Consider the following 108,436-nt stretch of genomic DNA (forward strand, 5'->3'; position numbering starts at 1 on the left):
AACGCGCCCACTTGCCTGGCGGGTGGCACACCCAGCGCTGCGGGACCGAGGCCTTCTGCTCCCATCCACAGTCCCTGTTCCTTTGGATGCTCTTTGGTTCCCTTCCCAAGAGCCCTCGGAATTGATAGTGGCAGGACATGGCGGGCTTGTCTCCCTGAGTCCTGCGGACACCCCGGCAAATCACTGAACCCGAGGAGGGGACCTCGGGCATCCGCGCCCTGTCCAGGTAAGGCCAGGAGAGCCAGGCCCCAGGCACCCTGCTCACCCTGCCCAGGACTTGGCTCCGCCAGCACACCAGGAGCTGGCTGTGCCCCTGCCCCTGCAGGTCCTGGAGCCAGGGCCCGGCCGCCCAGTCAGGAGGCTGACTCCAGGGGAGGGACCAAACGGGCACTTGAATCAGTCTCCTGGGGATGCCCAAACACATCACCATAAACTGGGTGGCTAAAGACAACAGAGACTTCTTTTCACAGCTCTGGAGACCAGAAGTCCGAGACCAGAGTGTCAGCAGGGTTTGTCCCTTCTGCAGGCTCTGAGGGACAGTCTGTTCCAGGCCTCTCCCCTGGCTTCTGGGGACTGCTGGCCTCCAGTGTCCTCCTCTGCCTCCACGTGGCCTCCTTCTGTGATTCTGCAAGCCTTCTAAGGACACCTCTCCTGGCTCCAGGACCTGCCCTAAGGGCGAGTGACCTCCCCTGACACCCTTAACCTGGGCACACCTGCAAAGACCCTACGTCCAAATAAGGTTGCACTCAGGTAGCGGGAGTGAGACGTGCACAGTCTTTTTAGGGAGATGCCACTCTGCCCCCGACTAGCCCCTGCTAGATGCTGCTGCTTGGGCAGAGCCTGGTGCCCAGGGGACCTCCCACAGTCCCATCCCTGGCACCCCTGCATGCCAGATCTGGGTGGGGCCTCCGGCACTGTTCCTCACCACAATACGCTCTCCCACTCGCCCCCTGCTGGCCGTGGGTGGACTGCGGATTCTGGACACCTCTGGTGGTCAGTGGGAGGCAGCTCTCCCTGGGACCAGGCTCAGCAAGTGAGTTGGCCGAGTTGCTTGGCCAAGGCCACTCAGTGGACTGGTGCCAACTTCCACAGAAGGCGTCGGGGAGTGATAACTGATGGTGAAGTTTATCAGTGGAGGCTGTTCTTGGAGCGACTGGGGACAGAGCATTGAGTGGATCACTGACCACAACAACTTCAAAGATCCAAGAGGCCAAAGCAGAGAGGCCACAGAGACAGGTTTGGGCTTCACGGAAGGAAGCCTGTCCCAACGGGGGGGCGGGGGGGCCAGTGAAGTGGCCGGCCAGTGACGGGTCTGGCGCTCTGTGAGTAGGAGGGGGTTGGACCAGGGCGGTGCACCCTTTAGTGTCAGAGCTGAGCCCCTCCCTCTCCCCGCCAGACTCCTCTTCTGTGAGACTGGGCACCCTGACTCTAAGACCCCAGGCCCGCCCCCTTAGCCCCAAGCAACAACACCCAAGTAGCATTTTTGTCATGGTAACAGGTCAGGAGGCAAATGGCCCTTGTGCCCGCTCCTGAGCATCCCAGGTGACGTGGCTCAGCCACGTGAGGCCGCTGCAGAGGGACTCCAGGCTCCAGACCAGGCTGGGGGCCGCAGCTGACTCTAAAGTGCAGATCTGCTCTTGGGGTCTGAGCAGAACACGGAGTTTGGCCAAAAAGTACGTCATTCCCCCTCCCCAGCACGGGAGAGGTGGGTGACTGATCGAGGGTCTGCTTGGCCAAACTCGAGGGGGCTCCCGAAGCCCCTCCCAGACCATCAGCGCAAGTCCTGTGAGACCCAGGGTTAGAGAGACCCAGTGACCCCTTCAGCAAGCAGCCCCCCCCCCGTGCAGTCAGCACCCCCCCCAGGAGGCTGCTGCTCCCCCCGCCTGGCTACCAGGTCCTGCTGGGTGGGCTTGGGGTCCCCTCAGCCTGACCCCCCGGCTTGGCTCTGGCCCATTGCCCGTGCAGGGTGGGAGCTGGGTCGTGGCTGCCCCCTGCCAGACCCCGCGGGGGACCCCTGTGCCTCTCATGAAGGTCCTGAAGAGCCGTCTGGCAGGGCTTGGCAGGTGTCCCCAAGTGCTCTGCTCTCCACGTGACCCCTGAAAGCCCTCCATGCCGACTGACCGAGGGGTGGTCACCCAGAAAGGGCCAAGCAGAGCCAGCAGCGCCCCCATGGCCATCCCTTCCAGAGAGGTCCCCCCACCTGGCCCCCGAGTCTGGCCAAGGGATGTTCTTTCTGCTTCTGGAACGTTCCCCCCCCCTTCACCAGGCTGTGGCCTCACGTGCCGAGGCCTCTGGGGCCTCCCAGCCCTCGTGGGGCCTGGATCCCGAGGCTCTTGTGGAAACGGGCCTGAGACCTGCATTTCCAACTGGGCCCTGCCACACCCGGGGCCAGGCTCACCCCCACCACCTCTGGAGCTGTCCTGGGCACACAGCAGACTGTGTCCCTCCTCACCTGCCCACAGGGCACGGCCGTCCAGCCTCTGCCCACCAACCGGCCAGCTCGAGGCGCCCTCCCTGGCCCGCGTGGCTGGACGAGTCACCGAGCCCTCTCCGGAGAGCCAGCGCTGACCCACCGCCCCCCACACCTACACCCGGCACCAGGTGCAGGGCATGGGCCACCACACTCCTGGGACAGCTCGTCCTAACCAGAGCTTCTCACAGCAGCGTCTGTCAACTGGGAAACCTGCTAGCCAGGAGATCCAGGAGGGCCCAGCGGAGTCAGGGCCTCGGTGGACGGCCATCAGCCTCCGACCCGGCTGCCCACCGTCAGGGGCTGACCCCGGGGCTTGGCCTTGGAGCTCTGAAACGACAGGTGCCTTTGCCCACGGTCCTGCTCTGACCTGGTCAGCTCCATTCTGGCTGCCCCCTGACTCTCTGACCCTCTCCCCAGCCTGTCCCCTGTCTACCAAAATGGGGAGCTGGACAAGAGCATCAGTGGGTCGGCCAGGTGTCCGCAATCAGGACTGCTCTGTCCCTGGTGAAGGAGAGGGCATGACGGCCTCTCCCTGGAGGGTGGCCTCTGGCACTAGCAGAGCCCGGCCCTGGAGCAGGGCCGCGGGCCGCGAGTGGACCTGTGCTCCCCTGGGTTTGCACTGGCTGAGCAGCTGCTCCTGGCAGACCAGCGCCGTCCCTCCCAGGGAGCTTCAGTCACAGCAGGCCCGTGTGGGGACGGTCGCAGGAGTAGGGTTGCCGTGGCAACGCAGAGACTGGGGGTGGCTGGCCATGGTAACCAGGGCTGTGTTGACCTCCGCCATCTCCGGGGCGCCAGATTTCTCATCTCCCACTTCTTTACTGATGCCGTTCCCGAGCCTGGTGAGACTCGCTTCTGGGGAGACCTTTGAGGGACGCTGACCGCCTGTCCTCTCACCCGAGGAACGGCTGCCCTTGGAAATCAATTTCTCAGGAGGCCTAGAAGATCCTGTGCCCACCTTGAAGCCCCAGGCCAAGCCCTGCCCACTCTGAACTTTTACCCCACGTACCAGGGGCCATGCCCGTGGCTGTCTGAGAGGGCAGCCAGGCAAGCCAGGTGGCTCTGAGTTCCAGAAGGGCGTGACACAGCTTGAAAGCCACATGGCCAGGCTGGACTCCCGCCTCTTAGCTGTGTGACCTCAGACAGGAGGCTTCCCTCTCTGAGCCTTAGCCTCAGTCTCTGTGGAAGGAGGGGGCACGGCGCAGTTCCCATGCAGACACGTCACGGTCACTGAAGGCAGGGCAGCTGGAGGCTTCCGGTGGCCAGTTTCTCCTCTGACCACGGGGGTGACCCTGCATTTCCATGTTGTGGTCCCAGCTCCGACCCCCGGGAGTCCTCCCTCTTCAGGGCTCAGGCTGGAATCCCAGCTGGCCACTGCTTTCCCCTCTCCCTTCAGAATACAGTGTCCATGGCCGGGGTTCAGGCTCGTCACCGAAGCTTGGCCCTTGTTGGGGTTCATGGAAGAGAAGAGAAGGGGGCAGCGCTCCCTGGCCAGCAGCCCTCCTTGCTGGTCCAGGGACGGCAGGGCATCTGCCAGGCCAGGCCAGCATCTCTGAGCTCGGGGTCACGCCTCAGGCAGGGGCTGCCGGGCTCCTCAGTCCCAGGATCCCTAGACTCGGACTCTCCAGCGGCAGAGGGTTGGCTTCCCGTGGGCCCAGCAGGGGCTCCTGGGCGGGGGCTGCCCAAGCCTGGGGGCTCAGGAGGTGGCCGGGCCAGGAGGACCACTGAGAAGGTGGTCTCTGGGCTTCCTGAGCCCCCTCCCAGGTGCCAGGGTGGTGTGAGCCCCTGGCCCAGGGCTGGGCACTCAGGGAGGGGCTGCAGGGTCCTGGCTGTGCAGACCCTGAGGGGAGGGACCTTGGGGCCTAGAGGGCACCCCTGGGGACATCAGGGAGGGGGTCCAGGGCCCAGCCCAGCCCTTGACGAGCTGTAGCCAGCAGAGGGCCTTGGTGGACCCCTCTGGGCTGCTGGAGGGTGGGCGGGGGACCCAAATGCACAGGCCGGTGCTGAGAGCCACAGCCAGTGGGAATGACGCGTGGCATTTGTGCCTGAAGGGAGTGGTTGAGAGGTGACACCCGCGAGCCATTGAGATGACGATGGTGGTTGAGCTGTGTACTCAATTGTGTGTCAGACCCCTGCTGTCTGCCCGGAGAGTTGGCATTGGTTGGGGAAGTGCTGGAGGAGGGACTTCCGGTTGGTGGTTCCTGGAAGGGCCTCGTGCGTGGGTGGTGTGGCGGGTTGGATAGTAAAGGAGTTCCTGTTCTGAACCTAGTGTGCCTCGTGGCGGGTTGGATAGTAAAGGAGTTCCTGTTCTGAACCACGTGTGCCTCGTGGCGGCTCGGTTATTTTGTGCCCAGCCCGACTGCGGCAGCCGGGGACTGTGGAGGGCACGAGTGTGAAGCCGCGAGTCTCCGGGGCCTGGGACTGCCCACTTCCCTCCAGAGCTCCCCCAGGGCCCTCCTCCCAGGCAGGCCGTGTGGACCCCGGAGGGAGGCCTTGGGCCGTGGGCAGGCAGGCGGGGACAGGCACTGCCCGGGGACGCAGGCTTCTCTGCTCCACTCTCACCAGAGATGGGCAGGACCCTCAGCCACGCCCTGGTCCAGCCCTCCCTGCCCCCTCCTGCCTGGAAGGCTGCCAGCCCCTGTGGACTCTCTGTCCCAGCTCCCTCCAGGCCAGCCCCACGGGCCCATGGTGAGTGTCCCAAGGCCCTTACCCGGGCATTTCCCCCTGCTCAAGCCCAGCAGATGCTTCCCTGCCCGCCACAGGAAGTTCATTTGCCAGGCTGCTTTAGGCTGTAGCAGATCAATTCAGAGGAACCTACATTTTTGAGGGGGATATTTTTGCTCATCATATCTGAGAAATATAACAGCTGGGTGAGCTTTCCGGCTGGTCGAGCCTTGAAGTTCAGCTGCATCCATCCAAAGGACCAGGTTCTTTCGGGTCTACTTCTTTTACACGCTCGCTGTAGCGGCAACTTTATTCTCATATGGGCCTCCCTCATGGTGGCAAAGCAGCTGCAGTGGCTCCAGACTCTGTTCCACATCTGAAAGGCAAGAGTGAGCTGTCTTTACAGATCTCCTATTCCGGTCATCAATTTCTAATACAACAAATCACCCAAGCTTTGGGGCTAGTAAAGGTCCCTCATGGACAGGGCTCAGCAGGGACAGCTCATCTCCACTCTACCTGGTGTCAGTGGGGCCTGGAGAATCCCTCACAAGTCAGAGCTGGCCGCTGGCCGGGCTCCTTCCCTGCGTGGAGGCCACCCCGGCTCTCAGTGTGCTGCCTGCGTTCCAGGGCAGCCCGGCCCAGGGTGCAGTGTTTCCATGACCTGGCCTCGGACGTCACACAGCACCCCACCCCTCAGAGTCTGTCTGGTGCAAGAGGAGGCCGCAGACCCACCCCCGTGGGCGGGAGCAGCTGCACGGCCACCGTGGGAAGACCATCTTCCCCAACCTCCGGGAAGGCCATGTCTTCTGTGTTCTCACAGAGCCTGCTCGGGTCCAAGGCCCAGCACTGAGCCGATACACAAGGCCAGCGGGGGGGTGGGGGGACGGTATGTCCCTGCTGGAGCCAGGGGAAGAGTCAGCAGGGCTGTGTGGGAGGTGGATTCCACATCAAACCAGCCGGAGCCAGATGCCGGGGCGCACGCCTGTGGTCCAGCTAATCAGGAGGCCCAGGCAGGAGGATGGCTCAAGCCCAGGAGGTGGAGGCCAGCCTGGGCAACACAGTGAGATCCGCCTCAAAGACAAACAAATCATGCTCAAAAGAAAAAAAAAAAAGAAAAGACAGTCATGGGAGCAGCTCAGGATGCAGCGGGTGACCCGGGCCAGTGTCCCAGGCACTTACGACACCCGAGGACCTGCTCATTTGCTCAATTACCTCTCACCACAACATCAAGACCAGTGCTAGGGTTCTCCAGTGTTTGTGACGTGCCCAGAGTCACAGGCCAGGAAACAGTGGAGACAGAGCTGAGGGTCAGCTCTGTGGGAGTCTGGGTCCGCACCATTGGCCTCTCCACAGCGAAGTTCACAGCTTCTGATCTGCAACTCAGTGTGGACCCATGTAGCCTGGTTGTGCTGGCAACCATTCTGTGACCACGAGGTGATCCAATTTGAGAAGGCAGCAGACACCCACAGGAACGGCAAGCCCTGATCCAGCCTGTCAACATCTGCCCTTCCTGGGGACAGTTCAGTTAGGTGATCCAGCAATCTACTTACCTGTTGGGGACCGTGGTCTGGTGCACAGTTACTTACAATTGAGATGATCGTCACCAGCTCGGGAGGCAGCTGTGACGTCTTTGCTATCTCTCTGTGGAACCTGTGCCTCTGTCCCTTGCTTCCACGACTGGCTGCCCGGAGCAGGGACAGGCCTCATGAACACCTCTGTCCCCAGAGCCTGCCACAGTGACCAATGCTCCTTTTTTTTTAGTTCGTACTTGGAAAGAAGACAAGAGCAGGTGGCCGTCCATCTGCAATGTGTGGGTGTCCCATCAGCCCCCCACACACACACACACCGGGGATCTCAAAGCCCAGATCAAAGCCCACCCTGCCATGGCGTGCCCAAGGTGCGACTCGGGGACACGCGAAGAAGCCAAGCGCGTCCCCTGGGGGCAGCGGGCTGTGCGGGGCGTTGGCCCTGCAGGCCTCGCTGGGGTGGGGCAGGGGTGGGGCTCCTGCCCTGGTGGGCCTTCGCCCCGCACACGGCCTCCCTCTCTATACGGGAGGCCGACCTCCGCAAGTCCCTCTCCCCCTCCCGGCCGGGCCCAGCCTGGGGCTCCAGAGTGGGGCTCGGGCACAGGAGGCTTTGCCGCACACACCAGAAGGAAGCCCCGAAGCCCAGGAGTGTCCGGGACGTGCCCGGGCCAGCACCTGCTGCCCATCCTGCGCACCTTTCCTGGCCTGCCCTCAGGGCAGCGTGTGGCGCCCCAGGTCTGCCCAGGCCACGGCACCTCCTCCAGGCTGGGAGTCGCGGGAAGTCCAGCCCCAGCCTGGTGGTCACTGTCCTCGCTGGCCGAGAGCGAGGAGCTGCCCAGCCACGGGGGCTGCTTCCGCCTCCTGCTCCGCCACTGTCCCTGTCTGGTCGGCTTCTGGTGGTGAACGGAGAAGCTGCCCAGCGGAGGAAGGAGGGCCCAGGCCTCCTCCACAGGGAGCCTGGATGGCGGGGTGCCGGGCGTCCAGTCCTGTGTCCTCTGCATCCCAACCAGGTGGGCGGCTGGCTTCACGTCCCACCTGCCCTTCAGTTCTGCTCAGGCTGGGTCCTCTGGGTGGGAGGGGTGGCCACTAGAACCTGGATGTTGCTCAAGACGCTGAGCCAGGGGGACAGAGCTGCAGTCCTCTCCTGACCACAGTCCCCTGGAGGAGTCGGTGCCAATGGGCGGTGGGAAACGGCCGGGCAGGCCGCGAGGTGTGCTCTGCGGAAATAAAATCATTTCTGCAAGAAATGACTGGACAGGTTTTGGGCTGGTTGCCCTTGGGACGGGGACGCTCTGACCTGAAACGGGCCCACAGCGTGAGCCCCCCCCAGAGGCAAGAGCGCGGCCGCCCTAAGTGGGGTGGCGAGAGGCGGGGCAGGAAGGAGGGGTCGGGCGGCCAGGGTCTCCTCGCCTCAGGGTCTCCTGGCACTGGCTCACCTCTGCAGTCCAGAGCAGCTCCCGGCTCCTGCCCTCCAGGGGCCACCCCGGGGCCTGGTCAGAAAGAGCCTCTCCTGAGCCGAGGGGGGGACAGGCGTGAATCCTGTGCAGTCCCTGTCAGGAGGGGCCCCAGGCATCAGACCCGTCAAGAGCCCAGTGAGGCCACCGGCAGAGTCGAGGTCTGGGCTGGGGCCACAAGGCCACCGCTGATTCGCGGGTGACCTGCCCGACCTTCTCCATGCAGCTCACGTCACGGGGTGCTGGCGCTGGCCGGCGGTGCCCCGAGCTGCGCTGGGGAGGCCCATCCTAGGGTCCACGTGCGCACGTGGCTTTGCCGGGTCTCCTGTGGCTGGGCAGGCCCTGGACCCTCCCTGACCTTGGTCGGCCTCAGGAGTGCCACACCTTGGGTGGGACATGCCACTCCCACCCGCTCCCAGAGGATGCCTTGGCTTAGCCGGGTCACCCAGACCCAGGGCTCCCTGACCGCCGGGCTCTTCCTGCCTGCGGACCGCCCTCCGCGGTGTCGGCTCCGGTCCCTTCTCCGGGCACTTGCAGGATCCAGCCTGGGGTGGAGGGAGGGTTTCGGCAGCGCTGATGGATGGCCAGGCCCTGCCCATGGCCCTGCTCGTGGCTCACCGCAGCTGAGGCCGGTCCACACAGGAGGGGCGTCAGCTCTCTCTCCCTCGGGCCGGATGCTAGTCCACCACACGGGGAGACGACGCTGTACCGTCCCCTCATCATCTGGTGGACGCTGGGCTGTCCCCTCCTCCGGGCTGCAAGGGGTGCCCCAGGCACAGGGCAGCCTCTCGGGCACCAGGTGTGCGCTGTATCCCCAGCCCCCAGGACGAAGCCTCTCGGTGGAGCAGCGCTGACCCAGCCCCTGCGGAGTGCCGGACCCCAACCTGCTCGCGGCAACGAATCACTTCCCCCCAGACCCCGAGGGGCGCAGGTCCTTAGTGCCACTCTATGGACGAGGAGGCTCAGGTCTAGAGAAGCGAGGGGTTGGCTGCGGTCAGGGTGGGAGGCCCTCCTGTCGTGCATCCCTCAGCCCCAGGCCCTGCAGCGCCGGCTGTGGCCAGAAGGCTGCCATCCGAGCGGCTTCCAGGCTCCTGGAGAAGGCCGGCCTCCCTCCCCACCTGCACCTCACCCTGTGGGACCTTGGCTGCCTCCCTCAGGTCACAGAACCCTGCAAAAAGTCGTTTCTTTGATGGCCAATACGAGGCGGCAGCCCCGACATGCCTCCCAGGGGACAGGCAATCCCCGTGGCTGCCACCGTCCCCCGCTGCCCAGGCGACGGGAAGGACAGGCCAGGATGCTGAAGAGGGTTCCTTCCCCTCCCAATAAGGTCATCAGCCTGGGGGACAGAGCCCCGGGGACCTTCTGGGGACAGGACCTCTCAGGCCAATGGACTGTGGCCACCAGGCTGGCAGATGTGGTGGCCTCCAGGGCCCAGACCCTGGTGCTGAAAGACCTAAAGGTATTGGGTCTCATGGGCAGGTCTGTCCTTCTCTAGAGCAGGTCTGTCCTTCAGACCCCCAGGCCCTGGCCGCCCAGTTGGTGCTGCTGACCACACCTTGGAGACAGGCCCCATCGGATCACAAGAACGTGACCTAGAGAAGGACGGGAGGGATGGAGGATTTGGACTGAGGGCTGGTGGGCAGGGGCGGGAGGTCGCGGGGCTGCAGGGAGTGGCTGGGGGGGGAGCCAGAGGGGCCGCGCCTGCTGTCCAGCCTCCCACCTGCCTGTGCGTTTGCCTGGGTTCCGCGTGCTCCCTGTGCACTCTGAATAAAGCCACTGGGGTTGGACTTCCAAAGATCTGCCCTCACCAGGGCACCTGCCTCCAGGTGAGGTGTCCCCCAGCCTCTCCCTCCCCCTGGGCTGCCAGTGCCACTGCTGCCCATTCCCAAGGAAAGTGTCCAGGGGGGAGTTCTGGGCAGAGAGGCCTCGGATCTTAACTGAGAGTGACAGGTCGGCTGCGGCTCGGAGGACCCTGCCAAGGGTGTGCCTCAGGCAGCCCAGGGGTGCAAAGGCGGACCAGGGTCCAGGGGACAGGCGTGGGCCTGGGCCCTGGCTCCAGCAAACGCTGAGCCACTCAAACAACCTGCTTTTCCCCGACCCCTTCGTAGCCCTCTTCACTGAGGACTTGCTGAGTGCTGGACGCTGTCCTGGGACCTGGCAGGACCCCAGTTTCCACAGGAGTAGGCTGGGACGGCGACCCAGAGGCCACACAAGCACACAGAGTCACACAGAGGTTCTGTGGGTCTGAGCCCAGTCCACGGCTGCAGTCCACTGTGCTGTGCATCCATGACACAGCGGGATTGAAAGCCGATAACGGAAGGGAAGGGCGCGTGGTAGGCATTCCATAAACCACAGGTCAGGGTGACGCTCCAGATACCCCCTGGCCTACCCAGAGGGTCCAGGCTTCTGAGGAACTCTAGGGCAGAGGCTGCAAGACTCCAGCAAAGGAACTGGGCAGGAGGCAGAGGACTGGCCACTGGCCCTGAAGACTTCGGCACAGGAGGCAGGGACTCAGAGCAGGGTGCTGGCCGCTGGGTTTTCCCCAGGAGAAAAGGCTGTGGCTAGATAAAGGCTTGTAGAGTAAAGTAGGTGCCATTCTACCCCAAGAAAAGCAGTTCTCCCAACGTTTGCCTCTGGACCAGGGTCTTCTGATAAACTGGACGGGGCAGGTTTGGTTCCTGGGCGGGACTGTGTTCCTCTCCCCCTTAAGACAGGGTTGGGAGGCTGAGGCAGAAGGATCACGAGTTCCAAGCCAGTCTCAGCATCGGCAAGGCGCTGAGCAACTCCGTGAGACCCTGTCCCCGAAGGTACAAAATAGGGCTGGGGATGTGGCTCGGTGGTCGAGTGCCCTGAGTTCAAATGCCTGGTACCAAAAAAAACAAAAAGGAGGGGGGAGTTGGAATCTCTCATTAGAAAAACCAAGGCGTCATAGGAAGGGTCCTGCCACAGATGGCTCAGAGAGGGACAGTGAGCAGCCCCTCCCTGTGGCCTGCCGGCCACGCTGCTCCCTCCCCACCCTCTCCCTGTCCATTCCCAGGTCCTCCAAGAAACCCCAGCTCTGAGTAAGAGATGGCCTCTGGCTCTTGGCGGGAACATGTGTTTCCAATCTCTGCGCGGCTGAGTCACCACCAGCAGCTGCTGCCCAGCTCCAGCACCACTGCTCACCCCGACCCTGCTGGCCGCCGGCCCCGCCCCACCCGCCCTGCCCAGCCGGCCTGCCACCCTCAGGTCTCTGGCATGCTGGGCTCCCCGTCTAGGACCCGCCCACCCGCGGCTGGCCCTGAGTCCACCTCCAGCTCTCTGAGCTGTCAGTCCGCCCAGGCAGCCCGCCCCCAGCAAGGCTGTAGTGCCACCATTGTCACACAGTCTGTTCCCACTCCTCTTTGTCTATCTTCCTGCTCAGGGACGGTTTGTGCTGTAGGATGGGAGGGGCCCCTTTTGTTCTGTCCCTGTCCGGCTCCCACTCAGGTCTACTGGTCAAATGAAGGAACAGATGAACTGCGACCTTTAGACGTATACCATTGGGCCCAGTGTGGTGGCCCACGCCTGTGATCCCAGTAACCGGGGAGGCTGAGGCAAGAGGATCACAAGTTCAAGGCCAGCCTCTGCAACTTACAAGGCCCATTCTAAAATAAAATTAAAAAAAAAAAAAAAGGACTGTGGACGTAGCTCAGTCATAAAGTCCCTCTGGGTTCAGTCACCAGAACCAATAAAAAGAAAAAGAAAGGCAGTGACAAGTGTCAACCTCCACCCGTGTCAACCTCCACTCCATCTCCACTGCACAGGACCCAGATCCCACGTGGGCCTCCCTGGTTCTGAGAGGAGCCTGCCTAGCCTTCCTCTGGCCAGGCCTTGTGCACGCACACTCCGGGGAAGTGTCCAGGGAGAGCAGCCAGGCAGGGGCAAGGGACACCTGGGCTGGGACAGAGGCCACATCTAGAGCATCCCTCCTGCCCCAAGGCATCAGAACTACAGCCTGACCTGGTGGGGCACTGATGGGCACCGCGAGCACCCGCCACTTCCCCTGGGAGCCCTGGCTCTGGGCTAGTCCTCCACACCTTCCCCAGGAGCATCGATGGCCACATGGCTCTGTGTTCAGGGAGCCGGGAATCGGGGCAGGGAATGCCCAGAACCCTGAGTGGTGGCTAGTCATCGCCCTGGGGCAGGGTCACCCCAGAGGACAGAGGGGAGGAGGAACCAGTAACCTGGGCAAGGCCCACTGCAGCCCAGGGCTGGGGAGGCCAGGGAGGCCAGGGCTGGGGAGGCCAGGGCTGGGGAGGCCAGGGAGGCCAGGGCTGGGGAGGCCAGGGAGCCCAGGGCTGGGGAGGCCAGGGCTGGGGAGGTCCAGGGAGGCCAGGGCTGGGGAGGTCCAGGGAGGCCAGGGCTGGGGAGGCCAGGGAGCCCAGGGCTGGGGAGGCCAGGGAGCCCAGGGCTGGGGAGGCCAGGGAGCCCAGGGCTGGGGTGGCCAGGGCTGGGGAGGTCCAGGGAGGCCAGGGCTGGGGAGGCCAGGGAGGCCAGGGCTGGGGAGGCCAGGGAGCCCAGGGCTGGGGAGGCCAGGGAGCCCAGGGCTGGGGTGGCCAGGGCTGGGGAGGCCAGGGAGCCCAGGGCTGGGGAGGCCAGGGAGGCCAGGGCTGGGGAGGCCCACTGCAGCCCAGGGCTGGGGAGGCCAGGGAGCCCAGGGCTGGGGAGGCCAGGGCTGGGGAGGTCCAGGGAGGCCAGGGCTGGGGAGGCCAGGGAGCCCAGGGCTGGGGAGGCCAGGGCTGGGGAGGCCCACTGCAGCCCAGGGCTGGGGAGGCCAGGGAGCCCAGGGCTGGGGAAGCCAGGGAGCCCAGGGCTGGGGAGGCCAGGGAGCCCAGGGCTGGGGTGGCCAGGGCTGGGGAGGTCCAGGGAGGCCAGGGCTGGGGAGGTCCAGGGAGGCCAGGGCTGGGGAGGTCCAGGGAGGCCAGGGCTGGGGAGGCCAGGGAGCCCAGGGCTGGGGAGGCCCAGGGAGCCCAGGGCTGGGGAGGCCCAGGGAGCCCAGGGCTGGGGAGGCCCAGGGAGCCCAGGGCTGGGGAGGCCAGGGAGCCCAGGGCTGGGGAGGCCCAGGGAGCCCAGGGCTGGGGAGGCCCAGGGAGCCCAGGGCTGGGGAGGCCAGGGAGCCCAGGGCTGGGGAGGCCAGGAAGCCCAGGGCTGAGAGGCCAGGGAGCCCAGGGCTGGGGAGGCCCAGGGAGCCCAGGGCTGGAGAGGCCAGGGAGCCCAGGGCTGGGGAGGCCAGGGAGCCCAGGGCTGGGGAGGCCCAGGGAGCCCAGGGCTAGGGAGGCCCAGGGAGCCCAGGGCTGGGGAGGCCAGGGAGCCCAGGGCTGAGAGGCCAGGGAGCCCAGGGCTGAGAGGCCAGGGAGCCCAGGGCTGGGGAGGCCCACTGCAGCCCAAGGTAGGTGAGGCCAGGGCTGGGGAGGTCTGGGGAACCCAGGGCTGGGGAGGCCAGGGAGATCTAGGCACTCACGAGTGAGCCGCTGCCCGGGGCTCCTGCCTTGGCGCTGCAGCTCCCCTTGAGGGGGAGCAAGGTGAGCAGCCGAGGCAGAGCGCAGGAGCAGCCCCCAGCTCCAGAACTGGTGGAAATGGCCCCAGTCACAGTGACTCACTTTCCAGACGCTGGCTCCTCCTGGCCTTTCCCGTGGCCCCCTGGCCGAGCCCTTGTTGTGACCGAGCCACCCCAAACCTGCTCTCTCTGGCTCCGAGCTCCAGGTTGAGTTAGGGCCTTCAAAGGCTCTGCCCCCCCAGCCCCCTGCTCCCCAGGAAGGGCGCTCCCCCACCTTCTCCCTGGTCCTGACGCAGGCTCCAGAGGGAGGGGTGGGCTGCATCTGGAGGTGAGGAGAGCCTGGCCCAGGACGGATGGCACTGCCGCCATGGTGACGTCACCAAGAGCCTGAAGCATCCCCAGAGAAGAGAGAACTGGAGGGAGAGCAGTGGCGGGGTCGGAGGGAAGGCCAGGCGGCTCGCGGGAAGGAAAACAGGAGCGGCCGAGGGGAGGGGGATTCTTGGGCACAGCCCTAATGGCAGCCCTGAGATGTACTGCTACAGTCAGCACTGGCCCGCAGCCCACACCAGAAACCAGCCTCCCTCCTGTTTGGATCAGCGATGACATCACGGCCAGGGGCCATCACTCCCCAGCACCAAAGGAAGCTGGGCGGCTGGAAACCCGAGCCTGGGCCAGGCCCGCAGGCCAGGGGAACCTGAAACCACCAACAGGCAGCCCCCAGCAGCCCGCTGAGCTGGCGGCCAGCCCCTGGGCCTGCCCCCTCTGGGCCAGCTGAGATGGCTTCCTGGAGAAAGCCAGGACGGAGGGGCACTGGCTTCCCATCACGGCTTGCTGGCCTTGGTCCCCAACCCGCCCATGAAAAGCAGCACATGACCACATGCCCAGGGCCAAAAGGAAATAGTCTGGGCATGAGGAAATCAGCGGCAGGCGGGGCCTCCCTCCCAGGCCTCCCGCACCCGCCTGCCCGCAGAATGGTCTGAGGGGTCTCAGAGCCCAGGGCGGGGGTGGGGGGGTGGGGGGGTGGGAGGAAGGCAGGTGGGGAAGGGGAGGCGAGCAAGGTGGACAGAGCCCTGGGGTGGGACCCCAGGGAAGCCACTGCCTGGGAGCCAGACTCCCTGGACCCTCCCTCACTCCTGGAGGAGGGCTAGGGGCCCTGCCCCAGCCACCCTGGCCGAGGCCGAGGCCATAGCTACCAGCCACTGGATCAGAGAGGAGGCCAAAGGTGGTGTCTGGGAGGAGGAGCTGGAGCTGGGCTGTGCGCATCAGCACCCTGGGGAGGCCACCCTGTGGAGGCCATCTCTCTTGGGGCCAGACAGTAAGGGTTCCTGCTGGCCACCGGACACCTCCCTCCCTCTCATCCTCTCTTTCCGGGGCCGACCAACACAGGCAGTGTCAGGGCTGCTGCCAGGGGCTGTGACAGTTGTGTCCCACACAAGGGTGTCCAGGGGCCCAGTCCAGGCAGGCTGGCTAAGGAGGGTGCCCTGGCTCACGGCTGCCCTCGCCCTGAGGGGTGCCTGACTGAGGAGGGAAGGGAGAGGGAGACGGAGGCCAGGTGCAGGGCAGCCAGGCCCCAGAGCAGGGGCAGCACACGGCCACGGCACAGAGGAAGAGACCTGAAGGAGGTGGGAAGAGTGACATCACCTGAAAGCAGACCCCCGACAACTGGGGGCGGCCATTCTGCCTGGGGCTGCCCCAGGGCCGACTCTCCCCTGAAGGAGCCTTGCTGCAGTGCGGCTGGGGGCGGGGGGAAGACCCCATCCTCTCCCAGCCACGCCACCCAGGCCCGGTCCTGCTCACCTCCGGGCGACACCTTTGCCTGATCTGTCCAGAGTCGTGCAGATACTTCATGTCACCCTAATTATTACTCATGGACCCTTTTTAAGGTCTTGTCATATTCCCAGCCTTTCCTCTGGCCCTGACATGGAAGGCAGCATGGGGTGACTCCCTCCGGGGCCTCCAGGTCCCCAACCCTCCTCTCCTATGCACTACTGTTCGCTTTCCAAAATGGCGCCTCTGCCCTGGGCGAACTCAGGCCGAGGATGTCTACCCATTTCTTCATGCGTGACTCTCCAGTGAGGGCTGGGCACACTTTTGGGTGCTATTGGCAGTAGGTAGGGTGAGGCCAGGGACGCTGTCCGACATCCTACAACACCCGGGTGGCCACACCACAAAGCGCCATCTGGGCCAAATGCCAACGCACCAAAATCATGACACTTGGCCCCAACTGAAGGGCACTGACCATGAAGTTCCTATTAAAATGTCCTTGAACGTGTCCTCCATGTGCCCAGAGATGAGTGGACTGGACGGTGTGAGAACGGCAGCTGCCTGCAGCCCATCACGTTGACTCACAGTCTTGTCATCCTCAGCTGCCCTGGGTAAACAGCCCACCAGGGTTCACTGGGGACAGAGACCACCTGCCTACTGTGGCCGAGATGCTTGGTCCCATCCCCTGGCTGCAGAAGCCCCCCAAGCAGCCAGACCGAGGGACACAGCCTCCCCTACAGGTCCCGGCTCCCCGAGACCTGCCTGAGACCCGCCCACTGCTTCTGGAGCTCTGGACCCTGAGCCTGGGGTCCACTTCCAGTTTTGATGCCTGTTACTGACGAGAACGTCTGGCTCTCCCGGAACCTGCCAGAAAGAGTGTGGGGGCTTCAGCTCTGCTCAAGCTGTCTCTAGGAAGACGGCCGCATGCTCAGGGGAGATGGATCTGATTCTGACTGGGAGGGCGGGTCTGGAGAAGCGGAGCTCTTCCTCACACTGGGTGGACGTGGTTGGTCTCAGCCAGAGAGCACCCTGACTCTGTTCACCTGGAAGGAGCAGGCTGGAGGAGGCCTTGGCACTTCCTCCTGGCCATGGTCACTGTTTACCAGGTCCACCCTGGGACATGCTTGCTGGGTGTGCTCAGACGGGGAGGGACGAACGGACAGTCCTGCAGGGCTCTGTTCTGGGAAAGTCTCTTTGAGGGGGTGAGTGTTCCAGGTGGGACTGGAGTCCCTAGAGGCGTGGTCCGAGTGCCCGGAAGCCCCCTCCACAAACCTCTGGCATGTTGGCCTGGCAGCATTGCGCTTCCCTTCTGTCCTGAGCTGCCCCCCGGGGACCTGGCCTGGCAGGCTGGGGTCCCCGGTGTGGCTCCTCTGTAGCCCTCCCACCAACACTGAGACCAGAAGTGAAGAAGGCTGGACAGGGGGGCCACCCCTGGGCCCTCCTCCCTGGCTCCTTCTCTCGCCCAGGGGTGGGGTGTCCTGATCCCGTCCTCCCCCGGTCTGTTCTGCTCCGAGCCCTGGTCCAGGCGCACAGAACGGGAGAACACCCAGAGCCGGCTGGAAGCTACTCCTCAGGGTCAGTAGATTCCTTGGTTTCCTGGGGGGGAACGGGAAGATTCCGGGAGGGGGAAGAGGTGATCAGGGACAGAGGCTGGCCCAGAGTGGGACCCGTGGGCAGCAGGCGGTGGGAGGTGAGTGGGAGGGCCAGCCTGGGTGTCTGGGATGCTCCCTCCTTCTCGGCCCCTTGGGTGAGCCATGCACAGCAATCCACTGGGAAGGGTCTGTCAAATCATCACTCCATGGCGAGGAGGCTGGGAGGTCAGCAGAGGGGCGTGTGGCTATGTCCTGCCTGTTCATGGTGCCTGCTCCATCTCCACCCTGACTTCCAGAAGATGTGTCAGGTCTTGCCCCTCCCTCCTCCCTCCTAAGAAAGCACACGTCCTCCCTGCCCTCATCTGCCCTCCCGTGCGTCCCCTCCCAGCCTCTGACCATCCCCGGCCTCCACCCTCTTTCCTCCCTCGCTGAGGCCACATGGCTAGCCTCCACCAAGGCAGGACAGTCCTGCCTCAGGGCCTTGGGGTCTTTCCACGTGCTATTCCAGAACTATAGACTTCGGAGTGTCCTGCTCTTGGGAGAGTGTCCAGGGTACAGTGGATGCTCAAATCATTTGAGGATGGAGCGGAAGAAGAGAGGCAGGGAAGAGGGGAGAGCAGACTGGGTGAGGGAGGCAAAGAGCTGGAAACTCAGGGTGTAGATGCTGTTTGGAGAAGACAACCCGGGAGGGCAGCAGAGGAATGGGGTACTCTGCTAGCAGAACTGGGGTCAAGAAAAGGTTTGGGGAGAGGAGTAGGGAGAAAGGCCAGCCTGATTGTGTGCAGGTGGAGAGGCCCCAGGGAGGGAAACCCACAGTCCAGGTGAGGGTGGTGGCCAGCCCCTAGGGGAGGGTGCACTTCAGGCCTCTCTGAGCAACGTGCATGGGCCCTGCTCCTTTCTGGGACACCATCGACCCTGCCACCAAGGTGCTCATCACCTTAACATACACTGTATGAGCCCCTGGTCTGTCTCCTAAATGGACAGGGGTCTGGGCTCTGTGAAGTTCAACAGCGTTTTCCCCAATCGTAATAAAAAAAGAATGAGAGGAAAATGAAGAGGTTACAGGCAGACAACTTGCAACAACCTCCCAAAAAGTTAGCATCAAACACGGTTTCACCAACAGCGCAACTCTATTTCAGGTTAACAAAAGCCAAAAGTGACTTTAGATTTGTCAGGGTGCTAAAAATAATGACTCTGCCTTTTTAGCTTTCCCCAGTTGCCTGTCTGAAAGCCCAGGGAAGCCACAGGAGCTGCTTTCCAAGCCTGCAGTGTTTTCTAGCACCTCGGGGTCTAGCCAGCAACGGCTGTTTTCTTAACAGTGTCCGTTTCCTGGGCTTGGGTCCCCCTAGCTGGGTTGCAAACCTGTGTGCAGGCCAGGCTCACTGACAGGTAGACAGAGGCCAGCCACCATCCCCTCTGTCCTCTCCTCCTCCACACCTCTAAGTCCCTGGCCCTTCCTGGAACACAGAACTGTTTGGGGAAAGTCCTTCAGATGTGGGCGAAGGGCGGGAACTCCGAGCAGAGGCTCCCAGATCCTGCTAGCTCCTGGGCTCTCCCGCCCTCCCTTCTCTCTTGTTGCCTGGTCTGAAATATGGCCAGTTGAAATCCTGTTTGGTCCACAGTAACCCCACCCCTCACTCCCTCCAACAACTGGCTAGGCACACTGAAAATTCTAAGGCCTCCATTTGAAAAAAATAATCCCCCCGGAGTTCACCAAAACCAGGAGCCCAGGGGGAGGGGATGATGGGGAAAGGCCCCCTCTGGAAAGGACACATCCCTTTGCTCAGTCAGTGGCTACAGTCTGCCCAGGGGGAAGGAGACAGGCAGTGGAGACCCGAGAGCCAGGCTGGAGTGGAAGGGTGGGCGGTGGGTTGCTGGGGCCCTGAGGGACAGGTCTGAGTCTCAAGTCCTGGACAGGGCCCACCCCACACCGCGAATCCAGCCATTTGGGGGGCGGGGGCTGCAGGGGGGCTGCGCGGTGTGGCCCAGGCGGCGGGTGCCAGGTGCGCAGCGCCGGGGCAGGGCGCGGGGCGGGTGGTGCGGGAGGCCCGCGGTGCCAGGCTGGGCACAACAAAGCCGGGGCTCTGGGGAGGGCCGGGGAGGCGCGGGAGGCGCGGGAGGAGGGGTGCTGGGAGCGCCGGCCTGCACTGGCCGCCAGCCACCGAGAGGAGGAGCAGAGGATCCTCGGAGCGCAATAAAACGCCCGGCTCGGGCCGAGCCCGCAGCAAACACATCCATAGAAGGCAGTCGGGGAGCCGAGCCGGGCCGCCGTCGCCGCCGCCCCGCTTTCTTCTCCGCGCGCCCGCTGCCCCCGCGCCCGGCCCGCGCCGCCCGAGACAAAGAGCAGAGAAAGTTTGCGCGGGCGCAAGGGCAGGTGAGCAGGGTGCGCCGGCCCCGCCCGGCCCCCAGCCCGCCGCCGAGAGCAGCCACCGCCGGGGCGCCGGCCCGCCGACCCCGGCCCGCCATGGGCGCCGCGGCCCACAGCCTGCGCCTGGCGCTCGGCCTCCTGCTGCTGGCGACGCTGCTGCGCCCGGCCGACGCCTGCAGCTGCTCCCCCGTGCACCCGCAACAGGCGTTCTGCAACGCAGACGTAGGTAAGCGGCGCGACCCCCGCCCGCGCGCCCGCAGCCCGCCGGCTCCCTCGAGAGTCCTGCAAGTGGACGCCCCTGGCGCACTTTCTCCCCCTCCCGTCTCGCCCTTTCTTTCCCTCTCTTTGCCGAGATGCTTCACGACCTCAAAATTCCATCGAAATTCCGCAGCAGCTCCAGCCCCAGAAAAGGGAGCCAGGGAAGGCTTGGGCTTGGGTTTTGGCAGGCGGCCGCCCTGGGATGCCAGCGCTGGGGGCGGGGGACACGGCGGCAGTGGGGGTGACTGGAGGTTTGGGGACCCGGGGAAGAAACTTGCACAGGTGAGATGTGAGCTGGGCTTCCCTGGGCTCCGGACTGGGTGGGGACAGGATTCCCTGCGGGGGCTCCTCCCACCAGCCCCTTTTGGGGACTCAGACATTAAGCAGGGGGCAGGATGGAAGCCCCCCATGCAGCCGGGTAGGTTCCACAAGCTTGAGGGGGGAGGCGAGAAAGACATAGACCTGGCTCCTTGCTGGGTGCCCTGGCCAGGAGGCCCCACCAACAGGACCTGGCAGGGACCGGGACCCTGAGTGGTTTTTTTTTGTGGGTGACTTTTTTCAGGATGTCCACAAAAACTGAAGGCTTTGGTGACTGGAGGGACACTGGGATCTGTGCAGCAAATCTCCATCACCCTGGGGACTCCTTGCCTCCAAAGGTGGGGCTGGCGAGCAGGAGGGGCAAAGTGGTCTGATCCACAGAGGAGCAGGAGACAGAAGTGGGCGAGTGCCGCAGGCGGTGCCACCCAGGCCGACACTTGCCGACCCCTCCAGGCCTGGTGCTGGGCATGTTCAGGTGCAGGGCTCTGGGCCTCGAAGCCCCTCTGCCTTCCCTTTGAATTTTGCTCCTAATTCTCAGTCACCTGCCCTGTACCCTTGCTGTGAAGCTGGGCACCCCTCACCTGCCCTGACTGAGGCCAGTGCTTGTCATCTCCTGGTGCCAGCAATGCCCTCTCCATGCCCACTCTGGGGCTCCTGACCCCACCCCAGTTGGCCTGCCCAGCCTGGGAGTTTTCAGCAGCTCCTGTCTGGGGGACCACGTGGCTGAGCCACCTGGTGCAGGGCGTGGTGAGGGCTTGCAGCGTACCCTCCACAAAACCTGGTGTGGGGGCAATGGGCCTCTTCTCCAGTTTGACTTTATTGTGCAGCAGCATTTGGGGGTGAAGAGAGGCTCCTCCCCACAAGGGCACCAGGGTGGGCTTCTCTTGGGGTGTCCCTGAAGTGCAGGCCTGTCCTGGCTCCTGTCCTGAGCTAGACTGCATTTCTGATCAAGCCGTGGGGCCCAGAAGGAAACTGGCCTGTAGGACCTGGGGCTTGGGTTCAGAGGAGCTGAGCAAGAAGCAGCTGAGCTAGGGACCGTCCTCCACGCCCCGGCCGCGTGGGGAGAATTTCCGGGCAGCCACTTGGTCCTTGCCCAGCTGGTGAAGGCAGCCACTGCGCCGGGCACTGCTTTTGCTTTGGTTTGGTCCAGGGCTCTTGCTTGTGCCTCAAGGCCCTCTCCTGCCTAGATTCCTGGCACTGGTGCCACATTGTTGTATTGAATCATCATAAAGCCCTAACTTGTAACCCTGTCCCAGCACAGAGGCCCAGTCACACTGCAAAGCCCAGCCTGTCTGGCTCCTGTGGCCACTGTAAAAAAGGACCACACCTGGGGGACTTAAAACACGGGGGTTCATTTGTCATGTTCAGGAGGCCAGAAGCCTGAAACGCAGATGTTGGCAGGGGGTGTCCCTCTGGGGGCTCCTATTCCAGGTCTCTCCTAGCTTTGGGTGGCTCCTGGCAGTCCTTGGTATTTTCTGGGTACAGACACATCCCACCAAGCTCTGCCTCTGTCTTCACACTGCCCTCTCCCCTGGGTATGGGTCTGGCTCCAAATCTCCCTCCGGTAAAGACACCAGCCATTGGGTTCAGGGCCCGCCCGAATCTAGTATGACCTCATCTTGACTTGACTACTTCAGCAATGACCCTATTTCCGAATAGGTTAGGTTCTGGCTGGACGTAGTCTGGGTGAGGGCCCTACTAAACCCAGTGCCTCAGGCTGCCCTCCTTGCTTATCCAGCTTGGGATAAAAAGTGGAGGACACCCCAGGGTAGGGCCCTGGGTAGGCCCTGCTGGTCCATAGTGGCTGATCTGTCCTCTAGGATTTTCCTTTGAGGGGCACGGGTTGGTGACTTGCTCAGCAGTAGTAGTTCCTCATCCTGGGAATAGGATTACCTGGGGGGCATCTAAAGATTACTCTGGCTGGGATCTCTTTGTAGACACAAAGGGCCTGGCTCAGACCTCTACTTTTGTAGTTTAAAAAGCCCCCCAGGCAGCTGGGCACGGTGGCACATGCCTGTAATCCCAGTGACTTGGGAGGCTAAGGTAGGAGGATCAAAAACTCAAAGTCAACCTCAGCAACTTAGCTAGACTCGGTCTCAAAACATTAAAAAAAAAAAAAAAAGGGCGGGGGGAGGGCTGGGGATGTGGCTCAGTGGTTAGGCACCCCTGGGCTCAATCCCTGGTACAAAAAAGAAGAAGAAGAAACACCCCTCGGGAGTTTGTGCAACCAGGACTCTGACCGCAGGGTGCACGTTGGGAGCTGATGAAGGCCAACGTGTCTCGAGACAGGCTGGCTCCTCTCACTCCTGGCTGGCTGCAGCCTTGCTAACCAGCCTGGGGTCAGCACGAGGCCCTTGGTTTAAGAAACAGAATGCTCTCTGCTGCGGAAGAATTTCTGAGAGGTGTCTGTCTGGCAAGGAGAGGACTGGAAGTGTGGTCAGCAAAGGGACTTCTCGGTGAGGTCGTGACATTTAGGAAGAGACGATCTGGCCTGCTCCTGGAGGACCCTCAGTCCCTGTCCTTTCCAGGAAGGTCAAGACAAACAGGAGGCTTTGTGTCTCCACAGCAGTGCTGCGCAGGCTCCGGCCGATTCCCTCTCCTCTGGCGCATCCTTCGCCACCTGCTGCAGGCCTGTGCGGCGACCGTGTCTCTAGCCACACGGGCGGGGGGAGGCTGGAGCTGCTGAGCCAGCTGGGTCACTTGGCAGACCCTGGATGCCTCTGCTGATTTTTGGTGTCAAGAGTAAATCCAGGAGCTATTTGGACCTAGAGAGTAAAATTCCCCCTCCAGCTGGGAGGCGATGCCCAAAGCCGTCCTGCTCCCTGACTGCACCCTCTCCCGCTGGCTGCTCCCATCTCCAGAAACTGCCTCCTCAAGCCTCTGACGGTCTCCAGTCGCAGCTGGAGATGGGCTGCGGTCAAGGCCAAATGGCCATATGCTGGGTCCAGGGCACACGGGCCGAGGGCATCCTGACTTTCTATGGGTCTGGGGGGTCTGGTGTTTGTGGTGATAGGACCAGACAGGTAGGTGTGGCCACCCCAGAAAACTCACAGCCAGCCCTTGACAATGACTGTGTCCCACCCTCACTTGTGGAAAGCAAGGGGGCATCTGGTCTCAGCGGAGCCAGGCCTTCCGCGGATGGGGCTGCTCTTTGGACACTGTGGGTGTCTCTGCCGTTGTGTGTCCCCTGCGGGGACGGAGGCCTTCTGCCAAGGCAGCGACTGGGGCCTGAGTCGCTGGAGCCAAGGAGGTGAGGGTGCAGGGGCCTGGGGTGGAGCAGGTGTGGAAGGGCACCCTCCCCACCGGCGCTCCTCCTGCCTGGGACGGCTCTGGCAGGGCTCCTGTCCGAGCTGCGGGTGGGCTTGGTTACCTGCTGTCCGCTCCCCACCTCTGCTCATCGCCTCGCCCAGTCCTGATGAGGAACCCTAAGGCCAGACCCCAGGCGGAGGTGGGGGGCTCTCGGGTTCAGAAATAGCTGAGAGATGTGCAGCGGGGACCCCAGGAAGCCAGAAGGTTCCAGGAGAAAGCGCACAGGAGGAGGAGGAGGCAGGCAGCCTGGCAGTGGCAGGAGGTCGGGACCCACGTCTCCTCCCTCCCTGCAGGATGACTGGCACTTGCCCTGGATGATGTGCCCCTCTGCCTCCTCCTAGGTCCCCCACATGTCCCGGGTCCCCCCACCGGCTCAGCCTTGGCTCCCAAAGATCTGGAAGCTTCTGTTTGTCGTCTTCCACATGGGCACAGTTCCTGGGGAAGGAGCCCTGGGTGGGCAGCAGCTGCCCTTTCAACTCACACCTTGGTGGGAGGTGGCAGCACCCTGGGATGGGGGGACACACACCCTACAGGAAGGGTGGGCCTGGGCACTGCCTCAGGGACCTCCTTCTTATATAGGAGAGTCTCGTTTTGGGCGGTGATTGCTTGGCTGCCTTCTGGGGGCCAACTACACACAGTCCTGTGGCAGGTGCTTGGGATTCTGGAGCAGGGAGTCAGTGCCCCTCCTGTCTCCTGGAAGGGAGGGCGGGAGAGCAGACCTTGGGCTGTCTCCCCGTTGCCCCTCAGGGTCAGCCTGGAGGGCAGACCGCATCCAAGGCGAGGGGACCTGCAGGCAGAGGGACGTGCCCAGCAAAGACAGGGCCTGGTGGGCTGGGGTCAGGTGGGGCCAATGGACTGGAGCCGAGGGCGTGGAGTGGAGAGTGGGCGACTGGAGAAGGGCGAGTGGACAGGAGCATGGTCACCCTCGAACCCAGGAACAGCAGCAAGGCCTGGCAGGGGGGCTGCTTCCCGCCTCCTGAGAGCTGTTACCCGGGGTGGCGGGCGGGAGGGCAGGGCACCGGGGCAAGAGCACTATCGGGGAGCGGGGCGGCCCTGCGGCTGCACCCAGGAAGGCCTGGGAGATGGAGATGGGCCTCGAGCCAGGGGCCTGGGGCTCAGGGGTGCGCCCAGCGGGAGGCCCCGTGGTGCTCAGGGCCAGCGTCCCCTCCTGGTGGGCTGGTCAGGCAGGGTGGGGTCTGGGCAGGAGCTGCCAGCGCTTCAGCAGACAGTGGGAAATGGGGGAGGGGCCGTGAGAGAACGGGGAGGTGCCACGTGGAGGGGGAGAGCCAGCGGGGACAGGGCACTGGCCTTGGCAGCAGAGCGTAGTCGGAGGCTGGCTCTGCACACCAAGTCCTGGCCCGTGACCTGGTCCAGCAGAGGGATGTGGGACAAGGGGCCTGGCCTCCACGTCTCCATCTCTGAAGTGGAGGCAGGAATCAGCCCCTAGGGTCATGGGTGAAGGTGGGCTCCCAGGGCCCGAGCCTTGCTGTGGGCTGTCCAGGGGGGCGTGGGATCAGCTCTTCCTGTGCCTGATGCTGAGCTGGACTTGTCCCTGCGTTCAGGGGACCTCCCAGCTGGGGCTGGGGACCGGGGCTCGGGGCGGGACGTGTTGTCCCACAGGTGGGGAGCTGAGTCTGCTTTGGTGCCTCCAGGGGTCAGGAGGCTGGTCAGGATGAGTCTGTGACAGGAGAGGGAGGTGACCATGGCGTTAACAGTGGTGGTGGCACTGAGTGCCAAGTGCTAGAGGGAGCCACGTCCCACAAGTCCCTGGCACTCACGTGTCACCTCCTCTGTTGTCATCCCATTTTACAGATGTCCAGGCTGAGCCCCAGGCCCAGCAAGGCACTTGCTCAGGGCCTCGCAGCTAGAAGCAGCTGGGCAGAAGAGGGTCGTTGAACAAGAGGCTGTGAGGAGGGAGGCAGAGGCTGTTGGACTCTGGTGTGGCCGGTGGGCTGCCCGCCCACTGTTGGTTCTTACAGGGAACAGTGGGCAGGCGTTTGCGAAGGCACCACAGATCCGTGCGTCTGTGACCTGGGAAGTAGCCTGGGCGCACCAGTCGGCAGGCGCGGTGTCCCGGTGTCACGGTGTCCCGGTGTCACGGTGTCCCGGTGTCTTGTCACCGTGTCGGTATTGTCAAGTGCAGTGGGCGTTTTCAGAAACTGCAACGCCCTGGTGTCCATTTTAACAAGGGTAATTGATCCAACACTCGGTGGAGAAACTCGAGGTTGCTGCTGCCCTGAAACCTGAGCAAACAAGGGTGCAGACGCCAAGCGCCTGTGTGGGGACGCGGCCCGGAGGAGGGACCCAGAATCCTGGGCTGCCGGGAGATCAGGGTGATCTTTAAAGATCTTCTGTCTAAATGCATTTTCTAAAGCCTCTGCAATCAGCGCGTGTTGTTGTATAATTAAAGTCAAAGGCCGTCTGGGCTGGGGTGTGGCTCAGCGGTAGCGCAAGGGCTTAGCACGAGCAAGGCCCTGGGTCAGTTCCCAGCACGGTCCCCAGCCCCCCAGGAAAAGGCACTTGGGATGCACATGCAGAGAGGAGGGATTCCCGGGATGGCCAGGGGTGGAAGGGCTGACCCAGGAAGGGCCCAGCAGCCCGAGTTCCCCGCCTCAGCAGTGTGTACTGCACCCAGGTTGGTGTGACGGGGTCCCACGCAGGGCAGTCGGCCTGCGAACCCTTGTTGGCTCCTTTCAGAGTTTGGCGCACTGTGCGCACGGCCCTGGAACCTGCTGTGGTGGATCAAGTCTTACTGGAACACAGCTGTACCCACTGGACATGCCTGGTCTCTGGCTGTGTTTTGCTTGCAAGAGTGGAGCTGGGCAGGGGAGCCGGGGTGCTGGAGCCTCACAGACGAAGCTGGCTGTGTGGCCCCTTACAGAAACGCTTTCAGACCTGTCACCAAGGGCAGGCTGCACAGGTGTGGGCTTCCTGGGCCGTAGGCTGGTACATCTCTCACCACTTCCTGTTCCCTGTTCTAGAGGCAAGCAGGATACCTGGAGAGGAGGGGACACCTGGGTCATTCTCTAAAGTGACCTTGGAGATGCTGTGGATTCGCCCACCTGCTCTGGGCTCAGGGGAGGTGGGTGGGCTTTGAGGGGAAAGCCTGCTCTCTGCTGCGGACACATTTTGACAGCCGGTTCTTCACCGCAGAAGTGGACATTTTAGAGAAAAAAGGCGAAGGAGAGGTGTTGGGGAAACGGCTGGGCTCTGGGCCCAATGGGTGGTTCTGTCCCAACTTGGTGCCCCTTGGAGCCTGTTTCCCTGTCTGCGAGAGCAGGCTGCACTTCTCAGGTTGCACCTGCTCCGTGGCTGCTGACGGGGAGTGAAGGGTGCAAAGCCTGGGGGCTGGGGAGGCATCTGCCCCCCCTCGAACGCTTGGAGCCCGGACAATCTCCAGAGAAACCCGCGGCCTTGTCCCAAGGGCCCTTTAGGAGGAAAGGCGGGCGGGCAGCACAGGAAGGGGCACCTCCCGTGTGCATGGTGCAAGACTGTGACGTTCTGGTGGCAGCCTGAGCACAGGCTGGCTCCTCTGTACTCCCAAGCTCATGTCTGCCACCCCTCAACCCAGGTCTAGAACCCAGGGAGCAGGGGGCTTTCAGAGCCACCAGCCCAGGCCACACGAGGAAGGCGACATGGTCTGAATGGTCACAGTCCTGTGTTGACCAGAGGCCTCCTGGGAAGCCAGGTGCTCTTCATTTCCAGGCACCACACCCTGTCAGTCCAGTGGCTTGGGAATGCCCTGTGCTGGCTTGTGGCCCGCTGGGGTCCATGACCTGGGAGGGAGATGGCAAGGAGAGGATTCAGAAGAAAGCTGGGGCGCCACGGGCGTGGAGGGGGCACGTGCTGTGCGTCCAGCACAGCTGCACAGAGCTGATGCCTGCGCCTCACAGTGGCCTAGGGCCGGAGCCTGCCCTCACCATGTGGCCCTCCAACACTAGGGAGACCAGGGTCCATGAGCCCTGGTCCCCTAGGTGTCCCAGAGGCGACCACAGCCAGGTCTCAGTCACCAGCCGTGGGGTCCAGGGTGCTTCAAGGACACAGCACTTGATGTGGCCTTGGGAGAAAGGACTAGGTGTCGCTCACAGGCTTCAGGTCCCTGGTGGGTGGTGTGTTCAGGACTGTGTTGACATCATGGCTGAAGGGCTTGGGGACATGGGCTCCCTGTCCAGCATCTTCAGGGAGAGGTGGCTTCCCTCTGTAGCCCTCCTAGCATTCAACCTCCAACCCTCAGCTGTCCCAGGGAGGAGAGGAGCAGCCTGGCCCTGCCCAGGGAGAAACCAGGCACTTGAGGGAAGGGGCTAGTACGGATGGGTCCACCCCTTAGAGCTCTGTTGGTCAGGAGGCTGTTGTCCTTGACGTGGGGGCATCTGAACGTGAGCACTTTTTTAAAAAACATTTTTTACACCTTTATTTACTCATTTTTATGTGGTGCCGAGGATGGAACTCAGTGCCTTCACGTGCTAGGCAAGCGCTCTGCTGCTGAGCCCCCGCCCAGCCCTTAACGTGAGCTTTGGAGCCTCGGAGGGGCGGGTCAGCAGCCATCAAGGGCTGTAGAAATGAGACTTCCTGTGTCCAGCAACCCCGTATCTGGGGACTTTCCACCATTAAGCCTCTAGTTACAAGGTTGTCTTCCCTGCTCACCTTTCTCAGGGGGTGCCAGAGCCCCTGGACAGGAAGCAGCGGGGCCATGGCTGGGCAGGCTACAATAGTGGACACTCTGCCAGTGACAAGTGTGTAGGTTTCTAAGTGGAACTAAAAGAAGTATGGATGCCTGAGAGGCTCAGACTGCCTTTGGCAAATGCAGGTTTTCTAATTGTGCAGTGATGAACTTGAATTTGCTGCAGCGTGGGTCTCATCGCAGTCAAGTTGTATAGACCGAGCTCCAGGCCTGGCTGGTTTAGGCCGATTCCTCGCGCAGTGTTTAGCAGAGCGGCCTAATCCAGGCATGGGCTGTGTTCTGGGGACCAGGGACTCGAGGGCTGAATCAGAGGGCCCTGGCTCGGCAGAGGGGTCCTAACCTCAGAGCAGACCTGGAGGCACCACTAGAAGTGGTGCCGGACGTTCTGACAGAGCCGCCGTCAAAGCCCTGCGTGCTGTGGCTTTGAGCCACCCTGCTATGTCCCTCTTCTCCAGAACTTTCTCTTGCTGAATGGTGAGTGTCGAGAGGAAGAGGAAGGAGAATTGGACCCCAGACTTGGTACCTTCGAAGCTTTAGAAAGCAGGACCAATAGGAAATATAGATACACAGACGACGGGATTTATTATGGGCCTTGGCTCTCACGATTACCGAGCTGAGATTCCCGCAATCTGCCGTCTGCAAGCAGCGGAACTGGGGGGTGGGGGGCTGGTGGTGTGATTCGTTCTGAGTCCAAAGGCCTGAGAGCCTGGATGTCACAGCTCAAGCAGGGAGAGACTTTTCCTCCCATCTGCCCCTCGCTTCTGTCCCGGCCCTGGACAGATGGGACGATGGCTGCCCATGCTGGGCTGGGTCAGGCAGCCCATGGATTCCAAGGTGGCTCTCTTCCAGAATACCCTTCCCACACACCCAGAAACCCTGTTGGCCAGCTATCTGGGCAGCCCTTAGCCCAGTCGGTTGACAGAGAAAACGCACATCATAAGGGCTGAGAAGAGGGACCAAAGAAACGGGTGGGTGGCCTTTGGTGGAGAACTTTCTCACGGGGAGAAGAGCCTCACTGCCCTGGCTCAAGGGCCAGTGACCTCTCCCAGGGCCTGCCCAGCCCCGAAGGAGCCTCTGGCCCCAGGCTCAGCTCTCCTGAGACTGAATCCTGAGATGCTCTCACCTTGGCCAGATCCAGCTGTTCACTTCCCCCTCACCCAAGAACAAGCCCCAAGAATTGGTTGCTTTGCCTCTTGGGACCGAAGCCATGTTCCCCAAACTAGATTCCTCAATGGTCAGGTTTGCAGAGGGTGCCCCAGCCCCAGAGCACTTGTCCTGTGGGGGGGAGGTGGGGGACGGAGGGGACGGGAAAGAGTCCTCCCCGCAGCTGGACTGGGGCTCTGCAGTGGCGGGCTGGAGCAGCTGGGAAGCAGAAGCCCCTTTCCCCTCCGCCAGACGCTGTCCCCACAGGAGAGGGGGTGGGAGGCCCTGTTGGAGCCCCGACCTTGAAGCAGGCTTCCTGAAGGTCCTGGAAGCTCGGGGAAGAGCCAGACTCTGAGCAGGGCGGGGCGGTGCCAGGCTGGGCAAGCGCCCCCCTCCAGACCCTCCCTCCACAGGGCCACCGTCACCCCAGCAGCTGCACTCTCACCTGTGTGTCTGGCTGGCCCGTCGCTGTCCCCAACCTCACCCCTGCAGTGATGTCACAGCCCAGCAGCTCTGCCGTTCCCATGGCAACAGCCTGCTGTAGCCAGCCAGTGGGGGCTGCTGGGCTACTGGAGAGGGAGGAGGTCAGTGGGCCCCTGAGACCCCTGCAGACCACCTGGGGTACAGGTTCTCCTTGTGTCTGCCCCCTTATCTGGTGTGAGGGTGGACCTTTCTGTGCCGGCTGTTTGAGGAGGTCGTGGGAAAAGGGCCAGTAGGAGGAGGCTGCAGGCCACAGGTCCAGAAGGCCCATCTGGAAGTCCCCACGCTCCAGGGAGCTCCCCCGACGGTTTGATGGGGGCAGGCTGGGCAGGGGAGCTGTCGGGATGGGACGGGGACAGGGACAGGGATGGGGCTGGGCTGACTGTGGGTTTTGGAGGAATGGACGGTGTCAGGATGCGGCTGGAGCAGCTGTGAGGGTGCTGAGCTCGGGGGTGCTCGGTCGGCAAGTGAATGATGGACATTGTCCTTGTGTTTAGTGAGGCGCCAGTTGGATCTGCCATAAGAGGTCCCTCTGCGAGCTCGTGTCTGGACCATGTGGGTAGAGGTCAGTCCACCTTGGGATCTGCCAGTGTGAGGCTGGTGGAGGAGGCCGCTTGCCCAGCTCACCTCCAGAGCTGCCCAGTCCTGGGGGACACTGGGGAGATGGTGAAAACCACAGAGTCACAGGCCCCAGGATTAGGGCCTGGCTGGGACTCATATTCTCCCCTGACACCCCCCAGTCCAAAACCCAGTGCAGCGGCTTTGGGGGAACCACACACTCTAGGCTAAACCAAGTTGGGAACTAGCAAACACCAGAGTGTGCTCAGCACGCTGGGGCCCGCAGAGCATGGTTTTAGAGGCTAGAACTCAGAGGAGTGGAGTGAAACCCAGTTTGTGATATTTATTCTATGTGGGTTTGGCTTGGATGCCTGCAGTGATGGGTCTCTCACTACCTACCCATGATTTCAAGACAGCCCAGTAGGAAGTGCTTCCTTCCAGCTGCCCATGTGCTGCCTCCCTGTAATGTGTTCTCAGACATCCAGCTCCATCATCTGGAGACACACACAGTAAGTACGGCCCTCTCCCCAAACGGCTGGCCAGGCTCTTGGGAGTTCCCGTGTGATGTGGACACAGCTGTCACCACCCTGTTTCACAGATGAGCAGACTGAGGCACCCCAAGTTGGGCAGCTTGCCCTGGGTCACACGGCCGTTTCCCTGTCCACCTCAGTGCCATTCTGGACTACTCTGTCCCCAGCAAACACCTCTGCCTGGCCTCCTCTGAACGTTCCAGGTTTCTAGGACTTCTCCTCCCACGCACAGCCTGTCCTGTCACTCCCTTCCTGGGCTCTGAGTCCATGGCCTGCCCTGCCCTCCTGACCTCTGCCCCTTCTTTCTGGGCCTCGGGAAAGCTGTCTCTTCCCAGGCTCCCCTGGTTCTCCAGGCAGCTCGTTCTTGCCTTTCTCACTGGACTTATTCCTATCGTTTCAATAGTTGTGGTTTTGAAATGCTGACCCCACGACACTGTCACATGGCCACTTCCAGAACAGACTCCTCTTCTCACCTTGTGAAAGCCACTTAGGCCTGCATCTGCCTGTCAGTTCCCTGTGGGCTCACCGCTGTCTTCACATCTCTGTGGTGCCCTGCACCTTGGCAGAGCCTCCCCGTGAACCAGGCACCATCCTCCAAGTTCCTAGGACTGTCTCCTCTGACACCCCATCTCTGAGGCTGCATGGCTGATGCTCCATCTCCCCTGATGCTCTGTTTCCCCTGATGCTCCATCTCCTCTGATGCCCCATCTCTGGCCTCCATCTCTGACCTCCATCTCTGACCCTCCATCTCTGACCTCCCTCTCTGACCCTCCATCTCTGACCCTCTATCTCTGACCCTTCGTCTCTGACCCTCCATCTCTGACTCTCTGTCTCTAACCTCCATCTCTGATCCTCTGTCTCTGACCCTCCATCTCTGACCTCCCTCTCTGACCCTCCATCTCTGACCCCTCGTCTCTGACCCTCCATCTCTGACTCTCTGTCTCTAACCTCCATCTCTGATCCTCTGTCTCTGACCCTCCGTCTCTGACCCTCCATCTCTGACACTCCATCTCTGATCCTCCGTCTCTGACTCTCCGTCTCTGACCCTCCATCTTTGACCCTCCATCTCTGACCTCCATCTCTGAACTCCATCTCTGACCCTCTGACCTCCATTTCTGACCCTCCATCTCTGACCTCCATCTCTGACCTTCTGTCTCTGATGCTCCATCTCTGATCCTCTGTCTCTGACTCTCCATCTCTGACCTTCCATCTCTGACCTCCATCTCTGACCCTCCATCTCTGACCCTTCGTCTCTGACCTTCCATCTCTGACCTCTATCTCTGACCCTCTGTCTCTGACGCTCCATCTCTGACCTCTGTCTCTGACCCTCTGTCTCTGACCTCCATCTCTGACCCTTCATCTCTGATGCTCCATCTCCTCTGACCTCCTTCTCTGACCCTCCATCTCTGACCCTCCATCTCCTCTGATGGTCACACCCTAGGGACAGGCATGTGCTCTTTGGATGGCTTGGTTGCCCTCAGCACCTTGGTTCCTCTTGCCCTCTGCATGTCTGGGTGAGGTCTGGCCAGTGCAGGCCTGGCTGGACCACCACCTGCTTGCTCTGGGTATTCCTTTGCAGGTAAGGCCCAGGTTGCCTTTCGTCCTCCCTTTCATACTCATGTACGTGTATTTGGGGACCCACGTGTGGTTTTGGGTGTGTGCCCTTACATCTCATCTTGGTAGATCTAGCCAGGATGTAAGCTGTTAGACATCTTCCCACCTGGAGTTTTGTGGCTGACTTAGTGTCTTCCTGTAAGCCTCAGTGTCCTGCGGGGTCCACATCTTAGAATGGATGAGCTTTGATGGAACTCAGGTGCCTGGTGCATGGCAGAGCCGTCAGTGCCTCCGCCCCGTTTCCTCCAGTGTTCCACGCAGTGTGCCCAGCTTCCTGGTGTGGGTGCCAGTGCGGGCCAGTCTAGAAGGGCGGGCTGCTGTCGAGAGAGGCAGCCGTAGAGCTACCACCTGGGAGGACACGGGAAGCTGTAAGAAACCCATTTAAAAATGGGCCGTACCTGCACCCAGATCACATTCTGGGGTCACCTAGTTTCAGGATCTCTGCTCTATACATCTTAAAATCCCCCAAAAGATCCCCATGTTATCATCCCAAAGAAATTCAGAGTCGTTTTATAACCAAAGGTCAAGTTACACGTAGTCTGTGTGCTCCCGGAAGATGGGGAATGTCCAGCTCCACGCATGAGATCCTAAGCTCTGCCTGTGTGGGATAGCCTCGTGGTGGACGCCAGCTAGCCGAGCCTTTCTGTAGCTGACTGGTGTGCTCACCGGGCAGCTAAGTCTGCTTGTGGCTTTGGAGGGCACTGCGTCCTTAGGGAGGGGGACTGGGCTGGGCTGGGGCAGTGTGAGGGGGACGGGGGAAGGCCATGTCCATCTCATGAAGAGGAGCCCATGTGGGCACAGTTTAGATGCTGGGCTGGTGGTGTGCTGGGGGTGGCAGAGCCTGGCCAGCCCTGCCCGGGATGCAGCATTCCCGGACAGGATGGGAGGGAGCCACAGGGATGGCTCAGTGTTCCTGGCCTGAGGATGACAGGGGACCTGGTGGACGGAGCACGTCCCTGCCCTGTGGCTTGGAGTGGGTAGGCTCCGTCAGGGGCAGGGCCAGGAGCCTGCCCTCTCACTCGCAGCTCAGGTGTTTGCGCTGCAGGCAGCCATGGGCCACATCTGGGGGCTTGCTGGTGAGGAAGTGGGCGATCGCACAGGCCGGCTGGGTAGGCGGAGGCTGCCGCCGTGTGGTGGAAAGGGCTGCCGGTGAAGGGCAGGGCCAGAGGGAGACAGCTGGGGGGTCTGGGGGGCTCAGGTGAGAGATGCTCAGGCTCAGCAACTGCTGGGGGAGGCGGGCAGAGCCAGGCATGGCCCCTCTGGGGGACCCTGTGCTGTGGTCTGGGCGCCAGCAGCAGCATTGGTGTCCTGGGGGCGGGACATGCAGAATCTCGGCCCCCGAGACCTGCTGAATCCAAACGGACTTACCGAGAATCGAGACCTGGCCGTGTAAAGCACTCCGAGGAGTGGAATGTTTGAACCGGAAGTGGGTGGTCCATCTGATGGACTCACAGGCCCTGTAGTGCCCCCGGCAAACACGCTGTTAGGCAGCTTAGCCTCACTGTGACCAAAACAACCAAGAACAACAACTTGGAGGAAGAAAAGTTTATCTGGGGCTGGGGTGTCCGAGGCCTCAGTCCACGGCAGGCCACTCCACTGCTTCAGGCCTGATGTGAGGGGAGGGGCAGCAGAGGAAAGCTGCTCAGCTCATGGCGAAGTCAGGAAGCAGGGAGAGGGGAAGGGCCCAGGGCAGATGCTCCCTTGCAGGTGACTCGCCTCCCCCAGCCACACCGCAGCTGCCCAGTTACCACCAGCCAGTCCATTCAAACTAGGGTGGACCGACTAGACTGCAGCTTCACAGTCCATTCACTTCCCTAAAGGTGCCTCTCATGGTCACTGGAGGACCAGGGAGGTCAGAGGTCAGGCAAAGACAGTGAAGCCCAGACCAAAGTCCACTTGTGCCACAAAAGTGGCTTCCAGCTCTGGCCTCCCTGGCTGCAGATTAGGAGTCTGGGACTAGGGGTCTGCTTGCTCAGAGGTGAGTCCTTGCAACACTGCCCTTGAGCCATGTGACCTCAGGCAATGTACCCAACCTCTCTGAGTCTCGGCTTCCCTATCAGAAAGCGTGGATAGGCCCAGGCCTCGCCATCCACCCCTGGTGGGATAGCGGGTTGGTGTGGAAGGGTGTGTGTGAAGCTTGGGGACACTGAACACACACAGGTCTGTCATCAGCCAGAGTTGTGTGGTCACTGAGGCCGTGTCCTCCTGGCCAGCTACACGTGGCCCTGTCTCTTCCTGTAGGTTAACTGGTTAAGTTAAATATCCACAAAATGGCACAGGGCCTCAGGGGATCACCTGGGGGCAACGTTGGCATGGGTTCCAGCCAAGAAGATGGTGTGCGTGAGGCCCCTGGAAGCCAGAGTGGGGAGGACAGGGCTGAGGGCCACCCGAGGATGGAGAGAGGCAGCCGAGTCCTGCCGCTGTCCCCACGATGCCACCCTCCCTGCTGTCAGCTGGCATTCAGGCAGGACATGGCATGGCTGCGCCGATGATGTGCCAGGGTCAGTGTCTCCGAGGGTCAAGGGTGGACTTAGCCCCGTGGCTGTCCCCCTGGGGGGACCTGGCGGCATTGTCATGATTGCAGGGCCTGAGTCTTGGTCATGACGGCCACCGCTTAGCTGTGTGACCACCCTCGAGGGGACTGGCCCTGAGGTCGTGGGCGTGGGCGTTGTCTGCACCATGCCACGTTGCTGCCCCTGTGTGGGCAGCAGGTGCCTCTCCTGTAGGAGCCGGGGCTGGGCCTGCTCAGGGCGCCCCAGGAGCCTGCGTCCTGCAGCCAGCCCCGGGCCTCCTGAGCACGAGCCTGTTCCTGGCGCCTTCCGCAGGCTCTGATCATGACGCCTTCCTGGACTCCACTGGGGCCTGCTGCAGACGCCCGCTGCCCGGGCGGCTCAGAGGCCCTGGGGTCTCCTGTGGGAGGGGGCCTGTGCTCCCCGCTACCTGTGTAGGGGGCGTCCTCAAGGCAGGGTTAGGTTCTGCACCTGCTGAAAAACTGTCCAGGCAGCGACTGGGCGTGGCTGCTGGGGTCACAGGGCTGCAGAGAGCAGGAGAGAGAATAGGCCCAGGGTCCCGGAGGCTCTGGTGCCCCAGGAAGGCCAGACAGGTGTCCACCCTGCCTTCCTGGCGCCGCAAGGGCAGTGCCTGTTGGGAAAGGGCTGCGGTTTCCCAGACAGGTTGAAGGCAGCAGTGACCGGCAGCCCGTCTGCTCCTTGGCAGGGGCCACAAGGGGATGCTCAGAATATTCCACAGGGATGGGGGGTCGGGGGTGTGGCAGGGGACTGCCCTGTGCAGGACGGTCAGCCGGCAGAGCACAGGGGGTCTGTGCAGTGGGCCTCAGCCAGAAGCATGACCTCCCGCCTGGTGAGTGTCCTTCCTAGGGCACTGGCAGCCTGTCCTGCAGGGCTGGGGAGCCCCTAGGGGACTGGAAGGTAGACACTCCAGGAGGGGGGTGTCCAGGGGCTCCTACCCCTGAGCCTCAGGTGGCTTAGTGATCTTCCTTGCCAGACCCAAGTGGACCCTGTCCTGGTCCCACGGTGGTACATGGTGGAGGACACAGGGGGACAGCAGGGACCGCAGGAGGCTCTGAGAACATGGCAGTAAGGGTATACTTAGGGTGTCCTGGGTCCCCAGTTTCTGAGCTGTGGAACTGACTGATTTCCTGACTTCACCTCAAAGCTCCCTAAATGTAGGTCATGAACTGAGCTTGGGGCGGGGACACTCCTGTAGAAGTCATTGAGGCCGCGTCCTAATGGTTGTCACCTGCTAATAAAGGTTGGGAGTCAGTGGCTCCAGGCTCAGAAATAGACTTGGCTCCTTGGGGTGCAATGAGCCCCACTCTCTCAGGGGTCTCCTGAGACAGACAAAGGGACGTTCACAGCAGCCCAGCTCCCTCCCCGCCTCTTTGGACACCCCTGTGGCCAGTCCCAGAGGAAGGACCCATGAGACCCAGATTCAAACCCAGCTCCTTCATGAGCGGGGAAAGTCTCCCACCCCACGGAGCCTCCATGACTTCTTGGTTGGAAGCGCTTCTGTTTCTCCTGGGTGTGGCCAGGGATGGGCTTGCCAGGTCACGGGGTGAGTCTGTGCTGACCTTCTAAAGAAAGCGCCAGCTGTTTTCCAAAGTGGCTGCCGTCTGCATTCCACCAACCCCTGGAAGGGTCCCAGTCTCCCCAGCTCTTCACCAACACTTGGCGTTGTTGACTGTCCCTGGAGCTGTAGTCACCCGGCATGTGAAGTGGCCTTCCGCTGCGGCTTCATTGGTGTTGGCCTGAGGACTGCTGCTGTGGGAAGCCTGCAGAGGGCATCAGCGTACGTCTGTCTCCTTTGGTGAACGTCCACTTAGATCTTGCGCCCATTTGTGAATTAGATTATTCATCTTCGTATTAAGTTGTAAGCGAGGTTCAGTGTTCTGGGCTAGAGTCTGCTCTTGGGTGCATGATCTGCAGATGTCTGTACATCCATGCTGGGTTCTCACTGGGCCAGGAGGGCCTTTCGGAGCCCAGCGGTTTTGACTTTGAGGGCTCCCAGTGCGTCATTTCCTCCCCTGCTGCCTGAGCTTCTGGGATTGTATCTGAATGTTCTTTGACTAGGTCAAGGCCTGGAAGGAGCCCCCTGTGTTGCCTTCTGAGCACTTAAGCCCAGCGTGAAGGTCTGTGACCTCTTGTGAGTTCGTCTTGTGTATGGTGTGATGAAGGATGGAAATTCCTCTTTTTGCGTGTGCATAGTTACAGTGTGATTTGTTGGGGAAAAAAAGAAAAAACCACAAAGGGCTGGGGACACAGCTCAGTTGGTAGAGTGCTTGTCCCCCATGCCTAGGGCCCTGGGTTCATCCCCAGCACCACACACACACACACACACACACACACAGACTGTTCTTTTCCCCATTGAGCCTCGGTGTCACCTTTGTGGAGACCCAGCTCTCCCTCCTGCTGTCCTGGCCCTATGGAACCTGACATCAGCCACTGCTCTTGCCTATGATTGCAGTCAGTGGTCCGATTTACCAAGAGGTGCTAGGACCCCCACCCCCCGAATGTTCAGTCAAAGCCAGCATCAGTGTGACCAACTGTGGTGCCGTGGTCTACCCGGACAGCAGTTGGCCCAGCTGTGTGACCTGCTCAAGTGTCCTCCTCCCCCCTCCCTGCCTCAGTTTCCCCATCAGTGAACCAGGGATGATAACAGCTCCTTCCCTCCCAGGTTTACAATACAAAATAAATGAACCGTTGGGGTACCAGGTGCCCCGGGGAGCCCCGGCAGTTAACATTGGCTGGAACATGGGTGGGCTGCTACTTCCTGTGTGCCGCAACCTCTTTTGGCTCAAATTGTTGAGCCTGGTTCCACACAGGCTCAAAACGAGAGGGTTGGCCTGCAGTATCTGGGAAGCAGCTGCTGCTGCTCACAAATCTGGCTGCTTCTGGCATCAACGCCAAGTGGCCACAGACCTGGGGACATGCACTTCCTCCCTCGGGTAGGCCTGAGCAAGCACAGGCCCTTCCTGGTGCCAGGGAGACCTATGGGAGTCCTCTGATAGTCACAGAGAGAGAGAGGGAGCCGGGGATCGTGAAAAGACTTGGAACCCTGCTCCTCTCTCCGTTGGGTTTGTATTGGATTCAAGTACCCATCATGCACACACGCACCCACACGCACAGACACGCAGGCGGGTGCACACACCAACACGCACAGACGCACACAGGCACTGCCTGGCGAGCTCCTCCCTCCCCCGCCCCCTCCTCTTTGATTCATAAGGTCCCTCCCCTCAAAGCCATGCTTCCTCCCTGCCCTCCCCAGGTGAGTTAGCAAGTGCTTCCCATTGCACCCTCCACCCCCACCTGGACCCTAACATGTGCCTCGGCCCTCGTCTTGGCACTATTGACATTTTGGCCAGCTCCTCCTTTGGCACGGGGCCCATTCTGTGCATCCCTGGCCTCTGCTCAGCCTAGAGCACCTCCTCTCCAGGTGTGACCTCCAAAAACATCCTCAGATGTTGCCAAATGTCCTCTGGATGCCAAACCACACCCCATAGAAAACCACTGTCCTAAAGGCTCTGACTTTTCAGTGATTGGGGACAGAATGGGCCTTGGTGGGCAGAGGTCAGGGAGAGACCTGGAGCGCATGCTTCAGTGTATCCCCGACCAAGACTCCCGTGTGCCCTTGTCTCCAGGGTCTTGCTCACTCTCCTGAGAGCGCTGGGGAAGCTGTGTGTGTCCTCCTGCCCTCGTAGGTTCCCCGTGGACAGCAGTGGCCTCTATGGTCCCCGGTCAATAGAAGCCTCACTCTGGCTGCAGCCGCTTGCCCTTGGAAGAAGAGCTCACGGGAATGCAGAGAACCTCAGAGAGAGTCCTGCTGCCCGGCTCCTCGCCCCACGACTCAGTCATGCTGCTGAGACAGAAGCACACGATGCTGAAAGTCAGAGAACCCGAAGACGATAGCCCTGTGCCCAGGAGGCCCAACCTGCAGTGGAGAGCCCAGCAGCTGCTGCACCTGGCCGAGGAGCTGCAGGCAGAGTGGCAGGAGGCCCAGCTCCTCGAGGACCTGGAGCAGCTCTGTTCCACCCACGTGCTGGGTGGGGCCACGGCAGGGTGGGCGGTGGAGAACGAAGCCCAAGCCGAGGCCGAGGCCGACCTGGAGAAGCCTGCCCCGCGAGGAGCAGAAAGGTCCCCGAAGGTGAAGGAAAAGCACAAAGCGGTCCTTCGAGAACCCAAGAGTCACCAGGAAGAGCTGTCCAGGCAGCAAGCCCGACGCCCCAAGCCCCAGAGAAAAGCAGTGGGCTCCGAGAGGCAGGGGGCGACCAAACCCCGGGGTCTGGGTCCCACCGAGAAGAATAAACGGAAACGGGTGCCTTCAAGCAAGACCAGCAGCGGCCACCAGCCCGTGACCCCTCGGGTGGGCAGAAGTGTGAAGCCACACCTGGCCACGGGGGAAGAACTCCGGGGCCTGCAGGAGAAGCAGAGAGCCCGGGAGGGGAGGAGGAAGGCGGGAAAGGGCACCACTGTTCACTTTGCCAGAGGCCTGAGGAACATCTCCGAGAACCAGGGTCCCAGGGACAGACTGGAGGAGTTCCAGCAGCTGTGGCCAGCGAGCTCCACCCACAAGAGGGAAGCCGTGGCCCCCACGACTCCAGACAAGTGCATCACCAAGAACAGGTGGCAGAGAGAGCTGGAGTCAGCCTTCGAGCAGCTGTTTAATTCAAACAGGAAGCTCAGGAGGCACTTGAATCAGCACCTCGACTCAAGGTCCAGGCTGGACCCTGACCCCCAGGAGCAGGTCTTTTCAGTCATGCAGGGGTGCGATAGTGACACCCCACAAGAGGGCGCGGCCGAGGTGGAGTCGCTGCCTGCTGGTGAGTCTGGGGATCCTGCAGAGGCCGAGGTCTCCCCGAAGTCATCCAAGACCGATCTGAAACAATCACTGAGCAAGGACGGACTCCCCAAATGCCATCAGATGGCCCAGCCTGCAGTGAAGGACGGAAGTCAGACATCCTTGGCCGAGGCGGATACGGCTATCGACGAAGAGGACCTGCTCTTTAAAAGCACCGAGTGTGAGCAGGAGGCCTCCGAGCTGGCCACACTGATGGACAGCTGCCCCCAGCCTCACCTGCAGGAGCAGGCGCGCAGGACAGACTGGATGGCCTTCGCACAGAAGCCGCCGAGGCTGGAGCTGGAGTGGAGGAGGCAGAAGCCCTCGTTTGAGTCCGTGGAGCTCCCAGACATGAGCTTGGAGATCCACTACTCGGCCGAGCTGGAGGAGGAGCGGAAGGAGCGGAGGAGATTGCGCCTGGCCCTCCTGAAGTCCTACCCCAGCAGTTACCAGATCAAGGGCAGAGTGTCCCCGTCCCCGGTTAAGCTCACCTCCTCCTCGAACAGCAGCATCATCGAAGACGAGGACAAGCAGAACCAGATGATCCGCGACATTCAGCTGCAGATTTCAGAGCAAAACAAGTTGCACGAGCAGTTTCTGGAAAAGGCCAGGAAGCGCTTGCTGGAGTTTCAGAGAATATGTTAAAAGGCGATGGTCCACCCTGCAAAATACAGCACTGATCACGGTCCCGCCTGCCCGTCCCTGAGTCCATAGGGCCTTACGTGTGGCCTCTGTAGAGGTCAGAGGTGTCCTCACACCATCCTTTGCACAAACATAGGAAGCTGTGGGGTCGGGGAAGTGAGTCCAGCCTGTCTGTGTCCACGGGCCCTGGGCACACGTGGAAACTCCAGGGAGATTCTGCCCTTTGGATGTTTTAGCCGAGTAAATGCTGGGATTTGAGGGGCATCCCAGGTCAGGGGGGCCCAGTTTCAAGAGCTACATCATTTGGTGCTTAGCCCCTGGCCAAGACGTTAACAGAGCTGACACTAAGACCTCTCAGCCTTTCAAACGACAGAGCCAACTTTGCTTAGAGTCCACCACACACTTCATTCCTGTGACCTTAGTGGCTGGGGGAGGACGTCAGGAGCCGGGGAGAGAGACTAAGAAAGAGAAGGAAGGCAGCCCAGCCCTGCTGAGTGTGCCCTGCAGGCTGGCTGGGCGGGGGGGCATCTGGGTATTTGGTCAGTCTCCTGCTTGTTGGTTTTACCTTTGACCCAGCCAGGGAGGACCCCCACAATGGGGAGCGGGCTTTTTTTTTCCCCTACCAATTGCAGACTTAGGGACAGGGACAGGACAGGGGTTGGCAAACTTTTTATGCCAAGAGCCCAGAGTAAATGTTCTTGATTGGCCAGCAGCTTCTGCCACTGCTGGACTCTCATGAGCAGCCGTTGGAGGGCACAGAAAGAGTGGTTTGATTTGCAGAGAGTTGTTGGCTGGAGGTGGCTCTGGGGCCAGAATTTGGTAATCTTGGGGCTAGGACAGTGCTTGAGCCCCCCCCTTCTCTTCCAAGTGCCCTTGGATACCTCGGCACCTTGGTCTCATTGGTCCACCAACAGCCTTATTGATCTCGTGTATTTTTTAGACAATGTAATGAACAAACAGCTGTGAGCCTGCACCCAGACCCAGGCTCTGGAGTACTTGCTGAGAAGCCACATATTGTGCCTGTGCTGCTGTCCTTTTCTCCACCCCTGCCTCCTCCCTAGGGAGGTCCCCACAGGGCTCGGAGTCAGCCCGGCTCTCAGCACGTCCGGGTATGATTCTGGACTGTCTACAGGGGTGGGAGGTCCCACGTGGTCTCTGGGAGCTCCTCTTTTGAGGCTGGGCACAGGGACTGGCATTCATTGGTGCCACACAAAGGTGTGGCTCGTTTTCTCTGCAGGGCGGTATCGTCCTGAGGCTCCCGGGCCTCCTTCCCAGGATCGGAGCTTCTTTTGTGCCTGTTTCTGAAAAGAGAGCTGGATCCGCGGTGCCTTTGGATCAAAAAGTTGGGTGCTAAGTAGATGCTTGTGTGGGTTAATCCCAGGTTTGGGCACCAAGTTTTTTAAGTGCTTTGGGGAATTTAGAACACGCCAGTAGGGTGGGCGTGGTGAGATCCCACTCTCTCCATTGCTCCCTAGAAGGGGCGTCCTCTAATGTTCCCAGTGATGAATCTTGGAGAGCCATGGGCCTCAGGGTCAGTGCAGGATACACGGAGTGGGTAGTGAAGTGTGTCACCATAGCTGACAGGGACCAGAAAACCCCATGGGGTGCCGGATGCCCTCCAGGTGTGCGTGGCTCTGAGAAGCCAGAGCCAGGTTCTCGGAGAGCATCCAACACACAGAGCACTGCTGTGCTCATGGGGACGGCCGCGGTGGCAGCCCACAGATTTTGGGGTTTGGCTGTTTGTATCTTGGTCATCGAGTCCCCTGTGCCCACTGGAGCTTTGGCTTTACCTGATGCCCAGGCTGGCCCTGCATGGGATGACCAGGCTTTACCTGATGCCCAGGCTGGCCCTGCATGGGATGACCTGTTGGCCACACAGTGTCCTCCGTCTGAGGCAGAGAGGGAGCTGTGGGGTCCTGGGCTTCATGCATGGCTGGGATGGACCCGGGCGCGGTGAGGCCGAGGTCCGCCTGGCTTGGCCTGGAAGCCACAGGCTGAGGGTGGACGAGACTTCCTTAGCTGGGTTGTTTTTGTTTCCATTTGCAAAGGCAGTATTTGTGGCCTGGGTGTCGCAAGGGAGGGGTCGCCCCTTCCTGGCCACACTGGAGCTAAACTAGGTGTGGGGATGGGCCTCGAGACACCAGAGGATGACTCATCTTTGCCTGGACTGTCACACACTGTCCCCTGGCAGCGGGACAAGACACCCCGTTCTTTCCCACCTGTCTCAAAGAAGGCCAAGGGAAAGGGCTGGCCTTTGCCTGAGCCAGTGGTATGGGCAATAAATCAACCTCGTGGGACTTATCCTCCCCCAAACGGATGGCCGTCCTGTGATTCTCTGTGAAGGGGTCACGGGGGCCTTCCCACCCCACCTGCAGGAGCCCGGGGGCTCTGTCCCTCGGTTACCTTGGGTGGCTGATGGTGGTGTGAAGGGCCCCGGGGCAGCCTCAGGCCCCCAGGTCCCCACTGTGTGCACCCGTCTCCACCAGGAGCACACATCCTGGCGAGCACGTGGCCCTGCCGCCCGACAAGGGCTTGGTGACTCCGCAAGGTGTGGGTGTCTCTGCTTCCTCCCAAGCCTTGACTGCACCCCTGGGCCCAGGCTCTCCCACCCCTCTCTCCACCACTCCTTCCTGACGTAGCTGCAGGGAGGAGGACACTTCCTGACTCTTGCCTCTCTGGTGCCCCTAAGTCTTCCCCAGAGTGATGGTCCCCGCTGACGGCCTCATGGCAGCCTGGAGGTGGGGCTCCAGACTGGGTTCACGTGGCCCCTGCCACTTGCCTGGCCTCCCTAGCTTCTGTTTGGCTGTGACATGGGGCAGTGCTCTGGAAGGCCGGGCCCCCAGAAGGTGTCCACAGAGTGCAACTGGGTGGCGGGGGACCCAGACATGAGCTGTGCTGCTCCCGAAGCCTCCCTGGGCCTCTCCGTGTGCCAGAGCTCTCTGCTGGATGGTGCTCATACACCCACCCCTGGGGACGGCGTCCCTGTCCCCCACCCTCGGCGCTCTGCATTACCCGGACAGCTCTCTGCTCACTTCCTTGCATCCCACCCTGTGGGTCCTTCTCCCCAGACACGGTGACTCAGAAAGGCCTTCACAGCTGACCTGGTGGTGGACGGGGCTCCCTGCCTGCCCAAGAGGTTTGCAGGGGAGCAGCAGCATAGCTGTGTGCCCGCCGAGTTAGCCGTCCCCGGGTTGAGGGCAGGCCCATTGCAGGGACAGAAGCCAGGAGAGAGATCTGGGGCCCCCTGGCTTTGAACATGGCCCCACCCCATGTGGGCTGCCCTGAGGGTCAGGGTAGGTCCTCGCTCCTCACCTGTCCTTCCCCACCAGCCACCTGCAGCCAGTGAGCCTACGCTGGCACCCAGGACCTCACACGTGGAAGAAGATGGGAAAGTTGGGTTTTTAACGTTGGAGGTGGGGCAGGGGCCTCTCGGACCTGCAGTAGTTCCTCTAATGAGTGGAAAATGGCAACAGAGATCAGGTCAAGACCTCTAAAAAGACGCAGGTGTTGAGGGGCCTCCAGCTGGTCCCCTGAAGAACAGGGGGGGGCGGTGGATGAACGGCTCCTGGAACAGCCCAGCGCCTTCCCAGGAAGGAGACAGGGCTGTGCGCACCGGACTGTACCCCCTTTCTCCACCTGCTCAGGGAGGGCTGCACTGAAAAGGAGTGGTCAGGGAGCTGGAACAGAGTCCACCCTCCCTCACGGCCGCCCGGGAGGGTGGGCCCTGACCACGGGCCACATGCCCCAGGGCCCCAGGCACAGGCCAGGGCTCTCAGATGGTCAGTGTAGACCAGGCCTGAAACAAGAGTCCAAGGGTCCAGCCCTCGTGGGTTTGCTCCCGAAATGAGTCAGCCGATGAGGAATGGTGACCGCCCAGGGCCACACTGGGCACCAGCAGCAGCGTGAGGAGAGGACCCTGGTCTGCTGAGCTGCTGCCGTCAGGGAGGGACTGCGGGGGGCGGGGGCTTTCCTGGGCGCCTCTCCAAGCTCTCTCTCCTGCCCGCTTGGGCTCGTGGGGTTCGCACGGCTGGGCTTGGCTGGTGCTCAGGGTCCTGGCTGAGGACTGCAGAGCCTCAGCTCCTCCACAAAGCCCCACTGTTCTCTCCCAAGAGCGCTGCATTTTTTTCAAATGATTCAGCAGCACGTGAACGGGAAGGGCTGGAGCCCAGGCTCTGGCACGAGGTCCCGCTGGCCTGCAGGGAGAGGGAGGAAGGGTGGCAGGGCGTGGGCTGGGGTCCTGCCAGGGCTGCGGGAGGCGGGTGGCTGGAGGCTGGGCGGAGTCGCCGCGTCTCTTCTCTGTGCAGCTGAATCTTACAGACGCTCCCCCTGCTCCCCACAGGGAGCCAAAGCAAATGGGCAGGAAACGGAGCCGGAGAACTGGTCTCCATGGAGACGGGCGTCCAGCGGACAGCTGCTCACGTGCACACTAGAATCCAGCAGTGGGCAGGCCTGGCAGGTCCCCAAGGGCCAGCCTGTGGGTGGCAAAATGGCCCAGCGTCTTGTGCAGATCTGCCCCTGTTCTGCACCTCGCACCCGCACCTCCCTCCCTGCCTACCCTCAACCCATTCCCCAAATCCATCTGCTGGGAGCAATTCCCAACCTAGGCTTCTCTCACCCTGGCCTGGGTGGCCAGGTCGTGTCCTCACCCTGGACAGGCACAGCCCTGCCCCAGAGCTGGGGTGCTGTTTAGAGCCTCCTGCGGGGGCCTGTCTGCTCCGTTCCCCACTCCCCAGAAAGCCCAGTTGCTGGGTCCTGGGGATGGAGCAGGTCTGGTCTCAGAGCTGCAGGGAGGGAAGAAGCCCTGGGTCCCACCCATGACTGTGGGGCTGTTTTTAATTACTAAGTGACCGCCCCTTTCCCCTCATTTCCCTAAAAGGAATGGACTTGCAGGAGATCTGTTCCATCACTGACCCAAAGGGCTGAGCTGTGAGGAGCCGGGGCACGCAGAGCTCAGAGCCCAGGGGTATTCCCTACTGTGTACTGAGGACACCTGGGGGTGGTGACTCCGGAGGTGGCAGGCGAAACTGGACACGCCTGTGGACTGTGGGCACCAGGCCTGCGCTGGTGTGTTCCTATGACACCTCCGAGCTGCTCAGCTGCACCTGTGTCCAGGATCTGCCGAGAGGGGTGTGGCCTTGAGACCTGTGAGCCAGAGCAGGCCCCTGTCCTGATCACCAGCTGCCCATTCCTGGCAGTGCCGTGGCCATCTCTGTCCCTCCAGGCTGACAAGGTCAGCCTGTCCTGCTCACAGAGGTGGACACCCTCCCACAGAGAGGGCCCAGTGCTGCTTATGGTGCCTCCACCGCCCAGTGAGATGACTTGGTCACACGCCCCTCAGATTCCACAGCCACCGAGAGCAGCGCCTTGGACAATGCGGCCATTTTACTGCGAAGTCAGAAGCTGTGTGACTGGACTTCTGTCCCGAGCCGAGGGGTGGACCTAGGAGTGATCAAGTGGGGCACCATTTCCCTCTCAGACCCTGACCTGGAGGGTTTGTAGGTGGCTGGGGCAGAGGCATCCAAGACCGCCCCCCCAAAAAAACAAAAGAACTGGATCTTTGGACAAAGGAGTCCAAGTTCGGAGGTCAATCAGCCTTGGCCAGTCTGGGCAGCCATTGAGTGGTGTGGATGTCCACCCTAAAGGGACAAGAGACTGATCCCAAGTGTCAGGATTTTGCTAGCTCTGTGTGTTTGAAGCAGGGCATGTGGCACCTCTCTCCTCTGGAGAGTTGAGACAAAGTCCCCCAGGAAACCAGCAGCACCCCCACACTGCAAAGGCCACCGAATCCTCACCTGGAGTGAGTGGAGGTTAGGTTTCATCTGGAAAAGACTTTTTTTTTTTTTTTAAACTTTCTCTGAAGTGGTTGGCAAGTAATTCTACCCATGGGCAAGGAAATGGACCAGCTGCCCAGGGTGAACGTCTGCAGCTGGGCCCATGGTTACTGTATTTGCATCTAGGAGTGGGGAGTTCTCTGCAGGGCTGGCCCCTGGCGGCTCGCTGCTGCCCCCTGTTGGTGTGTCGTGGGTCTCTGGCTGACTCGCACCCAGCCCAGCATCAGAGCTACACTACGGGTTGGTGATTTAGGCCAGCAGGTTCTTTGGCAAATGTGCTAAGACACATTTGGCTCCTCATCTCACCTCCAAGTGGGCCATGAGCGGGAGAGGGTATTTTCCCAGGGGTCCCCATGGGCACCCCTCCCAGGGAGCAGCAGGAGATTAAGTGGAGGGTGGGCAGGCTGGGGGGACAGTGTCCTCTGCTGACACTCAGCAAATCCAGCCTCAGGCAGCACCTGCAGGTGGACAGGTGATCAGGGCCCGGCTTTGACTTTCATTTGCACAAGTGTTTCTCTGAGTCCTGGAGATCCCTGCACTTACGGGGTGGACAGGTGGTTTGGAGGGACTGTGGGCCACTGTCCCTTCTTTTCCCCAGAGGCTCAGCCTCAGCCAGGCCGTGGGCTGCACAATCGGTGTCTGGAGCAGTCAGGTCTCTCACAGCTTCCCCTGTGCCCAGGGTGGGGAGCCCACGCCCCAGCAGGAACTGCCCCATAGGGTGTACCTACCCCTATAAGGTATGAGATTCTGCCAGAGAGATACAAATAGCAAGTAAGAAACAAGCAGTTCTCCTTCGGGTCTGACTCCAGGTGGATGATGTTCCCCAGGAACTTCCATGGTGCTTCTGTGAACACAGTGGAATTCAAAAGATGTTGGTGGTATGTGAGTGACTGGCGGTGGGCCCTGTGTTGGTGGGAGCTGGGGGGACAGACAGGAAGGAGAATGTGCAGGAGGGAGAATAGCCGCCCAGAGCCCTGGGCGCCCAGCCGGGCCTCGTCATGACTGGAATCTGTTGAGTGTCCTGCACCCTGGTGGCCCTTGGACATGGCATGTGCTGGGGACACCCCAGGTTTCCAGCCAGCCCCTCACCTTCGCTCGGCATCTCGGGCAGGCCTTCGTTGACTGGTTTGTCTGGAGCTGGTGATTGTCAGAGGCTGGATACAGCTCACCCTACAGCCCGCCCTCTCCGTACTCTTTCGCAAACTGGACTTTCCATCACCCGTTCTTTTCCACCCCGGTCTGGCCGGGCGCCCTGGGGATTGTTTTTGCAGGCTTCTCAAGAGGGGAAGTGACATCATGTGGTGTCCTTAGCCCAAGGGATGGGGGCAGGGACCCTGCGGTTGCGTGTGCTTTGAATTAAGTCGATGGCTGTATGTTCCAGTAGCCAGCATCTGGCAGCGAACTCGACAGCCAGTGTTTCACCCTTGATCTGAAACCCAGATGTTGTGTTGACGGCAGAAGAGAAAGAAGAAAAAGCAAGATCTGAGCCTCTTGTGGGGTGGGGAGGAGGCATGATTTGGGGGCATAAAGCAGAACAAGAATCTCAACAAAGGCTCTTGCTCCTCCTGCTGCCTCCTGTCCCCCGGTGGGAGGCTTCTGCAGGGGCAGGACATGGGCTGACCCCAGCACACAGCATGTCCCTGCCTTGGGTTTAATTCTGCCCAGGTTGGGGTCTCTGCAGTTCCCCAGACCTGTCCTGTCAATGGCCCGGGCTCAGGGAGCACCTCCTTCTTTTGGAGTGCGCTGCTTTCCTCGGCCGGCTTGGTGGTCTGTCCTGGAGCCCAAAGGGATGACCGCTGCATGCACGCGGACAGACACTTTTGGAGGGCTCTCTGTCTCCTTCCCTTCCTGCCACTGCAGTGAAAACCTGCTTCGCTGTGGCTCGACTCGGCTGTGGCTCTCAGCACCCTGTTTTCCTCCCTGCCTCTTTTCTGGACTGACTGCTTGTCTGGGGCCAAGTCTGCGGCTAATGCTTTCCATCGGCAAGACCCTCACCAAGCCCCTTCTCTACCTGTCGTTCCCAGACAGGTGCCTGCAGCCCTCGCAGGTCACCATTGAGATTCCTCTGTGTGACAAGTGACAGGTGCTCACTGACCAAAGCCATCAGCCTAGCCCATTTCTGGGGGCCAGTGCCTGGGGAAGGTTTCCACAGAACTGCTTTTTCTTGGCCTGGCTTGTTCCTCATGCTTTTCCTTTTCATGGTCTCTCATTTTGCAAAGTGGGGGGGTAGGGTTTTCCACCAAGAATTCAGAGAGACCCTGAAGCACCTGAATTCGGGGTCCCCGTGGAAGAGCAGAAGCAGCCCAGCTGAGAGTGGAGATTCTTGCAATCTGCTCCACTTCCCCGCAAGCACCTGGTGGCTTTGGTTAGCCTTCTAGTCTTACCTTGGAACTTCAATCAATTCTGACAATTTAAAAAGTTGTAATCTGCAGCCCCAAGCGGAGCAAGCACTCTGCGTGGGGGGGGGGGGGGGGGGGGGGGGCTGCATCCCATCCAGACCCTGGGAGTGCATTTGGCACCCCATGGCCCAGGCCCTCAGTGGCTCAGACCCTCAGTGCCTGTGCAGCAGGAGGGCCACTTTCATGTAGTCTCCCGGCCTCCAACCCTCGCCACAATCTTATGAGCTGCAGGGATGGTTGTTAGCTCCTTTTTAGAGGAAGTCAAAGAAACTCTCTGAGGTCACACAGATAAAAGTCCCTACTCGGGATCCACCCCTGAAACAGCCTCTTTCAAAAACCCCAGCAGCTTTTGTAAGAGGCCAATGCTTGAACTTCCTACGAGGGAGAGAATGTGGCCTGTTGGCTGTTTGCGCAGCAAACCAAAAAGAAGCTCTCAAAAGCACCTAAAGCGGCAGAGTTGGGTGCTGTGCTCCCTGTGGACTCTGCTGGTCTGCTCCTGAGCTGACTGTGCTACACACAGGGCACCCTGTGGGAGTTGACCTGGCGTGCTTACTGGTTCACATAAGCATTTTGGGGGGCAGCATTGCAATAAGATATATAGATCAGGCAGGTGGCCACAGGGACCAGAGGCAGCCTTACGTGGGCTGCTGGCCCGAGGTTGTCAGGTTCAGCCCAGTTCTGCTGAAGGGTGTGCACTGAGTACTGGCTGTCCCACATCTAGAACCCAGCCTCTACTTACTAGGCCCTCCCAGGGCCCCAAGCAGACAGGCGGACAGGTGTTTACAGCAGAACAGATGAGCAATGGGGAGTCCCCCAAGTGCTGCAGGGCACAGGCCTTCCCAGAGCAAGACAGGAAAGGGCTGTTGTAGCTGGGTCTTCAGGGATGGTCAGGTGTCCTCCGGCCGGGAGGGGAGATGGCAATGGGGGCAGAGAAACTTGCCTGTTTAGAGGTGAGAGCACACCTGGGATTGGGCAGGGAAGTAATATGGGTCGGGGGCACAGCACGGGCTAGCACAGGGATTATCCGGTGGCGGCAGCCCAGGTAACTTGTTGGCACCAGGTTTGCAAAGGTCTCATATTTTAGGCAAGGGCAGTGGGGAGCCAAGGAAGAGGTTTGAGCTGGAAGGGACACACACTTCTAGTCGTCCAGCTGCAGTGAATGAGGAAGCCTGGGAGGCACAGGATCAAGGGCAGGTCGCCCTGTGCTGGGGTGGCCTGTCGGGTGGCTTTTCAGGGCGAGGCCTGGCTTGGCCTGGGAAACAGGAACCTGTGGCCTGGGCCAGCCATGACTCAGCTCCGGCAGAAGAGGAGAGTGGGGCCCGATCCCAGGGCCGAGGTCACAGGTGTGGTGCGGGGCTCTGGGGTGAGACTGGGATGTGGAGCATACCTCTGGGTCTGAGGGACGGACACAGACGAGGCTCCCATGTGCCTGGACCTCCCTGCCTCTGAGGGAAGTGACAGCCCTGGCCAGGAATTCCCAAGACAGTTAAGCCGACCTTATCTCTGCTTTTCTGACATGCAAAATAACAAACACTGGCCCAGAGTGACCTGTCCACTGCACTTTGGAAGACAAAGCCCTTAAAGTCATTAAAACAGACCGTGCCACCCACGGATAACTTGAAATGAAAATGGGGGGGCCTGCCCGAGCGACATGCACTGCTGGCCCAGAGCTCTGGCCCTCCAGGAGGGACCCCAGTTCTGGCTCCATTGCTGGTAGAAAGCCCTGAGGGGATGGCCCTCGGTAGCCTCAAGCTCCAGAACATTCTGGAGCCTTCCTCAAGCTCCAGAACATTCTGGAGCCTTCCCAGCCTGGTCCTTGTTGCATCCGGGCTGCTCTTTCTGTCTGGCCTCCTTCCTGGGCATCTGTCCCTTAGGTTTGCCAGCCCTGCCTGCAGACATTTCCTAACACAGTCCGTGCCCTGTGAGTTACGGCACTGCGACCCCTTCTCTGTCACACCCCTGCGCAGAACACAGGTCACTCTCAAGCATCCCCTAAGAGACATTTCCAGGGAAACTTGTTTTTCTGTTTTGGGTGTGTGTGTGTGTGTGTGTGTGTGTGTGTGTGTGTGTTTGCACTAGGGGCAGAACCAGAGCCTTGCACATAGTAGGTCAGCACTGCACCACCGGCCCTCTGGGGAAATGTCGAGGAGGCGCCCCTTAAGGTAGAAGACTACTGCTCGGCCTCAGCTCCCCAAGCTGTTTGCCAATAGTGCACGGAGAGGGAGAGAGGGTGGTGGGAACGCCTGAGCCCCCCTGAATGACAGGGGCTGCAGCCGGTCCTTTGTGCACCTGCTCCCAGCCACCAGGAAATAGGCATCAGAAAGAATGCGAGGAAGCCCCAAGCACTCAGGTGACACCCACAGGAGCTTCTGCAGGACGGGTGGTTGCACCCTGCTGTTGAAGAGACCACCTGGGCACGAGGGACGCTGAGCCGCTGGCCCATCAACAGAGGAGGGTCTTGCTGAAGGACCGCAGGACAGCAGGGAGCCAGCACTAGGCAGGGTCTGGGGTCCTCTGTCCCTTGTTTTACAGCCAGGGCCAGGGATGGCTCACCTGCCTCAGCACCTCCCAGGCCTGGACACCTGGCCCCTGGTCAGAGCCTGGACGCTGGACTTCTCCTCACCTCTATGTCTTTGTGTTTTGCAGTGATTAGGGCCAAAGCGGTCAGCGAGAAGGAGGTGGACTCTGGGAACGACATCTATGGCAACCCCATCAAGAGGATTCAGTATGAGATCAAACAGATAAAGGTAACAGCCCGGCCAGCATCCCGGGTCCACCGCGGGGGTGTGGAGGGCCAGGGAGGGTCAGCGTCCCTGGAACTCAGTCCAGCAGCCTGTGGGGCAGAAAGTCAGGCTGCAAGCAGGTCTGAGTTGCCTCAATCCATAAATGTCTGAAAAGCCGGGCAGAGACCGTATGTTCCCAGCAACTTCCATTATTTCAGAAACACGTCACCTTTATTTTGATGGATGACAAATTGGTGGCACAGCCTCCACACATGTCACACAGGTCTGTAGTATCTATAGAGCCTTCTCTGAGCCTCTCCATGCTAGGGCTGTTGTGGGCTGGGCGGCTGTAAGGATGTGGTCTTGCCTCCTGCCCCAGTTGAAGCAGGAGATACAGCCTGAGCACGCTGCAGTGCCTGCAGCCCCGCATGCCCAGAAGGATTTAGGGGGAAAGAGGATCCTGCAGCCAGGTGTAGATAGGGAAGCCTCCCAACTGTGGAAAGAAACAGAAACTCTGGTGGGGCCGGCTCAGAGAAGATGGTATGTCAGGTACAGGGGTCTGAGTCTGGGGCTGCAGGCCCGTGGGCGAGATGGTGGCATTTGTTAGTATTTTCAAAGGACCATCCATGTCCAGGAGCATATGGGAAGAGACCTGTGTTTGAGAGAGAGAGAGAGATGGAGGGAGGAAAGACAGAACCCAGCCCTGGGAGGAAAACATGATGCTCTCGTGGTTGACAACAACCAACTTGGCCCTCAAGAGAGAAGAAGACTCCTGGCTCTGGCCGGAGGGCCAATTTGCAACATAGTGGTAGTTCTGTAGCCATCCATATTTAGTGTTGTTACAAAATAAAAGGTCCTAGAAAATAAAGGTTATGGGAAGACCAATGGAATGCCTAATTGTTACATGTGGCACATGTTAAGGAGGTGACCTAGTCTCTTAGTGCCCAAGTCTCTCTGTTATTGAAGCAGAAAAGCAAATCCACTCTCATGGTCTCATGGGGGAATAGATAGTAACACCAAAGAAGGGCCTTCAGCCCCTTGCCAGTGTCCTTCACGCCGCCTGGAGCCGTCCACCCCGGGCATTTGTTGTTTGGCCATGACTTTAGGGAAGATCCATTCCATGTGGGTTTGCTCACTGCTGATTAAGACTCTCTTTAAAAAGCCCCCTGTGGGCTTCTGGGAAATGCTCACACAGCAGCTGCGTTCCTGAGGCCACAAGGAAACCAGCCCCCCTGTCCTTGGGGTTACATCCCAATTCCAGGGGTGCCTCTCTGCTCTTGTTCCTGCCAGGTAGCCCTGGCTGCATCCAACTTCCTGGGGGTGTGTCGTTTGTAGGGTCATCAAAGCCTTGGGCTCAATCCCCAGCACTAAAACCTGCTGCAGTCTCTGGCTGGGCACAAATCACGAGTCTCCACACAGCTTGTAGATTCAAACAGCAATTCTTTATTCCCGAACTCACACCGGCCGTCTACAAACACGCTCTGGGGGAATCCACGTTCTCTGCCCAAATCCACCTCTCCCAAGTCCACTACTCTGCCCCAAATCCACACCGCATGGGCTTCTGTCTCCCAAATATACTGTCTGATCCTAAGCACTCAAGAGGAACTCAGCAGCAGGATACGCCCTATTCTGAAGGGGGAACACCCTAATCTCCTATTATGCTAAACCACCCTATTCTAAAGGGGGAACACCCTACTCTCCTATTATGCTAAACTGCCCTAGTCCTTGAGCAAGGTCACCTTTCAGAAGTTCTTCCACTAGACAGCATGGAAGTAAGCTGGCAAGGAGATTGTCATACCTACTTGGCTGATGGCTCCCAGCAAAAACCCAGAAGACTTAATATAAGAAAGCCAGAATATTTCTTTGAATATTTCTGGAAATATACAAAGGTCATTGTCCATGGGCCAGAATCTCCAGGATTGACGCAAGCCCGTGCCCAGAGATTCTGAAATGACCTCCGGGGGTGCCCAGAAGTATTGTCTGAGAAAGTCCCTTCCAGGTGACTGTGATGTGCCCTGCTCTGCGATGGCCAGGGTAGGTGGCTGAGCAGCTCAGCAGGGCAGTGGGCTTCTGACCCCCTCCTGCGCGTTTCTGCCCTTGTCTGCGCAGGCAGCAGGCGGGAGCGGATTCCCAGCCCGTCTGACACGCGCCCTCCTTGTCTTTCCAGATGTTCAAAGGCCCTGACAAGGACATAGAGTTCATCTACACGGCCCCCTCCTCAGCAGTGTGTGGGGTCTCGCTGGACGTGGGAGGAAAGAAGGAGTATCTCATTGCAGGTGCGTGGCAGGGAACTTCCTGCCTGGATGAGTGAGTGCTTCCCAGGGTCCCTTTTTGTCCTCGTCCCTAACAGGGCCAGTCTGGCCAACTGCACTGCTGCCCTCCTACCCAGGTCCTGTGCTTCGTGGACTGTGCGTGGGAAAGCCACGTGCTCTGGGCCACCACTCACTTCCACACACCCCACGGGCCCTCTCTGTCCTGGGACCCTCACAGCTTCCCCACACATGTCCTGTTGTGGTCCCCAGGTTACAGATGTGGGAAACTGGGGTGCGGCAGGTGGCCCAGGCACCTGGTTGCTGTTTTCAGTCGGGCGAGCTAGCTAAGATCACACTGAAACTGGCCCAGGTGGGAGCATCTCCACCCAGAAGTCAGCCGGTGGCTGGACGTTCCTCAGCACAGCCCTGCGATATCCCTGCCAAGGGCCGTGACCCGGGCTGCCTGCCCATCGGTAGGGCCCAGGTTCCGATCAGCAGCTTCTGTTGCCTTGCACCTTTGGTTCAAGATTTGGAATTCTCCTTGCCCCCACACCTCGCCCCGCGGCCCTCCTTTGACTGTCCACGGGGATTCCCCAGGAAGCTGGTAGGACCCCTGAGGCCCAGGCTGTGCGCAGACCAACCGAGCAGGACCTGGAGGACAGGGATCCAGGTGTCCGTGTTTCACAGCTCTCCCGGAGAGCCTGGTGTGTGGCCAGGGCTGAGAGCCAACCTCTAACCAGAACCCTCGCAGCTCTCAGTCCAAGGCAGAGCCTCCTTCCAGAGGCGGCCAACAGCTGGTCAGCACACACTCGGGAGACTGTGCCTCGGCCGCTAGGACAGATGCCTCCTTTGCAAAGGGACCCTCTGGATGCTATTTTCATCTCCTGGGGTCCTTTGCGGTCAGGCACTACTGCCCCTTGCCCAGTGGTCCTGAGCATGGACCACTGCCCGCTATTGTGTGGGATGGAGAGTCCAGCCCACGTGGCCCTTTGGGGCAGTTCCTGGGGAGGGACGGTGAGCTGGGTTATGACCAGCGGTTGGGAGCCCCAACTCACAGCCTCTCCTGCAGACATGGCTCCTGCCCTGTTCCATGGCCCCTGAGAGCTCCCAGAAGCTGCAGGCCACAGAGAGGGCGAGGGCAGAGCCGCTCAGGGCCTTGGCATGTGGCTCACCACTGGTGATCCCTCTGTTTTGCTTACTCGGGGAACACGGTAGGAAAATCAGTTGGGCTCACTCCTTTTCTGGAAGGAACAGGTCTCTGAGTCCTATCAGAGCCTTGGGAGTCTGTTAGGACAGAAGGCCGAATCATTTCAATGGCTATACAGACGCCCATCCTCCACCTTGTCCATCAGAGCCTCCTTCGCAACTGCCATGTGTCCTGCACTGTCCCCACACACAGGCCCATCAGATTGTCCCCAGGCTCAGCAAGAAGACAGTTGTACAAATAACACAACACACTTGGTTGTTTTTTTTTTTTTTTTGTACTGGGGATTGAACCCAGGGGTCTCCTAAGTTGCTGAGGTTGGCCTTGAACTTGTGATCCTCCTGCCTCAGTTTCCCAAGTTGCTGGAATCACAGGTGTGCACCACCTCGCTACAACACATATTTCATAGGCTTGCTAAAACCTGAATCTGCCCAAACTATAAAAAAGGTAAAAGCGCTAGAAAAGACAGTCTCGCAGGGAATACATGCCCGTCATCTGGACTGCCTTCCATTTGCACATTACCCAGAGCATATTTTCATTTCCTCACTGGCCATGGATAAAAGACACTTCTAAAATGTGTTGTATGCTGTTTAAAATTGCAGTAAAGTCTATGTGATATAAACTGACCATTTCAACCACTGCTAGGTGTACCGTTCAGTGGCTTTAAGGACATCACAGTGTTGAGTGACTCTCACTATCCATTTCCAGAATTTCTTCATCATCCCAAACTGAAGCTGCCCCCATTAGCCAAGAGGTCCCCACTCCCCGCCCCTCTCCTGCCTTCTGCTCTCCGTCCCTGGGAACTGGCCTGTTTCATGCAGCGCAGCATCCTCCCCGCCCAGCGCTGTTGTAGCGTGTGTCAGAATTTTGCTTTTTATGAACCTATATTTTTAAGTTTTCAAAAACTGTGATGCTCTTCTCTGTGGGACCCTGTGCACGGTTTCACCTTGTTACCATTCCCGTTGACTAACTGAGGCGCTGCCCAGCATCTCAGAGAAGCGTCCCGAGGTTTCCAGGATGATGCAGAATCAATGGCACCACGTGGCCCAGAGGGGCTGGTACAACAGAGCGGGCAGGTGCATGCAGAGGGGGAAGCCGGGCCCCAATACCTCGGCTAGGTGACTACACCTGTCGGTGCCTCCCAGGCCTGGGGTTGCACTGGGGACAATGACAGCAGTGTCTGCCCCCATGGTGGTTGTGAGGAAGAAGGTGGGGGTCGCAGAGACGTGGGCACCCTGGGCAGGCCTTACTCAGAGGCAACTAATAATTCACTTCTTAGATCCGAGGTGGCGGCATCCTGTGCGCGTGTCCTGGCATCAAATGAAAAGCTGGTGCAGCACTGGCCCTGGGTCGAAGGAGCTGGGTAGCAACAGGGCAGAATGAGGGGAAGGGTCTGCTGGAAGGACCCTCAGTAGGAAGATGTCCTTGAAAAACTGAGACTGATTGTGTCTGGGACAGCACGAGGTGTCCCTCTCAGGGCTCCGCTGGGTCTCTTCCCCGAGGACCATCTTTGGGACAGCTCAGTGACAAGACTGAGCCCATAACCCAGTCACTCTCTTAGCCAGGGCACTTGGCTTCGTCCTGCCCTCCATGGGAGGGAGCAGGAGTGAGGGCATCGCCCGCTGCGGCTCACTCAGCCCGTGACTGAGAAAACTCTCTGATCCAGCTCGCCACGTGCACAACTGTCCGGTGACTCCAGGCTGAATCTGGCCTTTACTTCCTGAGGCACAAAACCTCATCCAGTTCTCTGGAGTCAGGATGGGTCCCTTAGTCAGGGGCTAACCAGAAATCACGGGGCACAGTCAGCCACTTGGGCTGGCTGTGGCCCCAGGAGCGACCGCAGGGCCCAAGACGGCCCACCTCCTCCCAGGCTGGTGACTCAGCTTCACATGCCGAGTCGGGCACCACGAGACCGCGTCCAGGAACTCCTACAAAACGGGCCTGTGATTTTCTTCTCCCGTCCGCTTCTCTGAGAGGAACAGTAAACATACAAGTCTTACTTACACATTTGAATTCATTCCTGTTTTTCTGTATCCAAGACTCATGCTTTGCTTTTTTCCAAGATAGACATAAATAAAATGTGGCCAGAGATGTCCAGGTCATGGAAGCCCGACCGGTCTCCATCAGACTAAAGGGTGTCCTCTGACACCCCAAGAGTCACCTTGCCCAGCCCGAGGGCCACTGAACACTGAATTTGCATTTCATCTCCACTTCTCCCCTTAGCAGTCCTCCGAGGCAGGGGTGATTGGAGGGCAAGACGGAAGAGGAAGACAGCTGCAGAATGCAGGATAAGAAGCAGATAGTGGCCAGGGCCCACACCCCAGTCAGAGAACTTTCAGTGGAAAATGACCACATGCAAGGAACTGTGGGTCGAAAAGGGTCACAACACGACCCTGACCCTTCATGCTTATGACCAGGCTGGGAGCTAGAAGCGTAGGAGACCAATGCTGTTGTAAGGTGGGTAAGAGTGCCAGCTGAGTGCACAGTAGAAGCCACCATAGAGGTTTGGAGGGTACGGCTGGAAAGGAAACTCAGCCTGTCTATGGTAATGGGGACCTTGGGTGAGAAGGGGCAGTGGTACACCTGTACAGGTGGTAAGTGCCAGAGGACACCGGGACTCAGGGATGGACCATTGGCCACCTCTACTTCACTCTTTCCTTCTCTACCCCAACTCATTGAAAATGGCCCCAGGTCTAGAGGGAAAATAGTCAAGTATCTATTTTCGACCTGTGCAAGGCCACCTAAATGGTTTTCTTTTTAAGTTATAGGACTTAGCATACATGACACAGTAATAATATGCTCTTTGTTTTGTTTTGGTCCTGTGGACTGAACCCAGGGATGCTCTACCACCAGGCTATTTTCCCAGCTCTGTGTGTGTGTGTGTGTGTGTGTGTGTGTGTTTTGGGGGGTGGTTTGTGTGTGTGTGTGTTTCATATTTTGAGACATGGTCTTGTTAAGTTGCTGAGGCTGGCCTCATGCTAGGGATCCTCCTGCCTCAGCCTCCTGAGTAGCGGGGATGACAGGTGAGTGCCACTGAGCCTGGCAGTAGTACTGCTTCCTGATCCCTCTCCTTCACAGAATGTCATATAAATCTAAACAGATAAAAGGGTAAATTGAGCTCCCAAAAGTAAGAGGATCAGCTTACACAGAAGTAAAAGCATGAGAATTCAGACCCAGGGGGTTTGCAGCATGGAGCAGTATGCCAGCCCCGCGGATGTCATCCGTGCCCACTCAACCCCGCACAAGCCCATCGTATTTCCCAGGCTGCAGTCGGCAGTCTCACTATTCAGGATGGGGTGCGGCCGGCCAGCTGCACTGGTACTTTTCTATCTGTGGATTCTCCAGAGCTAGCTGTGCCCAAGGTCCTTAAGCTGATGCTGATGCTTTGTGGGCAGAGGTGCTCAGGGTACCGCTTCAGCTGCTGGCCTCTCAGGGCCTCTCTGTCGGCTCTGCCAGGCTCTGCGCCCTCCCTGGGCCTGCGTGTCTCTTGACAAGGCGCCATGGTAACGGAGCCGGAGCAGTTTCTAAAGGACCTCCAGAGGCGCCGTTAGGTTCTGTCGTGCGCTAGAACACTCTTGTTTGTTCTTTTTCCCCTGTGTGGCTAATGCCAGGCTGTCACCAACAGTGATGTCTTCAGCAAACAGAGGGCAGGAGCAGAGTCCTGAGTCAAGGAACAAGCAAGGAACAGTGCCTCCTTGTGCCCTGGGAAGGGAGTTAGGGCAGATCTCTAATTTTTAAAAAATTCCACGAGTTTGCTCCAGATGCAGGATTACAAGCTCGACATCAAATGGGAGAAATGCTCATGAATAAATATGGCTTGGTGACAGTAAAACCGGGAGCAAGATGACCTATGATACCACAGGCTCCTCGGTGTGTCCATCAGCATGCATTAGAGTGTTGGGAGGAAGTGGACCCAGGCAGCAGCAGATAATGAAGACAGGAGGTTTCTTTCCTTTATTTTTTTTTTCTTGCAGCTTTTAAGTTTTCTCCTGTGAAGTGTATCATCTTAAAACTCAGAATATAACAGTCTGTGTATTCATAAAAACCTCAGCACCCAGAGCTGCTTCCAGATTTGGGAGATGGGTGGAAGGAGGTGAGCTCTCCCTGAGCACGTGATTCCTGTCTGTCCACAGGAAAGGCTGAGGGGGATGGCAAGATGCACATTACCCTCTGTGACTTCATTGTGCCCTGGGACACCCTGAGCACCACCCAGAAGAAGAGCCTGAACCACAGGTACCAGATGGGCTGCGAGTGCAAGGTGAGCAGGCCTGTCTCCTCCTCGGCTTCCACGGCGTCTCCAAGTGGACAGCTGGGGTTTGGGTCCCCAGCTACCCAGGCCCCTCAGTCCACAGGGTCCTGATTGAAGAGCTGAAGAGAGGCTGGCTGGGGACACAGTCTTGGACCCTGGTCCCTAGAGAGCCCTGAGTTGCATCTCTGACAAGGGACATTTGCAGAAGGGGATTTGGGTGGGCACGCTGAAGTTTGTCCCCGCAGCCTCTAGCAAGTCAAGTCTTGTAGGGAAAGGAATTCATGGGAAGGGACCCTCGTGAGCCAGTGCCTCAGGCATGGGAAGGGCTGGTCCTACACACACACGGGTGCAGACCCTCAGGAGCCCAGTGAGCCAGTGCCTCAGGCTCTGAGGGTTTCCCAGCATCCCTGGCAGTTCCCCACGGAGCTCCCTGTATGCGTGGGTTCTATTGAGAATGCCTGTCTCCTTCTGCTGCTGGGGGTGCTGGGCAGAACTGTAGCCATGCAAGCCCTCAGAGGCAGCCAAGGCGGGGGAGGGCTTCCCTGGGGCTCCCAGGCTGGGATTCTGCTGTCTCCAGAGCCCTGGCACTTCCCTGCTCCTTCCTCTTCCCCAAAACAGGAAGCATTGCTGGGGCATCTCTCCATGTTCCCAGGGGGTGCTAGCTGAGCCAGGCTGCAGGAGTAGCCTGTGCTGGTCAGAGCTGACCATGGGGCCTCCTCCCCTTCCTGCTGGTGCCCATCCCTTAGCTTGGGCAAGGTGCAAGGTGTGAATTGCAAACCCATGATGTCAACTACATGCACACCAAGCACAGTGCTCTGCACCTAGCAGACATCAAAAGCCAGCTCTTCCTTTATCTCTGTACAGCCACAAAGGTGGTGACCCTCTTGTGCCTGAGAGTTCCATTGCGAAACGCAAGTTGCTTGTCATCTCGGAGCTCACCCTGGAGAGTAAGGAAAGGACCTTCTTATTTGACAGGGATCTGTCTCCAGGAAATTTTTTTTTTTAAACTGGGAATTGAACCAGGGGCACTCAACCACTGAGCCACATCCCCAGCCCTATTTTGTATTTTATTTAGAGACAGGGTCTTTCTGTTGTTGTTGCTGTTGCTGCTGTCCTTGTACCTCTAGGAGGGCAGGCTAGCTGTAGTTGTCTCATTGTAAAGTGAAGGTGGACAGGAAGGCAGGAGGGGGCAGGCTGGTCCTGGCCTTCCCCAGGCGGCCGCCTGCCCCTGTATGGAGAGTGTGGGACTCAGTAAGATTTTGTCCTTGAACACCTTTGGTGGCACACGGCTGGGCTCTGGATGCCCCCTCTCTGATTCTTCAGTCCCCAACTAAATCTGCCTGCATGTGTCTCCAGATCACACGCTGCCCCATGATCCCATGCTACATCTCCTCGCCGGACGAGTGCCTCTGGATGGACTGGGTCACGGAGAAGAACATCAACGGGCACCAGGCCAAGTTCTTTGCCTGCATCAAGAGGAGCGATGGCTCCTGTGCGTGGTACCGCGGGGCGGCACCCCCCAAGCAGGAGTTTTTTGACATCGAGGACCCGTAGGCAGGGTGACCACAGCCCTGTGGCCAAGTGAAAAGCCTCCGAGGGTTTAGACTGGTCCAGCTCTGACATCCTGGAAACAGCATGAATAAAACAGTCATCCAAGTGGATCCACGTTAGTATGATTCTGCCCCCCGCCCCCATTTTCCTTCTGAACACACTTGTGAGTCTGGAGGAAGAGATGGGCCAGGGGCCCTCCCACACTCCTTCCATCCAACACCTGGGCACCGTGTGTCTTGGTCTTTGATTTTTGGGCACAGGCAGGGGTGGGACCCACAGACTTCCTGCCCAGGCATCTTTGTCCCCATCACAGATGCCAGGCAGGCAGCATGCAGGGGTCTCCCCAGCCTGGTGAGGGCAGAGCCTGGAAATGTGCGTTTTGCAGAAACTCCTGAGGGTCATTGCAAGACTGTGTAGCAGGCCTACCAGGTCTTTGTCATCCTGAGAGGGGCATGTCCAACTCTGGCCTAGGGTGGCAGTCCCTGCCCCCTGCAAGTGTCCCCCATCTTCCCTGGGCCCATCGCAATCTCCTAGCACGTGTGACTCCCTCGGGACCAGGAGTAGCCCTGGAACTGGTGGCTCGTTCTTGGAGGACTCGATCCTGGGAGTTTGCAGAATTCCTCCTTCAGGGCCTTGGAGGGAGAGGCCCTTGCTGAGCCATGCTGCAGCTCTAGGCAAGGCCTTTCAGTCCTGCACTGCAGACCTGCGAAGCCCTGAGCTGGGGCAGGTCCAGGGCTGGGGTGCGCCCAGGTGCTCTTAGAGATCTGTCCTGAGCTTCTCGGGTTGCCCTGGCCTCCTTCCCACCTGCTTTCCCCAGGGCAGTGTATGGCTGGCCACCCAGCTCCCTGTTTGTGCAAACTGAGGACATGATCTTGCTGTGCCCCGGCAAGCTTAGTGAAATCTCCCTCCAAGACAGATAATCATGATTCCTTGCAGATTTCTCCAAGTGATGTGAGCTAAGCTTATTAAGATGTCCCAACCAGGGCACCCAGGCAGCTTGTGTTCAGGCCCTCGGGGCACTGTGGCCTGTTTTAACAGACATCTCATTTTTCTAAAGATGAATTCTCAGATAATATGTGAACCTAAGTGGCAGGTATGCCAAGGCCTGCTTGCTTTCTTATGTCACAAAGATTACCCACTTAAAACCCTTCAGAGGGAACTGGGGAACCAACTTATTCCCTAGAAATGGTCTTGTGATGCCAATAAAATAGGGGTTCAAGTAGGCAGAACTTTCTCAGTCACAATACAGTTGGCCTTCTTTCTCCTTCTACCCACGCTGTAAAGATACGCTCTTCTGGGGACACACATGATGCAAACATAGACCTTATGCACACACACAGAGTGACGCTGAAGCCAGCCACCCCCCACCCTGGCCCCAGGCCCCTGTGAGAGTCCTTCTGCAAAATGCTTCCAAAGTCACCACCATCTAAGCCTGTTCTATTCTGCAGCGACCCCAGAGCAACCGTAAGACTCCTGACCCCCGAGGGGCTGCAGCCCCCATGCCCACCCGGGACCTGGTCAGCACAGAACTTGTCGACTCCCCTTTCTAGGACAGACCGGGAGAGCATCCAGGAATCAGCCCCTGCCTTGGGGGCGTTTTCATGCTGTACAGTGATGTCCAGTTGGTGAGATGTCACGATGGACCAGTCCGTGTGATTTCAGTGTATACACCACCACCAGACCCCTGCAGTCAATAGAACACCCTGCCCTGTTTGCTTCCTGTATGGTGGTATCATATGTAAGATTTGCTCCTGTTTCTGCTGACTTCTTCAGTGTTTCGGGTTGTTTCTGACATCCGCTGTAACCATCCCCATGATGATTTCTTTTTTAATTACCCTTGGTAGGTGTTAGACTTGCACTTTTTAAAAAAAAACGGTTTCTGCATTGAGGAAGCATTGGACCCAGAGTGGACATTGTGGCGTGTAGCTGGCCTACGGTGGAGGGTCCCTTCAGGCCTTCCTGAGCATCTTTGCTCTTTCCACCGCCTTGCTTCTATTCTCTGGTTCGGATAATTGCAAAGTATCTTTGAGTAGGTTGGTCAGGAAAGATGGCCTTTATATTTGGATTTCTGACCATGCCGAGCAAAGTGCCCAGTGGCAGCGGAGGGCCAGGCCGCTCCACACCCTCACAGTGGACAGCCACGACATTTGTACAGGTGAAGAAGGATCTCATTTGGCATTGTTTAATTTATGGTGTCTTCTAAGCACTGCTCTTCTCTCCCTTTATTCCTTTCATCACGCAAGCAACTCAAAATATTTAAAATGAAGTTTACATCGTAGTTGTGTTCGAATCTTTGCTTGATAAGTATTAAGGAATATCAGACTTGCTGCCGTAATTTAAAGCTTTGTTGATTTCGTTTGTTTTTGTTTGGATTTTTATGTTGTTGTGGGGGGAGCAAAGTGTTCTTCGTGCTGGGATGTGAAGTCCGAGACCCCCCTGTGCTGGGAGCACGTGAGAGTCGTGGAGAGTCAACCTGCAGACTGCGCATGTCTCTGCTGCTTTGTATCATTTTTGAGTGACCGCTCCGTCAATGGACAATAAACAGTATTATCAAAGAGACTGCTGGCTCTCTCTGTGTGTCTGATTCCGACGTTCAGCACTGCCACTGTCTAGCTCAAGGAGGGGGCCAGGCACCGTCTGGTGGGCACAGGGTCCTCTGTGTCTGAGGAAACCTGTGAGGCTAGCATGCTTTGAAGACATGGGCAGGCAGAAGGGAAGACAGCTTTTTTTTTTTTTTTCTTTTTGGTACTGGGATTGAACACAAGGGTGCTCTACCACTGAGCCACATCCCCAGCCCTTTTTATTTTGAAAAAGAGTCTGGCTAAGTTGCCCAGGCTGGCCTCCAACTTGTGGTCCTTCTGCCTTGGCCTCCTATGTCAATGAGGTTACAGGTGTGCACCACCATGCCCAGCCAGAACTATTTTTAAACATGTCCAAAATGTTTTTATCACACCTTAACCACCTACTTAATATTTATTAATGTCGTCAAGTAACCTAGTCAGTGTTTTGACATCTCCAATTATCCATGAATGCCTTTTGAAGCTCTATTGCTCTGAGTCAGGACCCAGATAAGCCTCACTGGCTGCAATCAGTTCATGCTGTGGTGTAGGTTTTGTTTGAGCATGTCCTGCAAAGCTGTGTGTGCTGGTCCTCAGTGTGGACATTAAGACATGGGGTGCAGTAGGGTCATACTGGCCCCTCCCTGCTCTCTGACCTCTCTCTCTTGCATGAGTTCTCACCATGATGCCCTCCAGCATGATAGGATGCAGCCAAGGGGGCTCTTACCAGAGGCCACATTAATGCAGCTCCTCAAATTTCAGCCTCCCTAACTGTGAGCTAAACAACTCTCTTTTCTTTACAAATTAACCCTCTAGCCCTCATGCAGAATTTGTTATTCTGGAGCAGTGGGAAGAATTGTTTTCCACTCTACACAGCTAAGCAGTACAGTCAGCAGAACAAAGTTTGTCCCCTCATCTCTTCCATAGGTGTCCCCTCATCTCTTCCATAAGACATGTGAACACCCTCCACTCAACATCACCCACGCAGGGTGTTTGGATTGTTTTCCCCTGTGGAACAATACCTGGGGCACTACAAAGAACTAATGTTTTTTTAAAAATCAAAATATTAAAAAAAGATTTGAGGGAAGTGGCTCAGCTGCATGTAACAGTAACACAGAGACTTTCAGTGTCACACAAATGGCTTTGCCTGGAGTTTGTGGCCTCTTTAACCTGTAAGCCACCTTAAGGGTCTCAGCAAACAACACACAGAGGATGGCTACTTATTTCATTTATGTATGTATTTAGGTCAAATATGACTTTAAAAGAAAACAGCAAAACTTCTTACGGAGATTTTCAAACATACACAAAAACAAAACAAAATCCCACTAAGAATGGTATAACAAATTCCATGTGCCCCTGATTCCAGTTTAAAAAAAAAAATCCAAGTTTTGTTGGTCTTTGTAAACAATTTTAAATCCACCTGAGACACACTGGGGTGCCCAGCGACTGTTAGTCCCCATCACGCTTGCTCACTCTGTGAAAGAAAGTAAGGGGGACAACTGGAGCAGCCAGCCAGCAGACTGTAGGTCCTAACTGCAAATACAAGACCCAGGCTAGAGAGCCAAGCGGCTGGTGGGGGTCAGGGGCCACCAGGACGGCTGGTGGAAGAGTCTTGGGTCTGGTTACTGCACACCATAGGAGAGCATCTATTTCTGTCCATTAGTAGGATTATAGGATGGGAAAGATTGCAGTCCTTTAAATGTCCTAAAAATATCTTTAAAGTACCCTTCCAGTGGATATTTTTACCTTAACTTTAATAAAAAAAAAAAAAAAAGTGTCAGTTTTTATCACAGGTGATTTGCTGTGACCACAGTCTTTGCCTTAACACTGAAGTTCTTGGATGGGTGGTCTGCCTGTGGCCTTGGGGTCCGGCTGTGAGAGGACCCCTCACTCGCCTCACTGCTGCCTTGAATCTTTTACAGTGAGAGGCAGAGCTTTGATATAGGGGAATTATTTTGGTCTCTTAGCAACTTTTCTCCTCCAAGAAACAAATTGACTGTTGAAAACAAGACATTCAGAAACAAAAGGATATAGAGATTTTCATTCAGTGACAATCAAGAGGAGCATTCTAATGAAAATAGCCAAATAAAACGTGAGACAAATCCATGTTTGAGCCTGCAAAAGAAGTGGGGTTTGGGTCAACATCAGAGAAGGGTGTGAAGGTAGATTTGAGGCCGGGTGCAGAAGTCATGCTGCCTATCTACCTAGAAATAAAGAGGCTGGCCTGGGTTAAAAAAAAAAAAAAAAGTATGCAAAGCAACAGTTAGCCTGAATAAAACCCAGGCCTCCCCATTCCCTTGCCAGCTGCCGGCTTCCTAGCTCGGAACACATACAGGGAATCACCCATTTTATACAATGTATCAGGACTTGCATAGGGAGAGTTGTCTCTGAGTCCTTGAATAGAGCCCACTCTGGTCAGGGGACAGGAGAGTGGTCAGAATGGTCAAGAAGCCAAGAGTAAGATCTCAAACTAAAACTTTTAGCAGAATGGGGTTTGTTTGTTCCTTTGGGTAGTGGGGACTGAACCCAGGGGTGCTTTACCACTGAGATGGATCTCCAGACTTTTTTTATTTTTTTTAATTTTTTTTTATTTTTAAACAGGGTCTCACTAAATTGCTGAAGCTGGCCTAGAACTTGCAATCCTCCTGCCTCAGCCTCCTGAGTTGCTGGGATTATGAGGGTGACCCACCACACAGGGCAAATAAAGAATTCCTACACAGAGGACACAATTTTAATCTCAAACTATTGCAGTTTTGTTTTTGCTTGTTTGCTTTTCCAAAGAACACTAGCATCCAAGTAATAAACGTAAGGCGAATTTTGTTCAATCACATTTATTCCCTCGCTCTCTCTTCAGTCCTGGCTTATAGGTGTGTGGAGAGGCTGGAGATTAGCTCTGGGCGATGCGCTTGTGGTCTCACCTGGCTCATCACTCTTACTGAACAGTCAAGGAACATAGGGATTATGTACGCAAGTTCTACCTTTTGGAAAAAATAGTTTATTATGCCTGTGCTGCTCTGGTAGCTCCTGAAGTCGGGCCAGGGGCCACTCTCCATCTGCCTTGGAGAACGGGGACAGGAAAGCCGATCAAGTCAAGGGTTAGGGGAAGTTTTAGAAATATTGCAAAGGCGATCCCTGTTTGTAACCATTCGGCGGAGGCCTTCACGTACAGTCGTGCAGGGAAAAACTATCGGAGGTGACAGCTGGAGTTGGAGGATCGTGCTCAGGTATCCAGGGACTTCAAAAGCTGAAAACCAAAACCGATCCCTCACCCAGGGGCCACCTCCCTGGTACTGGGCTCATGGCGGGGGAGCTGCGAGCGTGCCTTCGTTTCCAATGGCACAAAGCCCGAGTCGGCCAGGCGCCGCTCTCTCCGCAAGGCCAGGTGACAGGCAGGAGCCCCTCCCGCGCGTGAGAGAGGCTCGGCGCCCTCCTCCGGGGGCCGGCCCAGGGAGCCCCCGCTCTGCGCCTCGGCTAGCGGCACCAGCCTGCACACAGGCACGCCGTGGACCCGGAAGCGGCAGTGCCGCGAGACCTCTGCGGAAACCGCCCGCGCCACGGCCCGGGGGCGGGGCGTCTAGACTCTGCGCGCTTGCGTCACTACGTAGGCTGGCGGGACCTCCGGATCGGGAGGCGACGCTTACGGCGCGTAAAGCGGCGGTGGGCGGATCCAGGGAGAGGGCCCAAGATATCCCCGCCTCTTAAAGCAGCCCGGACCTCTCGGTGCCGGCAAAGACCGGCCGCAAAGTGCGACTCCTTTAAGCGTCCCTGTGACACGTGTGTGAGGCGCTGGAGGCCCGGATGGTGCGCGTGCGGCCCGGGCCGAGGAGACGCCAGAGCTGCGCGGGCCTGCCGCGGGCCGCTGGGGGCCAGGTTAGGCTGGGGCCTGGCGGGGCGGGGCGCAGGCCCGCGAGGGGGTTTCCGCTGGGCCTGGGGCGCGGGAAGGGGTGGCGGGGCGCAGGGCACTCGGGGCGCTCGGAGAAGGCGCGGGCGCGCGTCCGCCCGGGATCCGGGATGTCCGCGGTGCGCCGGGAGATGCGGTGTCCACGAAGGGCTCGGGAGGACCCCGCGGAGGGCTATGAGGGTCCACGAGGGGCTCGGGGTGACGAGGGGCGCTCCAGGGGACGCGCTGTCGGATGCGCCGTCCGCGAGGGGCTCGGGGTGACCTCACGGAAGGCCATGAGGGTCTACGAGTGTCTCAAGGTGGCCTGGGGGATGCTCTGTCCACAAGGGTCTCGGGGTGACCCCGGCGATGGCCACGAGGATTCACCAAGGTCCTGGCATGACCCAGGGAGCACCAGGAGGTTCGCTGTCTACGAGGGGCTCGGGGTGACCCCGTGTAGGGCTATAAGAGTCCACGAGGGCCTCAGGGTGACGCGGGGCGTGACAGGGGATGCGGTGTTGGATGCGCTGCCCGCTAGGGTCTCTGGGTGACCCCACCGAGGGCCAAGAGGATCCACAGAGGTCTTGGGATGACCCACGGAGCACGGGGGCAGGGGCTACGCTGTTCCGGAGGGACTTCACAAGAACCTCGGGGAGGGTCCAAGGCCGAGCCTCAGTGAAGAGGTGTGAGGCCCTGGTCCATGCAGGGATTGGTGTGGGCCGGGGGAGAGCTGTGTCATCAGGGGTCGGTGGTGTCTTCAGAAAGGTCTTGGGTCCTGGATTGTGCAGTCCAAGCACAGATTTGCGGTGACCCTGCAGGGATGGAGGGCACAACTGGACCCAGGTAGGAGCCAAGGGCAGGGGAGAAAGTAACAGACTGTGTCCAGTTGGGCAGCCTTTACCCACAAAAGTATCCTTTATCCAGGGCTAGGTCAAAGTGGGTTGAGAGCGTTTTGCGTGTGGAGCAGAGACGTGCTTCCTTTCACTGAAATACGCAGAAGGTAACCTTCCTCATGGTCACCATGGAAGAGCGCCGTGATGAGACCTGGCAGGAGATGTGGGTTTTAAAGTGCCAGTTGCTTGTGATGGGCTGGTTGTATGACATGCTCCCTAGAGCCCTTAGTACCAGAGTACTATCCTAAAACAGACAGGAGAGGGAAGAGTACCCCACTGCACACATAGTCCTGTTTCTGCAGTGGATGCCAAGAAGCAGGCTCCAAGGAGACATTGGCTCTGCCCAGGATGCATGGGGTGTCTGGCAGGCCCCCTCTAAGGGGCCCCAAGGAGGCCCCAGCCCTCTTGTCTTGGGCTGGTCCTCTCTAGCTTGTGGTTGACTCTGTGAATCTCAGTGCAGTTTATCTTGGAAGTGAATTTAAAGGGAAGAGGGAGGGAGAGAATGTATTTAAGAGGATTTGTTACAAGGAGGCTGCACTTGAGTCATCTCAGAAGCAGAAATGTGTATCTAAGCTGTAAGCTGTTCTAGGACTGCAAGAAGTCTGGACTGCAGAGAGCGTCTGTGCTAAGAAAGATGCACACCAGAGGCCGGCTGGTGATTGCAAGAATATTTTTTCTTGGTTCCTACACCTCAGAGAGTGAGCAGTTTTTAGGTCATTACTTAATGTTTCAGGTGGAGTTGGAGATATTGATCTTTCTGCCACAACTTGAAAAATTGTTGAAAATATTCTACTCTACATTAGAGTAGTTTGTTATCCATGATGGAATTTGATTAAATTTCCTGAGTGTTTGATTAATCCTCTAGCTAAGTAGCTTCTGAATGTGAGCTAGTGGACCCATATTGGTGCAGGACAGGATTCTCATCTGGCCATGGTAAGGTGTGAAATCGTGACCCCAAAAAATCCCAGTGACATTTCGGGGAGGGTTTTGGAGGAATGGGTGTCATCGCTTTGCAGATTGTCCCTTATTCTGAGTTCATTCCATTATGGGGTTTTTTGGTGGGGGATGTTGATAGGGTTTTATTTAAGGATGGGATGGAAGGTCTGAGATTTGCTGCACAGCAGCCTGGGTTGGGGGGAGCTAATCAGGATTGGTCAGGCAGCTACTGAAGCTAAGCACCAGGGCCATGTTCCCTCTATACTTTGTATGTTTGAATTTTTGCTGTAAACATTTCTAAGCACCTTAATTATATGTAAGTCATAGTAACTATAGATAGAAGTTAAAGTGTATACCTAGCAAAGTAAAAGTTTGACAACTTTATTATCACCCCTTACTCTTTGGAGATGAGATTTAGACTTTAGTGGACTGGCAGGTGTGGAGAGTGTCAGGGTAAAGATGTGGAGCAGGTAACAGTGTCATCCTTGTGTGTACATTGCAATAATTTGTGGTTGGTTAGCACAGTTCTCTGGACGTATCCTGAGTTTAGCCACAGAGATATCCCTTTAACCTTAATGATGACTTTGTCCTGGTAAAAGGTCGCAGTTCCCACACTGCATTCATGGAAAGACTGAAGACAGCAGGGAAGAGTCATCCTGGGTCATGGTCTCACTGCTTGCCCACAGGTGCTGACACCCTTTCTGGACTCTGCATGTGGCCGCATTGGCGACTGAACAGGCCATCCTCTGGGAGTCCCTGGATTGAAGTGCCCAGTCAGAACTTGATTCCCCGCTGTTGGGGGAGCAGCCCACCTCGGCCAGGCATTCCAGGTGAGCCTGCAAAGGTTTGGGTGCCTCTTTCTTGCCTGTTTGCTGAGTGTGCCCAACTGAGTTGGTTGCTTTGGCAAGAAGTCTCAGATAATCCCCACTCGACAGTTTCTGGTGAGGACACCAGAGCACCGTGCTTTCTTTTTTAAAGAATAACTTCCTTGGATTTCTCTTCTTGTATGGAATTAGGGGGCCCACGGTAAGAGATTTGAAAGACTTAATTAGAGATCCATGGATTCACTAGGTCGGACTTTGGGGTGTAACTAGCTAATTCCCTAGGCACTCCTAGTACTGGGTACCCTGGGAACCCTCATTTGTCTGGAGGGAGTGAGCAGTTTCAGGGACATGTTTTTCTGACTGACTCAGTCTAAGCTTTGGCTAGGACAGGGGGCGGGGAGCAGGGTGATGTGGGTGGAGCTGGCTGAGGTGAGGGAGGATTTCCCTCCTTGCAGAGTCTGCACCTGCCAGTGGTGGCAGGCCCAGTGTAATGAGCCCGCTCTCTAGTCCCTGCAGCCAGCTTCCCACCTATTTTTGTCTGTATTTTACAATCCAAGAACAGGAGATCTTGTAAAAATTACTCGTCCCTGGATGGGTAGTTAAAGATGACAGAGTGACCCAGACAGGCTACCTTTAAAACCTGTGTCCCCTCTTGCCTACTTCTCCTTCCTTGCTATTTGAAAGAGGTGGGAGAACCTTTGTCTAACATTAGGTGTCTTGTACATGCTATTCCAGGTCTGATCCTTTGTTCTTTTCTCACTTCATTTTTTAAAAAATTACTTTGTTTCCTTTTTGTTTTTCTTCGCTTAGTTTTAGATGATTTGTACATACAGTGATAGAAATATGATGAGAGTCACAAATGTAAAGTTTCACTGCAGCCACATTGGAAAAGTAAAAAAGGGAGGTGAAGTTAATTTTCATTTTTTAAAACCCAGTATATACAAAATATTATCATTTTGACATGTAACCAGTTTTTGAGATGTTTCGCATTCCTAACTAAGCCTTTAAGTCTGGTGGCATGTTTTCTGCTGGGGACTAGCCTCATTTCCCGTGCTCAGGAGCCTTGTGGTCCACGGCCTTCTGAAGAGCATAGGTCTACAGACATGTGCCCATCCCCTTGTGTTCTGTTCCTTTATTACAAGGCTATATGTGTGTAAGTAACCAGAGCATGTATGCAAATAAGTGTTTCCCTGCTTTTGAGCAGACACTGGGGCCCTGTGTTGTCCCTTTGAAGGAAATAGCCTGACTTGTAGACAATTGGTGTATATTGATTGAGGGCTCGAGGCAGGGTGGCCTAGCAGCCCAAATGCTATCCCTGGCATTCTCAGCTCTTTGTGCACTTGTCTTGAATTTTTGGTACCGGGGATTGAACCCAGGGGTGCTTAACCACTGAGCCACATCCCCAGCTCTTTTATTTTTTACTTTGAGACAAGGTCTCACCGAGTTGCTCAGGGCTTGCTAAATTGGTGAGGCTGGCCTTGAATTTGTAATCCCTAGCCGCTGGGATTATAGGCGCTTGCCACCTTGCCTGGCTATACATGTATCTTGAGAGGTGAAGTACGGACTCTCATGGGTCTGTGTCTTCCTGTCTCATGCTTCCTTATAGGATAGTAGCTGACTCAAGGAAGCTTTTGTGATGGCTAGCATCCATGATGACCAAGCGGAAGCTCTTATTCCTTGGACATAGTGATTTGTAGATTTGTGTTCCTTCTAGTCCCCACAGGAATGCACCATGCCAATAGTCGATAAGTTGAAGGAAGCCCTGAAACCCGGTCGCAAGGACTCGGCTGAGGATGGGGAACTGGGAAAACTCCTGGCCTCCTCTGCCAAGAAGGTCCTTTTACAGAAGATCGAGTTCGAGCCAGCCAGCAAGAGCTTCTCCTACCAGCTAGAGTCCTTGAAGAGCAAATATCTGCTGCTAAACCCCAAGACGGAGGGCGCCAGTCGCCCCAGGAGTGGAGATGAGGCTCAGGCCAGGAGACAGGGTATGGACATGCGGGGCACTGGCAGGGAGGCCTCCCTCGATGTTGGCTGAGTGATGGGCCCACTGTGGGCACTAGAACATCACAGGGAGTGCTGGACTTCACGTGGGGTCCATGGGCATCAGTTGTAGATGTTTCTAGGAAGATGATGTGTACATAGCGGTTCTTCATAACAAAGTCCCCCTTTCCCCCCACCCGCCACCTCCAGTGATCTCTTGCCCTGGGTTTAATAGAATTGAAAGCCAAGCTTGGAGGTAGAGAAATGAGGTAGACTGCATGTGGCCATAGCTGGGCACCGTGCCAAGGCCCAGATCCTTCGTCTACACAGGGGTCTGAGTTCTAGAACTGAGCGGTCTGGAAAGCCCCTGGTGTGACTGCTTACTCTGAGCTAGCTCCCTGGGGTGTACAGTCCTGGGAGTACTAGTGCCCTCCAGTGAGCTGTTCTGACCAACCACATGCTAAGAAAATGTCTAGGGTTCCTTTGGGGTCTGCCTGTGTAGACTTATTTGTCTCCTTTTCTTTCCTTGTTCCTTTTTTCTTTAGGGAGTGAGCGCCCATGTGGTAGTGATGGAGTCCCAGCCCCACAGAAAGTGCTCTTCCCCACAGAGCGCCTGTCTTTGAGGTGGGAGCGGGTTTTCCGAGTTGGCGCAGGGCTACACAACTTGGGCAACACCTGCTTCCTGAACTCCACCATACAGTGCTTGACCTACACACCGCCTCTGGCCAACTACCTGCTTTCCAAGGACCATGCACGGAACTGTGAGTGGGGGCTGGCATTGCGGGGTGACTGAGCTAGTGGAACCACTCAGTCTCCACCAGAGAAACCTGTACACTCAGGCACTGTTAAAGATAACACCTGGATCACCCTGGTGGAGTCGCTGCTGTGTAGTAACTGGTAAAACCCACCTGGAAGGGGAGCACACCTGCAGTCCCAGTGCTCAGGAGGCTAAGGCAAGGGTACTGTGAGTTTAAGGCAGCCTGGACGGCATCGTAGAGCCTCCTCTCAATTAAAAAAGCCCACGTTTTAATTGGATTTGCTGTAGGGTAGGATGTGCAAGTTTGTTTGTGTTCTCCAAACTCTTCTGAAGGTGATTACCCAAACAGAGATGAAGGTTTGCAAAAGATAGCCCCAGAGTACATATATTCAATTATTTTGTACATCTGTATACCAGTGTTGTACGTACACTATAAAACATGTCTCGGGCCGGGGCTGTAGCTCAGTGGTAGAGCGCTTTCCTCTCACGTGTGAGGCACTGGGTTCAATCCTTAGCACCACATGAAAAATAAATTAATAAACAGATATTGTGTCTATCTACAACTAAAAAAGTATTTTTAAAAAGCACGTTTCAAAGTAGAAGTTAAAATGATTTAAAATATGATATAAAAAACCAGGTGTGGGGCTGAGGTTGTAGCTCAGTGATAGGTGGGGCCCTGGGTTCAATCCTCAGCACCACATTGAAATAAACAAAATAAAGGTTAAAAAAAAAAAAGCCAAGCGTGGGGCTGGGGTTGTGGCTAAGTGGTAGAGTGCTTGCCTAGCATGTGTGAGGGACTGGGTTCAATTCTTAGCATTGCATATAAATAAATGAGTAAAATGAAGATACATCAACATCTAAAAAAATACTTAAAAAAAAAAAACTCCAGGTGTGATGGGGGTAACCTCTGTGAGACCCTGTCTATAAAGGAAAAGTTAAATGGTCTAGGAGTGTAGCTCAGTGATTAAGCACCCCTGGGTTCAGTCTTCAGTACCAAAATAAAAAAAGTTTAAAAAAAGGTTCAAAAGTCTAAGGAGTCTTTTTTAACTATTAAAGACAGTGAAGGGGCTGAGGTGGTGGCTCAGTGGTAGAGCACTTGCCTACCATATGTGAGACACTGAGTTCGATTCTCAGCACCACACATAAACAGATAATATTATATATAAAGTAAAGGGCTGGGACTGTGGCTCAGTGGTAGGACGCTTGCCTAGTATATGTGAGGCACTGGGTTTGATTCTCAGCACCACATAAAGAATAAATAAATAAACGTTATAAAAATATTTTTTAAAAATGAAGCAAATGACTTCAGCATCAGACTAGGATGATATCATGGGTAAGGGTTTTTTGTTTTGTGTTTTTCTTTTGTACTGGGGATCAAACCCAAGGCCTCACACGCATGCTAGGCAAATGCTGTACCCCTGAGTTACATCCCAGCCCTTATAGGTAAGTTCTGTGAACTAAATCATGCCGATCCTTCACAAAGTCATCTAGTAAATCAGAAAAGAAAATATTCCCCTCCTTGTTCTGGAAGGTTCTTATAACTTGGATTTCAAAATTAAGGATAATATGAGAAAGAAAATTTATAATCTCATGAACTAGGTTTAAAATTCTAGATGAAATACTAGCAGACTGAATGGTTTTTCAGAACATGAGCAGGGGACTATGAAGGCATTTTGCTGCCAGGAAATCTCATGAAGTTGCAGGGCCACAGCACTGTAATTGAGGGCCTGGAGCTGGCCTGCAGGCCTGCCTCCCAGTCCTGTTGGGAGTCTACCTGCCTTCTCTGTGCCCCCTGTCCTGAGGTGCAAAATAGCATCATCCTTACAGAGTTGTCACGAAGCTCAGGTGGCTCTGTGAAATGCTGAGCGCAGGGCTGGGCACACAGAAAGTGCTGTATAAGTGACTGCTAATTTTGCTACCTATGTAGTTAATTGCTTTATTAATGAAGTGAAAGAGAAAAGTCAGCTGAAAATATTCTTAATTAAAAGAAATACAACTCTTAGCAGAGTAGTAATACATGGGCATTTCCTTACCCTGATAAAAGCACAAGTGCTAAAAAACACAAAAGGCACAGAGCACCATTCTAAAGAAGAAAGTCCTGGAAGTGTACACTTCAGATCATGGTGAGGCATGTGTGGCTGCCCTCACCACCTCTGTTTAGGACCGTGGTGCTCCTGGCTGGGTGCAGTGGCACTGGCCTGTAGTCCCAGCAACTCGGGAGGCTGAGGCTGGGGATTGCAAGTTCAAGGCCAGCCTCAGCAACTTAGGCCTTGAACAACTTAGTGAGACCCTGTCTCAAAATAAAAAATAGGGCTAGGGATTAAACTCAGTGGTAGAACACCCCTAGGTTCAATCCCTAGTGCCAAAAAAAAAGAAAGAAAGAAAGAAAGATTGTGTTGCACCTGGCCAGAGCTGTGGCATATAGGAAAGGAGGGGAGAGTACTAGAATAATTTGAAAACTGTTCTTACATGTGAAATCAAGAATATGTAGACAAATCAGCAAGGGGAATTTGGCAATGTGACTAGACATAAAATCAATATATAAAATTTAGCTGAATTTTTCTATACCAAATAAACAATTTACTATCTTAAAAAAATAGCAACATAAGCAATAAAGGCTACACCTAAATTTAGTGAGGTGCATGTGGAAAACCTTCACTGAAGGACATTAAATGACAGCCTACCTGAATGGACAGAAAGTTGCCTTAACAGGGGAGAGACTTCTTATTATAAACATGTTGGTTTTCAACGGATGTGGTAGCACAGAGACTCTGGAGATTGAGTCAGTAGGATCCCAAGTTCAATTCAGCAAGGCCCTAAACATCTTAAGGAGACCGTCTCGAAATGTGAAAAGGGCTTAAGATGTGGCTTAGTGATAAAGCACCCCAGGGTTCAGTCCCCAGTACTAATGAAAATGTTGGTTTTTCCCCAGATTTGTAGATTAATGTTCATCCAGTTGGTTCTAAAATTTAATAGAAAAGCAAGGGACCAAAAATGGCCAAAATACCATTTATTTGCTGGTGGTGTGTGTTTTGCTGGGAATGAAACCCAGGACCTGGCACATGCTAGGCAAGTGCTGTACCACTGAAGTAACATTTCCAGACCTCAGAGGCACTTCTGAAGAATAGACTATGAGAAGGGATATGTTCTACCAAATAGAGGCTTGCTGTAGAGTCTCGGAGGTGAAAAAGTCATAGTGTTAGATGTAGGAGGGATGTCCTGACCAATGGAGTAGAACGGAGAGCCCAGAAGCAGGCCACGTACCCATGGATATGTGGAGGTGCAGACTGACTGTACATAATCGTACTTGGGTCTGTCATTTTAATAACTGGAATCAAAACAAACACTTTGCTTTACCTAGGTAGACACTGACACAGGGTTTTCATATCAGATCATTTGCAAAAGAAAAGAGTGGATGAAAAACTTAGTATCAAAAGAAAAACTCAGTGCATTTAGAATAAATGTAGGTAAATAGTTTTTTTTTAAACTCTGCTGATGTTATCTTTTGAGAGTCTCCTATCTAAAGTCTTTTTTAATATTTATATTTTAGTTGTAATTGGACACAATACCTTTATTTTATTTATTTACATATGGTGCTGAGGATTGAACCCAGGGACTCCCATGTGCTAGGCAAGCGCTCCACTGCTGAGCCACAACCCCAGCCTGGTAAATAGTTTTTTGACCTTAGGGGATTTCTTAAAACTTAAAGCATGGATCATTAAAAAAAGTTGGTAAACTCAGATGTATTAGCTTTAAGGACTTCTGTTTATCAGAAAACAAATATATCTTGGCATTGACAAAGTCTGTGTGGGGGATGCCAAGACACAGTGAGTTAAAGAAAATTAAAAGACCAGTTACAAGCCTGAAATGAACAAACAAAGCATTGGTGTTAAGAATGTATAAAGAACTAAAAATCAACATAAAAGATTGTTAAAAAATAGATAAATTGCTGGGCGCAGTGGCACACGCCTGTAATCCCAGTGGCTCCGAAGGCTGAGGCAGGAGGATCTTGAGTTCAAAGCCTCAGCAAAAGTGAGGCACTAAGCAACTCAGTGAGACCCTATCTCTAAATAAAATACAAAGTAAGGCTGGGGATGTGGCTCGGTGGTCGAGTGCCCTTGAGTTCAATTCCCAGGAACCCACCACCACCACCACCACCCTGCCTGCCAAAAAAAAGATAAAATTGCTGGGCGAGGTGGCACACGCCTGTAATCCCAACAGCTTGGAAGGCTGAGGCAGGAGGATCACAAGTTCAAAGCCAGCCTCATCAACTTAGCAAGACCCTGTTTCACTATAAGAAATTAAAAGGGCTGGGCATGTGGCTTAGTGGTCAAGTGCCCTGTGTTTAACCTCTACAATTGAGATGTATTTTAAGTACAAAAAGATGTACAAAGACTATCATACCACCCAGCCCCACTACATTTTAGGTGTCTTGTAACTAAAACACTAGTCTAAGAGTTGAACTCTCCCAATCCCATCTCTAGGTTCCTTCATCCAGGTGAGCACTACCTGGAACGAGGCCATTCCTGTAGTGTTCACACATGATGCATATCCATAAGCAATAACTGCTGTTTGGTTGTATGCTTACAAACTCCATCGCTATCAGCAGCCTGGTTTTTACAATACTGCTGTAGACGCAGTGCTAGTCCTATCACCACTATCTCCCCATGGCATAGCAATCCTGTGAACAGCTGTTAATGTGCCACTTGGGTCTGTGCCTAGTGAGAAGCCAGTTCTTTACATCCAGCAGGGGTCAGCAGGTGGACGTGGGCCTGACCTGGTTTGTAGTCAGGTTTTGTTGAGCACTTGCATACCTGTCATATTGTGTGTGGCTGCTTTTGCATTACAGTGGCAGAAGGGCACCGTTGTGGTGGACATTGCATAGTTTACAAGACCAAAAATATTTGCAGTTTCGAGCCTCAGTTTTCAGCACTGATGAATGGCAGTGAGGTATTTACTGCACACAGCAGAGCCGAGGTACCTGCATTTGAGGTGCAAACTGAAGAACCATCAGAAAGCCTTAAAATAGTTAAGAATGTTGGCCAAATGACGTAACTTAGAACTTAAAGGAGATATTTTTCTGAGCTTCCTGTTGAAAGTTGAGCTTATCCTTTGTGTAAATGATAATGGTGCCGCATGACCAGTGACTCCCTGCAGTGCTGGTGTGCAGTGTGTAGAGCTACCGCTATGGGCGAGTCATGACCACCCCCCAGCACTTTCCAGCAAAGGGAGCATTTTCCTTCTGATCCCGAGTCCATAGCCCTGGGATCTCTGCCACCCAGCCGACGACCTTCACAGGTCTGGGGAGGCCTCATTTGGAGGTATCATTCTAAGTTCTTGAGAAAGCTCTTGTCCTAACATTGCTTCTTCCATGTGGCAGGTCACCATGGAAGCTTCTGCATGCTGTGCGTCATGCAGAACCACATTGTCCAGGCCTTCGCCAACAGTGGCAACGCCATCAAGCCCGTCTCCTTCATCCGTGATCTGAAAAGTAAGGGTGGACCCATGGTGAAATGCCTGCAAAACACTAGCTCTGGTCGGCACTGTGAGCCGCTGGATGGCCAAGAAAGTCATGCATGGGGTCTTAGGAATCCTTGCATGCTACAGATACTGCATTTAGCAGTGTAGACCAAAGGGTGGGCTTTGAGAGGGGCTGGGTCAGGTGGGTGGAGAAGTCCTCCTGGTGAGGATGGGTCTGGCCAGGCAGAGGGACTGCTTGTGTGTGTGTTTAGTATTGGCAGGCGAGCAGGGGAGGGGGGGCAGGTGGGGACATGCCAAGTCTTTCTGGGCGTCAGAGGAGCGCGTGCTGTGGGAATCAGATTTCCCATTCACTTGGCAGGAAAGACGGACCCACAGTGGCAGTTTGAACCTGTGTAGGTTGTGGCACTGAAGCAGGGTTTGGATTCATTCATGTTCTGGGCTGCCTTGGGAAGCTGGTTTATTGGTGGCTCTTACATCTGAGTGGCGTCTGCTTCCTGCTAAGGAGCAGGGTTTAAGCCCTCAGTCTCACTAAGGAAAGAGCTGCAACTTCCTCACTTGGCACATTTCTCCTGAGGTGCCTGGTGATTGGCAGTGGGGCTGGCGGCTCTTCCTACCCATTGTCTTCTCATTCAGAGATCGCCCGGCACTTCCGCTTTGGGAACCAAGAGGATGCGCACGAGTTTCTCCGGTACACCATCGACGCCATGCAGAAGGCCTGCTTGAATGGCTGTGCCAAGTAGGTCCTCCACTCCCACTTCTCCTGGGGCTGCGGCTCCGTGGCACTGCCTGGGGAGGGAGCAGTCCTTCACCTCCCGACCTTCCTCTGTGGATGGCAGAGTTCGTGTGGGACACCGGACTTCCAGAGCCCAAGCAGGGGCCTGCCAGGGCGGGTCTGTCACCCCAGCACCCCTGCCCCTGATAGTGGCAGGATCAGGTGGCAGGGCGAGGCCATAGCAGTGCTGTCCTGGAGCTCAGGGGAGGGGAAGTTCTGGTCTTTCTAAAGTCACTTTGTTTCTTGGATGCAGACAGTGGCAGTTCATGGGTGAGCTTGGAAGGGGCTGGGGCTCTGGTGTTCAGTGTTTGACACTGTGTTCGCTGCATCTTCGCCTTTGTAGCAAGTGACTGCTTCCTCTTATGTGTCCTGAGGGTTCTGGTCACCATCTGGAAGTGCTTTTTGGGGGGCGGGGTACTAAGGATTGAACCCAGGGGTGCTTAACCACTGAGCCACATCCCCGGCCCTTGAGACGGGATCTCACTGAGTGCCTTGCTAAGTTGCTGAAGCTGGCTTTGAACTTAAAATTTAGCCTGCCTCGGTCTCCTAAGCCCCTGAGATTACAGGCATGCACCACCGCGACTGGTTGGAGATGCTTTTGTGTGCTCCCTGAATCCACTGGTCCTGAGACCAGGCTCCAAAGAGAACTGAATATTCTAAAAACACTTACCTAAACAGTGTAGGAAACATCTAGAATGTTCTTTAGAAGGGTTAGTTGAGTTGTAGCAGTGGTTAAAATGGGGAAACCACTGGTTTCAGTGGATGAGAGTCTTATTTATAAATAGTAATGTTTTGTGAGATTTTTGTATTCTGGTTCACTATCTGAGGGTTTGCTCAAGGGCTCTTCCCTCCCTGCTGGAGGGACTTGAGCCCTTCCCTCCACACAGATAGGGTCTACTCCTTTCATGGAATCTGATTCAAGCACCAGTTATTTGCGTAATACCTTTGAGTGCCAAACTAGTAGCAGGTGCTGGGAATTTAGAAGTTACAAATGAAATCCTGAGTCTGAGGAGCTCCCAGTGTGGTTGGAAGACAAGTCAGTCAGCCAGCATTTACATCACCCTGTGGGAAATGCGGTCTCCAGGGACTGGACCACACCTTATGATGGGGAGCCACCTGCTACCTCCTCTGGAGAAGTGACCCTAGAATTCATTTGGCTGAAGTCAAGAGGTGTGTGACTGGCCTGGGTGAGAGCCTGTAGAGCAGGTGAAGGGCTGTAGGTCTGGAGTAGTGGCCGGCATAGAATAGTCACTTGGCAAGTGCAAGACAGGAGCTGATGCCGGGCCCAGGCCTGACCACTCAGCCAGGATCTGCATATGGGAGAGGCTGGGAGGTGTGGGCTGGGGGAAGGGGTAGTTTGGGTTCATGTGGCCAGGTATGTGGTTTGAACCACTGGCCAGCACTGGAAGAAGGGAGGCAGATCTGGTGCCAGGTGGGATGTGGTGCTCACTTCCACTGGTCTAGAGAGAGGTAGGGGAGAGAAAGCCCAGTGTTCTGTTTAACGTGCAGGTGGAAGGCCCTTTTGGGTTTGGTGGCATGGATGATTTGGGTGTGACTTGCATTGTGGTCAGAACATATTCATGGGATGCCTCGGAACTTCCTGACGCCTTCCCCATGACTGTCCAGCATAGAGCTATCCACAAGTTTGTGTGTGCTCTGAGGTCGTGTCTTTGCTGGTTTTTGGTTAAAACATACCTTCTTTTGATGAATTGTGGTGCTAGTAGATAGTAGCAGTTGACTTTACATTTTCTAACTTTCTAACAATGTAAAAATCTGGTCCCTCAAATATTTTGGAGCTCCCAGAGTCTGGGAAGCATTAGGTCAGTGAAGGCCTGGCATGGACCTCATACTCTGTAGGAGTTGGCAAAGCTGCAGCGAAAACTGTGCAGACACAGTGTGAAGGGAGCCCTGGAGGCAGCACCCTCTGTACCTGGCTCAGGGTGAGATGCCCATGAGCAGTTTGGAGGGAGCCGGGGGCCTGGAAGGGGGCACTAATCTGGGGAGCAGGTACCCCAGTCTTCTATAGAAGGTTCCAAAGCTGTGGGATTGGTGCTGCAGAACCCTTTGGTAGTGGAGGAGGACAGTTTCATAGCCAGCTGCAGAGGGTGGGCGAGGAGCCAAGAGCAGAGATCCAACGTGGGGTGCTGTGCATAGTCTTGCCTTTGCTGGCAGGAGTGGGTGTTCAGTGCCCAGGCTCTGCTGAGGAAGCAGTGTTGAGGGATTAGAATGCAGGATGGCCTGTCTCTGCTGTCCTCAGCTAAGAAGGGTATGGAAGGGCTTTGCTCCAGCCCATTCCATCCCTGCACTGCCCAGGGGAGGGTGTGGGAGGTTTGGCCTCCAGCCCCATCCCATGTTTGGATCCTCCTTATCTTATTGAGACTGAAAAGAAGAGGCGAGATGGTGAGGATGCAGGGCATTTCTGAGCTTGTGGTTTCCTGAGAAGCAGGCAGCAGGGTTGCCTGTTGATTCAGGGAGCTCTGTGGGAAGCCTTGGCACTGCTGGGAGCTCAGGCACAGATTAGGGCATTGACTGGAGAGAGCCTCTTGGGTCCCGTGGGGCTGAGTGTGAGTACAGCTCTGTGTGTCATGAAGCGCTCAAGGGCATGTGGCCTCCTTTGCAGATTGGATCGTCAGACACAGGCTACTACCCTGGTGCATCAGATATTTGGAGGGTACCTCAGGTCACGAGGTAAGTGGGGATGTTTCTCCACCCAGCCTGATGCCTTATTGGGTTGGAGCGTGACTCAGGAACCTTGAGCCTCCAGGCATGCAGTCACGGGGCTCTCAAGCCCTGGTCACCTGCTAGGTCCACTGCTCAATTCTTAGCAAAAATGTTTGGAGCACGCACAGAGTGCTGGTGCTATTTTAGGTTCTCGGCTTGAGCTGTTGTCCTCCTCCTGAGAGGGCTCACCAGGCTGGCCTGTCGGCGTCAGGGCAGCCCACAGGAATGGGGCTGGCATTGCAGCGCCGCTGGTGAGAGGGAGCTCTCACAACTCTGACTCTCAAGGGGCTGGCATGGCGATCCTCTTCACAAAAGCCAGTGGAGAGTTAGTTGTAGCCCTCAGCCTCCTCCTGGGTGTTGGAGCCTGGTTCCCCATGTGAGCTACCCACCGCTTCCTTGTTCTGTTGCAGTGAAGTGTGCTGTGTGCAAGAGCGTCTCGGACACCTATGACCCCTACTTGGACATCGCGCTGGAGATCCGGGTACGGGAGGCTCTGTGCTCACGTGTGCATCAGGAGAGGGAGCACAGTGGGGGGCAGGCGCCAGAGCAGACGAGCGAGAGAGCAAAGAAAGAACCCTGGCTGCCGCGGGTGCAGCGCATCTGCATGTCTGTCCATCTTTCTCCTGTGTGTATTCCTTTCATTTGAAAAAAAAAGTGGTGAACTGAGCCTTGGGTGCCCAGCAGCAGCGTGCCAGCGTAGTCACCCCACACAACCTGCAGACTTCAGGGCATGCCTGGGGCCCTTCAGTTTGCTGGGCTTGCTATTGCGAGGCCTTGGGCTCTACCTTCACTGCAGTTGTCTGAACCGATCCCGCTGCAGTCTGGTTGAAAGGGACTGATTCACGTGGCACATCTGACGTAGATGTCACTGTCACCACCAGAGAAGTGCACAGCCTGGCTCTCTGCTCCTTTGTGGTGGACTTTCCCATCTCAGGAGTGGGCAGTTAGTGCATCAGTTCTATGCAAAATTAAGTTTTGTGATTTGCTGCCTCAGCCTTTTCTGGAAGAGACCAAATCCAGCATTTCTTGAGTCAGCCTTTTTCCTGCTGTTGATTCGAGTCCCTGTTTTTCTCCTTCTCAGCAAGCTGCAAATATTGTGCGTGCTCTGGAACTTTTTGTGAAGCCAGATGTCCTGAGTGGAGACAATGCCTATATGTGTGCTAAGTAAGTTTCCCTCTGCCCCTGGAAAAGCCTGGCTATCCAGAAGGTGTAGACAAGTGCTGACCCGGCACATGTTGTCCTCTCGTGGAGTGACCCCTGCTTGTGTTTCTCAAGTAGCCTGCTGTCTCATGAACAGTCTTGCGGTAACACAAACAAAGGCATGGCCCTGGTTCTGCAGTGGCTTGTGCCCTGTATCTGCACATGTATTGATTTGTGAAGTAGGGACCGCTGTTATCCCCACTGCCCAGGATGGGCAAACTGAGGCACAGGGAAGGGAAGGGACTGGCTCGAGGCCTCACTGATAGTGTGTGGCCGAGAACCACCTGCTAGCCTTAGAAGAGGCATGCTCCACACATAGGGCTCTGCCTGGTCTTCTGGTGTTGTGCAGTCTTGTTGGGTACATGTCTTTATGTGTAGGTTATTTTAAAGCTGTGATTGCTAAAGAATATTTCCTTAATTCTGCTTTTCAAATTTTTTGTTCTATGTCCAGTTTATTCCTCTCCAGCTCTGCTGCCCTTGGCTCTGGGGCCTGGTGACCTATGTCCATTTCCTCTCCTTCTTTTACCTGTCTTCTGGCTTTGCTTGCAGCAATTTCCTGCTCGCCTATTTTCTTTTGGCCACATTTGCTTTACTTTGTTCTTCTCTGTGTTGCGCCAAAGTCGTTCTTTCTTGTGCATCTGTTTGGCCTCCTGGTTGGTAAGGGATCTTTGCTTTGGCATCGTCATCTTTCCTCCAGCCTTGGCTGCCCTGCAGTAGCTTTCCTTTACTTAGGGCAAGTTGGTTTTGGTGTTTGGAGTGTAGAAGGCACAAATCCCACTTAAGAAGACTCCCTTACAGACCGTTGTTCTTGTATTCACATAGTGCAAACAGGGTGTTCTTCAGAGTGTGAACTGACACCTTTTCACTCACCATCTCCATAGATGCAAGAAGAAGGTCCCCGCCAGCAAGCGCTTCACCATCCACAGGACTTCCAACGTGCTCACCCTTTCCCTCAAGCGCTTTGCCAACTCCAGTGGGGGGAAGATCACCAAGGTGCGTGCTCACTGCACTCCATTCTGCAGCTGGGCTGCTCTTTACCCCAGGGCCCGAGGACCTGTGTTTCATCAAAACCTGAGGTCACTGTCGCACACAGCTCAGGTCAAGAGCTGCCATCTTACCAACCCCTCCCCATAGCTGCTGCTTGTCCTCAGGTGCTGTCAGTGGGGAAGGTCAGGCTTCATGAAGAGCAAGTCTGGTGAACACAGGACTGTGGCTGTGGGCTGCCGTGTTCTGTCTCATGTCTAAAACAGGCGTGGTTGCATGCTGTGGCTTTTTGTGACATGTGGAGCAAAGACCTACTTTTTGCACAGTGGCGTTTACTAAAAGATATCTGTGTTCTTAGCTAGAGCCTGGCTCTGTGGTTTGGGGCAAGGCACTTGTCTTTGGAAAGATAATTTTTTAAAACATTTTTTCTAGAGTTCTCAAGTTGCTTGTAAAGCTCATCTAATTTAAAAGATGTAAATATTCTTGGGGGGGATTTTTTAATGTTGGCATAAGTGTTGTTCTGACCCAATCTATTAGAAACATAACTTACCAGAGCAGGTGGCTGAATCCATTCAGCATCTTTGTTTTTGAAAACCTAGACCCCAGTACCCGCTCCTGTTCTTCCCTCGGCCATGCTCCTATAGAGGAGAGGGGAAGGGAACCAGTTACTCTTCTCATTTTATAGGTGGGGGCCAGGTAGTGTGAGAGCTAGCTTAGATGTGTGACAAAGAAGAGAACAACTGTAATTCATTAAATGACACAATCAGATCATTTCCCCTAGGTGGGTTGAACAGGGCTCACACCTTGGCTGGTCGACCTTTGTCATTGATCATTGACCAGTATGTGTGTGGGGTGGGGCCCCAGATTGTTAAAGACAGCCAAGTGGTGCGTTTCATGTGGTTGTGCATAGAAAAGGCAAATTGATTCAGGGATAAAGATTATCTGCTTCTTCCTTGAATTTTCAAACAGGATGTAGGCTATCCGGAATTCCTCAACATCCGCCCATATATGTCCCAGAGTAATGGCGATCCTGTCATGTATGGACTCTACGCTGTCTTGGTCCACTCAGGTTACAGCTGTCATGCCGGGCACTACTACTGCTACGTGAAGGTGGGTGCTACTGCATTCTGCCCAGTTTCCCTGGTTGCTGGGCTGGCGCTGCCTTGTGGGGGCAATCTGGCCTTACCTGTGTAAGTCACACTTGGCCTCTGCACATTTATTCTGGAAAGTGGTGATGTTTTACAGTTGTGTTCAGGTTCTTGTGGCCTCTGTGAGTGGAATGGAAAGATGTTTTTAAAAATGGTTCCAGCCAGGCACGGTGGCAATGCCTGTAATCCCAGCAGCTTGGAAGGCTGAGGTGGGAGCATCACAAGTTCAAGGCAGCCTCAACAACTTAGCAAGACCCTATCTCAAAATTAAAAATAAATAAATAAAAAGGACTGGGGATATGGCTCGTGGTTAAGTGCCCCTGTGTTCAATCCCTGGTACCAAAAATAAAAAAAGAAACTAAAACAGTTCCAATAGAAGCTGTAGTGTTCTGGGGCCAGTGGGACACCCTGGTGCTGGAGAACTGGCTGCCTTGTCTCCTTAGACCTGGAGAAGTTTAGGGAGATGCTGTGGTGCTTAGATCTGCTAAGTCCCCTTTAGGAGGGACATTAGGAAATAACTGGAACTCAGCACAATTTGGGGTCCCATTTGGAGGATACAGACATTACATTGTGTGTGTGTGTGTGTGTGTGTGGTGTTGAGAATCGAACCTGGGGCCTCACGTGTGCCAGGCAGCTCTGAGCCATGTCCCCCAGCCTCCAGGTGGTACACATGTAGCGAGGAATGGCTACTGGTTAGTCAGCAGCGGGGTACCCGTAAGATGCCTCATGTTGTTTTGTTGAAGTGATTGTTTTGTTTCCTACAACCCCGTGCTGCACAGGCGAGCAATGGACAGTGGTACCAGATGAACGACTCCTTGGTCCATTCCAGCAACGTCAAGGTGGTTCTCAACCAGCAGGCCTACCTGCTCTTCTACCTGCGGTGAGGAGCCTATTCTCCCCACTTCTGTGTGGAAGAAATTGGGGATTTAGTAGGAGGGAACTTGGTTGGACAGATACTGTCCCTGAGTCAGGTGCCATGCTTCTGGTCCCCTAGGAGGGACCTCAGTGAGGTCCTCTGGTTGTGGAGTAAAACCAGAGCCTGGGGAGGCAGGGCGGGATTCTTTCTGCCCTCTGTTGATGCTGCCTTGAAGCTCCCTGGACAGTTATCTATTGTCTTGTGATGATGCCCCAAATGATTTGTTGCCCTGTGGCAGCTGGGCAGCGCACCTCCCTGTGAGGAAGCAATCCTGTGGGCGTGGAAGGCCATTGGTGGTGGGGCCTGTTCCTGGCCTGCTCCCTGACCTAGAGATTGAAGGGTGGGGTGACTGAGGTGTTTTTGCTGCTTTGTCTACCCTGCTGAGGTTTGGGTGCACATATGAGGGGTCTTTTGCCTTATGGTGCTTGAGCCTCTAATTTGGAAGACTTTTGCCCAGACTTGGCCTTGGCCCTCCCACATAGCTGCATCTGAGGCTCTGTCTGGCCTCTTGTTGGTTAAGGGCAGAGTGAGTTCAAGAGACCTGTTAGGTTCCCTCGGGGGTTTGGGGGATTTATTTATTTATCTTTGCTCACCCTTCCTGAAAAAGAAACATAACGTCAACTTCAAGTTACCCCAATTCTCCCTTGCTATCCATTTTGTAGTAACTTTGGACTTCAGTACAAGTTTCTTGTTTCCTTTGCAGAATTCCAAGCTCTAAGAAAAGTCCCGAGAGCCCCATCTCTAAGGCAGGGTCTACCCTTCCCAGCCGCCCAAGTGTGGTTCTAGATCATACCAAGAAGAACATGGGCAACGGCGTAGCTACCTCCCCATCAATGGCAAAGGTACTGAGATGATGGGGTGGGTTGGGAGCAGTGGTGCACTCCTGCAATCCCAGTGGCTAGGGAGGTGGAGGCAGGAGGATCTAAGTTCAAAGCCAGCCTCAGCAACTTAGTGAGGCCCTATCTCAGAAAGGGCTGAGGTTGTGGCTCAGTGGTAGAGAGCTCACTAAATGTGGGTGAGGCTCTGGGTTCGATTCTCAGCACCACATAAAAATAAATAAATAAAAATAAAGGCATTGTGTTCACCTGCAACTAAAAAAATGTTTAAAAAAAAGGGGGGGGCTGAGGATGTGGCTCAAGTGGTTAAGTGCTTCTGCGTTCAATCCTTGGAACAACAACAAAAAAAGATGATGGGGTGACGGGCGGCTCTTGGAGCTCCTGTCTCATGCATCACAGATGTCCAGTCTTCTCATGGGGGAACCTTAGCTGAGTGGAGGAGTTTCAGGTAGTGGTTTTGTATCTGTCAGCTTTGTTTTCTCAACCGGCCATCAGCTGATGGATGTTGGGTAGAGGGAAGAGAGGACCATGAGAGGCTGAGCCAGCAGCTCTTCACTGATGCCCAGGGGCATCAGTCCTGCTCTCTGGGCCTGCTGTTGTCCAGACATACTCACTGATAGCCCAAGCTGAAGTCCAGCATTGAGTGCACAGTGTATGCCGGCGACTGTCCTGATTTTGATAACCATCCTGGGGCTCTGTAGGGACCATCCTCCTTCACCAGCAGCTGGACATGTGGAGGGTGAAAGGACGTTGTGTCTGCAGTTTGCCCAGGTGGTATAGCAATAGGGAAGCACTTGGGTCTGCACAGCCTGAGGAAAGCACAGTAAAGCCCTGTGGCAAGATGCTGGCCGTCAGGGAGCCCCTAGAAGGGAAGCCATCTTTGTGGGTACTTGAAGTTTTCTGTTGAAGCAGTTGAGAACTCAGTTTTCCTGGCAAGGTGATCAGCTGTTTCCGTTTTGAGTCAATGGCCCTGGCGACGGTCACCAAGTGACTTCTTCCTTCTGGCCAGAGCTAAGCCCACACCAGGCAGGCAGTGGTTTTCCAGCCTGCAGTGGGGTAGTTACACGTGGACAGTTGTCTTTCCCTCCGCATCCAAGAAAAGGGGAGGGAAATGAGGCTCCTGGGAATTGACGTAGGAACTGAAGTGCATCATCTAACTGCAGAATCGGCAACAGCTCTCAGGGTCAGGAGGGCCACAGGCGGAGGAGTTGTACCTGAGGGTGGCTACAGGCATCCGGGATCCTGTGCAGGCACATCTGCAAAGCTGTTGCACTTAACCGTTAGTGTTTTCATTACACAGAGTTTTCCATATATGCTGCAGTTGCTTGCATAAAAGTTGTTTTGCTTTAAATAGGATTGTGCGAGTTCTAGTATTCTAGAACATTTCAATAGCAGTGCAATTGAAAGACTTATTCCTGTTAGAAAACAGCAAAGCATAGGCTATTATACAATATGGGCAGCTGGGCGTGGTAGCCCATGCCTGTAATTCCAGGTACTTGGGAGGCTGAGGCAGGAGGATTGTAAGCTCAAGGCCAGCCTTGGCAACTTCAAGATCCTGTATCAAAAACTACAAGGGTAACAGGGCTGGGGAGTACCCCTGGGTTCAATCCTCAGCTCTAAAAACAAAAAAATAAAACCTAGGCCAAAAATCTCAAAAGAAAATAAAAGTACATTCTAATTAAACCTCTAGAAAAAGGAAGACATTCTAAGCTTAAAATTGAGAGAATTTAGAAAAAGTATAAATTGGCTGAACTAAAACTGAATGCATAAAATCTTTTTTGTTAATTTTTTTTTTAATTGTTGATGGTTGTTTATTTATTGTATATGGTGCTGAGAATCCAAACCCAGTGCCTCATGCATGCTAGGCAAGGGCTCTACCCCTGAGCTATGCATGACCCCAGCCCAATACATAAAATCTTAAAAATAAACAAAGAAACAAAAACATTGTAGAACAAGGAGCTGGGGGCACAGTCAGCCGTAGTGCGTGCTACGCATATGTTGTAATGATCTGGGTTCGATTCCCAACACAAAATTTTTCTTTTCAATGGATACAATGAAAAATTGACATTTTTTTAAGTTGTTGATGGACCTTTATTCATTTATTTGTATGTGGTGCTAAGAGTTGAACTCAGTGCCTCACACATGCCAGGCAAGCATTCTACCACTGAGCTGCAGCCCCAGCCCCAGAAGGTTAACATTTTTAACATAAAAAGCTCCTTCAGATGGTGGCACCTCCCTGCAGTGCACCTGCCGTGGGTACGAGGGTAAAGTGGCGCAAGCCCACAGCAGTGCAGAGTGGAGAGAGGCCTTCTGGAGCTTTGGGGTCAAGCAGGGAAGGGTCCAGATGAAGCATTAAACACAGAGTTAAGAGTATTTTCATCCACTTGCAGTGGATGTAGGAAGGACTCATCTGCTAGTGTGCTGTCCCCGCAGCAGGAGACAGCACAGGCTGTACGCTGACCACAGCAGCAGCCGTCACTGAGCAGAGCCTGGGGAGAGGCCTCAGGGGTGGCCTTGAGACAAAGGGGGACACACCTGTGCACCAGACCACTCAGAGGTGGCTGTTAGTGCTGACTCTTTGGGACCTTTTTTCTTTGTACTTTTTCTCACTTGGTGACAACATTCTGCTCTGCTGTGAAGATGGTCATTAATACTAAAACCAGTCAGGACAGTAGCACTTTACCACACGCCTGTCCCAGCCTTTGCCTCGTGCCTGCTGCTGACGGCTGCTCTGTCCTCGAGGCGGGGCCTGGCCAGCGCCCGCAGAGGCCTGACTGCTCTCCCCTTGCTCCCCCTCAGCGACCAGACCCTGTGCTGGTGAGGAAGCTGCAGGTCCCCGAGGAGATCGGCGTGCCTGTTTCCAGGAACGGCTCTGTGCCGGCCCTGAAGTCACAGAATGGATGTGTTCCTGCAAAGCTGCCCTTGGGGTCACCTTCCCCCAGACTCTCCCAAACACCCCCCCACACCCCCACCCTTCTGGAGGAGCCTGGGAAGAAGGTGAAGAAGCCAACTCCCCCACAGCACTTCTCCCCGTCCCTGCGAACTCCTCAGGGCTCCCCTGGTACCAGCGAATCTGGGAGCCGTCGGCAGGGCTCCTGGGCCAGCCGAGACACCGTCCCCTCTACCTCACCGAAGCTCCTGGCCAGCGCCACTGCCAATGGGCATGGGCTGAAGGAGGAGGACGGGAGCACGGACCTTGAGAAGGGGCCTTCTAGCAGCTCTAGCCCGGAGCACTCTGCCAGCAGCGAGCCTGCCAAGGCTCCACAGGACCGCGGGGGCACGGCCGTCCGCATCTGTGCTTCTCAGGAAACAGACTGTCCCTCCGGTCCCTCCAGAGCACCACCAAGTGAAGCCGATCCTGCAGTGGTGAAGCTGAAGTCCCCCGCCCTGGGCAGCACCACCACTGAGCCTACGAACCTCATGTCTCCACCGCCAGCCAAGAGGCTGGCCCTGTCTGCCAGGAAGGTGGGCATGGGGGGTCTCAGGCCAGCTGGCCATAGCGGGGCAGTGGGAGATGTCGAAGGCGGTGGCCTTCCTCATTCCAGAGGTACCAAGTGCCTTTTGGGCGTCCCTGGTGATTCGCAGGTTGCAGAAGGGCCGTCTGGTGGGGGGTTGAGGGAGTCTGTCATTCAGTCCTCCTGGAGCTGGGCCCAGGGTGGGTCTCCATCGCTGCTGCAGGTGGAGTAGCTCAAGTGAGCCCCAGGGCGAGAGCCGGGCTCACCGGCCACGTATGGTGGCAGGGGCACTGGGGCAGCGTGAGCCTGGGGGCCTTGTGCAGGTGGGGTAGGGTGCTTCTGGGGCTGGGGCGCGACACCGTGATGTGTCGTGCTAAGGTTTTGTTAAAGTTCCTTCCTTCTTCCTTTTTGTTTCTAACCAACAACAATCTTCTGGTTCTTCTCCTACCATCCCTCCTCTCCCTTCCCCTGTTTTCTCTTCCTGTCCCCTTGTCCTTTCTGGGCCCTGTTTTTCTGTTTTTGTTTCTTGTTTTTCGTTTGTTTGTTTGTTGTTTTTTTTTATTTTGTTTTTTTTCCCTCTTCACTCACGGAAACCTTTTTTAGACCACCAAGTTTTTATTTATGTCAATAACTGCAGGCCAGCACCCTGCGGAGGGCGACCGGCAATGACCTCCATTCACCTCCCCCCTCACCATTCTCCGACCTCACCTCCCCCATGGAAGCTGCTCACCCCGTCGTTGCCTCCACCTGGGCTGTCAGTAGAACCAGGTGAGCTCAGGCGGGGGCCCCAATCCAGGCATTTGTCGGGTTCCATTGGTTCTCTCCCATGGTGAGGGTGCATGGCAGGTGAGGAGCCATGAGGGTCCAGGATGGGGTCCCCTCCTGCCTGCTCCCTTTCCATTCGGCAGCAGACCCCGCTTGGTCAATGGTAGAGGGTCTCTGTGTCCTGGCTTACTGTTTTTGTCACAGTCTTCATCTGTCTGCCACACGTGTGTGGTGCTGGGTGTGCCGAGGGCTTCCCTGGCCAGCCCCAGGCCAGAGCTTCACTGGGAAGAGAAAGGCTGTGAGAGAACCAGAGGTCTGGAGTCCTTCAGGGCTGTCCGTGTTGCTAGCCAGGGTCGCATCTTGTTTTCCCAGCAGTGTGCCCTGCCTCCTTAACCCTCAGAGGGTCCCCAGGGGCTCCTGGCCATTGGCTGGATGTGGCTTCTGGAGTAGGGAGGCTTGATTCTGCCTTGGGGCTTTTCAGACCTTCTGTGGATAGGCTTCCCAGTCCTCCCGCCCCTCCCAGTGGGCTGCCCTGACAGGAGCTCGCCACCCTCGAGAGTGCCCAGGGCAGAGCAGTGTCTCCCCGACAGGGGAGGCTGATGGGGACCGGAACCCCTGGGCAGCCGGGAAGGCGTGAGAGAGGGCACGGGTGAGGGACATGGCCTCTTGGACTCTCCCTGCGTGACTCCACCTACCTTACCCTGGAGGCAGCCTGGGACCGTCCCCACTCGGGTGTGCACCCCTGACCCTGGCCTGGTAGTTTTGCACTTGGTAGTCTGCAGATATCCAGACATCTGTTGGGTATTTTCTCTTGGTTTCTTTGTCACGTAACCTTTATGAAAACACTCCAGGGAGCCGGGAATGGTGGTGCACACCTGTAATCCCAGCTGCTTGAGAGGATGCCAAGTCCCAAGCCAGCCACAGCAACAGCGAGGCGCTAAGCAACTCAGTGAGACCCTGTCTCTAAATAAAATACAAAATAGGGCTGGGGGTGTGACTCGGTGGTGGAGTGCCCCTGAGTTCAATCCCTGATTACTCACTCCACCTCACCAAAAAAAGAAAAAAAAAAAAAAACTCAAGAGAACACCTGGGGTGGCCCAGCCTTGGGGTCCAGGTGTATAGCTGCTATGGTGCTGTGGTCTGCCCTAGTTGAGGTGACAGTGACAATGACGATAGTCCTACTGAGCGCAGTCACCCTTTGAGGTTGGCAGCCTTGCTGCTCTGGCCAGATGAGCGCTATGGCTCTGGAGCCCCTTGCACACCTCGCAGGACAGCTCAGCTTTACAAGTCGTGGTTCTGAGTTACTGGCCCAGAGTCAGAGGAAAATAACTGTGGTGCTGTGGCCCGCGCCTGCCCTCCTGAGAAGGCTGCTGTCTTCAGGGTTTGCCTTGCTCTGGGGCTAAAACGTGCATACAGATGGGACTTTCCTGAACTGTTGCTCAGCAAGTCTGAATCAAAAGGCAGAAACAATAGAGTTTAAAAAAAAAACAAAACTGTGACCTCTTACTCTCAAGGAAGTATGACGTACAGTTCTTATTAACTCTGATCTAAAGAGATTTTGGATTTTATTGTCAGCCTGTCTTCACATACGTGTGATTCATGTGTGTCTGAGAATTATAGGAAAGGACTGTTTTGGAAAAGGGGATGAAGGTGGGCAGGAGGAAGAGCTCTGCGCGGGTTTTTCAAATGACCCTCTTTATCATCCTCTGTCCCCACAGGGCTGTGTCACCTATCCCCCGATCATCCAGCCATCCAAAGCCGCCTGTTAGCCCTCCCTCTACATCACTGACCAGTAGTAGCCCCCAGTCCCCAGGGACTTCAGAGCCACAGAGCCGTTCCTCTTCTTGGACTGCCCTGCCTCAGGTCAATGGGGACTTCACGTCCCTTTCACACCAGCCGTCATTGGAGGCCAGCAAGGCCCCTCAGAGCCCCTCTAGGAAGAAGAAGAAGCTGCTCACAGGAGAGCCCCAGAAACTAGGCTCAGTGGCACGTCAGCCCCAGTGCCTCATGGGAGAAGCTGTGGCGCCCCGCAGGAAGAGGAAAAGGAAGAAGAGGAAGTGTCCAGAGGACATGGCCGCCATAGCCCCTCAGGAGGGTCAGACTCGGGGGCAGCCCTGGAGCCCCAAGAGCAGGAAGAAGCACCAGGCAGAGCTTGCAGCTGATCCACAGGAGGAAGAGGGCACACGGCCACAGGCAAACGTCCTAGAAGCCCACCACCTGAGTAGCAGGAAGCGGAGGAGGAGAGGAGTGGAGGGATTCGGAAGAGTCGGGCTACCCCAGGACCCACCTTGGCCCAGGTGAGCACAGGTCAGAGACACGCCCTGGTCTCTCCATCAAGAAATCAGAAGCACGCTGGGTGTTGTGGCACATGCCATTATCCAGCAATTCAGAAGGCTGAGAAGGAGGATCCTAAGTTCAAGGCCAACCTGGGCAACTTAGCAAGGCCCTGTCTCAAAAAATAAAAAGGGCTGGGATGTGGCTTAATGGTTAAGCACCCTGGGTTCAATCCCTACTGCCAAAAAAAGGGGAAAAAAAAAAAGGCCTGGGGCTATAGCTCAGCAGCAGAGCGCTTGCCTAGCATGTGTAAGCCACTGGGCTTGATCCTCAGCACCACTTAAAAATAAAATAAAGGCATTCTCTCCGCATACAGCTCCAAAAAATTTTTCAGAAAAAAAAAAAATCAGAAGTGAAATAATCCATTCCCAGGTGGGTGCAGTGTGGCTGTGGGCGCCCAGCCCCCATGTACCCAGCCACTTTAAGCCAGTGCAGAGTGAGCGATGTGCCACCCTAGGGGTCCTGTTGTGGTGGGGTGCCCGTCTTTGTGCATTGCTCTCGACTTCTGACTGCTGCCTCCGACTCCCGGCAGCTGCTCCTCCCCTGACCCTAGAGAGCCTGCAGCCAGGATGGAGTCTTCAAGGAAAAAGAAGAGGAGGAAAAGAAAGCGGGAGGCGCAGCGGGAGGAAGAAGAGAACGATCATCCGGAGGGCCCCAAGAGGCTGAGGCCTAGTGTCTCTGCAGTCCCCATGTGGAGTATGAATGGCCAGGTTCCTGGGGACCGTCTGGGTGAGCACTCTGGGCACATTAGTCAGCTTTAAAATGTCACTGCGACCAAAATACCTGATGAAGGCTGCTCACAGTTTCAGAGGTCTCCGTCCATGGTGGGCAGCTCCATGTCCTAGGCCTGGGGTGGAAGGATTTGGTTTAGGAAGGCAGCTCAGTTTGTGCAGCCAGAAAGCAGAGAGAGGGGAAGGGGCCAGGGACAGGATAAGTACCAGTGTGTGCCCCTCAGTGACCTACTTCCTGCCGCCACACCCCACCTGCCAGCCCCTTACCCCGCGTCTCCCAAGGGTCCACTTCGATGTCAATGGATTGATTACTGATGAGGTCAGAGACCCCATGACTTCCCAACAGCCCAAGCCCAGCCTCTGGACGGTGCCATTTTGGGGACCAGGCCTTCAGTGCATGAGCCTCTGGGGGATGCTGCACATCTAGGCACTACACAGGCAGCTTTGAGGAGCCCTGATGGCAACAGTGATGGGGGTACTTCCCTGTCCTGTGTGAGGTCTTTGCTGAGCACTGGCCCATGCGTTAAGTCTTTAACTGTACATCACTAGCACAAATGCCTGAGATAATTAGGAGAAAAAGGGCATGTTTTAGCTCACAGCTCTGGGGGCCCAGCCCCAGGTCTGCAGCATGTAGTGCTGGGAGTATGTGGCGGAGCAGGGCTCTCACCTCGGGACGTGGAAGACTAGTGGAAGGAGTTGGGGTCCCACTGTGCCCTGAGAACCTCCCCCTAGGCCCTGCTTATTACAGCTTCTATCACCTCCCAGTAGCACCTTCCTGAGGACAAGCCTCCAGACGTGGGCCTCTGGGGAACCCTAAGATCTAAACTGTAGCAGGCTGTTTCTGGCCACAAGGCAGGGTCCACTCATGGTGTGCCCTCCTGCTGGCTGCAGGGCTGTGCTTTCTGGCTTCTCTTATTTTCTGCCCTTGTCATTTTCATGAACTGACGTGGACAGCAGCCTTCTCTGTTTAGAGTAGAGGACTTACCAGCACTTGGGCACTGCAGTGTGGGTGAGCACTTACCCCTCACGAATTCTTCAGGTGACTGTCAGTGAGGGGTGTGTGACAGTCCCCTCATCTCCTATCTGTAGGGCCAGGACAGGCTCCTCTTGTACCTTGGAACAGAGAGCGAGAACCCGATGTGGTCCAGGAGTTGCTCAGATACTCCTCTGACAAGGCCTACGGGAGCAAAGGTATGTCCAGACGAGACGTGGTACTGTCCTCTGCAGGTGGGCAAGCATGGGTCCTGTTCCTAGAGGAATCTAGAGCAGCTCCAGAGGTCTGTGGGCATGACAGCCGCACACACAGCTCTAGGTAAGGTGGGCAGTGTCAAGGTCCCAGCTAGGGAAGGACAGGGCAAAAAGCTCCTGACCCTGAATGTGGGCTGGGCTCGGAACCTCGTTTGTAAGGCAGATTTTGAGAGCAAGCATGAGACATTGTTTCTCAAACATGGGCGTGGATTTACAATAACAGGTGGGCACAGTGGTGCATACCTGTCATCCCAGCTGCTCAGGAGGGGGAAGTAGGAAGACCACAAGGTGGGGCCAGCATGGGCAACTTGGCCAAACCCTGTCTCAAAATGAAAATTTTACAAAGGACTGGGAGTGGAGCTCAACAGTGAAGTGCCCCTAGGCTCAGTCCCTAAAGAAAAAGGGGAAAAAAAGCGAGCTCTATGATTGGTGATGCAGAATTCAGGGCTCACTGACTCACTGATGCTGTTCCTATGTTGACCGTCCTGGTCACTGTGCCCCTCCTTTTTCCCTCTCATGTCTGTCTCTGCCAAAAGGTGGCACTCACACGTTTTGAACGTGTGGGGGTAGACAGGCTTCCCTGGCGCACAGGGTTAGAGTGGCCCACAGGGTCTGGGAGCCCACATGTGCTGATGGCAGGTGTGTTGTGCAGTTCTGAGCTGGAGTGGGGAGCCGTCCGCCATCAGTCAGGATGCCATCGAAGACAGCAGATTGGCCCGCACCCAGACTGTGCTTGACCACTGGGATGAGGAGTTTGATCGAGGAAAGGTAGGACACGTGACATGGCTGTGGGCTGACAGTAGGGTGGTGTTGCTCAGCTTGGGCCAAGGGCAGGGATGTCTTGAACTCTGATAGCAGTTTGAAGCTTAGAGAAAGTGGCTCGGCCAGCTCCAGGTGGTGTGTCTGGTGCTGTGGGCAGGCGTTGGCCATGCTGCTGGGGTGCCTTCTCAGTGCTGGGTGGCAGGCCTCCTGCAGAGGGTGTCGCTCACTGTGTGGGGGTGCCCCTGTGCCGGGGAGCCCTCAGTGCTCTCGCCTAGGAGACTGGGCTCAGGGCAGCCCTCCTGAGAATTGTAACGCCTGATTCTTGATGTAGGAGAAGAAAATGAAAAAACTCAAAAGAGAGAAGAGGAGAAACTTCAATGCTTTCCAGAAGCTTCAGAGTAGACGGAACTTTTGGTCTGTGACTCATCCAGCCAAGGCCACCAGCCTCAGCCACCGCCGCTGAGCTCATGCTGTCGAGGTCCGTTGTGGGGTGGTGTCTGCGGTATGTGTCTGTGTGTGCGTGTTCTGGGCGTGGTGTCTGTGGGTCTGCTGTGGCGTGTATGGTGTGTCTGTGTGTCTGTCTGGTGTGCATGCGCCTGTCCCTTGTAGGAGAGGACCCTGTGACATTTTCCAGCTCCCTCGAGAGGGCTGTACCCCATCCTGCAGGGACTCACTCGAGGATGTTCTGGGAGTGTCAGGTCTTTCTCCTCACCAGGACATGTGCCTGTCCCATACCCTCTAGGGCCGTCACTTCCTGTGAACTCCGTCCGGATCTGAAGAGTGGCCTCGAGCAGACTCCACCTCCCTGTCACTTCTAGGCTGCTGCACTGTGAGCCTGCCACGGCAGGGGACTCCTGTCCCCACCGCCTTAGGGGACCCGTGAGGCCTGGGCTTCTACGGCTCAGAACCTGTGGAGACATTCACAAAAGGCCCCTCATGCGAAACCCTGGCATGTGGTATCACGCAGACCGACAGCTTGCTATGGGGCCTCCAGAAAGGCCAAGTCACCTTGTGGTCATGGACAGTGGGGTCTGGGTGGGCAGAGCCGTCTGCCCCAGCTCTGGGGCTGTTCCTCAGTTGTCCTGTGCTCAGGGTAGCAGGGTGCCTTGGCTCTTCCTGGCGAGCACCCCTTGTTCCCTGCAGGTGGCGCTGTCTCGTGCTGCGCCCTATGTCTGTACGCCTTACTGTCTGCCTCAGAGAGGAAGGTCCTGCACTGACCACATCGCTGCCTTTCCCTTTCCTGCCTGGGGTTGGCCCTTCCGGAGTATCTCCTCCTCACAGGAACTCCAAGCTCTGTGGAGAGCAGAGGCTGGGATGGGAACCCTTGAAATTAATGCCAACGCATCTGCTTCCAAGGCTGCTGCCTCTCCTGATGGTTTGGCTGTAGCTTCCCTTCAGCTGCAGTGACCCATGGGTCTCTGCAGAAGTGGTGATCTTGGGGATGAGGTCTCCATTAGCTGATTACTTAATATAGAGCATCTATACTCGAGCAGGCCTGTGGCTCCCTGTACAGTATGTTTCCCTGATACGCAAACCCTGGCTTCGTGTGCTCAGTCTTGGGAGCGCCGTGAAGTCTGGCTGATTGTACTGTTCACGCCCCTGCCCTGTGCAAGCCCTGTCTGCAGACGTGTGGTTGGACGGGCCTGAGTCTCCTTGCGGAGGTGCTCTCTGAGGAAGATGGCACCTTCCAGGCGCTGCTCACAGTGCCGGGTGCTGGCCCTCCCCAGGCGGGCCCACCTCTACCCTTGGCCTGTGCCACCCTTATTTTGCTCTGCGGCCACACTTGGGGCCTCACTTGATCCTGGTGTAGAAAGAAGACTTACTTTTTCTTTATGGGGAGGAGATTCTTTTTGTTTTCTTTTCCTGTTTTCGTATTTCCTTTTAAAAGGAGGTGGAGGGAAGAGAGGCACCAGGGCTGATCTGTTGGCTGCTCCCCATCCCAGCAGGAAGTGGGCCGTGGCTTCGTGACCTGTTGTCTGGGGAGGGCAGGGCTTGCTTTTCCTCTTGAGGCGCTGACGTTCTTTCCTGTATGAACTGCGTCCCCAGCCGTGTTTGTTTCGTAATGTTCTGTAGTTAAATTTAGTTGTCTTCTAGCACAGAATTGACCTCCCCTCTTCCAAGTGGGTCTCTTCCTTCTCCGCTGGATTGCACGCTGCAAACCCTTGTCCTGGAGGGGCTGCCTCCCTCTCCCAGGTGGTGGAGTGCCTGACCTGACTTTTGACGGTGCTCATCGCTGTCCGGCAGAAGCCAGCCCCTCCCTTCCCAGAAAACCATCAGCCAAACAGGGACCAGGAAGAATGAGGCCCAGAAACCACCACCACCACCCCCCATCCCCCGTTCTGGGTGCCCGTGGTGTGTAAGCACATGTTAGTGACCTCAGTTCTTGCCATGGTGGCCTCTCGGCACAGACCTTGCCTTTGTGCTTGGGAGTGCAGGTGACGGCCCCTGTGCAGTGGGCCCTCACCAGTGTTCCTCACTGCTCCATTCACCTATCTATCGTGAGGAGCTACTTCCCGCTGTGTCCTGGCTGTGTGGTCACACCCATGTGTGTACAGGCCTCCCTGCCCTCTGTACTTCTTCTCCAGTGGCCTGGGGAGCCCCAGATGTTGCCAAGATCTTGGTGCAATAAATAATGTGCTGTTGTGAGTCCTTTCTGTGTGTCTTTTTTTTTGAAGATGTACACAAGGCCTTTATTTGTTTTATTTCTAGGTGGTGCTGAGGATGGACCCGGTGTCTTGCTCGAGCTGGGCAGTGCTCTGCCGCTCCTATTCCAAAGTCAAGGGTTGGGTGCCGGCGTCCCCCACAGCCCCAGGTCCCTGCTAATGGGATGTTGAGGTGGGAGATTGCCTAAGCCTAGGAGTTCCAAGTCAGTCTGGCAGCGCGGCCTGGTCCTGTCCAGGACAGAATGACAACAGGAGGGTTTGAGACTGAGTGGTCCACTCAGTTCTGTGGGTGGTTTTTAGTGAGTACTCTACCAAGGATATTTGAAGCAGTCCATTAACTGCAGTTTATTCTATTTGTTGCTTTTTTTTTTTTTTAAGTTCTTTATATGCTCTAGATATTAGACCTCTTTTTTGGGGGTGGGGGGTAAACTGGGGATTGAACCCGGGGGCACTCAACCACTGAGCTACATCCTCAGCCCTATTTTGTATTTTATGTAGAGACAGGCTCTCACAGAGTTGCTCAGCACTTCGACTTTGAGGCTGGCTTTGAACTTGAGATCCTCCTGCCTCAGCCTCCCGAGCCACTGGGATTACAGGCATGAGCCATCATACCCAGCTTTATTGCTTTTTAGGTTTTTTATTGACTAATATTTGGATCTCTAGGGAAAGATGAGAGAAATAATGGATTTCAGTGATCAATGACATTTCTCACTGTTGGCTAAAACGGGGCAGGAAGATCCGGTGGGAATCTTGCCTGCTTTGCATGTGGTAGGATGGAGGGCAGAGTGGCCACAGGGCTGGTGCTGGCAGCCCATTCTGACCCAACAGTGTCTGGCTACAGCTTGGAAGGCGTGGTAAGACTTGTGTCCGTGTGGACTGGGGTTGTGGCCATCTGGGAGCTTCATCTAGGTTCTCCTGGACAGCACTGATCCTGAGCCCTGCTGCCAGCCATGGCAGGACTGGGAGGAGCAGGCAGGGTCATACAGAGGTGCCCAGTGGCCAGGAGGCTAGAGTGGCAGGAGCAGCCCTGGGGAACCAGGAGAGGAGCTGACCTGCCTGGGCGGAGTCTGTGGGCTCCCGTTCAGTGAGTGCTGCTGAGTGCTGCCTGGCAGCTCCGTCACCAGCCTTCACCTCCCGCACCTCTTCAGGGCCTTTTCCACGTTCTCCACGAAGATGTCCCTCAAACCCAGTTCTGGACTTGGCCCCAGTCACCTCAAGGTTGGGTCAGACAGCTCAAAGGAGGAGAGGAGAGGGAGCCTGGAGGTGAGACTGCTGCCAGATGGAAGAAAGGGCACTCTCGGGCCTTGCTGCAGCCCTCTGACCAGCCAGGCAGTGGCCAGTGGCCCCAAAACACTGGGGATACAGTGGCTATGGGGAGGCCACACTGTGTTGTCACTGTTCTCTGAACACTGGCCACTCTGGGAGGTGTGAGGCCGTGTGAGAGTCTCCCATGGTGCATGGGACCTCACAGGCAGGGCTGAGGGATCCAGCCTGGGTGAGCACCAGTGTGACTCACCGTCACCAGGAGGGGTGCCCGGTGCCTCCTGATGAGCCTCAGGCCAGGCAGGGTATCAAAGCAGGGCCCACCAGCATGCTCAGGGGGCCACAGCGTGACAGAGAGAAAGCCTGGTCGTCCTGGTTGGCAAGCTGGGCACCAGGGCCAGGTTAACAGGATCTCATTTGCTTGGTGGACTCCTGGGCTGATAGTGTCTGCATCGTAGCCCAACGGGGGTGGGGGTGGGGTGGTGGGGTACAGAGGGTGGCAGGTCAGGCTGACCGTCCTGTGAGCAGCCAAGTAGGGTCCCTTGGGCATTCATGAAGTGGAGTCAGGAGCACATACAATGAAGGTCTGGCCCGGGCAGTCAGTCGAGGAGGCCAAGGAAGTAGCCAGGGAGTAGCGAGCTGCTTCTGGTTTCAGGAGGCCGTAGGTGGGTGACAGTTTCAGTTTGAGACAATGGCGATGTTGGCATGTTATAGAACGCTGAGCCTGAGGGAGTCCCAGCCTGGGAAATGGGCAGTAGGTGACCTCTGAGTCTTCCAGTTAAGAACAAGTCCAGCTGTTGGTGCTCCTGGGGGCAAGGTCCTGGACACACTGCAGGGGGTCAGGGTTAGCAGCAGTAAGCATGACCCTTGGGCCAGTGCTGAGCTGTGTGCTGTGATCCCCTGCCCTGGGTCCTGGCAGGTGGACAGTGTGTTCCTGGAGGGTGGTATCAGTAGAAGCAGGGGTGGCTGTGGAGAGGGCCAGTGAGCACAGGACAGGGGCTTTGGGAGTGCAGTGTCCTCTGCCCATCAGGTCCAGGGCCAGCTCCAGCACTGGCCCCTCCCAGAGCCCATACCCGCACCTTTCCACAGCCCCATCCAACTCTCTGCCTCTGGCATGGCCCCATAGGGCTCTGGGGCTGCCCTGCTGCCCATCTTGCTTGGGACTTCTGCAGCTGCCTCCCAATCCCGGGGGTCATTCCGAGGGTTTCCCTCCACCGTGGGCCCGACTCTGGTGGGCGGACAGTTTCTTACTGGCTGCTGAAGCCGGCTGCTCTGTCCTCCCTCTGCCTGGTGGTCCCAGCACCCCAGAGCAGCAGACTCCCCGGACAGAGCTGCCCACAGAGGCCAGTGGGACTGGACAGAGGTGTCAGGCCCATGTCTCCAGCAAGCTCCAGTCACCAGGGGTCACTAGGGCATGGGTTCGCAGATGTCCCCATGTTCTGATTAGGCCTTCCTGAGGACGTGTAGTTCTGGTAACTCCCCGGGGTGGCTGTGCTGGCAGGATCCATGCACAGACCTGCTGTCCTGATCTGGTGGCCCTCCAGGGGCTCAGGTGTTGGGATGGGAGTGTGGGGAGGGGTCTCGTGCCTGAGTGAAGAAGCACTGTCGCCCCCGACCCCTGTGGGGCCTGTGTGGGCTGCAGCTGTCGGAAGGAGCCCCGTGGTGGGGGTCGGGACTCCCTGATCTCCTCCAGGGCTGCGCTCCGCCCTCCCCTCCGTCCTGCCTGCTCCCTGTTTCATCCCCCTTCTCTTAGGAACGGGCCCCGCGTGTCCACCCTGGAAGCCTGGCGTCTGCTGTGTTCCCCAAGCCACTCATCCCTCCACTAGGCTTCAGTTGGCTCCCTCCTTTCACTCTCCAAACCCTGAGCCTGCTTCTGTCCTCGTTACTCCACTCCGTGACCTAATTCCCAAATCCAGTGGGCATTTGTCACTGGCTTCTTCCCAGGATCTCCCACTGTTTTTCCCCTCCCAGATGGCTTCCTGTCCTGCCCACTGAGGGTCAGTCTTGAACAATGGACACTCAGTTTGTGGATCTGGCCCAAACTGGCCGGCTCCATTGGTTCACCCCACCACACGCCTTTCCCTACCTATCCTACTGGCAGACTCAGGGCCCAGGTAGAAATCAGACCTGTGTTCCTTCCCCAGAGATGGTGAACCTGGCACCCCGATCAGAAGTCAGGGCACCTGGGTGCCTCCCCTGCCACTCCCGCTCACACCCATCCTGGAGGTCGGCCTTCCCAGCTGCTGCCCTGGAGCCCCCCTGCCTCCTGCTCTCTCACCTGGCGCAGCCTGGGCCTTGAGCTTGAGTGGCCTCCCGCCAGGTTCCTGACCTGCCTTCCTGCTCCCTGTCCCAGGAATGTCTTCAAGATAAGCAACTGGATGCCTTCCACAGGAGCTCCCCGCCCCCGCCCCCCTCTCAGCTCTGCAGCCCATGGCCTCAGGGTTCTGGGTCCTGCCCTGCTGGCCTGGGAGGCCCGCCCCTGCTGCCAGGTGGATCAGGAGCTGCTGGCCCTCCGGAGACTCTGACCTGAGGCATTGCTCACGCTCTTAGCTTTCTCCACAGGAACTGCAGGTGGACCCTGCCCATGAGGGTTGAGTGGGGTTCACTCATGGCTGGCTGTAGAAAGCTCAGGGTGTGGGTCCAGACTGGGTTCTGACGGGACCCTGTAGGAGTCGGCCTCATGAATGGAGTCGGTCGTACCGCCTCTCCGTGCTGTTTTTTGAAATGCCTGGTTGGATTTGTGTCCTTACACTATCTGGACCCTCTCCTGCCCGCTTCAGTGAGGAGGGCAGTGGCTGGGGGGCTGGCAGGATGGGCTACCAGTGCCCTCCCTTGGGCAGGCTCTGGGTGTATAGGTGGCTTTTTTGTTTGTTTGTTTGTTTGTTTGTTTGGTACAGGGGATTGAACCCAAGGGCACTTAATTCCTGAGCCACATCCCAGCCCTTTTTTAAATTTTTATTTTGAAACAGTGTCTCGTTAAGTTGCTTAGGGCCTTGCTAGATTGCTGAGGCTGGCTTTGAACTTGGAATCATCCTGCCTCAGCCTCCTGAGCCACTGGGATCACTCACTGCACCACCACACCTGGATGGTCCAGGCTTCAGCACACAGAGCCTAAGGACATGACAAGTGCCTGTTGTGAGCTGTGTGCAGGGATCAATGTGTTACGCACACCAATGACTTTTTCATGGCTGTTTCAAAATGGTGTGAAGCCTCATCACCCCACGCTAAGAACTAGTATTGTTACAATGTACCTTCTGTGGGTTTTGCTCCTGTGATGGTAGACAATCCCTTTACAACTCCTCTCCCTTTCCAGTGTTTTCTTCTGCTTTTCTGTCATAGGTGGCCACATTTGGATATTCCACTGCAAGGGACCAAGGCTGTTGTCTAGCCAGGCCCAGGATTGCCAGCCACCCAGGAAATATTTATTGAACAAGGGAACCTGAAAAGGTCGTGGAGGAAGCCTGGCTGTGACTGGCATTTGGATGCTGCTCAAAACACCGCCAGGCCAGTCCACTGCCCGCCAAAGCCCGAGCTCAGAAATCCCCCTTCGTGGACTCGGCTCTGTGTTGCCCACTCGGAGCTCCACCACCCTTTGTCTTTCTCACATGTGGAAACACTGTGGTGAAGTCGAGTGGGAATTCTTCTATCTGAAGCAAATGCCCAGACAGTGGCGTGTGGCCAGCTGCCTTCTGGGTGGCATGGGAACAGTTGGTGACAGCTGGATATAATCAAGTTCTATTACAAACAGATTTTAAGTGCCACTCATACATAGAAGAAATTGCAAGCTTTAGCAAGTACGATCTGGGGTTTTCAAAGCAAGCCAATGCCCCCTCGGAGCCGGCAAGTGGTTGTGTGTGCAGTCTTTCCCACAGGTCAAGTGCGCCTTCTTCCCCCGCGCCCCTCGGCTCCTCACAGTCCTGCTGTGGAACTGGCACACATGGGCCCGGATGGCTCCCGCTGGGCTGTGGGTCCTCCTGCCTTGCAGCTTGCTGAGGACACTGGATTAAAGGCCTGTACATACCCCACCCGGTGGGAAGTGTCAGAGGCTGGCTGCTGGGGGAGCTGCTGCTGTTCCCAGGCCTCCACTCTCGGCTTTCTCCAGGGAATGGACGGTCCCATCAGGGTGGGCACTGAGCTTGTTCTTCTTCAATGAAGCAGGTACCCTGATGCACTTCTGAGCCCTTGCTGTCCCTCCCCGGCCATCTCTGGCCACAATCTGGCTTTGCAGGGGTGGTTTAGGCTAGCTGGCAGCAGCTGGCCATTTGGTGTTGCAAGTGGGACCTCAGATATGTCTGGGCTTCCTCTGTGGTGCATATGCTAGGGGGTCCCTCTGCATTTTGTCCTTGACCCTTCTTCCTTCATCCGATCTTCTGGCACATGGCTCGGGTGGTTGTGAGTTGACCCTTTAGTACAGAGCTCTCATGCAGTGCTCATGGGTCCCCTTCTCAGGCTGTTACCCCTACAGCCTCGCTCATCCCAGTGGGAGAATGGAAAAGCAAGGAAAAATAACAATTTATTGTTGAAAAAGGAATCAGATAAAATGAGCATTAGGAAAGATTGAGAGATTGTAAGACAGTACTTAGAGTAGTATCTGATATGGCAAGCAACCTCTAAAAGTTTGTTAAAATTGTTTAGAATTAAAATTGGTAATGCAAGCTGGGTGCAATGGTTCATGCCTATAATCCAAGCTACTTGGGAGTCTGAGATAGGAGGATTGCAAATTGGAGGCCAGCCTGGGAACCTAACGATACCCTGTCTCTAAATAAAATTAAGAGACTTGGGAATGTAGCTCAGTGGTAGAGCACTTGCCTAGCATATGTGAGGCCCTGGGTTCAGTCCCCAATACTGCATAAATAAATAACGCAGACCTAAGGTATATGATTTTAACGTGATGTGTGTTAGTTTCCTAGAGCTGCTGTAACAAAGCACTACAACTGGATGGCTTAAGTTTCACACTGTTAGTATGTTTCCTCCATGTTCTGAAATTTGAAGCCCAGCTGGGGGAGGGCCCCTGTCTCACCAGATTCTCTGAGAGACCCTTGCTGCTGCTCCCAGGAGGCTCTAGGCATTCTCTGGTTTGCCACGGGTCGGTCCAGTCTCCCTTTCCTCTTGGCAGTTTCTCTCATGTGTCTCCGTGCTCAAATTTCCCTCTTGAAAAGACACTGGCTGGTGGCTTCTGACCTACCCTCTGAACTCGATCACATCTGCAAAAACGTAATTTCCAAATAAGTTGCATTCATGGGGACCAAGGGTCAGGGCTTGGATGTGTCTTGGTGGGACACAGTGCGACCCGCAGCAGCATGGAAACGTTCTCTCCAGAGGCAGCCTGAGAGGCCCAAACCCATGCTGAAGGTCCTCAGGAGAACTTGGATGTAGGTGGTGGTCTGGGTCGGTGTCAGCAAACCAGAGAGGCACCCAGCCCCTCACTGTCCTGCCTCCTGCTCCTTCTCTTTTGAGGTCTCCTTGTGCTCAGCAGAGGGGGTATGAGCATCAGGTACAGGAATGAAACAGTTGGCTCCAGCTTGTAGGTGCCCTTGACTGGCCCTCTGTGAGCCTCAGTTTCTAAACTGTCCCACGAAGACAGCCAATTATCCCTTCCAAATTATGATAGGGCCTAATGGAGCAGCTTATGAGTGTGTTTGACAGGGACCTGTGGTCAGGAATAACACATGCAACCCCAGCAAACGTCCTTATTACATGAGAGAGCCACCGAGGTATTTGTTTTATTTTGTCTTCCAATCTTAAGTATTTGTTTCACACTATTAAGAATCATGACCTGCTGTTTGATAAATTCTGTCCTAATGGAGCAATGTCAGGGAACAATTCCAACAGCCACCCTGCTCACCGATGCTGTGAACGGCACTGCTGGTACCCTCCCCAAGTCTCCAGGTCTGTGGGGTTTTGGTTTAGCCGACAGGACAGAGCACCAAGCACTGCTGTCTCTGTTCTCTTCCCAGCCTTGGTCAGGTGGGAGGCATACCTGTACACTGCTAGGGAGGAAAGCAGCTCAGAGATGTCAGGAGTCTTCCTGTGACTCGGGCTGGAGGAGAAGTAATGAACCAAATGGACATAAATTTGGGGCAGAGGCACAGGGCTCCACTGCACCTGGGTTGGGCAACTGAGATTCACAAGGTCAAAAAAGTCAATTCAGATGTCCTGCATCTAAGCCCATAGGAATAGAATGCAGTGGGGCCACCAGTACTTGGGCCCACCTCACAGACACAGGGTCACCTGTGGAACCAGGCTATCTGGTGACATCGGGGAAGGTTAAGTTCATGAATCCAAGAGAATCAGCCTTGGGTCTGGGTATATAGTTCAGTAGTAAAGCACTTGCTTAGCATGCATGAGGTCCTAGGTTCAATTCCCAGCACCTCAAAAACAAACCACAAATTGGGGAAATGCACACATGTGTGGAAATGAAACAACAGAAGCAGTCTTTTAAGAGAGGGTGATAGGGTATACAAGGTAAGCATCTAATATACTACAGTTTCTTGAAAGAAGCATACATGTGGAGGATATGCCTAGGACAGTAGGGGCTCTCCTAGAAGTTCAAAAATAGCAGACCCATCAAGTTCTGGGTCAAGCAGTTCAGAAGACTGAGAAATTTTGTTTGTGCATGAATAGTTTTCTGAGCCTAGGAAGCGTGGGCCAAGGCTGCACACCCACTGGAAGGAAAGATCAGGATCCATTAGGATGATAGGTTGAAATAGTCTCATTTATTGGAAATAGTCAGCAGTGTAGATGAGTTTGAGTGGAAGACAATGATAGATATGTAATGAGATCAATTGTGGGTGGAGGCCAGCATGTATGGATGAGAAACAGGTCCAGATGGGATACTTGTCCAGGTCACAGTCTAATTAAAAGCAGATGAAGAACAAAAGCAGTCCCCCAATTCATTTATTTATTTTCCATGGGAGGAAATCACTTTGTTTTTGAGAGCCAGGTCAACAGCAGGGGAGTCCTAGAAGGAAGGCATATTTTAGGATTGGCCAGTAATGAGATAGGTCTCTGAGTGGGAAGGTCACACCTTCTCTGATGGAAACTTCCCAGAGAGGTCCTGATACCTTTTAGGAACATGGCCAAAGCCTTGGGCCAGTTCTCCAGCAGCCCTGGGTGTGGCACACTGTCCAGTGGCACACACAGGAGGCTCAGGGCAGCCCTGTGTGGACGCATGACCTTGAAGCTCCCTTACGATGAAGATTCTTGTAATTTTACAGCAGGCACCAAACCCAGAGCTACTGCTACCAGGAATGGCATTTTTTAAAATAAAAAAGTAATGTGCTCGCACAATTAAAAACCAGACGGTGGAGAGAGACAATGACAAAGTAAGCACAGAGGGACAAGGAAGTCCCAGCTTCTCCTTTCCCAGTTGATTCCCGTTAATTGTTCTGTGTCTCCTTCCAGAACATGCATGACAGCAGCCCACACCCACAGGTGGCATTTGTATCTATCCACGAGGTTTCCCAAGTGGCAAGTGTAAGCTGGTGTGCTGGGGACTAAGGCCATTAAAACTGTAGGGGCTCTGAACCACTTCAGGTGAGGCCCGCAGTCTTAGGAAGGAAAACTGGCTCGGAACAGGAGGAGTCTCACGACAAGTTTTGTGGCTTTTACTCCACTTTTGGCTAGTCTTAAAAACCCCCAGAAGTCCAGGGATTCCCATGAGCTCTCCAGGCACTGTTCTGTGTGGGGGCGGGAGCCACGAGTCACTGGAGGGGGACCAGGCTGTTTCTGGGGCTGCCATTTGGCAGCTTTGGGATTTTCCTCTTTATCACAAAGAAAGAGAAAAAGGTCCCCAAATGTCCCAGCGTCTCATTTAGTCCTTTTTTTACATTCTCTTCCTCTATTTTGAGTATTTCTTTCCCCTCCCCTCCCCTCCCCTCTCCTTCTTCCTTCCCAGGCTGGTCTTGAATTTCTGGGTGATTTTCCTGTCTTAGGCTCCATAGTAGCTGGAACTCCAGGTGCAGGCCACTGCATCTGGTCATTAGAGAAAAGGCCAAGTAGGAGCTTGATGGGCTAGGAGGGTTTTTTCTTTTTTTTTTTTTTAATATTTATTTTTTAGTTTTAGGTGGACACAATATCTTTATTTTGTTTTTATGTGGTGCTGAGAATCGAACCCAATGCCTTGCTCATGCATGCCAGGCGAGCGCTCTACCACTTGAGTCACATCCCCAGCCGGCTAGGGTTTTTTTTTTTTTATGGTATATTGCATGATCCTGGACAGGAACTTACCACCTCATTATATCTCATCTCCTATGTGTGTGATGGGATCCTTTGACCCCTTTGGACTTCAGTTTTTCTTTTTCTTTCTTTTTTTGTGGCATTGGGGATGGAACTCAGGGCCTCTCTCAAGCTAGGCAAGCTTCTGCTACTGAGCTGAATCCCCAGTCCCCGGCATCAGTTTCCTTGTCAGTTCACAGGCCAGGATATTCTTTAAGGCTCATTTGCTGGTTCATTAGTTCATCAATTCTGCTGACACCTATTGGGGAATAGATGTAACCTTCATATGACCAGCTACTGCTCAACAGACAACTCAACTGGTCTGCCCAGAATAAGCCAATAAAACACCTAGGGAACAGTCTGGACACGTGTGAATCTAAGAGGTGTATGATTCAGGGTCACTAAAATCCTGAAGCTGGGAGCTGAGATGTCCTCCTTTGAAACCTGACCCAGGTAAATTCGGAGGGCAGGTGAAGAAATATAGCAGTGAACTCACATTCATTATGTGACTGTTCCGATGGCAGTAAATGAGTTCAAATCGCTTCGCCTCCTTGGCAAGATGGGGTGGGGCCTGACTTTGCAGGTGGATGTCACCTAGGACCACCATGCCCTTCCATGTACTCACGACCTTGGGCCTTTGTGGGCAGCCTGGCAGTGGGCC

The 108,436-nt window shown here is 56.3% G+C and overlaps 3 protein-coding genes and 1 long non-coding RNA gene across 4 annotated transcripts; 3 read left to right on the forward strand and 1 right to left on the reverse strand.

Annotated features, from left to right (window-relative positions):
- The first annotated feature begins 19,178 nt into the window (after nt 1-19,178).
- On the forward strand, nt 19,179-63,010 carry Timp2 (TIMP metallopeptidase inhibitor 2). The gene is made up of 5 exons (XM_076871581.2): nt 19,179-19,582; nt 51,119-51,219; nt 53,363-53,471; nt 58,785-58,909; nt 60,257-63,010. Exons 1-5 carry the CDS (start codon nt 19,453-19,455, stop codon nt 60,452-60,454), a joined length of 663 nt encoding a protein of 220 aa, XP_076727696.1. The 5' UTR covers nt 19,179-19,452; the 3' UTR covers nt 60,455-63,010.
- Cep295nl (CEP295 N-terminal like) lies at nt 38,617-40,245 on the forward strand. The gene has a single exon (XM_076871836.2). The coding sequence runs from the start codon at nt 38,617-38,619 to the stop codon at nt 40,243-40,245; it is 1,629 nt and encodes a 542-aa protein (XP_076727951.2).
- A 3,782-nt stretch (nt 63,011-66,792) lies between the features above and the next one.
- Nucleotides 66,793-98,278, forward strand: Usp36 (ubiquitin specific peptidase 36). The gene is made up of 21 exons (XM_076869881.2): nt 66,793-66,879; nt 69,405-69,548; nt 71,257-71,527; nt 72,068-72,283; nt 77,660-77,770; nt 78,394-78,496; nt 81,153-81,220; nt 81,664-81,734; nt 82,335-82,417; nt 83,335-83,446; nt 84,407-84,547; nt 85,365-85,465; nt 86,205-86,343; nt 89,137-89,802; nt 90,430-90,560; nt 92,276-92,854; nt 93,424-93,620; nt 94,712-94,813; nt 95,523-95,638; nt 95,964-96,110; nt 96,375-98,278. Exons 3-20 carry the CDS (start codon nt 71,275-71,277, stop codon nt 96,093-96,095), a joined length of 3,321 nt encoding a protein of 1,106 aa, XP_076725996.2. The 5' UTR covers nt 66,793-66,879; nt 69,405-69,548; nt 71,257-71,274; the 3' UTR covers nt 96,096-96,110; nt 96,375-98,278.
- Nucleotides 93,649-97,565, reverse strand: LOC143409538 (uncharacterized). The gene is made up of 3 exons (XR_013092664.2): nt 97,456-97,565; nt 94,644-94,735; nt 93,649-93,738 (listed from the first exon to the last, which is right to left on the reverse strand). It is a non-coding gene; the product is annotated as an uncharacterized LOC143409538 (long non-coding RNA).
- Nucleotides 98,279-108,436: the final 10,158 nt, after the last annotated feature.

This window comes from Callospermophilus lateralis, chromosome 11, assembly GCF_048772815.1.
Source record: "Callospermophilus lateralis isolate mCalLat2 chromosome 11, mCalLat2.hap1, whole genome shotgun sequence".
Lineage (NCBI taxonomy): Eukaryota > Metazoa > Chordata > Mammalia > Rodentia > Sciuridae > Callospermophilus > Callospermophilus lateralis.

Excerpts from the sequence above, each read along its gene's own strand:
- Timp2 (XM_076871581.2), top strand. The coding sequence starts at position 19,453 with ATGGGCGCCGCGGCCCACAGCCTGCGCCTGGCGCTCGGCCTCCTGCTG. Across the intron at positions 53,472-58,784 it reads GAAGGAGTATCTCATTGCAG|GAAAGGCTGAGGGGGATGGC; the intron begins GTGCGTGGCAGG and ends GTCTGTCCACAG. Across the intron at positions 58,910-60,256 it reads AGATGGGCTGCGAGTGCAAG|ATCACACGCTGCCCCATGAT; the intron begins GTGAGCAGGCCT and ends ATGTGTCTCCAG.
- Cep295nl (XM_076871836.2), top strand. The coding sequence starts at position 38,617 with ATGCTGCTGAGACAGAAGCACACGATGCTGAAAGTCAGAGAACCCGAA.
- Usp36 (XM_076869881.2), top strand. The coding sequence starts at position 71,275 with ATGCCAATAGTCGATAAGTTGAAGGAAGCCCTGAAACCCGGTCGCAAG. Across the intron at positions 89,803-90,429 it reads TGGCCCTGTCTGCCAGGAAG|GCCAGCACCCTGCGGAGGGC; the intron begins GTGGGCATGGGG and ends CAATAACTGCAG. Across the intron at positions 92,855-93,423 it reads CAGGACCCACCTTGGCCCAG|CTGCTCCTCCCCTGACCCTA; the intron begins GTGAGCACAGGT and ends GACTCCCGGCAG.